The 121,896-nt window shown below is 42.3% G+C and overlaps 9 protein-coding genes and 1 long non-coding RNA gene across 20 annotated transcripts; 5 read left to right on the top strand and 5 right to left on the bottom strand.

The window, feature by feature from the left end:
* Positions 1 to 4,223: 4,223 nt before the first annotated feature.
* On the bottom strand, positions 4,224 to 6,374 carry CD14 (CD14 molecule). The gene is made up of 2 exons (XM_025923429.2): positions 6,143 to 6,374; positions 4,224 to 6,053 (listed from the first exon to the last, which is right to left on the bottom strand). Exons 1-2 carry the CDS (start codon positions 6,143 to 6,145, stop codon positions 4,932 to 4,934), a joined length of 1,125 nt encoding a protein of 374 aa, XP_025779214.2. The 5' UTR covers positions 6,146 to 6,374; the 3' UTR covers positions 4,224 to 4,931.
* On the top strand, positions 5,936 to 16,547 carry TMCO6 (transmembrane and coiled-coil domains 6). 5 transcript variants are annotated; one of them, XM_086702480.1, is made up of 13 exons: positions 5,936 to 6,070; positions 7,203 to 7,349; positions 7,736 to 7,896; positions 12,819 to 12,934; positions 13,040 to 13,223; positions 13,476 to 13,580; positions 13,783 to 13,868; positions 14,102 to 14,218; positions 14,693 to 14,804; positions 14,920 to 15,106; positions 15,252 to 15,346; positions 15,730 to 15,897; positions 16,143 to 16,547. In XM_086702480.1, exons 3-13 carry the CDS (start codon positions 7,756 to 7,758, stop codon positions 16,254 to 16,256), a joined length of 1,425 nt encoding a protein of 474 aa, XP_086558606.1. In that variant the 5' UTR covers positions 5,936 to 6,070; positions 7,203 to 7,349; positions 7,736 to 7,755; the 3' UTR covers positions 16,257 to 16,547. The 5 variants fall into 5 exon arrangements, with proteins under 5 accessions (XP_086558606.1, XP_086558601.1, XP_086558618.1 ...); XM_086702492.1 differs by lacking the exons at positions 5,936 to 6,070; positions 7,203 to 7,349 and adding an exon at positions 10,504 to 10,616 and having other exon boundaries at positions 7,388 to 7,896; XM_025924545.2 differs by lacking the exons at positions 5,936 to 6,070; positions 7,203 to 7,349; positions 7,736 to 7,896 and adding exons at positions 10,171 to 10,364; positions 10,504 to 10,616.
* Positions 16,548 to 16,610: 63 nt separating this feature from the next.
* NDUFA2 (NADH:ubiquinone oxidoreductase subunit A2) lies at positions 16,611 to 18,847 on the bottom strand. Its single transcript, XM_025924307.2, has 3 exons — positions 18,690 to 18,847; positions 18,455 to 18,561; positions 16,611 to 16,821 (listed from the first exon to the last, which is right to left on the bottom strand). The coding sequence occupies exons 1-3, from the start codon at positions 18,788 to 18,790 to the stop codon at positions 16,730 to 16,732; spliced, it is 300 nt and encodes a 99-aa protein (XP_025780092.1). The 5' UTR covers positions 18,791 to 18,847; the 3' UTR covers positions 16,611 to 16,729.
* A 118-nt stretch (positions 18,848 to 18,965) lies between these two features.
* IK (IK cytokine) lies at positions 18,966 to 30,055 on the top strand. The gene is made up of 20 exons (XM_086702387.1): positions 18,966 to 19,121; positions 19,671 to 19,737; positions 21,807 to 21,899; positions 22,248 to 22,307; positions 23,135 to 23,302; positions 23,473 to 23,587; positions 23,981 to 24,051; positions 24,250 to 24,296; positions 25,117 to 25,280; positions 25,805 to 25,913; positions 26,220 to 26,259; positions 26,419 to 26,638; positions 26,796 to 26,814; positions 27,529 to 27,607; positions 28,061 to 28,141; positions 28,396 to 28,453; positions 29,209 to 29,297; positions 29,460 to 29,568; positions 29,735 to 29,769; positions 29,857 to 30,055. The coding sequence occupies exons 1-20, from the start codon at positions 19,106 to 19,108 to the stop codon at positions 29,882 to 29,884; spliced, it is 1,668 nt and encodes a 555-aa protein (XP_086558513.1). The 5' UTR covers positions 18,966 to 19,105; the 3' UTR covers positions 29,885 to 30,055.
* Positions 20,990 to 33,494, bottom strand: LOC147584423 (uncharacterized). The gene is made up of 2 exons (XR_015249552.1): positions 32,732 to 33,494; positions 20,990 to 27,059 (listed from the first exon to the last, which is right to left on the bottom strand). It is a non-coding gene; the product is annotated as an uncharacterized LOC147584423 (long non-coding RNA).
* Positions 33,495 to 33,564: 70 nt separating this feature from the next.
* Positions 33,565 to 37,728, top strand: WDR55 (WD repeat domain 55). The gene is made up of 7 exons (XM_025924492.2): positions 33,565 to 33,755; positions 35,966 to 36,066; positions 36,149 to 36,236; positions 36,328 to 36,507; positions 36,597 to 36,696; positions 36,783 to 36,952; positions 37,036 to 37,728. The coding sequence occupies exons 1-7, from the start codon at positions 33,565 to 33,567 to the stop codon at positions 37,352 to 37,354; spliced, it is 1,149 nt and encodes a 382-aa protein (XP_025780277.1). The 3' UTR covers positions 37,355 to 37,728.
* Positions 37,583 to 40,617, bottom strand: DND1 (DND microRNA-mediated repression inhibitor 1). Its single transcript, XM_086716503.1, has 4 exons — positions 40,573 to 40,617; positions 40,037 to 40,274; positions 39,188 to 39,649; positions 37,583 to 38,518 (listed from the first exon to the last, which is right to left on the bottom strand). Exons 1-4 carry the CDS (start codon positions 40,615 to 40,617, stop codon positions 38,061 to 38,063), a joined length of 1,203 nt encoding a protein of 400 aa, XP_086572629.1. The 3' UTR covers positions 37,583 to 38,060.
* Positions 40,618 to 40,700: 83 nt separating this feature from the next.
* Positions 40,701 to 55,340, bottom strand: HARS1 (histidyl-tRNA synthetase 1). 6 transcript variants are annotated; one of them, XM_086702455.1, is made up of 13 exons: positions 55,179 to 55,340; positions 54,823 to 54,912; positions 49,632 to 49,751; positions 46,437 to 46,532; positions 45,656 to 45,781; positions 44,648 to 44,755; positions 44,393 to 44,491; positions 44,067 to 44,160; positions 43,729 to 43,856; positions 43,393 to 43,635; positions 41,760 to 41,876; positions 41,440 to 41,586; positions 40,701 to 41,242 (listed from the first exon to the last, which is right to left on the bottom strand). In XM_086702455.1, the coding sequence occupies exons 1-13, from the start codon at positions 55,266 to 55,268 to the stop codon at positions 40,994 to 40,996; spliced, it is 1,707 nt and encodes a 568-aa protein (XP_086558581.1). In that variant the 5' UTR covers positions 55,269 to 55,340; the 3' UTR covers positions 40,701 to 40,993. The 6 variants fall into 6 exon arrangements, with proteins under 6 accessions (XP_086558581.1, XP_086558589.1, XP_086558556.1 ...); XM_086702463.1 differs by having other exon boundaries at positions 40,701 to 41,108; positions 41,436 to 41,586; positions 55,179 to 55,339; XM_086702430.1 differs by having other exon boundaries at positions 40,701 to 41,108; positions 41,499 to 41,586; positions 55,179 to 55,338.
* Positions 55,341 to 55,431: 91 nt separating this feature from the next.
* Positions 55,432 to 62,368, top strand: HARS2 (histidyl-tRNA synthetase 2, mitochondrial). Of its 2 annotated transcripts, none has more exons than XM_086702403.1 (13): positions 55,432 to 55,709; positions 57,155 to 57,229; positions 57,755 to 57,874; positions 57,993 to 58,088; positions 58,818 to 58,943; positions 59,051 to 59,158; positions 59,340 to 59,513; positions 59,701 to 59,794; positions 60,427 to 60,554; positions 60,648 to 60,887; positions 61,069 to 61,185; positions 61,401 to 61,547; positions 62,108 to 62,368. In XM_086702403.1, exons 1-13 carry the CDS (start codon positions 55,602 to 55,604, stop codon positions 62,165 to 62,167), a joined length of 1,593 nt encoding a protein of 530 aa, XP_086558529.1. In that variant the 5' UTR covers positions 55,432 to 55,601; the 3' UTR covers positions 62,168 to 62,368. The 2 variants fall into 2 exon arrangements, with proteins under 2 accessions (XP_086558529.1, XP_025780893.2); XM_025925108.2 differs by having other exon boundaries at positions 55,433 to 55,709; positions 59,415 to 59,513.
* Positions 62,369 to 63,623: 1,255 nt separating this feature from the next.
* On the top strand, positions 63,624 to 69,235 carry ZMAT2 (zinc finger matrin-type 2). Its single transcript, XM_025923590.2, has 6 exons — positions 63,624 to 63,778; positions 64,115 to 64,208; positions 65,289 to 65,412; positions 66,851 to 66,924; positions 67,360 to 67,505; positions 68,223 to 69,235. The coding sequence occupies exons 1-6, from the start codon at positions 63,761 to 63,763 to the stop codon at positions 68,364 to 68,366; spliced, it is 600 nt and encodes a 199-aa protein (XP_025779375.1). The 5' UTR covers positions 63,624 to 63,760; the 3' UTR covers positions 68,367 to 69,235.
* Positions 69,236 to 121,896: the final 52,661 nt, after the last annotated feature.

The raw sequence follows: 121,896 nt of genomic DNA, 5'->3' as shown, positions 1-121,896 counted from the left end.
CTCTCTCTCTTTCCCTAAATAAACAAATAAACTTAAAAAAAAAACAAAGGAGAACAAAGTTGGAGATCTCACATTGATTTCAAAACTTACTACAAACGTACAGTAATCACAACAGTGTAGTATTGACATAAACACGGATATATCGACCAATAGAATAGAGAGCCCAGAAATAAAAATCTCACGTTTATGGTCAAAGGATTTGGATGAGAGAGCCTAGACCATTCGATGGGGAAAGGACAGACTTTTAAATAATGCTACTGAGAAAACCGTATACCCACATGCAAAAGAATGAAGTTGAACCCTTACCTTAAACATATATACCTCTACTGCTACCACCCTGATCCAGCCACCATCTGGTTTTTCTTAAACAACTTTATATTAAGATATAATTCAGAACACATAAAATTCACCCTTTTAAAGTCTCCATGTCATTGGTCTTTAGCATATTCCTACAGTTGTGCAGCCATCATCACTAATTTTAGATTTTCATCACCCACAAAAGAAATCCGGTACCCCATTCAAGTTCACTACCCATTTCCCATCCCAGCCACCACCCTAGTCCTAAGCAACAACATAACTGTTTCTATCTACCAACATTTCTTGACCGGGTTATTAATATAGCTTCCTAACTGGTTTTCTAATTTGCCCCCTACAGATATTCTCCATGTAGCACCCAGAATGACCCTTTTAAAATGTAAACCACATTATGTCACCCTCTGCTCAAAATCCTCCCGTGGGTCTCTATTTCACCGAAAATAAAAGCCAAAGCTTTCCAGTGGCCTATAAACCTTAAAAAATTGTGGACCCTCATCTCACTGAGGTCATCTCCTATATCTTCCAGAGCCTGTGTAGTGGATGATTCCTCTTTCCGGAATGTGTTTCCACCAGGTAACTGCAAGGCTCACTCTGTCACCTGTCTCACATCTTTGCTCAGAAGCCACATTCTCAGTTATGTCTTGCAATGTTTAGTAGTCACCCCCAATACTCTCCTCTTTTTGTCCCTGCTCTATTTTTTTCAACAGCATTTATCTTCTAATACACTATAGACCTTACTCTCCCTGCTGCAATGTAAGCACTTTATGAACAGGGGCCTCTGCTGCTCTGTTCACTGATGTATCCTCAGCACTTGCAAGTGTTTGCCATGTGGTGGAAACTCACTAAACGAGTCTTGTTGAACAACGGAATAAACAAATGACCAGAGCATTCCGGACAGAGGGAAGAGCCAGTGTGAAAGGAAAGAATGCCAGAGTGGAGTGGCTACAATATGTTGAGGGGAGGGGACAGAGACAAAGATAGGGAAGGAAGCTAGGAGACTGCTGACCACTTTGTCCCTGTGCCCCCACCTGAAAAGTTCAGAATTCTCCTCTTATATCTCTGTCTCCTTTAAGCCGCCCCCCCCCCCCCCCCCCCCGCGCTTCCTGCTTCCTAAAATGTTGACTGATGTTTTCCGAGTTTCCCTTCCCAGCAGCAGTCTCCCTTCTTGCTCTATCCCCTCCAGGGCTCAGGGAGCTTTTCCATGGCTATCACTTCACAGTGATAGCACATGGCTAGCACTTCTGCAGTGCATTGCTCCTCAATTCTTGCATCCAGTCCAAACTCATCTAATCAGAACTAAACCCCAAAAACCTACTAGCTACTGGATTTCTCCACAGGGAGTTCCCTAAAGCACTTCAAGCTCTGAAGTGCCCTTCCCCCAATCTTCTTTTTCTTTTAAATTTCCATCCCCTTGAGAAATCCTGCATCACCTAAACCGGAAATCTGAGTCATCCCATCTTCACTCACATTCAGGCATCCTGGGACCCATCAGTTCTGTTTCTTTCAGAGCTCCTGGAGCCATCCTTCCCCCACATCCCCATGTCTACTGCTGTCCCGGTCAGGTCCTCACTCTTTCTCACCTGGACTCATTCAATAACCTCCTCAGTGCTCCCTTAGAATCTGCTAATCCATCCTCCACGTGGTCACCTGTGGGCTTTTTCAAACACATGCCTGCTTCCATTAACTGTCCACTAAAAACCCATTAATAACTCCTCACACCCTGCAGGATTACCTCTATGTCCCTTCCTGACATGCTTTTAGTTATATTATCTCTCTTCTGCCCAGAGGAGAGAGATGGCTCCTAAGCTTAATTAGAGCAAAACCTAAAGTTCTTACTATGTTCTATATTTACGGTGCTTCTCCAACTCCCTTTGGCAAGGGACCAAGTTTCTTTTTTAAAGTTGCAATCCATTGTGGAGGGGCGCCTGGGTGGCGCAGTCGGTTAAGCGTCCGACTTCAGCCAGGTCACGATCTCACGGTCCGTGGGTTCGAGCCCCGCGTCGGGCTCTGGGCTGATGGCTCAGAGCCTGGAGCCTGTTTCCGATTCTGTGTCTCCCTCTCTCTCTGCCCCTCCCCCGTTCATGCTCTGTCTCTGTCCCAAAAATAAATAAACGTTGAAAAAAAAAAATTTAAAGTTGCAATCCATTGTGGATGACACTTTTATAAAATACAATTGAAACATTGCTGCAATGTGAAATTTTATTAAAGTTTCTAAACATTCATTCTGGACTTTCTTAAAATTTATCTTGCCTCAGATGATATTTTGAGTAACATCGCTTTACAAGGCCCTACATAATCTGGCCCTGCTATTCTGTAATGTTTTCTCTTACTGTTCTTCCCTTCCACCCCTGCTCACCCTGCTTCCCCCACATTGGCCTCCTTGCTGTTTCCCATAACATTCCAAAGCCCTCAGGATCTTTGTGCTTGCCATTGTCTCTACCTGAAATGCCATTCCGGAAGCTATCCTTAAGCTCACTTTCCCAATTCACTCATGAGTTTGTTCAACTATCCCTTACCAGAGAGGCCTTCCTAACAATCCCATATAACATATCAATCCTCAATGCTCTCTCCTCTTTCTCTTCACAGCACTTATCTTACTTTGATATGTTATATGTTTATTGTCTTCCCCTCACCCCCACCATCCAACTAGAATCTGGACTCCGTATGAACCAGAACTTCTTTATGATTTCTGCTGTATCCACAGGGTTTAGCATCGTGCCTGGCACATAATTAGCACTTGAACGGATGAATGTCTCCAGCTTCCATCATCATGATCTCCAGCCCTACCTAATCAGTTATAATTCCCAGATCTGGCCATTATACTTTCAGGTTTCTGAGCCTTTTGAAGTGCCCATTTTTGCCTGGGAATGTCCCTCCTGAGGAAACACCTCTCAAGAGCTGGGTTAAATGTCTCCTTTTCTGTACAGCCTTCCACAGAACCACCCTTCCCTCATATAGTTGATCCCTCCCACTCACTGAATCATAACTATCTTTTCTGTGTACATCTCCCTTATGGGATTGAGAACTCCCTGAGGACATGGATGTTTTGGATTCATCTTTGTATACCAGGATCCTAATGGGGCCTGAGGTTGAGCAGGGGCTCCATAATTTTTTTTTTTTAATTTTTTTTTTAACGTTTATTTATTTTTGAGACAGAGACAGAGCATGAAAGGAGGAGGGTCAGAGAGAGAGGGAGACACAGAATCGGAAACAGGCTCCAGGCTCTGAGCAGTCAGCACAGAGCCCGACACGGGGCTCGAACTCACGGACTGTGAGATCGTGACCTGAGCCGAAGTCGGCCGCTTAACCGACTGAGCCACCCAGGCGCCCCTGGGGCTCCATAATTTTGATGAAGAGTTCTCAAAGCTATTCAAATGAAAGGAGTTGCTTCAAGTGGTTAGTTCTCTGAGACAAGAAATGTTCCAAGAGGCTGGATGAAGTCCCTTGGGGACACTCCAGGGGGCCTCCTGACTGGGGGTGGGGGTGGGGGGAGGTTTATTTATCTGTCCCCATGATTCTCTGCATCTGTGGTCTGGTAACCTGTGTAACTCTCCCACCAATGTTACTTTGCATCCTTCATCCCTACCTGTGTGGCTCTAGATACTAGAGGGAAGCAGATCAGTGGGTTGTGGTTACTTATATCCCCCTCCCTTCCTTCTCCCAGCTCCTCTGTGAGGCAAGTGCATAGCTCTCTGATGGATGTGGCTGCCTCCTCGATGTACAGAAGAGACTCCTAGAAGGAACAATACCTCTTGGTCGATGCCCTGGGTCTCTGAAATAATGTGGTTTGGAGGGCACATGTGGTTAATTGCCCTGTGAAAGGTCTAAGAGGCTGTGAAGGGTCTAAGCTGTTATCCTATTTGCAATTCAAAGATCCAGCCAGAAAAAAAAAAAAAAATCTAGCCAGAAACAATTATACACACATTTACTAACATAATGATCAGATCTCTGGTTCAGACACAGAATGTTTAATGACAGCATCTTGCAACAGTCCTCTGTGCCCAAATTCCCCGATGACACAGTGAAAGCCAAAATACCTGTGTGTGCCAAGGGGCTTTACACAGCAGAAGAGAAACCCTGGAATTATGAAACCCAGAGCTTATGTAGGACAGGTGGCATAGCTGTCCCTTCTCCCGGGAGGGTGGAAGAGATAAAGAGAGAGAGAATAAGTAAGTGGCTCCGGGTTTTATTGCCATTGACAGGGGGAGAAGCTGGCTCTTGGAAAGTGCACCACAGAGGAAACATGCTGTAACTTGCTAGGCACGTTTATCACTCAGATATCCTTTAACTCAGGTGCCAGTAATCTCCTCAGAAAGCTGGATTGCACGGAAACCTCTGTTTCTCACACACAGCCTAGACAGGCAATATTCCCTGCCCCTTGCACCCTTGAAGTTCTATTCTTAGGATGAAGAAAGTCTAAATATAATGGATTCCACATTCAGCTCTGTGCCTAGCACATCACAACACCCAGTACACACATCTGTTGAGTAAATGACATGAATCGTTGTTTCAGGTTTTAATGAACATGGGGCAGAGGGTTGGTTGATTAAGACGTTCTGACGAGGCTTCCCAGCAGCCAGGGCAATCTGAGCCAATTCATTAGTCTCTCCTGGGCTTTAGGCGAAGCCCCCCGCCCTTTGAAGCACCGCGAGGGTTCCGGACATCCCCACAGCCAAGGCCGAACGCGCACAGGCTTGGACCACGCCAGAGTTCATCGGGTCTTCTTGGGATTTGGGGGCTTCAGGGTCCATAAAGGGATTCCCGTCCAGTGTCAGGTTACTCACCTTGGGCAGCTCTTCTAGCCCCGGCACTCTGTTCAGCCTGTTGCACCTAAGATCTAGCACGCTGAGCTTGGCCGGCAGTCCCTTAGGCACCTGCTCCAGCCCAGCGAACGACAAGTTGAGAGAGTTCAGTGTGCTGGGCCAGACACATCCAGGAGCGCCTGGGGCGGTGGCGCGCAGCGAGTTGTGGCTGAGGTCTAGGCTGTGGGGTTGCACACCCGCCGCCGCCATGGCCACGCACACGCCGTTGGGCGTCTCCATCCCCGCGTTGCGTAAAGCCAGAGTCCGAAGGGCCGGGAATTTGTGCGGACAAAGAGCTGCAGTCAGTCCGTCCTCGCCAAGTCCGGGATTGTCGGATAAGTCTAAGGTGGTGAGGGCCGGAAAGGTGCGGAGTTGGGAGCAGGGAAAAGCAAGCGAGTGTGCTTGCGCAATATTCAGTACTTTGAGGCCCGGCTTTAGCCGCTGCTGCAGGTCCGCGAGCCAGGCACCTCCGGTTGCCCACGACACGTTCCGGAGACTGAGGGTGGAGAGCGCAGGCCCAGTGGCTTCCAGAAGAAGCGGCGGCATCGCGCCGGTTACCTCCAGGTTCTGGAGCGTCAGTTCCTTGAGGCGGGAATATGAGAGCGCACGCAGGAAGGCGACCAGCAGCACAGCAGGAACCTGTGCAGAGCCCACTGTGAGCCGCCGCAAGCGCAGAGCCTTGACCATGTCAGCATACTGCTTCGGGTCGGCGTCTGCGCCCTTTAGAAATTGTTCCAGGCTGCGGCCGCCGCCGTGGATCTCCACCTCGACGGCAGCCATACACTGGAAGGCGCTGGACCAGTCGGGCTGAGGATCCGTGAAGTTGCAGAAGCAGCGGACATCGTCGTCGTCCACTTCGCAGGGTTCTGGTGTGGTCTCAGAGACGCACAGCATTGGCAGCAGCAGCAGCAGCAGCAGCAAGCAGGGCGCGCGCACCTGGGAAGAGAGCGGAGGTCAGGGCGGCCCCAGCTAGTCCCTGGGGTTCTTCGAGTAGTTCCCTTTCGTCCCCAAGACCGTACACTCACCATGGTCGATTGGTGCTCGGAGACTCTGTCCTGGCAAGCTCAGGGAAGGGCTCTGGCTTCTTTCCCTGTGCAGCGGCACTCCCTGGTTTCTAGGCTCCCCACACGTTAATCTGTCCTCTTTGGCGGCCTCTGAGAGTTTATGTAACCCTGGGGTGTCACTCTGTTACTTCCTTTGTGAACCCTGGCCACTCCCCACCTCTCTGCCACCCAACCGCTCTATGCACTACGGTTCTGGGAAATTTTGCAATGAGGGATTTTGCCAGGAGAGGGACTTTTGCGGGAAGGATATTGTAGGGCATCTGGAGTGCAGTGCTCCAGGCAGTGCCCTGATGAGTCAGACACCCCAGGCTGGTTTGATAGTTATTGAGAAAGAAGGATCCCCAGTGCCGCAGGCTAGGACTCTTACCTCCCTCTGCCTCTATCCCAATGACTCAACTGGGGTACTTTGCTTAACTTTTCTCTAGTTTTGGTGGCTACTATGAACTTACCAACACACCCAAATCCAATCACCTGAATATCCTCGGATATATAATTGGATATTTTGTGGAAGGCATTGCAAATTTCATCTGTTGACTCCAAGGGATAGGATGAGGTTCGAGAGAAGGAAGTAGGTCTGAAGAACAACTCTCTTCCTTTTTTTTTTTTCTGCTGACTTGTTCTTTTTAAAACTTTATTAAGAAAGTAATAGCTTTCTTAAAAGTAGAAAGAAGTGTTTAACAGAGACACATTGGCCAAGTAGCTCCACCTCTTACAGTTTCCATGTTCTTATCCTGAAATTGAGAAACAAGGCATTTCTAACCCAGTTTGCCCCTTTGCACCTAGCTCTCCCTTCCCTTCCCCCCAACACAATTCCTGTGTCCTAGAAAGGAAAGGCTGGACCAATGTTGAATGAGGATTAATTAGTAACCTACCTGTTTTGCCAAGAAAAAAAAGCAAGTGTCCCAGAGGGTGGTGTAGGGGCTATGCCTCTATAACTGCCCTCGCAGTTCTGCACCTGTGGATTCTGGGGAAAGAGCTATACAAAAAAAATGTTTGAATTCTCACTTCTCCTATTTTTCAGGAATGGCTTCACATCTGTCCTCATTCCAAACAGGGAGGCTTCATCAAGCCAGACTGCTCTCTGTGTGCCTTGTTGGTCATGCCCTTATACCCTGAGCCATGCCCCAAAGCCAGGCCAGGTCACTGGTGCATCCTTGAGGACCAAGATGTGAGTATAGCTCAGTGTTGAATACACTGACTCTGCAGTCAGACAGCCAGGCTTGGAATCCCAGCTCTACCACTGAGGTTGTAAGATTTGGGCAAGTTTCTGGGCCTCAGATTTCTGCGCTCCTGCTTTGTAAAATGGACCTAATGGTAGTACCTGTCTATGACTACAGAGCCACATCTATTAGAGTACTCCTGATTGTTATGTTCTTCATCAAAGCCTCTGTATTCAGAAGACTCAGGCCACTGAAGCCTGGCTCCTTAGCAAACCCCATCATTTTGGGGAAAGCACTTTGTGGTGCAAATGAAGAGGGGCAATGATGGTTTGCAAAGATCCCCAACTCACACCTTGATTCAACAAATATCTATCATTTGTCTACCAAATGTCAGGACTGGTACAAAACCCGGGGATGCAGACATGGTCATCACACAGTCCCTCAAGTACTCCAGGAACTGGAAGAGGCAAACACAGACCCAGAGCTACAGTCCATAGAGAAGAGGACTCAGAGGGGAGAAACCAAGGACTTGTGGGAGCTGTGGAGAAAGGAACAGTGAGCTCTGTATTAGAGAGGACATGGGACTGTTGTTTACAGGATTGACAGTCTTGTTGGGCAGATAAGTGCAAAAAAAATCAGGGTGGGCAGCTGTAACTCTCTGAGCAGACATTTTGCCTGGTGACTTGTCTTACCTTCGCCACCAGGAGAAATATGTAGGTGTTAAAAGCACCCTGTCCCATGACAAAGGAGATAAGACCCAGACCCTACCTCCAGCCAGAGCATGGTGCATAGCAGGTGCTCAGTAAATGCTTATCCCAGAGCTGGATGGATGTTGAACCTGGAGAGATGTGGGGGCAGGATGATGGTCTGCAGATATTTAACTAGGTGATTTGTGGAAGAGATTGAAGGCAACTGACTCCAAGAGATGAAATTAAATTCTGGGGAAGGAAGTTGGGGTTTGAAAGTGCCAAATCTTAACCACTAGACTACCAAAGGAAGTTGGTTTGAAGCACTGTTCCCTTTCCTGGATTTGCTCTTTTATTTGCCTAAGTAATAGCTTTCTAAAAATTAGAGGCCTCCAGGGAAAGCTATTAGGTAAATGTTTTATAAATTACTGTTTCTCATTTTCAGTCATACCTAATGATTTCAGTAGGCTAATGTCCTGTCTTCTTAGGTACACATCAAACCTGGCACACATTAGAAATCATACAAAGTCCTGGATAGTTTTCATTTAACTAATCGATAGAAAAACACTTATTTTCCTATTGTAAGTGTGAAGCTTTTTGATTATTAATAAAAGAATCTACCAACCATCAACAAAATAAAATAAAATAAAAATAAAAATTGGAGGCCTCCAATAGAAATTTTTAAGTGCTACCAACACTCTACTTTCTTGGAATTTTGAAGGAGAGGAGACAACATCAAACGATTACACTGTAACTTAATGACAGCTGTGAAAAGGGTTATGAAGTATACATTGTTATAGGCTCTCATGACAGGGACGCAGGTACAGTAGTTCTGAGTAGGGGACACTGTAATTGAGATCCTGAGGGTGGTGTTAATTAAGGGAAGGGTGCTTATTGGGGGTGGTGGAGCAGAGACAGGGCTCTAGGGAGGGTAACAGCCTGTACAAAAGCCTGGAGAATGAAGAAAGCAAGGGCTTGGAACAAAGAGAAGATCCCAGGAGAGATGAATTAGTTGAGGCTCCCTTCCATTGAAAACTGGAGAGGTATGCAGGGATTAGACCATGCAAGGCTTACTTGGCCACAATTCAGATTTCAGAGGTAAGGAACACAGTTTTTAAATTCACCAGTGTTTCCCCAGTGCCTGGTAGTTAATGGCACTCAAAATTTGGTTTAAGAATTACTTAACCCCCCCCCCCCAGGCGCCTGGCTGGCTCAGTTGCATTCTACTCTTGATTTCGGCTCAGGTCTTGATCTCATGGTTCCTGGGATCTAGCCCTGAGTGGGTGGGGCTCTGCTGATAGCGCAGAGCCTGCTTGGGATTCTCTCTCTCCCTCTTTCTCTGCCTTTCCTTCGCTCTTTCTGTCTCTTTCAAAAATAAATAAACATTAAAAAAACAATTAAATATTTAAAAAAAAGAATTACTAGAGGCGCCTCGGTGGGTCAGTCGGTTAAGCGTGGGTCTTGGGCTCACGTCATGATCTCACAGTCCATGGGCTCCAGCCCCACCTCCAGCTCTGTGCTGACAGCTCAGAGCCTGGAGCCTCCTTCAGATTCTGTGTCTCCTTTTCTCTCTTTCTCTGCCCCTCTCCGTAACACGCTCTCTCTCTCTCAAAAGTAAATATACATTAAAAAAAGAATTACTTTTATTTAGAACAGGGAAATAATTATATTTGTCTCATTTTCTTTATACGTGTGTACTGGGGATAACTCATGATGGAGAACAATTCAATAAAGTAATGCGAATCCAGCGTTCATCAGTGAGAGCCGAGTTATTGGTGAAATCTTCCTAGAGGTCGGGGTAGTTTTGAATGTTCTTCTAGGATGTGTTAGGTATGGGGAGGTTGTATTTGCCGAGCGGAAGGTGAGGCACTGTCAGTCCAAGTCGAGGCTGAGTTTCTTTCCTAGAACTGGGAAGGAGAAAAACCGTGCTGTTCGGCTGTGCTTAGGCTCCTGGCTGCAGAGGTCCTACTCCGCCTCTAGCTTTCGCTCCGCCCCTCCCTGCCCTTGTCCCACCCCATTCTACTCTCCCTTCGCCCCGCCCCTCCATCGGTCCTTACCCCCCTCTGTCCCCGCCCTGCTCTACAGCCTGGTTGCGCCTTCTAGCTCCTCCCCGCCTTTTCTTTGCGCCGTGCTCCGCCCACTCGCACCTCCTTTTCCGGCAAGCGCTGCGGTTGCGCGGTGCGTGCCATCTTTTAGGCTCGTGGAGCGCTTCGCTGGCTTTCTGCTTTGGGCGAATTTTATCCAGGCCCACCATGTGGAGCGGAAGGCAGGGTCGCCTCAGACCGGTGGGCTGCGTGGTAGAGGAGCTACGGTGCCGCCGACGGGAGCGGGAGGCAGGTGCTGGCGAGCAAGGGAGACGGCAGGATGCGCGGGGTGGCTATGGCGGTCGGAGATAGGATAAGGAGGCTCCCGGGTTGGAGACGGGGTTCAGAGTCCTAGATGCAGCCCCTACGTTCAGCCGCTTCTTTGCCCCCAGCACTGCGGAAGGCGCGGAGGGAACAGCAGCTGATCAGTAAGAGACTGCTGAGAGACGACGCGTCGGAGGAAGCCGAAGGGGGATGTGTGGCCATGATCCTTGGGGAAACTGAGGTGAGGCGACAGGGTGCACGGTGAGGTCGACACCGGCTGGCGCCAAATTCCTTTTGAGGTCCGCCCCACATCTGGACGCGGTCCCTTCACTACCTCCATCCATCCAGTGGGCCAAGCCAGAAACCGGTGAATCATCCTCGACAACTCGGTCTCTCATCCCCACACCGATACATCAAGTCTTAGTCGTTTTAAACGTCTTAAGGAGCTTTGGCGTCCTTACGTGCTTCACCATCGTGGCTAAGCCATCCTCTTCTCCGTGTACTCAAAACAGCCTTCTAACAGGTCATCTGTATCTGTGCTTGCCGCCTTCAAATTCATTCTCCATACATCAGACAGATGTGCCTTTTAAGAACACATAGAGGGGCGCCTGGGTGGCGCAGTCGGTTAAGCGTCCGACTTCAGCCAGGTCACGATCTCACGGTCCGTGAGTTCGAGCCCCGCGTCAGGCTCTGGGCTGATGGCTCAGAGCCTGGAGCCTGTTTCCGATTCTGTGTCTCCCTCTCTCTCTGCCCCTCCCCCATTCATGCTCTGTCTCTCTCTGTCCCAAAAAATAAATAAACGTTGAAAAAAAAAAATTAAAAAAAAAAAAAAAAAAAAAAGAACACATAGAGACCGAAATCCTTCCTGTGACCTATAATGTCCAGCATTGTCTAACCTTTGCCTTCCTCCAACCTTACCAGTTTATTCATCTTAGCCCAAATTACCCGTTTTTAGGTTTTTTTGTTTTTGTTTTTTTGTTTTTTACTTATTTTTGGGAGAACGCAAGCCAGGGAGGGGCAGAGACAGGACAGAGGCTCTGAAGTGGGGTCTGGGCTGAAGCCTTACAGAAGCGATCCTGATGTGGGGCTCGAACTCACCGGGAGATCGTGACCTGAACATAATTCGATCCTTCAACTGACTGAGCCACCCAGGTGCCACACCCCTTTTTAGTTCTTGAAAGACTGTATTAGGCTCTTTCCTGTCTCAAGTCATTTGCATTTGCAGCATCTAAAAGTGAGTCTCTTTTAGTATTGGCTTGACAGCCTGTTTGCAGAATATCGATCCTACTAATTGCTTGTTTATCGTTTTTCCAACGAGACTTATTTATTTGTTTTTTAATGTTTATTTATTTTTGAGAGAGAGACAGAGTGCGAGCAGGGGAGGGGCAGAGAGAGAGGGAAGGAGACAGAATCTAAAGCAGGCTCCAGGCCCAGAGCTGTTGGCACAGAGCCTCATATGGGGCTTGAACCCTCAAACCGCAAGATCATGACCTGAGCCAAAGTTGGACACTTAGTTGACTGAGCCACCCAGGTGCCTCAGAACCTACACCCTATCTTAGTTGTTGTCATTGAAAACTCAGATGCCTGTAGACTATCAGGCATAGAGTAGATGGTCAGTATTTAGTGAATAAGTGAATGAAATGATTAGTTTTACCTGATTTATTCATTCAGCAAGCATCGGGCATCCCCTTTGTTTATATTGTCTGTGTTTACATATGTTGTTCACAAAGCACTCGTGCCTAGGTTCATTGGTTCATTGTGTGCTTACTTTATGCCAAGATACTGTGCTGGGTACTGAGGTACACAAAGATGAAGAGAATCCCTTTCTTTGAAGTGCTTGCAATAACCCAGTGAAGGAGACAGGTGTGCTAACCACCTGTCATGAAGGAAACATGAGGCACAATAGAAACCCCTAAATGTGCAACAGGAAGCCAGGAAGACCTTACTTCTCAGAGGCAGTAACCGGAATAGAAATCTGAAGGGATTGGAGGACCTGGGGGGACTATCCCAGGCAGAAAAATAGATTGTGCAAAAGCTTGGAAGCATTAGAAACAAGTCATGTTATGCTAGGTGTTGGAGTATAGGTTGCACGGGGAGAATGGCTAGAGGGATAGGCTGTGCCAGACTGAAAGGTTTAAATGTTATCCTTGAAATAACCCCTTAAGAAGGCAGGAGAGATGTTATTCCCATTTTTCAGGTGAAAAACTGAGGTTTAGGTTTCTTGTAGAGAAGTGGCAGGGCTGGTATTAAACCCAGTTCTGATTCCCTCTTCTGTCTACCCTACTGCAAGATTGAAACTTACTAGCCATATTAATGTGAATGACAAGTTCAAGGGATGGTGCAACATTGGAGTGCTCACAGGTGAAGTGGGCAGAGTAGGACTCATGTTTGCTTTCTGGCAACTTTATGTTGCCATCTCTTCTCTCCATGCCCTGTGCTCCAGATCCAGCATTTCCTACGATTAGCACAGCAGGGGACAGAAGAAAAGGAGAGAGAGAGGGCTCTGGTCAGCCTTCGTCGAGGCTTGCAGCACCCTGAGACGCAGCAGACCTTCATCTGGTCAGTGTGGGTGGTGTGAGTGGGGGCTGGGTCTCTAAGAGATGGACAGGAGTGTGGAGGGGACGGGCCACAGGCTGAGCAGGGCTCTGGTGCTCACTCATGTAGGCTGGAGGGCAGCATGCGGACCTTGGTCGGGCTTCTGACCAGCAACCAAGCCCTGTTGCAGCTTGAGGCCGCTCGGTGCCTTCATGAGCTCTCTCATTCTGAACAGTCTGCGGTGGCTGAGGCCTGCCTGCCAGCCACTTCCTACCTTCTCACCTACCTCTCCGGTCACAGCTCAGACTTTATAGTAAGCCTTGTCCCTTCCTACCTTGTTCTTGGCTTGAATTTAAAAATTATGCTTTTGGGTGTAGTTTGACCTGGCACATAGGGGAAGAAGAAAACTTGTTTCCCCTGATGTCCATAGCCATACATATGCCCATCATCTTCCACTCCCTTTTGCCCAGAGCCTCGAAGACAACACTGTTCCATCCTCCGCACTCCCACCCCCACCCTAGCCTGAGATAGGCTATGCCCAGTGCTTTTGTTGTCCCACTCTCAGGAGCTCTGTCTGTATACACTGGGTAACCTGATTGTGGAGAGTGAGGCTGTGAGAAGGCAGCTCCTGCCACAGGGCATTGTTCCAGCCTTGGCTGCCTGCATCCAGGTGAGCGTCCATCTACTGTCTCCCTCGTTGGGCAGCACTCCCCTCACTTGTCTCTACATGGTCCCCCTGCTTTGTTTAGGCAGCTTCAGCCTCTGCCCTATGCTAAGGGGTTGAAGGTTACAGGGAACCTTATGACGCGGTTTCCAGAGTCAGATCTGTACTCTGTCTACTTCTAGTACTTCTGTATTCTGTCTACTTCTAGTCCCCCCATCTGACTGTGCTGGAAGCCCTTGGATATGCCTTATCCCAGCTTCTGCAAGTTAAGGAAGCTCCAGAGATGATCATCCCGTAAGTAAAATTGTGTCTGCAGATGTGCAGGTAGGTGTGACCCACTTTGTATTGTAACCCCTGGAGGTGTGATTGAGTCTTGTTTCCAAAGCTATTGCACATTTTAGCTCAAGGTGTCTGGCTGGGAAGAGCTTTGGATTTGAATGCTTTCCCACCTGCTTTTAGGGTTTGGGAAGAATGACTGGCATCTTGGTTTCTGTGGTTCCCACTCACAGCTCTCCTTCTGCTGACAGCTCCGTCTTGGGCTCCACTCTCCCTGAGCACATCCTGCGACTGTTGCAACCTGGTCCAAAGCTGAACCTTGGGGTTGCTGTGGAGTTTGCCTGGTGTCTGCACTATATCATCTGCAGGTAACAAAGGCCTTTTGCAGAAGTCCCACAGACCTTCCCTAGGTCTCCCTAGGTCTCCCTTCTAGGACACTCTTGTTTTTGAACTTTGGTTTCTGGAATTTCAGAGAGTTTTCTTCCTTCTGTAGTCCTCTTTACTTGGAGCCCAGGAAGCCTACAACCTAGGCCATTTGCCATCTTTTTTTTTTATTTTTTAAAAAATTTTTTTTTTAATGTTTATTTATTTTTGAGACAGAGAGAGACAGAGCATGAACAGGGGAGGGGCAGAGAGAGGGAGACACAGAATCTGAAACAGGCTCCAGGCTCTGAGCTGTCAGCACAGAGCCCGACGCGGGGCTCGAACTCACGGACCGCGAGATCATGACCTGAGCTGAAGTCGGACGCTTCACCGACTGAGCCACCCAGGCGCCCCTAGGCCATTTGCCATCTTAAAGGTAGGATTGACTGAGTAGTGACTATTTGATTCTTATTGCCCAGCCAGGTCGACAATACCCTGCTTATCTCCCATGGGGGTCTGTCCACTCTGGGGTTGCTGCTATTGGACATGGCTGGAGCTGTCCAGAGAACAGAGGATACAGGACTGGAGCTGGTAGGTGAAGAGAACAGGTCAAGGTCTGGGCTACCTTTCTTCCTACTGTTCTTCCTTCAGTACACAGGTAGCCCCTTCCTCCTTAGACCATACTCAGACTAACTTGTCTTTGCAGCTGGCATGTCCTGTGCTTCGGTGTCTAAGCAACTTGCTAACAGAAGCAGCAATGGAGGTTGTGGGAGGGCAAAATCAGCTTGAAGACGAGCGTGTTGTGGCTGCCTTATTTATCCTTCTGCAGTTCTTCCTTCAGAAACAGCCCAGCCTACTTCCTGAGGGCCTCTGGCTCCTTAACAACCTCACTGGTATGTGTCATAATGTGCCTAGGACCTTTAGATACTGGACATACTTACTCACTGACTTGGCCAAGGTGGGTAGGATTGGGGGGGGGGGGCAGTTGCAGTTTCATTTCCCTGTTTGGGGACTCTACTGTGACATTTTCCCTTCTAGCAAACAGTCCTAGTTTCTGTACCTCCTTGCTCTCCATGGATCTGATTGAGCCCCTCTTGCAGTTGTTGCCAGTTTCTAACGTGGTGAGCATATTGGTAGGTATTGGGGTCACTTAAGTATGGGATCTGGTGCCAAAGTAAAAACAATGGGAGCAGGCCTTTGCACTCAGAAGTACCCTTACCTGAGAGCTGGCAGGTGGTGTGGTATGGATGGCTTCAGGGCCAGACCAGTCTAGATGTGAATCCTTAAACGACTAGTTACTAACCTTGGGCAAATCAGCTTATCATCTTGAACTTTAGTTTCCTCGTGTGTAAGTGGGAATAGCAGTCCTACCTGAGGGCAGCTGTAGGGATTACAAAACATGCATATAAGTGCTTGGCATGGTGCCTGGCCATGTGGTCAGCACTCCATATTTTAGCGATCTTTAGTCTTTAGTTTTCATCCTTTGTGGGGACTGTGTATACATGTCTTTCTGCAGGTCCTCACAGTTCTGTGCAACGTGGCAGAGAAGGGTCCTGCTTACTGCCAACGTCTGTGGCCAGGGCCCTTGCTCTCCTGCTTGATTGGTACACTGGCCTTCCCTGACATTGAGGTAGTAGGCCAGAGTTTAGAGCTGCTGCGATTGCTGTTCCTCTACCAGCCAGAGGTGGGTTTTGGCCCTGGTCCCCTGTTCTGAGGCCTCTAGTCTCACTATGGCCCCTTTCCTTCCAGTCCTATCTCTAGTCAATTCTCTGGGCCTGGCAAGCCTATATGGACTCCAGGTCGGAACTTCCAGCCTCTTTTTGGGAAGGCTTTCTTCCAAATAGAGGTGGATTAACCCATAAGCCTGTAGGAATCAAGTGTTAGGGCACAGGGATCCAGGTATTAAATCCTTTTCTACCCTGCCCTTAGGCTGCTAAGGATTTTCTGCAGCAATCAGGGCTGCAGGTCCTGGAAAGGCACCAGGAGGAGGCCCAGCTCCAGGATCGTGTGCATGCTCTCCAGCAGACAGCTCTTCACCAGTGACCTTTTTGATGTCATTCTACTCATCACCACCACCCTACCCTTGCCCTAACTTTCTTGCCTATGGATCCCCCTTTGAGGTTTTAGAACCATAATGGTATCTCCTGCTCTCTGCTCCTGTGTCTAAGCCAAGACTTTCAAAGCTCAGCTCTTCTTTGACCCAGAACTGTCCATATAGGACCAAAGGGGACTTGATGTGGGCCTGGAATCACCCCCCCCCCCCGCCCCCCCCCCCCGCCATTAGCAGCTCGTGGTTTTTAAAGGGACAGAATAAAGTTTTATTTTTACATTAAACTGGTTTGTCCCAGTGGTTGCACAATAAGGGGTAGAGGGGAAAATAAGGGCATCCAGAGATGGTATTTTTCAGCACAAGCTTTATAAATAACAGAAGAACACATTTTCCCCACATTTTACTCAGTCCAGCATAGTCCAAGCTTTGGGGCTGTTGCTCTTAACAATCAGTGGAGGCTTCACCTTCAGGCTTTGCCACTTAGCACATTCTCCATGGCTCTGGTTACTTGATCAGCACTGAAGTTATTCAAAGAGACATTCTTCTCTTGGCCAAATGCTGAGGAGACAGAGAAGTAATTAAATATCCAATATGCACTGAGGGGGTACTAAGATATTAATAAAAGGTCTTTGTCTTTAACTTACAGTTTTGTGAGAATAGGAAAAGTAATGAGATATCACCAAGATGTATTTGGGATGCCTAGAATTTATCCATTGGGTGTCAAACACCTCTAGGAAGCACAGGTCTGACTAGAATTTTGGCTGATTCTGGGTGGCCACAATGGGAAGGAAGGTGTTTCGGGGCAGTTTTTAGGGGCCTGGTAGGTATTTACTATTGAGCACAGTTTGCATGGGCCTAGCCTTGGCTAGGTGCCAAGTCTATGGCTCCCATAGTCCTAGTATAATACACTCATCTGTATCCATCTCCTCTAGTCTATTGACTTTTTACTCCCCATTTAAAAAAAATATTTATTTTGAGGGAGAGAGAGACATAGTGCGAGCAGCAGAGGTGCAGAGATAGAGGGAGACATAGAATCTGAAGCAGGCTCTAGGCTGTGAGCTGTCAGCACAGAGCCCAAGTGGGGCTCAAACTCACCAACTGTGAGATCATGACCTGAGCCAAAGTCAGATGCTTAACCAACTGAACCACCAAGGCGCTCCCTCCCCAGTTTTTAATACATACTGCAGTTACCCACTGTTAGAACCAGTCTACCTTAAGTGTGATTTTATTTTCTCCTGTCATTCCTAGGCAAAGGTGTAGTTAAAAACTGTGACCACAATACCATTATTCAGTAAGTCTTATAGGTACTGTGTGCCTGCTAGGTGTCAAGCAATTTAATTTTCAGATTATGGAAAACTTAAATTGGGAATATGAGCAAAAGGTGCTAAGGGCATTGTTACATAACTTGCCAGGGAATTCCTTATTGAGGAGGGGATACACATATTCAGACCTGAATAACAACAACCTGAATTGCAACTACCTAGCCATGAAAATCTGGTAGAAGTGCATCCTAAAAAGGGGGAACATGTGTAAAAGGCTCAACTCTGTTGTATCCTAGCTGCATAACCTTAGTTATGTTCCATAAAAAAATTTTTTTGGTAAGCTCCACACCCAATGTTGGGCCTGAACTCAACCCCCACATCGAGTCACATGCTCTTTTGACTGAACCAGCCAGGTGACCCTGCTGCATCAAAATTTTTATTCATCCTTCTCATCTCTACAATGAGAAAAAAACCAAACACCCCCTCACATGATTAATGAAGATTAAATGAGATTTAGGCAAGAAAGCACTCAACACACCTTAGCATTAATTACTCAACAGAATCATCTTAAGTTTTTGTTACTGAGATTCTCACACTACCAAGCGTAGCACTGCCCGCACCTAATGTGTAAGGACCCACATCGATGGTAATTGACTAGCATCTCTTCTTCCCCATCTGAACCCCGTTCTGAATTACGAAAACAGCTCTTGGAATTTACGCAGTACCGGGCCCGTCTCCACACCTATGCTACTAGAGACAGGAAACTTCCTGTAACCGTGCAAATGTGAATTTATCTGAAACAACCGCAAAAGCAAGGACGAAGTCCGAGTTCCAGTCTCCCTACAGATTTCTGCTTGACCCCTGGATGACTCTGTCTCTTCAAACCATTGCTCTACCGAGCTCCTAGACCGCCCGCTTCCCCCGCTCACCGTAACGGGCCCAGAGCTTGGGCTGCACATCGGAACACTCGCGGATTAGGATTGGCAGGTCAGGGTTCGCCTTCTTCAGCTCCACATAGTGTTTCTCGATAAATTCCCTGGGGGGGGGGGGGGCGAGAGAGAGCTGTGCGTGCTATCTACGCGCCGGCCTCCCCAGACACCCGGGAGACAGAGGTCATGACCTGGGAACCCCGAAGCTTACCGGCCCCACTACCTTGCGCCTCACCTGACGCCCTGACTGCCAGGCGAGCGCTGGCACAAGTGGACGCGAATTTCACGCAGGCCCAGTTTTGCCCGAATTCCGCGACTGGCTACAGCCGCCGCCATCTCCGCTAGCGCTTAACTCCCCGCCCCAGGACTTCCGGTCATGTTCTCTAATCCGACCAATCGCGGACCCTCCAGTTCCCGCGATATTTAGATGACGCAGGGGGGCAGGCTAAAGTTTAGCCAATGCCTTAAAAACATTGCCAAGGAAACGTTCCGGTTTTTGTCCAATTTCTGGGCTAGCTGGCGGTGGCGGAAAGGTTGCGGAGCGCAAAGCACTGTGGGCTGTTCCTGAGGTGCATTGTGGGAAAAAGCTTGTCGCTGCTGTGTTGTCGCTGGAGCTTTAGTCATTGGTGGCGTTGAAACACCGCAGTCGAAATGCCAGAGCGAGACAGTAAGGCTCGGGTCATCTGTTCTTTATTACCTTCAGGGCTTGGGACACTTGGCGTGTTGTTTTCGCCTCAGTTCTTAAGCCCTGTGTGGAATCTGGGGGGTGGAGAGAGGGCGGGGTGTGACGCTGGAATCTGGCGAAGCCGTTGGGTCCCGAGTGAAAACGGGAATCTCCGGACTGTTGTCTCTAAGCCTTGTCCTTGCCCCAAGTGACAACGGATGGTTTATCTGTGAACTATCCCCTATCCCCAGCACTTAATCTTGAATTGCGCCAATTTATCTTTCACGCAGTATCTTAGATGTCATCTTCAGGAAGTCTTTGCTGATCCTCCAGCGCTGGTTTAGGGGCCCTCTCCTCTGCACCAACAGCTCCTTGCATTTTCTCACTTCGGCACATAATTATGATCTTTTGTCACTGTCTTTGTTCTTACCGTTCTTCCTCACTATATTGTGAGCAGTTTGACGTGAAAACATCCGTATTGTTCGCTGATACATTCCAACTTTTGCACAGGGCCTGACACGAAAGAGATTTAGTGCCTATTATTTTTCTTAGGTGAGCCTTTCTCCAACCCTTTGGCTCCAGATGGCCACGATGTGGACGATCCTCACTCCTTCCACCAGTGAGTGTTTCAGTATGGGACTATGGGAATGAACTAGGGGGCAAGTAGAGTGGTGTGGTGACAGTGAAAAGAATTCTAAGTTGCAGCAAGGATGGTCCAAAAAATTGTGCCACTTGCTTCTTTATCTCTGTGAACTTTAGCTGGATCAGGTCAATTGCATCAAAGTATTAGAGAGGAAATTCTGGCCGGGAGGGTGCTAGTTTTTAAAGTTAATGTTTAATTACATATGATACAGAAGTTGATTCTTGTAGAAAATTAAAGTAGAAATAAGGGTAAATAACATCCCCAGTCCCTTTCTTAGAGGTAACCACTGTTCCTTTTTTACTTGTCTTTTTTTCCTTTTTTTTTTTACATTTATATACATACTTGCATGTCTGAGGAAAATATATTATTACTCTATAATTTGAAGTCTTAAAATTAAATGGTACGGTGTTGTTTATATATATCATTTTGCCACTTGGTTTTCCCCACTCCATATCTTGGAGATTATTATATATTTTTTTAAGTTTATTCAGAGAGAGAGAGAGAGAGAGGAAGGGAGGGAGGGAGAGAGGGAGGGAGAGGGAGAGAGAACACCAGTAGGGGAGGGGCAGAGAGAGAGGGAGAGAATCCCAAGCAGTCTCTGCACTGTCAGCACAAAGCTGATGTGGGGCTTGAACTCACGAACCATAAGATCATGACCTGAGCCAAAGTCAGAAGCTTAACCAACTGAGCCACCCAGGCACCGTTTGGAGATTATTTTCATGGCAGTAACAAGGACTCCCTTCTTGACCAGATTTTCATCAGGCTTCTCTGGGGTCTGTTTTTGACTAGGACTGTTGGGCTCCTGTTTATCAAAGAATGCTGTTAAGCCAGTTTATGGAGAATCCCCTTAAGTAATGAAGTAGGTCCAGTCAGGGTCCTTTTTCTACCCTTGATGCTTAAAAGTTCCTTTTAGTAATTTTTTTTTATGTTTATTTATTTTTGAGACAGAGAGAGACAGAGCATGAACAGGGGAGGGGCAGAGAGAGAGAGAGACACAGAATCTGAAACGGGCTCCAGGCTCTGAGCTGTCAGCACAGAGCCCGACACGAGGCTTGAACTCACAGACCGTGAGATCATGACCTGAGCCGAAGTCGGACGCTTAACCGACTGAGCCACCCAGGCACCCCAGTAATTTTTTATACGTCTCCAGTTGTCCCAGTGTATATTCAGAGTTGAGTGTCAGTTCCTCTCCCTTAATGCAGTAGTCTTTATTCCTATGACAGTAGTCTTTTTTTTTTTAAGTTTTTTAATTTATTTATCAGAGAGAGAGTGCATGCCTGAGAGCAGGCGTTGGGCAGAGAGAAGGGGAGAGAGAGGCAGGTTCCATGCTGTCAACGCAGAGCCTGATGCAGGGTTCGAACCCATGAACTGCAAGATCATGACCTGAGCTGAAGCTGGTCACTTAACCGACTGAGCCACCCAACTGCCCTTACTATGACAATAGTCTTGAACAGTGTCTTCCTTGGGAACACTTAGCAGGATTCTTTGCTAAAACTGGGCACAGCAAGCCCAGAAAGAGCCCGACTGAAGTTTGGCCAAGGAGTAAGTCTTTGTCATTGTACCAATTAAAATTATCTCTTATACCATTGTTGCTATCTACCCCACATTTGAGAAACATGATTTAATTAGTCTCTAGTTAATATACATTTAGGTTGTTTCCAAGTTTTTATTATCTTCATATCCGAAACTGAACCTTTTTTACAGGCCTTCTAATATACCTATGTCAGTAATTAGCAAAGCTAAATATAGGTAAATGGAGTTGCTAGGTCATAGGAGATACACATGTAAATTTTGATACTGCCAACTTGTCCTCATATTGGCTGTACTGACTTATATATGTTCCCTTCAGCAGAATGTTTACTTCCCACATTCTCACTCATACCTGATTTATCAGACTTTTTAATTGTTAACACTGTGATGCATTAAAAGTGGCATGTTTTTGTCTTAGTTTGTATTTTCATGGTTTCCAGTAAAATTAACCTTTTTTTACATACTCCTTTTCCAGTTTTTACTAGGTACTCATTTTTAAAATCTTTGCCTTCTAGGTCAAAACTCACCAATGAAGACTTCAGGAAACTTCTCATGACCCCGAGGGCTGCACCCACATCTGCACCACCCTCTAAATCACGTCACCATGAGTAAGTTCTGGGGTCTTCCAACCTGTCTCTTATTTCCTTCCTATGGAAAATCTACCAAATTAGATGTCTTAGGAACTGGAAGCCTAGTTATTTTTGAAGACTATGATTCTGATTGTCTCCTGCTGGAGATTGAAGCTCCAGTGGAGACTGGGGTGCTTTAGGAACTCAGAATGTTCCACATACCACTTGTACTACTAGAGTTGCTGCTGGTGCTTAAATGGACAGAGGTCCATTCCAGCCCTATGCACTCAGATACTGGGGTAGATATTGGGGAATATATGATTTTAATAGTGCTTCAGGTGGTTGTGATGTTTTCTAACGCTATCATTGAATTTCTTTGTTTTCTAGGATGCCAAGGGAGTACAATGAGGACGAAGACCCCGCTGCACGAAGGAGAAAAAAGAAAAGGTGAAGGAAGGATGGAGGAGTGTTGGGCTTTAAGTGTTGGATAGTATTTGGGGGAAAGGAGTAGGAGGTAGTAGTAGGAGCATAAAGATTAACATTTTCCTTTATTATTTTGAGGTTCTGTGCTTCACTGGAGAGGAGGGATAGGTAGAGTGGCAATTTAGGACTCTGGAGTCAGCCTGCAGTATTTTAATCTCATCTTTACCAGTTTTTAGCTGGATAGCCATGGGCATATTGCCTAACCTTTCTAATAGTATTCTCATGGGTAGAACAGAGAGTGATTTCACAACTTTTTATCAGGTTGTCATGAGGATCAGCTGCGATATAAGTGCAGCTGATATAAGTGCATATAAGCACTTAGCACTAGTGCCTGGCATATGATAACCACCCAGTAATACTTGTCTACTGTTATCACCATCATCATCATTATCATCATTATTCATTTCTATGATACTAAAATTTCTGGACCTGGTATTTTGCTGTTCCTTTCTTTCGGGGGAGGACCAGCAAGGAATGACTGACTTTCAGTTGAAATTTGGAAGGTGATAAAAATTTAGATAACTTCCTGGTTGCCCTATGGAAAAATCTCTACAGAGTAGGGTGGCATTGAAGAATTCTGAATTGACAGAATGTCCTGAGGTGGCATTGAGACACTGTGATCTGGAAGATGCTGTAGTTCTGATTTTGAGAACTATCAAGAGGTGGCCAGCAGTTCTATCAGGACATATATGAGTTTTCACCAGAGAGTTGGAGGAAACAGGCAGGAACAATTCTGCTGACCTTGGGATAACAGCTGGTGAGCTTTACGCATTGCTTTTCTCTTGTCACAGTTATTATGCCAAGCTTCGTCAACAAGAAATTGAGAGAGAGAGAGAACTAGCAGAGAAGTACCGGGACCGTGCCAAGGAACGGCGAGATGGTGTAAACAAAGATTATGAGGAAACTGAGCTAATCAGTACCACAGCTAACTACAGGGCTGTGGGCCCCACTGCTGAGGCGTGAGTACCATGGCAGCCAGGGTGTGATTCCCTAAGCATTCCAGAGTCCTGCTATCACAGTGTGAGTTCTACCTAACACTTTACCCACTTTGGAGCCTCAGCTGAGCCATTTCAAGAGGGACTTGAAGACATAAAAGACTATTCTAATGTGGTTCTCTTTCCATATATAGGGACAAATCAGCTGCAGAGAAAAGAAGACAGTTGATCCAGGAGTCCAAATTCTTGGGTGGTGACATGGAACACACCCATTTGGTGAAAGGCTTGGATTTTGCTCTGCTTCAAAAGGTGAGCCTTGGTGGGTGGGTGGAGAGTAATTGTAGAGTGCTGAATGCTCTTGTACACGCCTTTCCAGGTGAAGGAGGGAGACTTCTGTTAGTCCAGACCATGTAGAAGGGCTAATGGTGGCTCTTGTTTAGGAGTAATTACTATTCATCCTTCAAGTGATCACCTAGGTATGGTTAAGCCCCATTCCTCACCTCCTACTTCCTGTACCTTTGCATTGTACCTTCTATTTCACTTATCATAGTTACCACATTTTGTTGTCTCTTCTGCTGTAAGCTCCCTTAGGGCAAGCACTGTATTGACTTATTTAGTATTGAGTCCTTAGTTCCTGGTACAGCAAGGTGTATAGTGGTGTTAGGTAAATGTATGTAATACGAATAAATGTCTAAACTCTAGGTACGAGCTGAGATTGCGAGCAAAGAGAAAGAAGAGGAAGAACTTATGGAAAAGCCCCAGAAGGAAACCAAGTAAGTAAACATTGTGGAGAGCTTGAGAGTTTAGAAAAGTGGGACTTAAAGTAGGAACACTTTGGATTCTGTGTCTCCCTCTTTCTCTGCCCCTCCCCTGCTTTCACTCTGTCTCTCTCTCAAAAATAAATATTAAAAAAAAAAAAGATAAAAAAGTAGGAACACATTTAGCAAAAAAACTTATTTTTATCTTTCTAGGAAAGATGAGGATCCTGAGAACAAAATTGAATTTAAGACACGTTTGGGTGAGTACAGAATTTCTACGCTAAAGGTTGTACATTTTAGGTGAATTGTAGGGACTTAATGCTCTGAGCAGGATATGCTTCTCCTTTCCCTCAACCTGCTTTCCTCTATCTTGCCCCCAGAGTAGCTAGTTCTTATAAAATGCTCTACTAGAAATTGGATGTGGACTTAGTCATTTCATGTGTATAAGTTATTAATGTCTCCTCAGTTACGTTGGAAGCTGTTTCAGATTGTGGTTTATGCATTAAGGGAAGTAGCTCGTAGCTTATGTGTTAAAGGAGGTAGCATGTTTGGTGATTAAAAGCTCAGAATTTGCAGTCTGAGACCTGGGTTTGAATCCTGGTAATGAAACTGCACTAGGCATGTGATATTAGGCACCTGACTTCACTTCACATTACCTGTTTGTCTGCAAAAATGGGGCTAATTCACCTCATGGGATTATTGGGGCAAAGAAAAGTAGTTTATGCACCATACCTATCATGTTAAGCATCTTTCTTCCTCACAGGGCCTAATACAATGTGAGGCACATAGTGCTCTTGAGAAGACTTTGTAAAAGACTGGATAGGAGCTCAGGCTTTGGAGATAGACTGCCTGGGTCCCCTTCTTTATTCTGTTGCTTGGTAGCTGTATGATTCTAGGTAAATCATTTCACTCTCAACTTTTGTATCTTTATCAGTTAAAAGGAGATAGTAAGGCACATCTTATAGGGCTATTGTGAAGTTTGAGTGGGGGCTGGCACAGAGTTAAGCACTTGATAAATGGCAGCTGTTAATTGTAGAAGGTTCTCAATGGCTATGCTTGCTGCTCGTCCTGTTTTTGTAGGCCGCAATGTTTACCGCACACTGTTTAGGAGCAAGGCATATGAACGCAATGAGCTGTTCCTGCCAGGCCGCATGGCCTATGTGGTAGACCTGGATGACGAGTATGCAGACACAGATATCCCTACCACGCTTATCCGCAGCAAAGCAGATTGCCCCACTATGGAGGTAAGTGACTTGAGAGCCTCTTACTTGAGCCTTAAACCTGGGAACCAGCCTTGATTCTGCCCTGGGTCTCATCCACCACATTTAACCCATCACTGAGTCCTGTCCACTTTTCACTTTCCACAGATTCACTTGAATCTAAATTTCAATTTAGATTCACTGGAGTGATTTTTACAAATGGCTGGTGTGATCTTTTTCGACATGTACATTTTTGCCTCACCACTATTGAGAAGCTTTCAGTGATTTCTCATCGAGAAATTGCCCTTGCACCTTTTGGCCTTCTGAGCCACTTTTCACCATGATTCCCTGTTGTTGTTCTCCAGGGAATCCCAGCTCTCTTGAACGTGCTAGATTCACTTTTGACACAGATCTCTTTGTATATGCTATTCTGTTTGCCTGGAATCTCCTGTAACACCTTTCTCTGTTTTCACCTAGTTGGTTATAATTTGTCCTTTAGTTTGTTAAGTGAATGAAGTGAAGAGATTCTTGCTCTGTGGGATAATATCCTTGCTACTTGGGGTTTTCAGGCCCAGACAACACTGACTACAAATGACATCGTAATCAGCAAGCTCACCCAGATCCTTTCCTACCTGCGGCAGGGTACCCGCAATAAGAAGCTCAAGAAGAAGGATAAAGGTAACCTGGAGAGTTAGGGAGAGAAACCTTAACTCTGGAGGGGCATTTGAGGGTGGAACCATGGTCTGCTGGAGCCTTCTGTGTCTAGAACATTGGGGGGCTCCTGGAGAGCAGCAAAAAATGAGAGCAATTAGAGCATTAACTTGGCTCACCCAGAAAGCAGTGGTCAGCTTTGAGACTTGATGGGGGAGAGTATTGGGAGATTTTATTATCCCACCTTCTAAACAGATGGGCATTCAGAGCTGTTTAGGCTAAGTGGGAATCAACTCAGGAATATTTTGTTCACTACTCTGTTTATATCTTTAGGGAAGATGGAAGAGAAGAAGCCCCCTGAAGCTGACATGAAGTATGTATTGTAGCACTGTCACCTGATGTGAGGGAGGAAGGAGCTCTTTGTTTCTTGTTTTTGGCATTTTGGGGAGGCCTTGGTGTGAGAATCTGGAGAAATGGCCAGGGAGAGTGGAAGTGGTGTGACTTTGGCAGCTAGGGATCTCTGTTTTTCTAGTATATTTGAAGACATTGGGGATTATGTGCCATCCACAACCAAGACTCCTCGGGACAAGGAGCGGGAGAGATACCGGGAACGAGAGCGTGATCGGGAGAGAGACAGAGACCGTGACAGAGAACGGGAGCGAGAACGAGATCGGGAGCGGGAGCGGGACAGAGAGAGAGAGGAAGAGAAGAAGAGGCACAGCTACTTTGAGAAGCCGAAAGTGGATGATGAGGTGAGATAGGACCCTGGTACCGAGTGGTAGAACTGCCCATCTCTGTGCCTGCCCAGCCAGGTAGGGTAGGGAGTTGATTCAGGGATTAGTCAAGTGGGGAGGAATGAGTGTAAATCCCTCATGGTGATACTCACTTCAGTTTCTCTTTTCTTTCCAGCCCATGGACGTTGACAAAGGTGGGTTGTATCTGAGACATCTTGAATTAGCTCTGGTGGTCTTGTTTTGCCCTGGGCTGAGAGTCTATCCTAGAGTTCAGAGCTGGCAACGGTTGGGATTGTGGGACTTCTGGTCTGGGTTCTCATTAAGATCCACATCTTGCTTCATGGAAAAGAAAGAAGAGGAGTCTGGAGTTGCCTCCCTCTTCCTGGGCAATGGCAGGCATATTTGCTCTGTTAGATACAATTCCTCCAGCTTTGCGGTTCTGAAAGACGTGAGGCAGGTCTCACCGGCTGTATTCTTTGTACACAACCCCATTTCACCCAGAGTAGCTCATTATTAGTTGAAATTTGATTAAAATTATGTTAACTAGGGGCGCCTGGGTGGCGCAGTCGGTTAAGCGTCCGACTTCAGCCAGGTCACGATCTCGCGGTCGTGAGTTCGAGCCCCGCGTCGGGCTCTGGGCTGATGGCTCAGAGCCTGGACCCTGTTTCCAATTCTGTGTCTCCCTCTCTCTCTGCCCCTCCCCCGTTCATGCTCTGTCTCTCTCTGTCCCAAAAATAAATAAACGTTGAAAAAAAAAAATTTAAAAAAAAAATAAAATTATGTTAACTAAAAGAGTTTTTTCTGTTACTTAAAAAATGGTTTTTTGAAAACAGGTTAGAAGTGTGTGTGGAAAAGAGGTTGAAAGTTCCTTGTTTGACATTCTGAATAGAGTTCCCTTTCCCCCCCAGGACCTGGATCTGCTAAGGAGTTGATCAAATCGATCAATGAAAAGTTTGCTGGATCTGCTGGCTGGGAAGGCACTGAATCATATCCTTTATTTCACTATGTTGTTGGATTCTAGAAAACTGTTGTCCTGTTTCTTTCCAATTCCACCTACCTCCCTGTTTCCCCACAACCCCTGGCTCCCATCCTGCCTCTTACCTCTTATGGTGAATTTTGATAGAATTTTGCAGTCGTTGTGACTTCCCCTTTTTTCCCCACATTTGTTCTTTTTTTTTAAGGTATTATTTTTTTTTTTAAGTTTATTTCAGTAATCTACACCCAGTGTGGGGCTTGAGCTTAACGACCCTGAGATCAAGAGTCACATTCTCTTCTGACTGAGCCAGCCAGGTGCCCCATGCCTTTCCCATTTCTCAGAGGATTCACGCAAGCTCACAGCCTTCTCCTCACAAGTTTTCATGTTGGGGCTTCTAGGCCTTGGCCCTTCCTTCTTGAAGCTTTTCTGCTATAGGTAGAATTATTTTCTTTGACATGGCGTATGCTGAAGAAGCCAGAGGACAAGAAGCAGCTGGGAGACTTCTTTGGCATGTCCAACAGTTATGCTGAGTGTTATCCAGCCACGTATGTGAGACTGTTAAAGAAGGGAGGCTGGGATAATTGGACAATAAGTTGTGGGGAGGGGGATGAGGTGGAAATTTCATTAACTTGGACCCACGGGTACTTATTTGGATGAACTGTTCTTTGAGGCTCTGGGTGGGAGGTCTGGGGGTGGTGGTTGTCATTTCTAGGCATATGGCATCTTAGTTGGGTGGGTTTCTGGATAAAGCATAGGAGTATGGGTCTGCACCATCTCTTTAACTGTTGCTTCTCTCCAGAATGGACGACATGGCCGTGGATAGTGATGAGGAGGTGGATTACAGCAAAATGGACCAGGTGTGGAGTTGGAAGGATGGGTGGGGATTTGGGGGTAGTTACTCTTAAGCAGTATCCCCCCTCCCCCCTCCCAAAAGATCTGTCTCGTTTTCTGGGCCTTAACTTTTCCTCCACTGCAGCACTAAGAACAGCAGCATTGTGAGGTCATGAGAAGCTTAACCTTTAACGTATCTGTCCAGAAGCAAATGAGATATGCCCAAAATAGATTTATTTCCTACAAAATGCCAGGCTTTGATTTCTGTACTAGGCAGTAAGCAAGCCTTTAGTGCATAAAGAGAAAGGGTAGGAAGGAACTTCAGTCTTGAGAAAAATAACTGAATTTTATTCTAGCAGGATTGAAATGTTCTTCTCTGTCTTAAAAACAAAAATACCTTAACAAATAATACCATTAATGGTGGCGAAATTTCAACTAGTTTTTCCTTGTTTTTACTGCAGTGGTTGAGCATGGTGTAATTCCATCTTGGAGACTTGCTGAACCCTGGCTCTGCCAAGTTTTGTGACCTTGACAACTTATTTTACTGCTTATGCTTCAGTTTCCTCATCGAGAGAATTCGGAGGAATATGGTTGTTTTTTAATAGAGTTTGAGGAAATTAAATAAGTGTTCAGAATAATGCCTGGTACATAGTAAGCATTTATTAGGGTGGGATTTATGAATGATGAAACAAGATTGTGGGAGAACCTGGCTTTATTAAGGGCTAAAATTCTGTTTCCACTAACATTTCTAACTTCCCTGTTCTCACTGTGTCTCTAACAGGGTAATAAGAAAGGCCCCTTAGGCCGCTGGGACTTTGATACCCAGGAGGAATACAGCGAGTATATGAACAACAAGGAGGCTTTGCCCAAGTGAGTTGTACTAAATATGGCCAAAGATTGAGGAGAGGGATGATGATGGGCCAGCCTTCACCAGAACAGGTTCTCTAGTCACAGGGCCATCTGGGAACACCTTGCTACTGCTATGCAACCTCTGATGCCTTCTTTCTCCCAAATGTCCTTTATTGTTCTCAGAGCTGCATTCCAGTATGGTATCAAGATGTCTGAAGGGCGGAAGACCAGGCGCTTCAAGGAAACCAATGATAAGGCAGAACTAGATCGCCAGTGGAAGAAGATTAGTGCAGTAAGTGAGACTGCCTCTTAGGTGGACTTCATCTGAGGGAGACAATGGCCCACAGATGCAGGAATAGGCAGGGGGTTGGAGAGCAAAGGAGAGCGGTCAGACTTGTGTCTTAGGTGAGCTTAGACTCACAGCCTAACTGTTGTGTGTTAACTGTTCTTTTTTGTAGATCATTGAGAAGAGGAAGAAGATGGAGGCTGATGGGTGAGCAGTAGCATTTTTCCTCTGGGGCACTGTAATAATTGGTTAGAGTACTGATCTTATGCCAACTCCTTTTTCCTTCCATTGCAGAGTTGAAGTGAAAAGACCAAAATACTAATCTCTGGTTCCAACTGCAAAAAGATTCACAAGGATGTGCTTGCCACTGTTTGCTTTCTATAATTCCCCAAAGAGTTGCAAGGTGTCTTTCTGTGAATGTATATAAAATGTTGTATAATCATTTAGTTCCATTAAAACTGGTCAACCTGGGGGCACCCTGGGTGGCGCAGTCTGTTAAGTGTCTGACTCTTGATTTCAGCTCAGGTCATGATCTCATGGTTTGTGGGATCAAGCCCTGTGTCTGGGCTCCGCTCTGACAGTGTGGAGGCTGCTTGGAATTCTCTCTCTCCCTCACTCTTCTGCAAACCCTTCCCCCCTGCTCTCCCTCTCTCTCTTAAAATAAATAAACTTAAAAAAAAAAACCAAAACCTTGTTAACCTGCTATGCTGTCTTCTCTGGGTTCAGCATCCTCCTTTCAGGACCCCTGAATCACCAAGAGGAATTCCACTGATTGTGTAAAATGTACATGTGGAAAGTTAGCTCAGACCTTTAAGCCGTGGTTCTAGATTGCTGGATAAGGATCCTAGCCGGGATGCCTAGTGGAGAAGGATGTAATGACCTCACTGATGGGCAAGAGGTAAACAGGAACATAAGGATGATTGGTCTTAAATAACAGAGGCATTCAGGCCCATATGTGGCCTATTCTTAGGACAGAGATTCCCTGGGAATTAGGGTCCACCCAATGGGCTACCAGTCTGATTTCAAGGTTGTGCAGGACTAAGCTCTAGGTGAAGGTACCTGAGGACAATCATGGGAATAAAAATGAATTTAACCCCCCCCCCCGTGCTTTTAGTAATTCTAAACACAAATTGCTGATTCTCTGGCTGAAGGGATAATCCTAGTAAGTGCCTTGGGGGGGGGGGTCCCTATGCTAGGCCAGCAGGGTTTGGTGCCCTTCAACACCCTGAAATGTTTGTCAATGCCCCAAGTGGGTCCCTGGCCTCTGAATCATTCCATCCCCAACCTTTTCCCCCTCTCTGCTCATTGCTAGCACTTTGGTCTGGTGCTCATAGGGTCATCATTTATTTTCTGACTGGATGCCTAGCTGCCACTTCTTACCCTGAGCCCAAGACCTGTCCAAGAAAGCTAGAAGGCCACCTTAACCTTTTTGCCTTGCTTTTGGTCACTTTTAGCTTGATAGGGCAAGATCATTTGAGGAAGCCAGCTTTGTGCATGGCACCTAGAAGGATGAAATTGGGCCTTGTCTGCAACAGCACCTAGAATGCCTAATATCAGACAGTAAAGGACATCCTGGTCTCATGGTTGAAGCAGTGGTCTCAGTTAAGGGTCACAGAAACCTGGCTCAGATAAAGGTATCTAGAGGGTCATTAAATTTAACACCTGGCGTTTGGGGGTGTGTAGCTGGCTCAGTCCATAGAGCATGCGACTCTTGATGTCAGGGTCATGAGTTCAAGTGCCATGTTGGGCATAGAGCTTAATTTAAAAAAAAAGACCTGGGAGTTGACTCAGTTTAAAATTCATTTCTGGGGGTGCCTGGGTGGCTCAGTCGGTCGAGCATCTGACTTCAGCTCAGGTCATGATCTCACAGTTCGTGAGTTTGAGCACCACGACAGGATCATTGCTGTCACCATGGAGCCTGCGCGTCCCTCATTTGCATTCTCTCAAAAATAAAAAACGTTAAAAAGAAAATAGTTTCTGGCTCTTTCCATGGCAGCAGAGCTCTTGCAATCAGAGTCAATGTTCCTAAAACCCGCCAGACTTTCTGCAAGAAGTATGGCAAGCACCAACCCCACAGAGTGTACACAGTACAAGAAAGGCAGATTCTCTGTTAAGCCCAGGGAAAGCAGCGTTGTAACAGGAAGCAGAGTGGTTATGGTGGGCACACTAAACTGATTTTCTAGCAAAAGCATAAGATTACAAAGACGATTGTGCCGAGGGTTGAATGTATTGAGCCCAATAGCAGATCTAAGAAAATGCTGGCTATTGGGGCGCCTGGGTGGCTCGGTCGGTTGGGGTTCGACTTCGGCTCAGGTCATGATCTCATGGACCGTGAGTTCGAGCCCTGCGTCGGGCTCTGTGCTGACAGCTCGGAGCCTGGAGCCTGTTTCAGATTCTCTGTCTCCCTCTCTCTCTGCCCCTCCCCTGTTCATGCTCTGCCTCTCTCTGTCTCAAAAATAAATAAATGTTAAAAAAGAAAAAATTAAAAAAAAAAATCAAAGTGATCTTTAAAAAAAAAAAAAAAGAAAGAAAATGCTGGCTATTAAGAAATGCAAGCATTTTGAACTGGGAGGAAATAAGAGAAAGGGCCAAATGATCCAGTTCTAAGGTTTATATTTGGTTATATTATGAAGACCATAACATCTTGAGGTTATGTTAAATAATAAAAATCAGTTTCTGCAGAGGAGCCTGGCTGGCTGACTTGGTCAGTAGAACATGTGACTCTTGAACTAAAGGTGTGAGTTCAAGCCCCATGCTGGCTGTAGAGCTTACTTTAGAAAAATTTTTTGGGGGTGCCTGGGTGGCTCAGTCGGTTAAGGGTGGGTCTTTGGCTCAGGTCATGATCTCCTGATCTGTGGGTCATGATCTCACGGGGTTTGTGCCCCCCATCGGGCTCTGTGCTGACAGCTGGGAGCCTGGAGCCTGCTTTGAGTTCTGTGTTGCTCTCTCTCTGCCCTTCCCCCCTGCTCACACTCTTTCTCGAAATAAACATTTTAAAAAATATAAAAAAAATTAAAATCAGTTTCTGCAAATATCACCAAGACTTGTGGACATGACCGAGGTCCTCTGGTTGTCCACATGGTGAGTGACAAGGACCCCCAACACCACATGGCAACTTTTCCATTCACACAGGACATAGAGCTTCTCTGAGGTCCCTCACCTCACTCACCTCTTATTAAGGGCTTTGGGCATCAGCATATGTCTTAGAAGGCTTAGCATTACAGTTATGTGAGAAACTTCTCTTCAACCACAGAAGCTGTGCTCTTTATGTTCCCCACCAGAGAGTGCTCCCATCTTTATGGAGCCTTTGGTAACCAGAATGTTCAGAACGTCAACTGTTGTGCCCATTTTCCTCTTCAGCAACTCCTTGGCAGCTCTGAGCACTGTTGGTCTGGCCCACTGAGAGTATGCAGCCAAACTGTAGGAACCGGCAGGACGCTGTTCCTTTGGCCCGGAAGATGTGGAGCACGGAACACAGCAGCTTAAGCGTGCGCTTGAGGTGCTTGCTGTCCAAGACCCCGCGTATCAAATTCTGGCGGTGTGGGGCTTTCGCTGCTGCCGGACTAACCTGGAGGCCGTCCATGGGCTTCACGAAGCCACGAACTGCTGGCGTCCCCTTCTGCTATCTCGAGGGCGGCAAATCATCCTTTATAGTTGCGGGAGGGAGTACCCTACCTGTCAGCATCGATCAGGATGAGGGGGAAAGGACTTAAAGGCAGTTCCCAACTTTAGGTGATTTGACCAAGGAGAGCAATGACGGTTGTGCCGTCTACCTGACCAAAAAAAAGGGCCACGGCAACACGGAGAACTACAACTTGAGGACCAGGTCCCTGGGATGCACTACACCCACGATACCTGCAGCCTGCCGGGACTTTACGCGTCTTAGCGCCACTTCCGGCCCCGCCCCAAAGGCGGAAGCGGAATCTGGGCCACTCCTCCAGGCGTGTGAAAGGGTTTTGGGATTACCGGTGCACTCTTGAGCGGTCTCGATTCCTCTGGTGCATGGACCGCACGTGTGAGGAGAGGCCTGTGGAGGATGAGAACGACGAGGAAGACCCCAACTCCACGGAAGCCCCAATCCGCATCCGGGACACTCCGGAAGACATCGTGCTGGAAGCTCCAGCCAGTGGGCTGGCCTTCCATCCGACCCGCAACTTTCTGGCGGCGGGGGACGTGGACGGGGACGTGTACGTGTAAGTGCTGGGCAGGGCTGGGGGCTGCCGCATCTGGAAGCTTCCCAGGGATAGAGGTAGGACGAGGAGAGAAAAGTTGCAGGGAAACAAGTTTTAGAAGACTGAAGTGGTCTTATTCGTTCAACAGCATTTGGTTTTAAACCAGTTAGTTACCTGACCCTGAAACAGGCTCAATGCGGTCCCCCCACTTTGCTTCTTGCCTGTTTTAATCTTTCAAAAACACAAAACCCACCACCTCTCTTTCTTGATTAAAACCCTTCAATAGTTTACCTTGTTTTTAGGATTAGGTCCAAACTCCTTAATCTGGCTTTTAAAGTCGTGACCACCTGGCTCTCGCTTACTTCCCCCTTTACTGTTTTATTCATCCTCTTATCTTTTAAATGTATCTGTTTATTAATCGTTATTGCAGGCACACATAAAATGCTGGTTGCAGCTCATTAATGGGTCATGAGTGGAGTTTAAGGAACACTTTTCTGTATTCTGTAGTCCGTTTTGTTCTCCGTTATATCTCCTGCTTCTAGACAAGGGTAGGTGCTCAATACGTGTTTGATTTTGAAGAAGTAGGGTGGAAGCAGTGAAAAGCCACTGAAGATTTTAGCCAGAAGAGTTGTGCTGTCAGATTTACTTAATGAATTTAAACCTCAGCCTCCTCATTAGCTTCAGTCACCTTGGGCAAGTTAATTTCCATATTTTCGTGTTCAAAAATAGGAATAATAATAGAGGCTTACCTCTGAGATATTGCATGTTTGGCTCCAGACCATTGCAATAAAGTGAGTCATAGGAATTTTTGGGTTTCCCAGTGCGTGTAAGTTAAGTTTACACGATAGTGTAGTCTATTAAATGTGCATTAGCATTATGTCTAAAAAACAATATACATACCTTAATTAAAAAATATTTGATTGCTAAAAAATACTAACTATAATCTGAGTCATAATCACGATCACAGATGATTATAACAAATATCATGAAAAACTTGGAATTTTGCAAGAATTACCAAAATGTGACACAGAGACACACAGTAAGCAAATGCTATTGAAAAATGGCATGGATAGACATACATACCAGAGAGTCGCTGCAGACCTTCAGTTTGTAAAAAATGCAGTATCTGTGAGGCACAATGAAAGGAGGTATGTCTGTACCTATGTTGCAGAGTGTCAGGTGTATATACTACAGCACCAAAGTTCAACAAATGTGGGTTCTGTTCTACTGCCTTTCATACTTCATGCCATACGCTTGGGAGTACCTCTGGACTTCCACCTTTACTCACACCCTCATTGCGTCAGGTTTTTCTCCTCTTCTCTGCTCCCAGCCACTGCCTTTTGGCAGGTTTCTGACTTCTCCCATGACCATTCCAAAGAGGTTCCTTTTCCCATAGGACTAAATTAATAATCCTGCTTGGCCTATGGTCTCAAGTCTAGTCTAACTCATTTTTCCGGATTCAGCCATTCCACTCCTGCCAGTGGAACCCACCTCATTCCTTGTCTCTACCCTAGAAGAGACCTTGATATGTGCCTCCAGTATCTGCAAGGTGAATTGCTTTACATGACCCAACTCATTTCGTAACCTTAGCTTTCCAGGGCTCTCATCCTTAAGGCACTGGGACAGAGCAAACAATAAGCAGATGCAGTTCTGCTCATCTGAAACTCACTGGCAAGCACTTAGTCGTTGGTCCTTTTTGAAGATCTGCTCTGAGGTAGGCACTGGTAATACACTGTGGACAAGTATTTGCCTCAAAGCTGAGCTTTCAGTCTTGTGTTTCTCTGCTCCACCTCCATTTTGATCCTACCTCCTTTTCATCATGTGGACATGTGGCCACAGTGTCCTGTAATCAGTTGTTACCTGGGGTACAAGACCCCTGTCTTGTTGATTTTTACATTTCCAGCTCCTGGGGCTCTTCTGACTTCAGTAAATATCTCATGCTCTCCATAGTGGTCCAGATCTAGTATTTCCTGAAGCTGGGGCTTTGCTTTGTAATGATGTTGTGGGGTCAGCTTACAAAATCCTGAGCAAATACACTTTGAATTAACGTATATTGAATTAAAGACAGAACATTTGAAGCTCACTGAAAGCGGAAAAATGGGATGGTGAGCTCTTTGGGTTTGGTGGTGTGCAAGTGTGAGTTCCTAGGTACGTTGGAAGGTTGAGTAGTCTTTATGTTCCATGCTGCCAAGATCTGGGGTCATTCAATCTCCTCCCCCCTCCACCCCCAGCTTTTCCTACTCCTGCCAAGAGGGAGAAACCAAGGAGCTCTGGTCTTCAGGTCACCACCTCAAATCCTGTCGAGCCGTGGTCTTCTCTGAAGATGGGCAGAGTGAGTATTGGGGAAGGCAGCCAGGGATACGGTGGCAAGGGATCAGTGAGCAGCACCATGACCTGGGCACCTTTTCCCCCAGAACTTGTTACTGTCTCCAAGGACAAAGCCATCCACGTTCTAGATGTGGAGCAGGGACGACTGGAAAGACGCATATCCAAGGCTCATGGGTAAGGGAAGCTAATTGTGTGTTGAGGTCAAGGGTAAGGTGGTTAAGTCCCTACTGGAACAAAAATGGCTCAAGAAGCTCTGTACCTCTAGTGCCCCCATCAACAGTCTTCTGCTGGTAGATGAGCATGTCCTGGCCACTGGGGATGACACAGGTGGCATCCGGCTCTGGGACCAGCGGAAGGAGGGCCCCTTAATGGATATGCGGCAGCACGAGGAGTATATTGCCGACATGACTCTGGACCCAGCTAAGAAGCTGCTGCTGACAGCCAGGTACAGCCTCAGAGCTGCTTCCCCTTCCCTGTTAAATGTCTCCCTCGCTGGGAGCTTTGGCCAAGCCTGCTGCTCTGCTCTCTCTACAGTGGGGATGGCTGCCTTGGTGTCTTCAACATCAGGCGACGCCGGTTTGAACTGCTCTCAGAGCCTCAGTCTGGAGACCTGACCTCGGTCACCCTCATGAAAGTACAGATGGGTATGAGGGTTTGGGATTATGCTAGAATCTGGTCTGAAGGAGTGCCACAGACCTGTTTTTCTCCATTTCCCTACAGTATGGAAAGAAGGTGGCCTGTGGCTCCAGTGAAGGTACTATATATCTCTTCAACTGGAACGGCTTTGGGGCCACAAGTGATCGGTTTGCCCTAAGAGCTGAGTCTATTGACTGCATGGTTCCAGTCACGGAGAGCCTGCTGTGCACTGGCTCCACTGATGGAATCATCAGGTGAGAGAAACTGGAGAGTCTTAAGATCACATGAGGGTCAGACCCAACCAGCCAGGGCCCAACACTCTTTTCTCTCTGCCCAGGGCTGTCAATATCCTTCCAAACCGAGTGGTGGGCACTGTGGGCCAGCATGCTGGAGAGCCTGTGGAGAAGCTGGCCCTTTCTCACTGTGGCTGCTTCCTGGCCAGCAGTGGCCATGACCAGCGCCTTAAGTTTTGGAACATGGCCGAGCTGCGGACTGTGGTAGTGGATGACTACCGCCAGCGGAAGAAAAAGGGAGGGCCCCTCCGGGCCCTAAGCAGTAAGGCTTGGAGCACAGATGACTTCTTTGCAGGACTGAGGGAGGAAGAAGACTCCACAGCTCAGAAGGAAGGGGAGGAGAGTGAGGATGAAAGTGATTGAAGGGATGAGGTCAATCTCAAGATGGGTCCTCCCTGGGGAAGTCTTGCTTCCTGGGCTGGATACCAGAGAGGCTATTTATTTATAATACTCTTGTGCAGCACACAAGATGCATAGCTAGAGATGCAGGACCGAGGGCGCTCGTGACAAAGCACTTGCCCTGTAGCGGCTACTCACTCTACCAGTGTAAGAGAAGCCCGCAGCTGGGGCAAGACAGCACGGACACAGGTGTACACCAACCAGGGGTTTAATATAAATACAACCAGCATAGAAAAACCCAACATCACACACCAGAATGTAAAGTACTGGGGACATAAAGCAGATTTCTGAACCTTTGGCTCAGCCAGCCCCCAAATAAAATCAACAAAAATGACAAATCAACAAAATAAGAAGTGAGATTCATATTAAGCTGTGGGAGGAGGAGGAAGGTTTGTGTATGTATCACACAGAACGGCCAAGGAATACCAAAGGGCCAAGGTTAGTCCCTGGGCTGGGAGGGGCATGGCAAGGTCCCTCACCACAACTTAGCCAAACCAGAGCTGTCCCAGGTGTACTGGGGCCCTGCCCCAAAGGGGAGGCTGTGTCAGAGGTAGGGCAGAGCCCATCTTCCTCCCCCTTTGAAATCCGATGGTGGCTGCCCAGGCCTGCTGGGCTGGGGACTGACACAGGCTCTGTCAACTCGTTTGGGCTGCCTGTCAAGAGGACATGGTCACTGCTTAACCACGGTACCTGCCTTAGCCCCACCAGTCGGTAGAAGACTGGCTCTAGAGGCACTCAGTGCCTCTAGCAACCTTGCAGACACAGCATCCTTAGCCATCTCATGCCCATTCTGCACATCTGGGGCCAGCACAACCCAGATGAGGCCACTGAAGGGCACTGGATGCCCAGGGATCACCACCTGGTACCAGAAGCGGTGCCAGCCAGCAGGGCCCATGCCCAAACACTTGGTGAGGAACACAGGGCTGCCCAGCTTCATCCGCTGGCACAACAGCTGCAGGGCACCCCGAGCCCCTTGGGACTCTAGCTTGTCCCTGGCCAGGGCCAACCGACTGCCCTCTGGCTGTAGGCACTGCAGGGAGGGGCCCACCAGCTGCTGGCGGAGTCGCTGCTTCAGATCTGGCTTGAGCCACTCCACAGCCACCTGCTCTCCACAGAGGCGTGATTGCCCTGCAGAAAAAAGGCAGAGACAAGGGCAGGTCGAACCCCTGGATCCTGAGCCCCCAAGCCCTATCAACACAAGCCTGTTTAATTTCTAGCCTCCCCATTTCCTGGTAGTGTAACCTTGAGCAACTTCTCCAGGCTTCATTGTGTTTCTTTGTAAAGGGGGTGTAGTAACTGCTATCTCCTAAATTCCTTGTTGGAATGCTGGTTGATGCAGGCTTTGTCTACCTTATAACCATCATAATAGCTAACCTTTACTGCGAATACCTGCCAAGAATCAGGGAATGTGCTAAGTGCCACCTAATTCTCAAAACAGCCTGAGGAAGGAAGTTCTACAGTAGATAAAAGGTAGACTCGGTAGGACTACCTTGGGCGAATCAATCTCAAAACTGTCTCTTTTCATATCTAAAGAGGAAGATCAGTCTGTGTGTGTCACTGGGATGCTGATTAAGTTACAAGATAATGCCTGGAAAGCTTTAAAGTTACCATAGATGGTAGCTGGTAGGTAGCACAAACGGAAATTTAAAAATCTCAGGTTAAATAGCATGAGGTCGAAAACTCAGGGATTCTTAACGCTACTATCTTGCTCTTTACCCTATATGCTGACGTGTAAAAGTGCACGGCATAATGTGTTTGGCCCCAACCAGCGGCCCCCCCACCGCCTAGCTCCCATACCTTCCACTAGGGCTTTTTTGGCCATGGCGGCGGCGCGGTGCGAGTTGAACTTCAGCAGCGCAATTTGCGCGGGCGCGGGCCCAGGGCTGGGCATCAGCAGCGCCTCCTGCAGGCCGGGACCCAGGGGCTGTAGCGCGAGCAGCAACGCGCGGCGACTCAACCCCGGAGGCAGCCCGTCCACACTCAGCTCGCACTTCTCAGTACTGCGGCACACGAGCAGCGGGCAGGAGGGCCGCAGCGGGTGGTTGTGCAGCGTGGCGATGGCGGCCTGGGCGCCGCGCCGCGAACTGTAACGGGCGTAGGCGAAGCCACGGTTTAGGCCGCTGAAGGTCATCATCAGGCGGAACTCGTAGAGCCGGCCCACGCGCTGGAACAGTGGGATCAGCTGGTGCTCGTACACGTCTTGGGGCAGCCGCCCGATAAACACCTCTGAGCCGGCCGGCGGCGGGCTGCCCACCCAGCCTGGGGGAAGTGGGTGGGAAAGGGGCACCGTCAACCTACCGCATGGTTCCAGGTTCGAACCCAGGAACCCAGCCCGAGAGAGCCCATGTGCAAACATCTGTGAAATGGGCGCAACACTCGCACCCCGACTCGTAGGCATAACTAGGCACCCGAACTAACAACGGGGCTAGCACAGAGTAGGTGCACCTTAAGACCGGCACCCTCCCTCGAGGGGGCGGACGGGCGGGGTGGGTGGAAAGCTACGGACAAGTTTTCTCAGCTTCTTGGGTGGAAGGGGTGCAACGGGTTAGAGGTTTCTGACTGCACAGCCCCGGGATAGAACACCCCCGCCCCCAAGAGGGTGCCAGCCGGGACCGTCAAGGATTTTGTAGGGTGGGACTACCGTACCTGGGGGTGGCCCGCCATACTTCCTCTGCCCGTTCACCTGCACCAGGCGGATGCCCGTCTCCCTGACCCATGCCTCCAAAGCTGCCTTGTTTTCCGGATTCACCCTCTCACACCACAGCTGAAGGGGAAAGGGCTGGTTGGAATGGCGGATCACCGCGCCGCCGCCACCTCGCCTGTGGAGCTGCAGCCCAAGGAGTCCCCACTCCCAGCGCTGGTGGCGCTTGTCGACCCCATCTCGCTAACCACCTTACCTCACATTCCCGCTTGGACTGCATGGCTATCCCGCCAGCTACTCTGTACTCGCTTTATAACCTCCTCCCCCCGTCTGCCTCTGGAAGCTTCCCTACCCCTCCACCCCCCAAGCTCTCATTGGCTCTGAACAGGACCCCGCCTCCCAAGGGGGTGGGTGTATCCACTGCACGTGCGCTGCGGAAACCTCCTACCCGCAGGTGAAAGCTAGGAACCTTAGCGGGTGGATGTGCTCGCAGTCTCACCTCCTAGGGCATGGATGTGCGCTGGCTGGCGGCACCCTTCACCCTGGGGAAGAGCTCGTGGCGCCTAATGTAAGTTCTTCTCCCCATTTTACACCGCTTAAGTGGTTGAAATGGGAGGCCCAGGCTCCCACAGGTAAAGGCAGGGCTAAGCAATAGTGACACAGGCAGGCTCCAGTGGTTGAGTCATTTTATTGGACCTTTGACTGTTGGCTGTGGAGAGCATTCCCTCCATTTGGTTAGCATCCTGCAGGGGAGACCTTAGGATGGGTCCCTGTAGTGCAGACTGGACTAAACCCCCAGGACCTCCTATGAAAAACGGTGTAATACCTGACCATTTTGGCCTGTGATTACCAATAAAATAATGATAATAAAAAGTCTGTGTTCTGACCATTGTTCAGGTCTTCTTGCTGGAACAGAAATGTGCAAAGCTGCTGATGTACATAGGCAGAGTTCTGTCTTAGCTTCAAATAGTGCCAGTCCCACTTTCTCCTGATAGTGTGCTCAACTCAGCAGATGCAAAGGGCCGGGCTTGTTCTCCTTTTGATTTCTTCCACAAGGTCTTCTCTTCGGACATCCACCTGGCCAGGATGAGGTAAAAAGGTGGTATGAGCATCTTTGACTCCACTACTCCTGAGGGCCCACTCCTTCCTCTGGCCATCAGGCTCGGGTCAGCTGGATAAGGAAGGCAGGCAAACACCTCAGACAGACAGTGCTCCTTGGGGGGAGCCAGAGACATGGTATAGATGGAGATGGGATTCCTCCCCTACTATGACAACAGTTAACAGGTTAAGTCCATTCTGAGTAAGTACTAATGGGAATGCCAGGGTTTTGCTCAGGTCTTGAATGGGCATTGGTCTGCCAAAATGGCATACATTCCCTGTCCCTCAGCCTTCCTGCCCACCTACCTACCTCTTCCCTACTGGCCACCGAACGAAGCTTGATGACCCCATCCTTGAGCTCCTGCTCACCAATGATGGCCACCAGTGGGATGCCTGCCTCCTCACAGTACTGCAGCTGGTTCAGCAACTTTGGGTTCTTCTTGTAGAGCAGCTCTGCCTGCAGGGGACCAGGGCAGATGATGACAGCCGGCTTCTATTGTCCTCAGGGACAACCTCCTTGGGGCCCAAGTGCTTAGCTCTACTCCCAAGAAGTCACTATGGATGAGCTTTTACTTAGTCTGTGCCCAGCACTCCCAAGTTTGTTGCCTCCCTGGGGCTTGCCTCCTCTACCTTGATCCCAGCATCCCAGAGCTCCGAAACGAGTTTTAGTCTTTCCTCCAGCAGCCTCTTCTGTGCGGATGCCACAAGCACCTGTGTTTCTGTGGTCCGTACTTTTTCCTCCAAAGCCTGGGGAAGGGGCAGATAAAAGTCACAGAGCTGGGCTACCCTTTACAGTACTTTCAAGAAGCAAACAGAACAGGCTGTTTATTGTTAGGATTCTGAGAGACCAGGCCCAACTCTGGGAGCTTCATTAACACAGGGGCCCAGTCTTCTCTAGCAATTGGGCATAAGGTAGTGTTTAGATGTAGAAAGGAACTGACTGGCTTGTACATCTGACTTGCCAGAATAGATAATGTAGGGCAAGAGTAAAGGTAGTTTACATACAGTAACTTCAAACTTGTCTCCTTTTAGTACCTTAAGTGTTCACAAGAACATTCACACAGAAGTAACACTGTGAGCTCACCTAGTTCTAATTCTCACTTACTATGTGCCCAGTCAAGAGACTGTCCCTCTTGTACTTCGGCCATAGGGCCCAACCCAGGGTGTGGGTGGTTGGGGGGAAAGGGAGAATGCTGCTGCTGTGCCTTGTCTTTTTCTTTTTCTTTTTTTTTTTAATGTTTATTTTTGAGACAGAGAGACCTAGTGTGAGCAGGGGAGGGTCAGAGAGGGGAGGGGAGACACAGAATCTGAAGTAGGGTCCAGGCTCTGAGCTGTCAGCACAGAGCCCAATGTGGGGCTCGAACTCATGAACTGCAAGATCATGACCTGAGCTGAAGTTGGATACTTAACCAACCGAGCCACCCAGGCACCCTGTGCCTTGTCTTTTTCTAGAAAACTATTTTCATAGTTCTTACAACATCAGATGACTACTGGAACAGTGATCTCAACTGGGAAACATGGGTGGTTTCCATTCCAGAGAAAAGGATGGGAGCAGTGGGAAGGTTACTGCCAGAGCATTTCCCAGGGAAATGCAACCAGCCAGTTAAGAGCAGCAGCAAAGGAGTGCTTGAGGCCCTGAGGGTCTTCCCTTGATTCTAGCGGCCAGAGAGTCAAGATAGCCACCTGGGGAATCCCAAGGTCTCAGACACATGCTTACCACTTGGAGACAGTATCAGAGTGGTTAGGAGTAAGACTTTGGAGTTATACTGCCTGGATTCAAACTGTGACTCTGCTGCTTAAAAGTTTCACAACCTTGGGCAAATTATGATCTATAATGCTTTAGTTTCCTTGCCTAGAAAATGTAAATAATAAAAATAGCTACTCTCAGAGGGCTGTGTAAGAATTTTACTAGATAATGCACAAAAAGCACCAAGCACAGTACCTAGCAGAGGAGTAAAATATTAACTGTTCTGTATTCTGAAGAAGATCTGGATCTTTGGATATACCAGACATGACTCCTGACAGCCCTGAGGGAAGTAGGGACCCAGAGCAAAGAATTCTGTGAAGAAAGAATGATCAGAGATCCATAAAACTGGCCTCTAGTGGGGTGGGAATGTGTGAAGGACAGCAACCACCTTTTCTCCAGCTCTTTGCAAAGATGCTCCTTGTCCAAAACAGTACTACTTGCCCCTTTCAAGATCAAAGAAGATAGCTCATGTCCCACCAACTGCCCAGACTGCTTCTACCCTCCCCCAGGACTTACCTCTAGCCTCTGCTCCACAATGGAGAAGATCCGCTCCACCCCAATGCTGAGCCCCACACATGGCACCTTGCGTCCTTTAGGGTCAAACATGCCTACCAGCCCATCATAGCGTCCTCCAGCAGCCACACTGCCCACACCCAGGGGCTCTTCCCCTGGCCGGACTGGGGTCTGTAGCAGCACTGCCTCATAGATCACCCCAGTATAGTAGTCTAGCCCTCGAGCAAGGCTCAGGTCGAAGGAGATCTGTGGGGACAAGATCATGGTCAATACCAGATGAGAATCAACTATCTGAAACCCCAGAGCTCACCTAAGGTGTCCACCCCCAACCTGACTCACCTTGTCAGCAATGCCAAACAGGGTCAAATATTCAAACAACAGTTTTAGGTCTTCCAGGCCCTCCAAGGCCTGTTTGTTTTGGGACAGTTTAGGATCCTGGAGCAGCTGTTCCACCAGGGATACCCCACCTGGGGAGATATATTTGTAAGCCAACTGACTGACAAGAGGAAAAAGGTAGAGGATTTACCTTTTTGCCTGACCTACACACGTATGTGTGCGTATACACACAGACACACACACACACACACACACACACACACACACACACACACACACACACACACAGAAGATTTTAAGCCAGATAGATGGCTTTTGGAGAGGCAGGGTTTGTGCCTCACCATGCTGCTGGACGTAGTCCCCAATGTGGTCAGCTACCTCGGGTGTGAGGCCCTTCTCTCCCACCATCTCATTCTTTACTTCCTCCCAGGATACCTAGGCAGACAGAAACCAGTAAGGGACCCTTAAGTAGCTTATCCACTGCAGAGCAAGTGTGGGCCATTCTGAGGGGGCATTTCTGGAGCAGAAGTTGCCTTTCAACCTAGATTCTGGGGCTAATCTTCTGAGGAGCATAGAGGCAGACCCCCCTCTCTCCTGATCTTGTTTTACATTTCTCAGAGCAGGGGTGGGATCTGAGAAAAGAGGAGTGAAGTGTTTGGGTCATTACCTTGTCCAGCTTGTCCACTGAGGAGCAGATGGTACGGAACTTGCTATCAGGAACACCACAGATGGCAAACATCCCATCTAGGATGCGCCGATCATTCACCTGCAGGGACCCAAGGCATAGTGAGGAGACAATCTCTTTACGTGACATGAGCCTCAACAGTCTCGGTCACTTGGGCTACTGGTCTCTCTGCACAAGAATCTTCTCCTGTGAGAGGCTAAGCCCAATTCTGCCTTCCCAGACCCATTCAATTCTTACCTTGACCAGGAAGTCACCTATCTGAAGTGAACTCAGGATCTCACACATGATCTTCAGGCACTCTGCATCAGGGATCATGGGATCAAATTGTCCAGCAATGTCAAAGTCCTGCAGGGAGAAAGTAGCTACAGGTCCCCAGGGGTTTAACCTTCTTTTTAAAATTTTTTTTAATGTTTGTTTATTTTTGAGAGAGAGAGAGAGCATGAGCAGGGGAGGGGCTGAGAGAGAGGGAGACACAAAATCTGAAGCAGGCTCCAGGCTCTAAGCTATCAGCATAGAACCCAATGCAGCATTCAAACTCATGAACTGTGAGATCAGACCTGAGCTGAAGTCAGATGCTCAACTGACTGAGCCACTCAGGTGTCCCAGGGATTTAACCTTCTTAAGTGATGGTTTGGAGGGGGGACTCCTGGGGGCTCTGCTCTCTCTTTATGAAGGCCTGTTTGCACTCATGCACAGACCACTTTCTTCATTATCTGTGTGATCAGCAGCCCAGAGGAAACTCCCAGCATTCTTGAGTCTCTTACTGGTTTGGATTCCTTTTCGTCTACATTCTTCAATTATCTCACTCACTCACTTTGACTTATTTCCTCCTAACACTGTGGAGGCAAATATATGGCCCTAATCCTTAGTCATTTTCTCTATTTATTCTGAAGCTTTGCCACCACCCTGGATGATCTGGATGATACGTCAAATCGTTTCCTCATCCTTTGCTGTGATTTGATCACTTTGGTTTAATATAAAGAGTACTGGACCAAAAGTTCTACTCCCGACTTTGGCTTTCTTATCCCTATGATCTCTTCATCCTGCTGAGTCTCAAGTTTACTCCTATGTAGAATGGGGAGAATAATTCCTACTCTCTAAATGAAAATATTAAAGAAATCTAAAGGTTAGCATTAGCTGGAACTTCCAGTTTGTTCAGTACACCATGAGTAGTCAGTAGATTCTACTAAGTTGAGGACTTAGTAGAGGGAGGACCAAGTTACCCATCATGCCCCACATACTCACACACTGGTAGAATTCCCGGTATCGGCCACGGGTCATGGCTGGGTTATCTCGCCGATATACTTTTGCTATGTGGTAGCGTTTAATGTTGGTCAGTTTATTCATTGCTAAATATCGAGCAAAAGGAACCTGATAACAGTTAAGGAGAAAGCCCCCTCCTCTCACAGTGTGGCAGTTGATTATCACCACCAACAGAAGCGGGGGTCTAATCTCTGTGTGAGTAAAACCACCCTCTGTAAGATAAAGTGCATTTCTGAAAGTCAAAAAGAATCAACTTTGTTACTACAAGGGGCAGCAGAAGTCTCAAAAAAGATTAAGGTTCCTTTCTCTTTGGTTAGCGTCTCCCTTGGGCTATGCTGAACATGGGAAGGTGCTGGGCAGATTGGCCAGAGAGTAGAAAGTCTCTGTGTAGGATTTCTGAGCAGATGATTCTGACATAGCTTGGAGATAAAGGAAACATTCTGTTGGTCAACTGAGGAGAACTTTGTCCACTGGACATGGCAGGGGAGAGATATTCTAGAGCCAAGGAATTAATCACTGAGTTGGAACTGGTTCCTGACATAACGTGGAGGTCTCACTCAGGATTCACAAGACTTTTAAGGCTATGTTCTGTTTAGCCAAAGTCCCATTCCTGGTTTAAACAAGTAACTTCCCTGATCGCCACAAGCATCATATTTAATCCCATCTATGTCTAGCTATCCCCATACCTGAGGTTAGAAATTAGCCTCAGCCCAATGAGAACCAATTGATCCAAAGTACCAAGAGCCCAGGTTTAGAAAGATACAGTGAGGTCATAGCGAAGGGACAACAGCTCTCCACCTTGGTCCTTCAGGTCATAGATAAGCTTAGAGTCTTCTCCATACTTTCCAGTCAGTGTTTCCTGGAGAAAATATAAAGAAGTGTGGTCATGATGATAAATCTAACAAATTTATTTTTAATTTTAATTTTTTTAGACAGTGTAGCAGGGGAAAGCAGCAGAGAGAGAGAGAGAGAGAGCGCATGAGTGCAATGGGGCTAAGAGAGGGACAGAGAATTCCAAGCAGGCTCTGTGTTGTTAGTGCAGAGTCCAACAAGGGGCTTGAACTCACAAACCACAAAATCATGACCTGAGCTGAGATAAAGAATTGGATGCTCGGGGCGCCTGGGTGGCGCAGTCGGTTAAGCGTCCAACTTCAGCCAGGTCACGATCTCGCGGTCCGTGAGTTCGAGCCCCGCGTCGGGCTCTGGGCTGATGGCTCAGAGCCTGGAGCCTGTTTCTGATTCTGTGTCTCCCTCTCTCTCTGCCCCTCCCCCGTTCATGCTCTGTCTCTCTCTGTCCCAAAAATAAATAAACGTTGAAAAAAAAAATTAAAAAAAAAAAAGAATTGGATGCTCAACCAGCTGAGCCACCCAGGTGCCAAGATAGAGAAAGGGAGAGAGAGAGAATCTTTAGCAGGCTCCATGCTCAGCACAGAGCCTGACGTGGGGCTTGAACTCATGAATCTCAAGATCATGAAATGAACCGAAATCAAGAGTTGGATGCTCAACCTACTGAGCCACCCAGGTGCCACAAATATAATAATTTAAAAAGAAATATTAAAACAAAAACCCACCATCCTAACATGACCAATTTCAACTTGTCTGTGCTTCTGCTCTCTATCCCAATGCCTATGTATTTGATGTTAATTATAATCAAAAGGAAATATCAATTTCGTTTTCTGCTTATCACATTTCCATTTTGTGACAGAGCTGAAGGTTTTTTTTTTTAATGTTAATTTATTTTTGAGAGAGAGAGAGAGAGGGAAAGAGAAAGAGCATGAATGGCGGAGGGGCAGAGAGAGTGAGGGACAGAGGATCCCAAGCATGCTCAGCAATGACAGCAGTGATCCCGATGTGGGGCTCAAACCCATGAACTGTGAAATCACGACCTGAGCCAAAGACAGACACTCAACCGACTGAGCCACACAGGCACCCCTGAAGTATTATTTTTAAAAGCTGCATAATACTTCAGTGAGAAGCAGCTCTGTATTTCCTTCCTTTCTAGTGTTCTACTGTTAATTGTTTAGGTCATTCCAATTAAAAAAAAGTTCCCTAACATTTCAATAAATATAGTTCAGTATATAGTGTTTTCTTTTGAATATATAGTTTTTTGAGGCTTAACTTCTAAGAGCGGGTTATTAGATCAACACACTTAAATGTTTCTATGATGCCTGAGGTTTGAGCAATGTCAAAAGACAAAACTGAAGTAGTTCTTGCCATGTGATGCTTTCAGTAAGGTGTTAACATATTTCACCTACCAGAATGGCAAAGTTTTAAAAGCCTGAAAATTCCCAGTGTATAGAAACAGAAACACTCATATAGTGATTGGTGTTATGGGCTGAATTGTGTCCTCTTCAAAGTTCATATATTGAAATCCTATCCCCCAGTAACCTCAGAATGTGTCTCTACTTGGAGATAGGGTCTTTGAAGAGGTAGTTAAGCTAAAATGATGTCATTAGGGTAGGCCCTAATCCAATATAACTAATGTCTTTATAAAAAATAGGAAAATTGGACACAGAAGATGATGTGATGACATGGGACAAAGACACCATCTACAAGTCAAGGAGGGAGGTCTAAAACAGGCCCTTCCCTCCTCACCCTGAGAAAGAACCAACCCTGCTGATATCTTATCTTGGACTTCTAGACTCCTGACATTAAATTTGTTAAGTAACCCAGTCTATGGCACTTTATTGTGGGAGCCCTAGGAAATGAATACAATTGGTAAACATAAATGAGTACAACTTTTTGACACGGTAATTCCATTTCTACGAATTTGCCCTGCAGATGAATGCCCACCAGTACCAGATATTGTTCTAAGCACTGAATACACATCAGTGAACTAGTCAAAGGTAATCTGTGCCCTCATGGATCTTCCACACTAATGAGAAGAGATGGACAGTACACTAATGCAAAGTAACCAACGAACAGATACTTTCAGTTAGTGATAGCTGTTCTAATGGAAATAAAACAGGTCCTGTGATAGACAAGGGCTACTTTAGACAAGATAGTTGGAGAGGACCATTTGAAAAATGGCATTTGAGTTTATATCTGAAATTAAAATCTTTCATCTCTAATCTGAAATTAAAATCCAAGAGTTAGGGGAAAGGGAGTTCAGGAAGAGAGAAGAAAAAGTACAAGGGCCCTGAGATAGAAACATATTTAGAATGTTGCAGGAATAGAATGAAGACCAGAGTAGCATAGTAGCCAAGGGGAAGAACAGCAAGGGAAGAGATGGAAAAGGTAGGCAAATGGCCAGATCATGTAGGGCCTCGTAAGCAGGAACAGACTTTGGATTTTGTGATAAATATAATGGGAGTCACTGGGTTTTAACCAGCAAGCAATCTGTTTTTTGTTTTTTTTTTTAAGTTTATTTTTGAGAGAGAGAGAAAGAGAAAGAGAGAGAATGCACGTGAGGAGGAGGGGCAGAGAGAGAGGGAAAGAATCCCAAATAGGCTCCGCACTGCCAGCATGGAGTCTGACTCAGGGCTCGAACTCACAAACCACAAGATCATGACCTGAGCCAAAACCACGTGTCAGTTGCTTAACCGACAAAGCCACCCAGGCACCCTGCAATGTTTTTTTTTTTAATAGTAAAGAACTAGAAACATTCTCAGGGTACGTTAACAGGAAACTAGTTGCATATTTATACTTTATATGTATGGTCTGTGTGTATTTCAAAACACCCCAAGTAGACGTACCAGGGAATTCACTGTAAATAGGATCATAACAAATTCCACTAAAGAGAAGGGCTCTCTTTTGTAAGCCACCAGCCATTTACCAAGGTAAATAAAAGCAGGGCCTCTCCTTCAAGACCAAGCCTGTCTTCTTTCTCGCTGGAGAAAATATTGGTCTTTGTCCACAACAGTAGAGACACCCTTTGGGCCCTCACTGTCTCTTTATCTTCTTAGCTGTTTGTATATCCACTCTTCCACCACACAATTTCTCCTCACCCATCCCTCACCTTCAGTTCAAACACAGGTGTATCAATTACTTCTGCACCATGACGCTTGAAGCAGCTGATGATTACATCGAACACCTTCTCCCGAATGGCCATCTGCCGGGGACTGTAGTCTCTTGTACCCTTGGGAATTGAAATCAGCCACAGAATCAGGGATGGGATTTAAAAACAGAGAACATTAAGGCTTAGAAATATAAAAGCATGACCTCAATGATAACGAAGGCAAACAATGTCCCAAACTTAGATTTTCCTACAGGCTACTGAGTTCTAAAGCAAGCACAAACAATTCCCTATTAATTATCCCCATTTGTTATCACCCCTCTAAATTCCATCCCCTTTTTAGCTTGGTTCTACTTTCTAGAACGCTATTTTCTGAGAAGTTTTCCTAAAACCTTTTTATGTGACACCAGAACATTTCCCTAATAGAAAATACCTACCTGATGACATGTATATAACCAAATGAAACTGACTTAGCTAGTTAAATTCCAAATTTTATAAGTAATGTTTTTCCCCAACATAACTTAAAAAAAAAATCTAATAAGTATTATTTCTTCTCTCATTTGTTTCTAATAGCCCTTGATATAGGTGGGGCAAAATTATGGTTGAATTACAGGATATTGAGAAGTTAAATCATTACAGCAGTTCTGTGGTGGTCAGGACTAGAATGCCATTCTTTCAGGTCAGAGCTTCTATTCTGGGCATCTATACTCTATTCTCAAGTCTTTGGTCTTAGGACCTCTTTAAACTCTTACCATTTCTTAAGGACCCCAAAGTGAATTATACCTATCAACATTTATTATATTAGAAATTAAAACTATGAGGGGCGCCTGGGGGGTTCAGTCGGTTAAGCGTCTGATTTCGGCTCAGGTCATGATCTCACAGTTCATGAGTTTGAGCCCCGCGTCCAGCTCTGTGCTGACAGCTTGAAGCTGGAGACTACTTCATATTGTCTGTCTTCTTTCTCTCTGCCCCTCTGCTGCTCACGCTCCGTCTCTCGCAAAAAATAAATAAACGTTAACAAAAAATTGAAAAAAAAAAAAGAAATTTTAGGAAAATGTAACTACTTTCCAAAACAAAACAAAACAAAAATTGGTGAAAAGTGTGATGCTGATTCACATTTTTGCAAGTCTTTAATGTCTGGCTTAACAGAAGACAGCTGTATTCTCATACATACTTTATGCATTTAATTTTGTTGTGATATGTTGTTCTGGTTGCATAAAGAAAACCTAGCCTTACAAAGATGTGTGACTGTAAAAGAAAGAATATTTTAATTTTTTTTTTTTCAACGTTTATTTATTTTTGGGACAGAGAGAGACAGAGCATGAACGGGGGAGGGGCAGAGAGAGAGGGAGACACAGAATCGGAAACAGGCTCCAGGCTCTGAGCCATCAGCCCAGAGCCCGACGCGGGGCTCGAACTCACGGACCGTGAGATCGTGACCTGGCTGAAGTCGGACGCCAACCGACTGCGCCACCCAGGCGCCCCAAGAAAGAATATTTTAATAAACTTTTCAGCTAACTGTAGATATTTTTCTTAAACTATACCAAAATCCAACAAATGGTGGTTTCTTAAAGACTGGTTGCAATGTGGATTCTGAAACTTCATTGATTACTTTTCATACTATTACATTAAAATCCATTATTTATATATAGTACCCAGAATTTATAGTGACAGAAAGTAGAACAGTGGTTACCTGGGGCTAGAGGAATGGTAGAGTGGAGAGTTACTGCTTACTGGGTACAGAATGTCAGTATGGGATGATGAAAAGATTCTGGGGAAGAATGGTGGTGATAGTTGCACAACAATGTGAACCTACCTAATGCCACTGAACTGTACACTTAAAAATGGTTAGGGGCGCCTGGGTGGCTCAGTCGGTTAAGCCTCCGACTTCAGCTCAGGTCACGATCTCACGGTCTGTGAGTTCGAGCCCCGCATCGGGCTCTGGGCTGATGGCTCAGAGCCTGGAGCCTGCTTCCGATTCTGTGTCTCCCTCTCTCTCTGCCCCTCCCCCGTTCATGCTCTGTGTCTTTCTGTCTCAAAAATAAATAAACATTAAAAAAAAAATTAAAAAAAAATGGTTAAAATGGCAAATTTTGTGTTACATATATTTTACCATAATTTAAAAAATACTTATTGCTCCATGTTGTACTTAAAAAAAATTTTTTTAACATTTATTAATTTTTGAGAGACACAGAGACAAAGCATGAGTGGGGGAGGGGCAGTGAGAGGGAGAAACAAAATCCAAAAGAGGCTCCAGGCTCTGAGCTGTCAGCACAGAGCCCGATGCGGGGCTTAAATTCACGAACCGCGAGATCTTGACCTGAGCCGAAGTTGGATGCTTAACCGACTAAGCCACCCAGGTGCCCCAGCTCCATGTTGTACTTTAAATGGAGCTTTTACCCATGCATGATTTTATAACATCATACATTGGTCATGAGGAAAATACTGGTTCATTGATAAATTATACAGATCTTCCAAATATTTACACACTGCGTTATACAATATCAGAAAACACATTTGTTAATAGCAACACAGATCTCGAGAGGAAAGTCTTTACTGTATTGGGAAGCTGTCTAGTTCATGGTGGAAGATACAAGTTTCCTAAAACCCTTTCACTTGAGTGCTTGAATTTTATCACCAGCAGAAATATGGTCAGATAACTTCCTTGAGGTGACAAAGCTCACTTCATTCATTTTCATGAAAATGTCTGCCAAATACCCAAATCTTAAAAACAAAAGTTTGTGTTTCGGTTTTTCTCTCAAATAAAAAAGGTGTTATGTGAAAAAAGTACCTAGTCCAGCTTAAAACTCATACAAGGGTGTGTTTTTCCTACCTTAGAATGCAGAAGTGCTCTATGTATACTTCCCATTTCATGATGCAGAATACAAAAAAAGAGTGTACTCAAGGGTTGATATTCAATAAAATGAGTAATTTCTCAGTTAAGTTCAGCTCAGGTCATGATCTTGTGGTTCGTGAGTTCAAACCCCACGATGGGCTCCATGCTGACAGCTCAGAGCCGGGAGCCTGCTTCAGATTCTGTGTCTCCCTCTCTCTCTGCACCTCCCCTGCCCGTGTTCTGTCTCTCTCTGTCTCAAAAATAAACATTAAAAAAAATTTTTTTAAATAATTTTGAGGGGCGCCTGGGTGGCGCAGTCGGTTAAGCGTCCAACTTCAGCCAGGTCACGATCTCGCGGTCCGTGAGTTCGAGCCCCGCGTCGGGCTCTGGGCTGATGGCTCAGAGCCTGGAGCCTGTTTCCGATTCTGTGTCTCCCTCTCTCTCTGCCCCTCCCCCGTTCATGCTCTGTCTCTCTCTGTCCCAAAAATAAATAAAAATGTTGAAAAAAAAATTTAAATAATTTTGACCACAAAAACCTCTTGAAAGAGTCCTGTCCCCATAATACTGAATTTTCTATTAATATAAATCACACTTCAGTGTTTCAACAAAGTGGATATTAACTCTCCAATATAGTCTCACTTTCTTTTAAAAGAGTATAGACATTTTCAAACACATATTATAGTGAATAGTATAATAGACCACCATGTATCTATTACCCAGCTTCAATAACCATCAGCATCTGTTAATATTATCTAAGCCCCAACATTTTTTTTTTTTTCTGGAGTATTTTAAAGTAAATCCAGACATCATACCAGTTGGTCCATAAATATTTCAGTATGATTCTGTAATGTACACGGTTTAAAAAAAAAAAAAAAGCCAAAACACTACGTTTATTAAACCAAGGAAACAAACTGCAACCCTTTAATATTATCTAATACTCCAGCTATGTTTAATTTTCTCCAATTGCCTCAAGAATATTTTTTTATGATTGGCTTGTTCTAATGAGATTCTAAATGAAGCCCATGCATTGTGTTTGTTGTCTCTTGTCTGCTTAATCTACAAAAGTTTCCTTTCCTTTTTTAAAGAAGTGTCATTTCTTTGTTGAGGAAATTGAATCACTTGTCCTAAAGAACTTTTCATATTCTAGATTTTATTAACAATATATTCAACGTGTCACTTAACATATTCCTCCATCTCCCTTATTTCTGGTAAACTGGTAGTTAGGTCAGAAGACCTGATTAGATTCAGGTTCAATTTTTCTTGGCAAGAATACTTTATAGGTGGTGCTGTGTACTTCTTATTGCATCACATCAGGAGCAACATAATATCTGGCTGTCCTACTTTTAGCGATGTTAAGACTGATGGTTAGATTTAAGTGAGGCCAGCCTGAATTATCACAAATTCCCCATTAATCGTCACCAAATAGTTTGAATAACTATTGATTATCACTGCTCTGTGATTTTACATTGTCTCTTTAACCGCTGAAATGAGTTGTGTGTGGAAAGGAATAGCTCAGTGAAATTAGGAGCCTAAAGAATTAACCTTAAAAGGTGACATCTCAACACAAGGAAGACCCCTCTCCTTTGGAATCCAATTTCACATATGTTTATTAAATATCTATTCAGTTCCAGACACCTAGTCTCAGCCTCTCAGAGTAAATAAACCATGGTAAATAGTTGTGCTTTCAGAACTTACAAAGAGTGTGGCCTCTGAACTGAAATCCTTGAGGCTGGGCTAGTAATCCGCAACCTCATTCCATTCCACTGTACTTTCCCGCTGTATTTGGTTCTACTCATACGGGTCTTTTTCTAGTTCCTGGAAACTACTAGGGTTCTTTTCTCCTTCAGGATTTCCATACTCCTCTAGCTACCTCCCATTTATGTGTTATGTCAGTTAGTATATCACTTCTTCAGGGATGCTTTTTCAGACTCTAGTTCTCTCTTATTTTTCTCAGAGAATTCTTGTTATTTCTTTATGTCATATGTCATTTATCACAATTTAAAATTACATATTCAAGAGTGGGATTATTTGTCCTAAGTCTGTTTCCTTCAGTAGAATGTAAGCTCCATGAGGACAGGCTGTATTGTTCACCATGGTATACTCTCACTACTTCCTACAATGCTTGGCACATAGTAGGCACTCAACAAATATTTGCTGAATGAAAGGAGTAGCAGTAGCTGGCATACTCCCCTAGGCAACCAGCTGGCCTAGTTTCTGCCATCCCTTTGCTATCCCAGAATGACTCAGGCTCCAATTCAGCCCACCACCCAGAGCAACTGTTCAGGGAAACAAGCACATCCACCATTGGGAGGGGAATTAAGGGCCCTCCCAGAGACTCTGAAAAGAAATTATATTTACCTTGGGGGTCTTGAGCACAAACTTCTGTTTCCCTTCATCAGGGCCCAGCTGTGCCTTCAGTTTTAGTAGTTTTGCCACTTCCTCCTCAATCTGTGGGGGTAAAGCAGGGGCTGGTCTATCACTCTGACACTCCCTTCCCTCTTCAGCCATTCATTCAGTATCCCTCCCTCATCAGAATCTAGCTCTCCAGGCCCAGCTTTCCTTCCCTCTTCCTACCCCGGCCACCTCCCCAACCAGGCCCTGCTCCTCTCCACCAGTCGGGTCTCTTTTCCCACATCTTTTTCCTCTATGCAGACCACCCAGCTCTATGTCCTCCCTGGCCCTAATTTGGCTTCTCCCCGCCAACTGGGTCGCACCTGCTCAGCGCTGGCCTTCTGCTGCTTGAGGCCCCGCACACGCTCTCCCTGAAGTCGCACTAGCTCTTCCAGTGCTGCACGTTCTGCCATACTTAACGCCAACTAGCGCTGACTGCTGTCTAGATCGTCTGGGCTTTCCGCAGCCTCAACTCGGATAACTTCCGGCTATCGAGTCACTGGCCCACACGCCTAGAGAGCCTCCGCCGAGCACAAAATCACTTCCGGCTACTACCGGAAGTACGGAAACTGGGCGTGCGCCTGGGAGGTCCGGGGCCAGCCAGTAGGGTTTGGAAGGTGCGGAAGTATTCTCTTTTCCAGGGTGCTAGGGCTATCTTCTGCAGCGCTCTGCACCCTTACTGGGTCCGACCTGCTTCGTTCCCAGGTTTTGGCGCCTGTCTCGGAAAAGGGCTTTCTTGCTACACGATGCCCCCGTTCGGATTCCTGCACATGAGGGCTTGGGCTTCACTGTTTGGCCAGCTTCTGCGGTCGCCCCGTGCTGTGTGCATCAGGGAGGTCCATTTTCATAGCCAGGTGAGCCAGGCTGAGTGGTCTGTCGGGGCAGGATCTCCAGATCTGGAGCAGGGATTCGCGGCCTGCACTCCATTAGTATTGTCAGGGTTTTTTGAGTAGTTTAGGGGTACTAAGCTAAGCGTTTTAGATGCTTTGTCATTTAATCCTCATAGCAGTCTTGAGAGGTTGTGATTATTTCCATTTTATTGTTGAGGAAACAGTAAGCTAGGTTAAATGATTTATCTACGGATACATTTATAATATAGGTCCACAATCCCTTATGTGAACCTCTTGGGGTCAAACACATTATTTTTTTAATTTATTTATTAACGTTTATTCATTTTCTGGGAGACAGAGAGAGACAGAGCATGAGCGGGAAAGGGGCAGAGAGAGGGAGACACAGAATCTGAAGCAGACTCCAGGCTCTGAGCTGTCCGCACAGAGGCCGATGCGGCGCTCAAACTCACGAACTGAGAGATCATGACCTGAGCCGAAGCCGTTCAACCGACTGAGCCACCCAAGCGCCCCAGAGTCAAACACATTCTTAAGCAAAGTATATGAATATTCCCATTAAATGAGATGACTGAAGCCCATAAGTGGGCTGAGTTCACATTAGAATTTACCTCAAAATGAGCAATGCCCATCCCTCCAAAAACAAACAAAACAAAACAAAAAAACATTTTCGGTTTTTAGAGGTTTTAGGATTTTGGAATTGCAGAGGAAGGATTGTGAACTGTCATCCTTTGGAGGAGAGAATCCGCCAAAATATGGAACTCTCACACCCTCTATATTTCAGAAAGGAGCATACAGCCTTCTGCTAATAAAGAAACTACCGAATCTGTTTTACTCTGTCAAACACCCTAGCAGAGGCTTTCCTATCATAAATAACAGGGTTCAGATCTTATTATTAATTTTCAGTCACAGCATCCTACCAATCTGGCTTTTTTTAGTTCAATTTGGATATCCATTCCTGTTCATTCCATGGGCATGCTCTGTGTTTTGGGCTGGTTCTTTTCTGTCTTCAGGTTGCTTTTTCCATGTCTCTAAGCCTAATGACTACTGCTATCTTATTAAAAATTTATGGTTTTGCTCTTTGAGTAGGAATTGACAATTGTAGATCATACTAATCCCTACTCCTGGATGGTTGGCGGTGGCAGTGGTGGGTTGTTTTGTGCCTTCATTGTTCTCAGGTGCTTAAGCTTTTTCAGATGTTTAATATCTCCAAATGTAGTGAATACATTTAAAAACAACAACTATGATAAAGACCTGATCTCATATGTATTACATATATAATGCACATACAACATATGTTTTAGAGTGACGCTGAGATTGGAGTAGATAAAACATTGTTCAGTCTGCCTGTTGCTCAGGGCCAAATGTCTTTGTAGGTCTGGACATAGGGCCAGAAGTGTCACAGGTCTGGACAGTCTTGAAAGGAGCACACCTCACATTCCTTTTTCTGACAGTTTGCAGAGGCAGTGTTAACATCCCAACTGAAACCACAACAAGAGAAATCAAATTTTATCATCAAGACCCCAAAGGTAATGCCCTTTTCCCTACCCTGTCCTATTAGGGTTCCTTGGAGCACTGCCCTCAGTTCTTCCCTCTGCTCTGCTTGTCTCTTCCCTAATCCCTTTTAATGTCTTTTTAGACGAATCAAAAAAAAAAAAAATTCCCTATTCTTTTCTTTTTTTTTTTTTTTTTTTAACGTTTATTTATTTTTGAGACAGAGAGAGACAGAGCATGAACGGGGGAGGGGCAGAGAGAGAGGGAGACACAGAATCTGAAACAGGCTCCAGGCTCTGCACTGTCAGCACAGAGCCCGACGTGGGGCTCGAACTCACGGACCGTGAGATCATGACCTGAGCCGAAGTTGGACGCTTAACCGACTGAGCCACCCAGGCGCCCCAAAAATTCCCTATTCTTGAGATATTTATGAGGATCATTCATCTGAATTCAAAGAGATTTCAACTTCAGACCTTCGATTATAGATGTTGTTTAACTCTTTGTCTTAAATGGACTTGTTTTTTGTCTTTGTTTTGGCCATGGCTCCTATTGGTTTCTAGGGCACCAGAGATCTTAGTCCCCAGCAGATGGTTGTGAGGGAGAAAATTCTTGATATGGTTGTTGGCTGCTTTAAACGTCATGGAGCAAAGAGGTTAGATACTCCCGCATTTGAGCTAAAGGTAAGAAGGAAAAACTTTTGGGACTCCATTTTTTCACCTGTCTTCAGTTTTTGAAAGAACTTTTAGCCTGTGTTTTGGAGTCCTTTGAACTGTGGCATTTTTTGTTTGATCCCTGCAGGAAATGCTCACTGAGAAGTATGGAGAGGACTCTGGGCTCATCTATGATCTGAAGGATCAGGGTGGAGAGCTGTTGTCCCTGCGCTATGACCTTACTGTATCTTTCTAAGTGTTGGAGACTGACATCTCTTTCCAAACCCAGACGACTTTCTTTGACAAAAGGGACAAAAGTGCCTCTGGGCCCCCTATGTCTATTTGCAGCAGCCTTTACTTCTAGTTCCTCCCAGAAAGCAATTCTGCCAGCAGAGCCTGGCCTGGAGTGTTGTCATTTAACTTCATTATGTATCAGAAACTCTTGTGGAAGCCTGGAGAAATACAGATTTCTGGCCCTTACCCCCAGATATTCTTAATTCTATAGCTGGAGTGGGGCTCAGCAATGTACATTGCAAACAGGCGTCTGGGGTCATGAAGGGGCAGGTGGTTCTTGACCTCTATTTTAAAAAACATCGACATAGTTGCAAGGAAATCCAGGTTCTGAAAACTTGACTATTTTGAAATGGTTGAGAATTGATCTGAATAGGAAGTAATAGCCCATACTTGGAAGTTCTTGGAGCATTTCTGTTTCATTCAGTGGCCAGTAGGCCAGCTTCCCCTGCTTTTTACTGAACTTGCACTTTTGCTTGGAGAGATTCCTTCATTCCTTTATATATATTGAATGTCAAGCACTGTTAGGCATTGGGAATAGTGGGAAACAAGACAGAGAAGGTCCTTGTTTTCATCCTAGTGGATGAGATCCAGTTGATAATGGCCCATTCCTCTCAAATGTCTACACACTGGGCCTAAGCTTTGGATGTAGTATCCTTTCTCCTTAACTTATTTATGTGAGGTCCCTTTTGCTCGTTATCTGGCCATGAATAAGGTGAAGAAGATGAAACGTTACCATGTTGGAAAAGTGTGGCGGCGGGAGAGCCCAACCATAGTCCAAGGCCGCTACAGGGAGTTCTGCCAGTGTGTAAGTGACCTGATGGGGGCAGCATGGTTTGATAGTTTGGGAGGCTACAACCTGAGAACTGGCTACTCAGTGAAGATTTTTTTCCCCCATCTTTTTTGTTGTTGTAGGATTTTGACATTGCTGGTCAGTTTGATCCTATGATCCCTGATGCAGAGTGTTTGAAGATCATGTGTGAAATTCTTAGTGGATTGCAGCTGGGGGACTTCATCATTAAGGTGAGACCAGGGCTAAGGACTGAGGGGAAAAATCTGGATTTGGCCTGATTATGTCCTAAAACATAGGTGACCCCAGCCTTTAATCCTATAGATCTGGCATTTTCTCAGAACAGTTATTTAATTTTATCTATATCTATATAGTCATCCTATGAAATTTTTTTCTGTCATTTTTATGAGACAGGCTAGTAGGGACTGCCATTGTTTTGAGGGAAAGGGCATTGACGAGGCACTTGTGTTACTTCCACTGAGTTCCCAGGTCAATGATCGGCGGATTTTGGATGGGATGTTTGCTGTCTGCGGTGTTCCTGAAAGCAAGTTCCATGCCATCTGCTCCTCGATAGACAAACTAGACAAGGTAACAAAAAAGACATGTTTTAGTAGACCATATCCGAGTCTCTGCCCTGCCCTCAAATCTATACCCCTGTCGCTGGATTTCCTGAGCTGCCTCTGACTTTGCTGAGTATAATGTTAGGTACTCATGACATTTCCAGTTAGATAAAGAAGGATTTTGGAACTGGGCTAATATTTGGGTGTTTGCACAGATATCTTGGAAAGATGTGAGACATGAGATGGTGGCAAAGAAAGGCCTGGCTCCTGAAGTGGCTGATAGAATTGGGGACTATGTTCAATGTCATGGTAAGAACCAGGGTTTTGTGGGGTATGTGATAGAAGTGGAGTGAGGGTGATGGGTGTACAAACTTCTGCCTCTGAAACAGCTCCTTTCTGAAGATGTGTGACATCAGAACCTGGCCTGAATTTAATTTCACTTTTACTTAGTGTAACCACTTTGTGTCCTCAGATGGCAAAAGCAGAGGTGAGTCTGGTCATAAGACATCAGGATTTTTTTTTTTTTTAATTTTTTTTTAATGTTTATTTATTTTTGAGGTTTTTTTTTTGTTTTTTTTTTTTTTAATAAGAAAATGAAGAGGAGTAGGAGCACCTGGGTTGCTCATTCGGTTAAGTGTCTGACTCCTGATTTTGGTTCAGGTCATGATCTCATGAGTCATGGGATCGAGCCCCGAGTTGGGCTGTGCACTGACTCAGCAGAGCTTACTTGGGATTCTCTCTCTCCCTCTCTATCTGCCCCTCCCCCACTGGCCCACTTCTGCATGCATTTGTGAGAGCTTACTCTCTCTTTCTCAAAACAAGTAAATAAACATTAAAAAATAAAGTAAGGAGGACTGGCTGGAACAAATTAGGAATAAATTTGGATAAAACAAATCTGGGTGAATAGCACAGACCTTATTTCTCCCCATATGTCTCCCTAGGTGGGGTTTCCTTGATAGAGCAAATGTTCCAGGATCCTAGACTATCACAGAACAAGCAGGCTCTAGATGGCCTGGGGGACTTGAAGCTGCTATTTGAATACCTGACTTTATTTGGAATTGCTGAGAAGGTAAGCTGAGTTGGCAGTGGACCTTTTGCTGAGCTTTGGGGCTCTCAGGGTCCTGAGTGTTTTCTGGGACTTACTATAGCCTTGTTCCCACAGATCTCTTTTGACCTAAGCCTAGCTCGGGGCCTGGACTACTATACTGGAGTAATTTATGAAGCAGTGCTACTACAGACCCCGGCTCAGGCTCAGGAGTCCTTCAATGTGGGCAGTGTGGCTGCTGGTGGACGCTATGATAAGCTGGTGGGCATGTTTGACCCCAAGGGCCACAAGGTGCCGTGTGTGGGACTCAGTATTGGGGTAGAGCGAATCTTCTCTATTGTGGAGCAGAGGATGAAGGTAGGTCTTAGGTTGGGGTGGAGTGGGGCTAGAGACTTAAACTCATGTTTTTGGATATACAGTGGGACTGTTTTTCTGATGATTCTTTTTGTCCTTTTTTTTTTAAGTTTCTGATGCACAGGAAGTTTTGGCTTTTTTTTTTTTTTTATTAGTTTTATGTTTTTCCTTTCTCTTTAATCAGACTTTTGGTCAGAAGATACGGACTACAGAGACCCAAGTGTTTGTGGCCACACCACAGAAGAACTTTCTTCATGAACGGTTGAAGCTAATTGCAGAACTTTGGGATGCTGGGATCAAGGTATGATAAATCTGATATCCAGGTCATCTAGGTATATGTGGACATTCAGGTGGCCATTTCTACCTTATGCAAGGTGGAACTTAAGAAATTTCTGGTCTTCACTAAAGTGTCTTCTAGTAGAAGGGTTAGGTACTTATTTCTTTGGCAATGCTTGTTCCTGGGGTTGAGTAGTGTGGTTATTCCTCAGCCCCTTACTCTGTCTTCACTGTTTTCAGGCAGAGCTGCTGTATAAAAACAACCCTAAACTACTAACGCAACTGCACTACTGTGAGGACATGGGCATTCCACTGGTGGTCATTATTGGTGAGCAAGAAATGAAAGAAGGGATAATCAAGCTTCGTTTAGTGGCCAGCAGGGAGGAGGTGAGTGGGGGAAATGGAAGGCACCAAGGGTTTCTATCTTTCTTAGATTCTTTTTTGTTTTTGTTTTTAATGTTTAATTATTTTGAGAGAGAGAGAGAGAGAGAGCATACTTTGCAAGTGGGTGAGCAAGGGAGGGGTAGAGAGAGAATCCCAAGGAGGCTTCACACTGTCAACATAGAGCCCAGTGCAGAGCTCAACCTCACAGACTGTGAGATCATGACCTGAGCCTAAATCAAGAGTCAGATGCTTAAATGACTGAGCTACTCAAGGTCCCCTAAAGATTTTATTTCTTCAGTAATCTCAGCACCCATCATGGGGCTCAAACTCAGAACTCCAAGATTAAGAGTCACATGCTCTATTCACTGAACGAGACAGGTGCCCCAGGTGTTAGAATCTCTTGAGGGCATACATTGCCCATTCCAGCTTGAAGCCCATACTTCTCCCTGTTGGTTGCATAAGTAGTGGGAGCAGATGCAGAGTAAAACGCATGTGGAAAAGCAGTGACTAAGAATCTAGTATCACTCTATAGTTTGTCACATGAAGGTTCTTTTATGTTACAGGTGGCTATTAAACGGGAAAATCTTGTGGCTGAAATTCAGAAGCGACTATCTGAGTCTTGACTCTTGCCTGATTGCCATCTGCTGCTCTTTCTAGAAAATGTTTCTTCTAGAACTGAGTTGCTGATGGACTTCACAACTGCTGGCCAGGATGGGTGACAAGTTCCTCTGACTTCTCCATCCTTTCTGGGTACAGAACTGTGGAAGGCCCTCAGGACTCCTGGGCTAGTGCAAGCAGCTATTCTGCATGGGTGCAGATGGCTGGTATGTGAAAGAGACATGCTCTAACTGCAGAGGCAGAATTGAAGTGCCATTGAATGCTACCAATAGGTACTGAGATGGTTGCTTTTAGCAAAGCTCTAGGAAAGTTGCCTAAGGCTGAGACCATTGAGACCAAAAGTCAGAATCTTAGCCTTCTACTGTGGCTTCTGAACCAGATTCTGGGGAATTTGTCCACAATCTGCCCTTGGCCTGTCCAGGGAGTTTTGGAAGACAGCAAAGAAGGGGGAACAGCTACTTTCTCTTTTGTTTGAGGACAGAGATGCTATCCTGAGGGCAAAGTAGTGCTCATATTGATATGGCATGTCTCTAGCCCATCCACATAGAGTGAGGCTGTCTGTTTAGTAATTTTGAATGTTGAATTTAATAGGTGACTTGATGCAATGGTCTAATCTTTTGAGATTTTGGAGACCATTTCCTGTGCCAGAATTACTACTCTGACTTTATTCCATTATTCTCCTATGGAGGTGACCTTTCTAGAAGTGATTGGATAATGTATTAAATAAAATATTAAATGAAGTAGCTTGGGTGATTTGTCATCAAGAGATTGGTTTGCATAGACCATAGAAAATGCTTGAGTGTACACTAGAGAATTCTGAGAGCTGGGAGCAACCTCCCTGGAGTGATGCTTCTGTATTCAGTGAATGGAGCAGTCACAGTTCCCGACTGCTGCCCATTAACCCCTCAACCCCCAACTCAACACATAGTGAGTCATCTGTCAGAGTTCTTCACCCTACAGAGTTGCTGATGACTGGCCTTTCCAAGTCCAATCATGTTAATTAAATTGTGCCCTATAGATTGAAAGACTGTAAGATTCCTCAGTTTAAGGAAAAATGAGTTAACCAAAGGGTGTTAGCGTTGCTTCAAAACAAGGAGAGAGTGTGCAAAAAGAATTTTGTATTTGTGCGTTGGGAAGGCTGCAATCTTTAAAAACACTTGTCAGGACCGTATCTTTCGTGCATACAGGTAAATGGGACACCTAGAACTCCTGATAACCGATTCAGCCTTAACGAAAACTGAGAAACTCTTGGCAAACGCACGCAAAATTGCTTAGATCAGAGGGCGCTGATCTGGACCGTTGCCTCGTTTGTAAAATAGACGAGTCGAACTAAATCAGCCCTTCAACGCACGTTTTGAAAGCCTGGGAAAAGAAACGTTTGTACGCACCCTTACTTCCGTGTTGCTTCAACCCCCCCCCTTGCGCATGCGTCATTTTCTTGGGTCAGAGGAGGGGCCAACAAGCTTGTTTAAGAAGCCCTCCAGTCCTTAGCTCGTTCAGAACACGAGACTCTAAGCTTATTGGAGGGCAAGCCTGCTTTACGGCTCAAGGCCGCTTTTTACGTCATTTTCCGGCTTCCCATTCACTTCGCAGTGAAGATGGCGTCCGGCAGCGGGGTAGGTGTTGTGTGTGTGTGGAGGCTTTGGTCGGGCGGGGGGCAGAGGGTGGCTTCTCAGTGCGGAATATCCTGCAGCCGGCTGGCTTCTCGACACCTCCTTGTGGTGTAATGGCCCGGATTCAAGAGCTTCCCCGTGGGGCTCTGGTTCAGGGTTTGTGGAATCGCGGAGGTCTCTTGGGTTTGGGTTCTGAGGCTACCTTAGTCTGGTGTGGTCCGGAGAGTCTTCGCTCTCCACAGGTCCGCGGGACGCCGTGCCGCGTAGACGCGGGTCTTTCCATTTCTCTAGGGGTCGGACGTGATTAGCGACGAATCTTGAGCGCTTTTTTCTCTACAGACGAAAAACTTGGACTTTCGCCGAAAGTGGGACAAAGATGAATATGAGAAGCTTGCCGAGAAGAGGCTCACGGAAGAGAGAGAAAAGAAGGATGGTGCGTGCCTGCTCCGTCAAGGGCTGTGGGTATAGTAGAGGCGAAGCCATAGCTGGGAGCCGGTGGGGAGTTGAAATGCATTGACCTTTTACGCCGTGTAACCTCTGGCAGAGCGTTGCCTCCCTGCCCCTTGAGTTCTTAATGTATAAAATGAGAGCAAGAAGAAGGACTGAAGCGGTTTTGAGGTGTTTTCCCTTCTGTTTCTTCTACTTCCTTGCTCTCCTTTTGCTTGGCTCATTTCGTACTTTCCTGAAGTACAGATAAGAGAGTGGAATCCTTAGCAGTGACAGAAAAGAAGTGGAGTATTTTGTTGCTGTGCATTCTGCTATTGAGGCTGGCTTCTTTCCCTTGAAGTCACTTAAGGGGAAGAAGAACTGGCTCAGTTAAGACCTTTCCCTGTAGTCTGAGAAGAGCAAGGGTACTACTAAGGAGTGTGTGATTTTTATTTTTATTTTTTTTAAGCTGATGCTCAGTAGTACTGCTCCCTATGTACAGTGTTGGGAGTTGGTGCTCCTCTCCTAGATAGAGATTCCACTGTACAAAAATAAATGTCTTATTTTCTGTTTTCAAACGTATACATTCTTCTTTCAGTTTAGTTTCACACCATCTTGTACACACTAACCCTTTTAGTTTTTATGTAATTTGTACAGTAGTGCCAGCCACATAACAGGTATTTCCTGAATATTGATCTTTAAAAATTTTCCCCAGCCCTGTGAAGATTCTTTTCTGTGTTAATGCTTGGGGTATCTGTCTGAAAGTGTCTTTGCTCTTTTAAAAGTTCGCTTTTTGTGAAAATTCAGAACTCCTCCTTTCAATTCAGTTAATCAATAAAAAAACTTTGCTTTTAGACTTGTTGGCTTTAAAGTGGGTAAAAGCTGTACATAGTTTAGGGACTGCTTATCATTTTTCCTGTGTCGAGATTCTGTCTTGGTGCTGCTAGAAGTGCTCCTTGTGTCCCTGGCTTTGGGTTCAAGAAAGAAATGAGAGTAGACACCTGTATTTTGGTTATCATGCATTTCTTTTCCTTTCTGGTTCAAGAACTGAAGTATTGAAGAAACTTTCTCCTCTATTATACTTTAGGAAAACCAGTGCAGCCAGTCAAAAGGGAGCTCCTCCGGCATAGAGACTACAAGGTGGACCTGGAATCCAAGCTTGGGAAGACAATTGTCATTACTAAGACCACACCACAATCAGAGATGGGAGGGTGAGTGACTTTTCATCTTTCTCAGGAGCCAGGAATAGGTGTAATAAACTCTGTGTTGCTTTTAGCAGGTGTTGAGGAGGTTCCCTGGCCCCAGGATAACAACCTTGTTGCCTACAATTCTACCTTTAAGTTTGTTTTTCTTTGTTCCCCCAAGGTCTCAACTAAACATAATAGTGTCTCTAGGAGGAGTCACTCGGTAGGCTTATTCATACTAGTACTGTAAGTGCTACTTAATATTTTAAAGAAGAAATGAGGAAAAGAACTACTGAAGAGATATTTAGGGGAGAGATTAGGTGGAGATAGAATGGAGCCTAGGAGCTGTTGAATAAAGGGAGTTGAGGTTCCAGACTGGCTGCAGAGGCTGTAGTTGTTATGGATTGCTTGGTTATACACCTTCTTCCTGACTACCTGCCTCCCATGGTAAGAAGTGTCCTACAACAACTCTTTATTCTTTTGCCCACCACTACTACTTCCATGTTCACTTAGTCTTTCTAGCAGGAGGGCAAAACAGATAGCAATGAATGACATGTCTGAGTTGCTTAGAAAATCCACTAACGTCATTCCTCTTTGTATTCGTTCTCTCTTGCTTTGTAAGTTAACAAATCCAAAATTTAGCATCATGAAATAACAAATAGCTCACAATTTCTGTGTCTCAATAATCTGGGAAAGGCTTAGTGAGGTGGTTCTGGCTCAGGGTTTCACAAAGCTACAGTATAGGTGTCTGGTGGGTCTGCCTTCATCTGAGGTGTAAGTGGAGCTGAATCATTTGATTGAAGGCTTTTTCACGTGGCAGTGCTTTAGAGACCTCAGTTCTTTGCCCCATGGGCTTCTCCATAGTGCTGCTCCATAGTGGCTTCCCCAGAGTAAGACACGGACAGACAAAGACAGAAGCCACTTTTTTTTTAATAACCTTATTTTGTAAGTGACATAGCATCACTTTTGACATATTCTTTTAGTCACAGACTAACCCTAGTACAAATTGGGAGGGGACTACACAAGGTAGGAATACCAGGAATTTTGGCGTCATGGAGGTTGGCTACCATATTCTTCCAAGAGATAAAGCTTTATGAAAGTCAGACGTGCCTTCTTGTAAAAAGAAAATTTACCTAAAAAATAGGAGTTTCTTGGCTGAAAACATTAAGATCCTTATAGCTAGTGGGGCGCCTGGGTGGCTCAGTCGGTTGAGCATCCGACTTCGGCTCAGGTCACGATCTCGCAGTCTGTGAGTTCGAGCCCCGCGTTGGGCTCTGGGCTGATGGCTCAGAGCCTGGAGCCTGCTTCCAATTCTGTGTCTCCCTCTCTCTCTCTGCCCCTCCCCTGTTCGTGCTCTGTCTCTCTCTGTCCCAAAAATAAATAAACATAAAAAAAAAAAAAATTAAAAAAAAAAAGATCCTTATAGCTAGATTTGACCACAAGTGCTATTTATTCTGTTTGCTAGGTATTACTGCAATGTCTGTGACTGTGTTGTGAAGGACTCCATCAACTTCCTGGATCACATTAATGGAAAGAAACGTAAGGCTTGGAGGTAGTTTATGCTTAGGGCTGGGTTTGGGGAAAGGGTAGTTTCTGTTGGATCTTTTTTTAATGCCTGAGAAATACTCTAATTGCTTCAGTACAGGGCATCCTTTACTTCATTATCTAATGTTTCTGGAGGCCCTGGATGAGACACTGTTTCAAGCTTTCAACAAGAAGACCATGGTCTTTTCCATGGCCTAGCTGTCCCCACTGGTATGCATTTGCTCAGTAAAGGCAGTTGAACACCACTTGCATCTTGGCTATCTGTAGCTGCTGCTTCTGGGAACAAGTAAAGCCAATGGAGTTTTTTCCAGCCATAATTATTTTTGCTTTGTATTTTATGAGAAGTTTTTTTTTTTTTAATGTCAAGAAAAGACTTTGAGGGACTGGGGATGTACTGACATTACCTTTTTCACTCTTGATCCCACCCAGATCAGCGAAATCTGGGCATGTCTATGCGTGTGGAACGTTCCACCTTGGATCAGGTGAAGAAACGTTTTGAAGTCAACAAGAAGAAGATGGAAGAGAAACAGAAGGATTATGATTTTGAGGAAAGGATGAAGGAGCTCAGAGAAGAAGTAAGGCTCTGCTGTTCTTTCATCTTTTATCCCCTAGCTTTGAGTTTTATGTTCTGAATCATGGGGAAGCATTCTTCCTCATTCCACTCCCACCCCCAGAGGATAATTGAATCCTGAATTTCTCTATATTGGGGGAAACCTTTACTGCCTTTGTTTGGGACTCTCATGATCTTAAGAATATGGCTGTAAACCTATTCTTTTTTCGTGGACTCTCTGGGCCTACTTACTTTTTTTCTTACTGCAGGAGGGATTAAATACACCTAGTCCCCAAGAGGCATGTGGAACCAGCCTGACTGGGTCAGAATTCTGTTTCCTTCACTTACTGGCTATGACTCTTGGGCAAGTTATAGAACTTCTCCATGTCTCGGTTTCCCCATATTAGAGATCTTAATATATAATCTACACAAAGCACATAGACCAATTCCTGGCATGTGCTGTGTGCCCCAGGATGATAGGTACTATTATGTGGTTTTGCTTCCATAACCTTTTTTAAGAACCAGAGATAACCTAGAACGTAGGACTGAGAAGTGCTCTTCACAGGCTAAAATTTGTCTTTGTTGTTTCTTATAATCTTTAGTGTGGCTTTTCTTCTGTTCTTAAAATTTTATTTGTCTTTAACTGCTTTCTCCTAAAGATAGAAAGGAATCTTGACCTCACTTGTCTCTTTCAATCTTTGGCTCAGGAGTCTGAACTGATTCTGAGTGATTTCCCCCCTAGGAGGAAAAGGCCAAAGCCTACAAGAAAGAGAAACAGAAGGAGAAGAAAAGGAGGGCTGAGGAGGACTTGACATTTGAGGAGGATGATGAGATGGCAGCTGTGATGGGCTTCTCTGGCTTTGGTTCCACCAAGAAGAGTTACTGAGGCTTTCTATGCTTGGCCCTTTGCTAACTTTGTGTGTGAGGGGGGTCATTTTTTTCCGGGGTACTTGGGAAAGTCCTTAAGAGTGGCAATGGGGAGGGCTCGAGGGTGGGTGTTTGTGGTTTCCCTCTACTTTGGGAAAGAGCACAGGATGCAGAGGAAATGCTGTGGCATGTTCCTTCAGCCTCAGTATGTCACTGGAGTCACAGGACCTTTGCCTGAGTTCCCAATAAAAACCTCTTCTGAGGCTGCTTTCCCTAAACTCCCCCTGCATCTTTCCCTCTTCATCTGTCCAACCTCTTACCTGAGCATACTACATTGATCCTGTGTTCTCCCTTTGTTTTAATTTTGACTCTTGGCTTAGCCTGCAGCAGAAGGGTTCTCTGGGTCCCCAGTTTCCAGTTGCTAGCATATTTTTGACCAGCCTTCTATCCCCCTCAACCTCCTCTGGTTTTCTGCCACCTGTGCATGCATGTGTATTTCTGCCTGGGTCTGGTATGTGCGGGCGTGTGTGCATGAATTTGTCACATAGGGGGAGCCTGAGCTAGAACCTCAGAGCATTGCTGCCTTGGGGCCTGATGTTCTTGGCTCCTTCAGTGCATGTAACAGGAAATTAAATGGGACGAGTGTTTGGTGTGGTTTTTGTCTGGTGAGTTTTTTAACCTTTGTTCTTCATATGTAGACTGTTGAGCGTTTCCTGTTTGTTTCATTTTATTGAGGATTACTCTTTTTTTTCTTCCTTGTGAGCAGGCTCTTGGAAGAACCTGTTTGATGCAAAAAAGAAAAAGGAAAAAAAACTTCATATGGGAGCCCTTGGGTCTCAGAGACTGTTCAACATGTATAATAAATGGCATTGACTGGGCCTATTCACATTTGGTGGGAACATTCCATATTCTTCCCTGTGTATTGTTTTTTTCTTCATACACTGAGTATTTACATATAGAGCTTATTCTTTCTTCTCCCTTCATTTGAGTCCTGTCACTTTTTTTTCCCTAGGTTCCTTCAGCACGAGTTGTATTTTCCTCTGATGGGATGTGTATCCGGAGGAGACTGAACAAAACTTTTTCTCTAATTTTAGCCTCCTTTGGTCTCTTTTTTGGAACAGCAGAGTTGAGGGTTGAACTTAGTGTGTTCCTTATTTGCAGTTAGACTAAGCACAGGGTTACTGGATTTTGGCACTGTTGACATTTTCGGTTGGCTAATTCTTTGTTCTGGAGGCTGTCTTGTGCATTTTAGGATGTTTAGCAATATCCCTAGCCTCTGCTTGTAGTGCACCTCCTCCCCAAGTATGACAGCTAAGATTGTGTCCCCAGGATATGGTGAAATCCCTACTCCCAGCCCCATTCAGAACCACTGAGAAACTGCCTTCCCTACTTTGGTGTAACTTGAGCATTAGATCACACAGATTGCTGAACTAAAAAAAAAAAAAAAAAAGCTTTGAAAATCCCTGGATTGGGTACTGTGTGTCCCAGGGATACAGAAGAAAAAAAAATCAGTCCCTTAAATAAACCAACAATAGTTACACAAACTTCTGTATCTGAAAAGAGGACTCTATGTGGATTAACAAGGCTGCCACCATATATGCCTTGTTTACGTTCTCTGCCTCATGTAGCCCCCTTGAAACATCTGAGTCACCTTTGGATCCCTTAAAGTACTATACTCTTTCCTTTGGACTTTTGCACGTAATTCCCTTGCTGTCAGGCATAACTTGACTAATTTGTTTCTGACGCTGAATCTTGCCACTGGGAGCGTTATGAATGTTATCTACTGGCTCAAGGCCTGGTTCAAAGTATCTTATACAATATTTGTTGGCCAATTGCAGGCAGATTAGTGAGTTCTTTGCTAACAGTATTGTGTGCTCTACAGGTCCTTCAAGTCAGACTCTAGTAGTTAGGGCTGTTTTGCTCACCCTTTTAAGGCAGGCTGGAGAAAATATCAGTGAGCTGAATTCCTTCCATGATTCAGTACTGTTTAGGAAATCATCTAATTCACCTTGTCTTCACAGGATTTCCCCCCCTCTTTGGTACAGTGGAATCTTAACTCGAGTCACCCCTACTAAAAAAGCAATTCTGAATTCCAGGTTCTCTAAATTCTCTTGGGACTAACAAGTGGTTTGAGTCTCTAAGGGGTATGTCTAGGTAATGAGTGTATGAAGGGATTCAAGGCGGTGACTTGAAAAGATGGAGGGTGGGGTTGGGGAAAGGAGGTGGGGTGGGTTGAGGAGGTGGGATGGAAATTTAGGAGCCCAGAGCAATCCCAGATAACTCAGAAATCTCTGAAAGAGAAACTTATTTGATGTTTGTGGTCTTTCTAAAATCCATGGAAATTTTGCATTTTGGTTGAGGAATATGCCTGTGACTTGCCTACATGTTCATTTATTCAGCGATTACTGAGTTGCTGACCGTGTTCTAGGCCCTGGTATTGTTTTCTGGAGCAAGGCATCAAGGCTCAGCTGTCATGGAATTTACATTCTGGTGGAATTGCCTTTTAAAGTACCTAGGGGACAAAAGATTGGATGGTTTCAGATCATTCTGTGGCTTCAGGCACCCCCTGGGACTCTTGAGCCTCTCCCATAGTCCCCCCTCCGAAGTCTTAAATGTGGAGACTTTAGCATTTCTACTCATGTCTATCCTAAAAACATACCTGTGTATGTGTACATATACTTCTAAGGTGTTTACTGCAGGTTTATTTAACAGTGAAACATTTAGAATAAAACATACATTTATTCTTGAATATAGTGCAGCCATTACTATGTATATGAATTAGATCTGTGTACTAACAAGAAAGATCAAGACCTACTGTTAAGTAAAAGCACAAAAACAATACCAGACAAACTGATTTCCACAAACTTCCAACCCCCTTCATAAAACTATATTGTGTGTCCAGTGAAATACATAGATTGAGAAAAAGGTCTGGAGGATGCATAATGAAATTATAACTGGTTAACTGGAGAAAGTAGGAATTATGGGAAGAGAAAGGTTAGCTGTTTAACAGTACACATGAAAGGAATAGAATATTCATGTGGGTTTAAAATAATTTTTAAAAATAGTAACAAAAAGTAATACTATATAATACCTATTATGACACTTGGGAGGGGAACTCTGTGGTTTTTCTTTGGTTTAGCTCTAGAGTTCCTAGTAAGGTCTGAAAGAGAACTTGGAGCTTGCAAAGATTTCACTCTTCTGACTCGGGCATTCCCTGTGGTTTGTCCTGGGAGCAGAGGGGCTGGAGGGCCTGTCCAGAGACTTGGGGACCAGGTGACTGTTGCCTGTAATAGAGAATAAGCTTGGAAGGCAACTTCTTGGTAGAGCTTACTAGCAGGTAAAGGGGACATGAGTCCTCATTGCTGTGTGTCCTCAGATGGGCACTTTGAGTGGCTGAGTAAGAGCAATTTTTGGACACTAGAGCATACTAGATCACTCCTGTTCTGGTTGACTTATAGAGTCTTTCTTGCCAGTCAAGATAGTATAATCTAGAGGATGTGCCCAGGTTGGCCGTAGCTGAGTGGTTTCTTCAAGTAAAGCATCTCCTAGCTACTCAAGTGGTTCAGGACCTGCTGGTACTTTCTAGCCCTTTTGCCACTGCCCCAGCTCTTTTCATTTTCCCAGTAATCAGCTTTGGGGAGAGTATTTTAAGACTAATGCCCTATCCAAAGCACCAGAGCAACTGGTTCTCCAGTGAATGTTCAGCTCCCTTTACACCAGGAACCAGGCTCCTTGGAGAATTGGCTGATGCTAGGACTGGGGAAGGAAATAAAGAGATGAACCTGGAGCGTCTTGTAGTGCCAGAAACAAAATACAACCCTAAACAAAAGACTCACTTTTAAAATTATGTTTGGTGTGTGGTAATGTTTGTGTTTTTATTCCAGTAGTTATAGTCAGGCTTGTATCTTTTCTCATGTCCTCAAATTTCCTTATTTGGGATGTCCTTTTTTTGTCAGCTATAGCTTGACTCCCTCTTATTATATAACCGAATTATTTTACTCTGTTTTTCCTTTTCTCTCCCATTTTCTTAGTCATGTTGTTTTTAGGAAACAATTTGCATACAGTTTTTCCACACTTGTTACCACCTTTACTTTAGAGATCTACAACAATATATTTAATGCTCACCATTGTAAGGTTTTCTGAATTTCCCCCTAGTTAGTCCTTATTGGGATGAAACTCATTCCTTAGTACTAAATTCCTCAAGAGAGGTTCCTGAATACTGTATTCTTGAGTTTTTGCATGTTTAATACTGATTTTTGTAGCTTTGGTATTTGAAGGACAGGTGGATATAAAATCTTCAAATTTCTTTCCTTGAGTGTTTTAAGTTTATTTTGAGAGTCCTTGGTTTTTTTAAAACTTCTTTGCTGCCTTTCTTTGTACATTGTATGAATATGTTGTATATTGTGAAAATACCAATCTGATTCTTTCCTTTCTAAATGATTTTGTCTTTTTGCTTGAGGCATGGGGGATTTTTTCTTTCAAATCTAATTGATTTTCAAAGATAGATCTCAGAGTTGACCATTCCATATCAATTTTCCTAGGTTCATGGAAGACCCTTTTGATGTGTAGATTCAAGTTTTATTTCCAGAAACTTTTCTTGTATTATAATTTTGAATATTACATTTGTTCCATTATTTTGCTTTTTTTCTTCAGAGACTACATATAATACATGTTGGGTTCTTTGCTTCTGTATCTATAACTTTCTATGTGATCCATGTTGCTTTCTTGATTTTATTTGACTGTTTTTTTCCTTAATGTCGGTTATTATATTTTAAGTAAAATCGGTTTCCTGGGACATCTTATAACTTAGTCTTTTTTCCCCCCCGAGATGATTTGTCTTTTTCTTCAGTTTTTCCTGGTTTTGACTAACTCTTGTTTTGTATCTTTTCTTCTTCTGTCCACTTTTGTTCTGACTTCTCTTTTGTTCCCCGTCCCTATTTATTTATTTATTTATTTATTTGTTTGTTTATTTATTTATTTTTATTTATTTATTTTTAAATTTACATCCAAGTTAGTATATAGTGCAACAGTGATGTCAGGAGTAGATTCCTTAACGCCCCTTACCTGTTTAGCCCATTACCCCTCCCACAACCCCTCTAGCAACCCTCTGTTCTCTATATTTAAGAGTCTCTTATGTTTTGTCCCCCTACCTGTTTTTATATTATTCTTGCTTCCCTCCCTATGTTCATCTGTGTTGTATCTTAAAGTCCTCATATGAGTGAAGTCATAGGATATTTGTCTTTCTCTGACTAATTTAATTTCGCTTAGCATAATACCCTTTAGTTCCATCCACGTAGTTGCAAATGGCAAGATTTCATACTTTTTGATTGCTGAGTAATACGCCAGTGTGTGTGTGTGTGTGTGTGTGTGTGTGTGTGTGTGTGTGTGTGACATCATCTTTGACCATTCATCCATTGATGGACATTTGGGCTCTTTACATACTTTGGCTATTGTCGATAGCACTGCTATAGACCTTGAAGTGCATGTGCCACTGAAACAGCACACCTGTATCCCTTGGATAAATAGCTAGTCGTGCAATTGCTGGGTCATAGTGTAGTACTACTTTTAATTTTTTGAGGAGTCTCCATACTGTTTTCCAGAGTGGCTGCACCACTTTGCATTCCCACCAGCAGTGCAAAAGGGTTCCTCTTTCTCTGAATCCTCGCCAACATCTGTTGTTGCCTGAGTTGTTAATGTTAGCCATTCTGACAGGTGTGAGGTGATATCAATGTGGTTTTGATTTGTATTTCTCTGATGATGAGCATTTTTTCATGTGTCAGTTGGCCATCTGGATGTCTTCTTTGGAGAAGTGTCTATTCATTTCTTCACCCATTTCTTCACTGCATTGTTTCTGTTTGGTGTTGAGTTTGATAAGTTCTTTCTAGATTGTGGATACTAACCCTTTATCTGATACGTCATGGAGAGGTGTTGGGTGAGAAGTTGATGTGGCCGAGGTCAAAGAGGTTTTTGCCTGCTTTCTCTTCTAGGATTTTGATGGTTCCTGTCTTATGTTTAGGTCCTTCATCCATTTTGAGTTTATTTTTGTGTATGGTGTAAGAAAGTGGTCCAGGTTCATTTTTCTGCTTGTCGCTGTCCAGTTTTCCCAGCACCATTTGCTGAAGAGACTGTATTTATTCCATTGGATATTCTTTCCTGCTTTGTCAAAGATTAGTTGGCCATATGTTTGTGGGTCCATTTCTGTGTTCTGTATTCTGTTCCATTGATCTGAGTGTTTGTTTCTGTGCCAGTACCATACTGTCTTGATGATTACAGCTTTGTAATTCCTTGAAGTCTGGGATTGTGATGCCTCCAGCTTTGATTTTCTTTTTCAAGATTGCTTTGGCTATTTGGAGTCTTTTTTTGGTTCCATACAGTGACTTCTTTTTTTGATTCACAGTATTTTTTCATAACATCAAATGACTGTTTAAGGTTATTTAATTTGGGTTGGAGTGTTATGTTTGTTTTCCTTTTTCATAGTTAGGTTTTAAACAATATATATTCTCATTTTTTGTTGTCTTTATATAATACAATGCCTGCCATTTTCTGTTCATTTCGAAATGCCTTTATTTTCCAGTTTCAGCAATTGCAGATGAGGCAGAGTTTCTTATATAAAGAATGTGCTCTTCTGTTGGTAGTACGAAGTGCATTTTTTCCAAATAGAAGGCATTTTTGGGGTGTGGAGCCCAGCCTGGCATTATTCAGTGGGAAACTGAAGGCTACTTCAATTTTTTCCTGGACATTTTTTAATTGTAATGAAATACACAGATCATTTACCATTTTAGCCATTTTTAAAAAAATTTTTTTTTATCATTTATTTATTTTTGAGACAGAGAGAGACAGAGCATGAACGGGGGAGGGGCAGAGAGAGAGGGAGACACAGAATCGGAAGCAGGCTCCAGGCTCTGAGCCATCAGCCCAGAGCCCGACGCGGGGCTCGAACTCACAGACCGCGAGATCGTGACCTGAGCCGAAGTCGGATGCTCAACCGACTGAGCCACCCAGGCGCCCCCATTTTAGCCATTTTTAAGAGTACAGTTAGTTAATGATATTAAGTACATTAACATTGTTATGCAATCATCACAACCACCCATCTCCAGAACTTCTTTTATCTTGTAAAACTGAAACTCTTTGTCCATTAAACACTCCAATGCCCAGCTCCCAGCCTCTGGCAACCACCATTTTACTTTCTGTCCCAATGAATTTGACTACTCTGGGTACCTGATATAAGTGGAATCATACAGTATTTGTCTTTTTATGACTGGCTTTGTGCGTGTGTGTGTGTGTGAGTGACTAGCTTATTTCACTTTGCATAGTGTGTTCAAGGTTCATCTATGTTGTAGCATGTGACAGGATTTCCTGCCTTTTTAAAGGCTGAATAATATTCTGTGTGTGTGTGTGTACGTGTGTGTGTGTGTGTGTGTGTGTGTGTGTGTGTGTACGTGTGTACGTATATGTATATTTACACCAGAGTTTGTCTATTCATTTATTCATCGATGGACACATGAGTTGCTTCCACCCCTTGGCTCTGTTGAATTAGAGCTGCTATGAAGATGGGTGCACAAGTATCTTGTCAAGATCCTGCTTTCACCCCACTGCCCTTTAGAGGTTAAGGACCTGTGGTTTAGAGGCATAGTACAGCAGTTCAAATCCTTATTCTTGAACCTCCAGCCTCTGTAACCTTAGCTAAATAACCCAACTTCTCTGTTACACTGCTTTCTGATCTGTAAGACATTGACCTTTATAACACCTATTTTGTGTTGTTGTATAGTTCTTGTGAAAATCCAGTGGATTGGGGTGTCTGACTGGCTTAGTTGGTAGAGCATACAGCTCTTGATCTTGAGGTCAAGAGTTTCAGCCCCTCTTTGGGGGTAGAGTTTACCTTAAAAAAATTCAATGGAGAGGTGTCTTGCTGGCTCAGTCCATGGAGTGTGCAATTCTTGATCTTGGGGTTGTGATTCTGAGCCCCATGTTGGGTGTATAGAGTACTTAAAAATAAAATCTTTAGAAAAATTTTTTTTATGATTATTTATTTTTGACAGAGAGACAGAGCACGAGTGGGGGAGGGGCAGAGAGAGAGGGATACCCAGAATTCAAAGCAGGCTCCAGGCTCTGAGCTGTCAGCACAGAACCCGACGCGGGCCCGAACTCACGGACTGCGAGATCATGACCTGAGCCAAATTTGGACGCTCAACTGACTGAGCCACCCAGGTGCCCCAAAAATAAAATCTTAAAAAATAATACGATTAGTACAAATAATATGCTTGGAACAGTAACTGGCTCATAATTAGTGAATTGTCATTACTGGTACATCACATAACTTAGGCAAGAGAGTTTTTTTACCATGAGCACATCACTAAGCCACTAAAAATTACTGACATCAAGCCAGAATCAAGTGTAACTACTAAGTAATAAACAGGGCAAGATCCTGCTTTCAATTCTTTTGGATATATAACCAGAAGTGGGATTGATGGATCATATAGTAATTTCATTTTTAGTTTTTTTGTCTGTTTGTTTGTTTGTTTACTTTTTAATGTTTATTCATTATTCAGAGACAAAGCATGAGCATGAGAGGGGCAGAGAGAGGGGGAGACACAGAATCTGAAGCAGGCTCCAGGCTCTGAGCTGTCACCACAGAGCCTGACGCAGGGCTTGAACCCACAAACTGTGAGACCATGACTTGAACTGAAGTCGGATGCCCAACCGAGTGAGCCACCCAGGCGTCCCTCATTTTTAGTTTTTTGAGGCAACTTCATGGAGTTATCCATAGAAGCAGCACTATTTTACTTCCCTAACAACAGTGCAGAATTCCAATTTCTCCATATCCTTGACAGTACTTGTTATTTTTTTAATTTAATTCCAAATTAGTTAATATATAGTATAATAATGATTTCAGGGGTAGAATTTAGTGATTCATCACTTACCTATACGACCCAGTGCTCCCTCCAACCAGTACACTTCTTAATGTCCATTGCCCATTTAGCCCATCCCCCACCCAACACCCTACCAGCAACCCTCAGTTTGTTCTCTGTATTTAAGAGTCCCTTATGGTTTGTCTGCCTCTGTTTTTATCTCATTTTTGTTTCCCTTCCTCTATGTTCATCTGTTTTGTTCCTTAAATTCCACATATGAGTGAAATCATAGGATATTTGTCTTTCTTTGACTTTGTTTTTTTAATGTAGTAGTCATTTTAATGGGTATGAGGTGATTCCTCTTTATTCTTACATGTTTATTTTTCTGTTATTGTCTGCATCCATAAAATGTTGATATTTTATTGGGATCATACTAGCTCATTTATTGATTTGGAGACAACTGACATCTTTATGATATTAAGTCAAAGAGACTTAACCCTAAGAACAGGGAATGTTTTCCATTTGCTCAAGTACACTTATGGGCTTTTTAGAAGTGCATTTAATTTTTCCACACATGAGATTTTGTACATTTCTTAACAAGTTTAGTTTTAAGAATTTATCTTGTTCTGTTTATAAATAGGATCTTCTATCCCTTAATACTTTCTAACTTGTTATTATTCATATGTATATGAATATTGTTGATTTTTGTAAGTAGTTTTTATGTCCTGACACCTTACTGATTTGTTTTAGTCTTCTTTTCCACTTTATATACCTTTATTTGTTTTCCTTTCTCTGATTGCATTGGATAATTTATCCAATGTAATGTTACAAAGTAGTAAAAATAGAAAGCATCCTTTCCTGGTTCCTGACCTTTATTGGGATTCTTCCATTGTTTACCCATTAAGTAAGGTATGTCGCTAACATGATTATGTATAATATGTATATGATCTATGATGTGATATAATATAATGTACATATACATGGTCAAGTTAGAGATATAGTCATCAATTCCTACTTTAATTATTTAAAAAATCTGGAATGTGTGTTGAATGTTATTGAAGAGCCTTTTAGCACACAGAAATAATTATGACTTTTCTTAGATCTACTGATTTGGTAAATTATACTAATGCACTTCCTAATATTTCATTCTTGTATATCTGGGATAAATTCCACTTGGTCATGATGCCTTTTTTATATAAAGTGTTAGATTTTTATGTTGTATTTTGTTTGCTAATATTTTTAATAGACTTTATTTTTTTTTAATCCCCCCCTTTTTTTTAAAGTTTATTTATTTCTGAGAGGGAGAGAGAAAACCAGTGAGGGAGGGGCAGACAGAGATGGGGACAGAGGATCTGAAGGAGGCTCTTTGCTGACAGCAAAGAGCCCAGTGTGGGGCTTGAACTCACGAACTCTGAGATCATGACTGAACTGAAGTTGGACGCTTAACCCACTGAGCCATCCAGGTGCCCCTTGTTAGATTTTTTAGAAAACAGTTTTAGGCTGGGGTGCCTGGGTAGCTCAGTCAGTTAAGCGTCCAGCTTCAGCTCAGGTCATGATCTCATGGTTCTTGAATTTGAGCCCCACGTTTGGCTCTGTGCTGACAGCTCAGAGCCTGGAGCCTGCTTCAGAGTCTGTGTCTCTCTCTTTCTCTGCCCCTCCCCAGCTTGCACTCTGTTTGTCTCTCTCTCAAAAATAAATGAACATTAAAAAAATAAATAGAAGTTTTAGGTTTACAGAAAAATTATGCAGAAAATATACAGAAAACATACCCTTTCTCTTTGCACCTTTCTGTTTTCAACATCTTGTATTAGTGTGGTACATCTGTTGTAATTGATGAACTAAAATTGATACAGTAATATTAACTAAAGACCATAGTTTATTTTAGTGTTTAGTCTTTGTGTTTTATAGTTCTCTGGGTTTTGACAAATGCGTACTGTCATGTTTCCAACTTTAGAGTGTCATGCAGAAAAGTTTCACTCTACCTCCCCCACCCCTAAATCAAACATCTGGTAACCACTGATCTTTTCCTTTTCCAGAATGACATATACTTGGAATCTTATAATATATAGCCTATTCAACTGGCTTCTTTGACATAGCAATATGCATTTAAGATTCCTCCATATTTTTTTGTGGCTTGATAGTTCATTTCTTTATCACTCAAGAATGCAGACATACCTTGTTTTATTGCCCTTAGCCTTGTTGCACTTCACAGATAATGCCTTTTTTTTTTTTTTTTTTTTTTAATAACAAATTGAAGATTTGTGGCAACCCTGTTTTGGGCAAGTCTATTGGCACCATTTGCCCAACAGCATTTGCTCACATTTGTTTCTGTGTCACATTTTGGTAACTCTCACAATATTTCAAATTTTCATTATTATATTCATGGTGGTATGATCCGCGATCTTTGATGTTACTATTATAATTGTTTTGGGCCACCATGAATTGTGCCAATATAAGACAGTGAACTTAATCAGTAAATGTTGTATGTATTCTGACTACACCAACTGGCTGTTGCCCCATCTCTCTCCCTCTCCTTGGGTCTTCCTATTACCTGAGACACAACAATATTGAAATTAGTAATTAATAACCCTACAGCGACCTCTAAGTGTTCAAGTAATAAAAAAAAAAAGTAAAACTAGAAATGATTAAGCTCAGTGACTAAGGCATGTAGATAATCAAGATAGGTTGGAAGCTAAGGCTCTTGAACTAAACAGCCACGTTGTGAATGCAAGGTAAGAATTCTTGAAGGAAATTAAAAGTTCTACACTAGTGAACACATGAGTGATAAGAAAGTGAAACAGCCTTGGGGTGCCTGAATGGCTCAGTTGATTAAGTGTCTGACTTGGGCTCAGGTCATGGTCTCATAGTTCGTGAGTTTGAACCCCATATTGGGCTCTGCACTGACAGCACAGAGCCTGCTTTGGATCCTCTTATCTGTCTCTCAAAAGTAAATGAACATTAAAAAAAGTGAAACAGCCTTGTTGTTGATATGAATAAAGTTTTAGTGGTCTGGATAGAAGATCAAACCAGTCACAACATTCTCTTAAGCCAAAACCTAACCCAGAGCAAGGCCCTCACTTTCATCAGTTCTGTGAAGGCTGAGATGGGAAGCTGCACAAGAAAAGTTTGAAGCTAGCAGGTGTTGGTTCATGAGGTTTAAGGAAAGAAGCCATCTCCATAACATAAAAGTGCAAGTAGACATCAATAGATATTTTCCCAAAGAAGACATACCGATGACCAACAGACACATGAAAAGATCCTCAACATCACTCATCATCAGGGAAATACAAATCAAAACTGCAATGAGATATCACCTTGTGCCTGTCAGAATGGTTAAAATAAACACAAGAAACAACAGGTGTTGGCAAGGATGTGGAGAAAAGGGAATGCTCTTGTACTGTTGGGAATACAAACTGGTGCAGCTATTCTGGAAAACAGTATGTTGATTCCTCAAAAAAGTTAAAAATAGAACTACCCTACATTCCAGCAATTGCACTATTAGGTATTTGCCCCCAAAATACAAAAATACTGCTTCAAAGTGATATGTGCAACCCTTTGTTTATAGCAGGATTATCTACAGTAGCCAAACTATGGAAACAGCCCAAGTGTCCATTGACAAATGGATTAAGAAAATGGGATATATATACACAATGGAATATTAGCCATAAAAATGAATGAAACCTTGCCATTTGCAATGACATAAAGAACTAGAGAGTATTATGGTAAGTGAAATAAGTCTGAGAAAGACAAACACTATATGATTTCACTCATGTGGAATTTAAGAAACAAAACAAATGAGCAAAGGGGGAAAAAATAAGCAAATCAAAAAACAGACCCCCTAACTATACAGAAAAGAGTGATAGTTATCAAAGTGGAGGTGGATGAGGAGGTGGGTTGAATGGGTGATGGGGATTGAAGAGTCCACTTGTGGGCACCAGGTGTTGCATGGAAGTGTTGGATCACTATGTTGTATGTCTTAAACTTACACTGTATGTTAACTAACTGGAATTTAAATTAAAAAGTGCAAGTTGAAGCAGTAAGTGCTAATGGAGAAGCTGCAGCAAGTTATCCAGAGGATCGTGCTAAGGTAAGTCATGAAGATGATATACCAAACAACAGATGTGCACTGTAGATAAAGTAGCCTTCTGTTGGAAAAAGATACCATCTATGACTTTCATAGCTAAAGAGAAGTTGATGCCTGGCTTCAAAGCTTCAAATGACAGTCTGACTCTCTTGATAGGGGCTAATGCAGCTGGTGAATTTAAATTAAACCAGTGCTCGTTTGCCATTCCAAAAATACTAGGGCCCTTAAGAATGATTTTGGGGCGCCTGGGTGGCTCAGTCGGTTAAACATCCTACTTCAGCTTAAGTCATGATCTTGCTGTTTTTGAGTTTGAGCCCTGCATCAGGGTTGGAGCCTGGAGCCTGCTTCAGATTCTGTGTCTCCCTCTCTCCCCTCCCCTCACCTGCTCACGCTCTGTCTCTCAAAAATAAATAAACATTAAAAAAAATTTTTTTTTTTAAAAGAATGATTCTAACAGTCTGTGCTCTGTAAATAGAACAACAAAGCCTGGAAGACAGTGCATCTGGTTACAACATGGTTTACTGAATATTTTAAGTCTAGTGTTGAGACGTACTCCTCTGAACAAAAGATTTCTTTCAAAGTATTACTGCTCATTGAGAATGCACCGGTCACCCAAGAACTGTGATGGAGACGTACAATAAAATTAATTGTGTTTTCATGCCTGCTAACACAATATCCATTCTGCAACTCATGGATCAAAGAATCACTTTGACTTTCAAGTATTAACAATAACAATTGAAGAAATACATTTGTAAGTTTACGGCTGCTACAGATAATGATTCCTTGGATGAATCTGGGCAAAGGAAATCGAAAACTTTCTGGAAAGGATTTACCATTCTAGATGTCATTAAGAACATTCAGATTCACGGGAAGAGATCAAACTATCAACTTGAATAAAGGTTTTGCAAAAGTTGGTTACTGCCCTCAGGGATGACTTTGAGGGGCTCCAGATTTCAGTGGAAGAAATAATTGCAGATGTGATTGCAATAGCAAGAGAGCTAGAATTAGAAGTGGAGCCTGAGGGTGCCTGGGTGGCTCAGTTGGTTAAGCATTCGACTTTGGCTCAGGCCATGATCTTGTAGTTCATGAGTTTGAGCCCCACGTTGGTCTCTGTACTGACAGTGTGGAGCCTGCTTGGGACTCTGGCTCTCTGCCCCTTTTCTGCTCATGCTTTCTTTCTCAAAAATAAATAAAAAAAAGAAGTGGAGCCTGAAGATGTGTCTGAATTGCCACAATCTTATTGTAAAATTTTAATGATTGAGGACTTGGTTCTTATGGATGAGCAAAGAAAATGGAGTGAAAATTCTGTGAAAATTGTTGAAAGGACAACAAAGGATTTAAAGTGTTGCATAAACTTAGATGATAAAACAGTGGCAGGGTTTGAGAGGATTGATTACAATTTTGAAAGAAGATCTCTGGGTAAAATGCTATCAAACATCACCACGTGCTACAGGGAAATTGTTTGTGAAAGGAAGAGCCCATTGATGGGACAAATTTCACTGTTGTCTTATTTTAAGTAATTGCCACAGCTACCCCAATCCTCGGCAACCACCATCCTAATCAGCAGCCAGTCATTGAGGGAAGGCGTTCCACCAATAAAAAGATTACAATTCTCTGAAAGTTCAGATGATGATTAGCATTTTTTTTCGTAATAAAGTAGTTATTGAACACCCAAGAAATCAATCAGAGGTCTAAGAGAACAAAAACTGCAAGTCTACAAGTAGAAAAGTGATCACCTTGTATAAAATTCTTTAACAGGCAGACCAAAACACACCAGGATCTAGTTTTATTGTTTTAGGTTTTTTTCTTCTTCTCTTTTCTGGACAAAATGATGAGATGGAGAAATTGACCCCAAAAGAAAGAACAGGAAGTAAAACTCATGGCCAGGGATTTAATCAATAAAGATATAAGTAAGATGTCTGAAGTAGAATTTAAAACAATGATTTCAGGGATAGTAGCTGGACTTGAAAAAAGCATAGAAGATACCAGGGAATCCCTTTCTGCAGAGGTAAAAGAACTAAAATCTATCCAGGCCAGAATTAATGTTGTAACCAAGTTACAAACCCAAATGGAGACCATCAAAACAAGGATAGACAAGGCAGAGGAGCAAATTAGTGATATAATAAAATTATGAATAGATAAAATAATGAAGCTGAAAAGAAGAGGGAAAGTAAGGTCATGGATCATGAGGGCAGACTTAGGCAACTCAGCGACTTATTAAAATGTAATAACATTTGTATCATAAGAGTCCCAAAGATGAAGAGAGAGAAAAAAGGGGCAGAAGGTTTATTTGAACAAATCATAGCTGATTTAGGAAAGGACACAGACATCAAAATCTAAGAAGCACAGAGAACTCCCATTAAATTCAACAAAAGCCAGCCATTGCCAAGGCATATCATAGTCAAATACACAAAATACTTAGACATGGAAAGAATCCTGAAAGCAGTAAGGGGAAAAAAGTACTTAACCTACAAGAGAAGACAGATCAGGTTTGCAGCAGATCTATTCACAGAAACATGGCAAGCCAGGAAGGAGTGGCAGGAAATATTTAACATGTTGACTGGGAAAAATGTGCATCCAAGCATTCTTTATCCAGCAAGACTGTCATTCAGAATAGGAGAAATAAAGAGTTCCTCAGAAAAAACACACACACAAGCACATGTGCGCACACACACATGCACACACACACACACGATAAAGGAGTTCATTACCACTACACTAGCCCTGCAAGAAATTTTAAGGGGGACTCTTTGAAGAAAAAAAAAAAAAAAAGCAACAAACACTAGAAAGGACCAGAGAGCATCACCAAAAACACCAACTGCACAGGTAACACAATGGCACTAAATGTCTTTCAATAATCTGAATGTAAATGGACTAAATGCTTCAATCAAAAGACATAGGGTATCAGAATGGAAAAAAATACAAGATCAACCTAGTGCTGCCTACAAGAGAATCATTTTACACCTAAAGACACCTGCAGATTGAAAATGAGGACATGGAGAACCATCTATCATACTAATGGTCGTCAAAAGAAAGCTGGAGTAGCCATATCAAACTAGATTTTAAAACAAAGATTGTAATGACAGATGAAGGGTATTATATCATAATTAAGGGGTCTATCCATCAAGAAGATCAAGCAATTGTAAATATTTATGTCCCCAACATGGAAACACCCAAATATATAAATGAATTAATCACAAACATAAAGAAATTCATTGGTAATACAATAATAGCAGGGGATGTTAACACCCCACTTACAACAATGAACAAATCATCTAAGCAGAAAATCACAGAAACAATGGCTTTGAAGGACACATTGGACCAGATGGATTTAACAGATAAATTCAGATTTCATTTTATGTATGTATGTATGTGTGTATGTATGTATGTATTTAGAGGGCTCAAGTGAGCGAGGAGCAGAGAGGAAGACAGGGAGAATCCAACGAGGAGCAGTGGGGGGGAGGGAGTAGGGGAGAGGGAGAAGCTTGGCTCACCCATGGCTCATGTTTTACCAGAAGCAGGGATCGTGTTCACCCGATGTGGGGCTTGTGTTCACTGAAGTGGGGCATGAGCTCCTCCGAAGTGGGGTCATGCTCACCCCCTGTGGGACTCAAACTCACCAACTGTGAGATCATGACTTGAGCTGAAGTCAGATGCTTAATGACTGAGCCACCCAGGCACTCCCAGAACATTTAATTTTATTTTTTTTTTTTTAATTTTTTTTTCAACATTTATTTATTTTTGGGACAGAGAGAGACAGAGCATGAACAGGGGAGGGGCAGAGAGAGAGGGAGACACAGAATCGGAAACAGGCTCCAGGCTCTGAGCCATCAGCCCAGAGCCTGACGCGGGGCTCGAACTCCCGGACCGCGAGATCGTGACCTGGCTGAAGTCGGACGCTTAACCGACTGCGCCACCCAGGCGCCCCCCAGAACATTTAATTTTAAAGCAGCATAATACACCTTTTCAAAAGCATATGGAACATTGTCCAGAATAGATCACATACTGGATCACAAATCAGTCCTCAATAAGTACAAAAAATATCGATATCATACCATGCATATTTTCATATCACAACTCTTATGAAACTTGAAGTCAACCACAAGAAGAAATTTGGAAAGCCCCGAAATACATGGAGGTTAAAGAACATCCTACTAAAAAATGAATGGGTTAACCAGGAAATTAAAGAAATTAAAAAAAAATACATGGAAGCAAATGAAAATGAAAGCATGACAGTCCAAAACCTTTGTGCTGCAGCAAAGGCAGTCCTAAGAGGAAAATATATTGCAATACAGACCTATCTCAGGAAGCCAGAAAGGTCCCAAATACACAACCTAACCGTACACCTAAAGGATCTAGAAAAGGAAGAGCAAATAAAGCCTAAAGCCAGCAGAAGAGGGAAATAACAAAGATTAGAACAAAAATAAATGATACAGAAACAAATAAACAAAAACCCAATAGAATAGATCAACAAAACTAAGAGCTGGTTCTTTGAAAAAATTAACAAAATTGATAGCCCCCTAGCCAGACTTATCAAAAAGAAAAGACAAAGGACCCAAATAGATAAAATCGTGGATGAAAGAGGAGAGATCACAACACCACAGAAATACAAACAATTATAAGAGAATACTATGAAAAATTATATCCCAACAAACTGGGCAATCTGGAAGAAATGGACAAATTCCTAGAAATTCACAAACTACTAACATTCAAATAGTAAGAAATAGAAAAATTGAACAGATGCATAACCAGCAAAGAAATGGAATCAGTTATCAAAATCTCCCAAGTCCTGGGCCAGATGGTTTCCCAATGGAATTCTACCAGACATGTAAAGAAGAGTTAATATCCATTCTTCTCAAACTGTTCCAAAAAATAGAAACAGAAGGAAAACTTCTAAACTCATTCTACAAAGCCAGCATTAACTTGATTCCAAAATCAGACAAAGACCTCCCTAAAAAGAATTACAAGTCAATATTCCTGATGAACATAAATACAAAAATTCTCAATAAAATACTAGCAAATCGAATTCAACAGTACATTAAAAGAATTATTCACCATGGTCAAGTGGGGTTTATTGCTGGGCTTCAGGACTGGTTAATATTTGCAAAACAATTAACATGATACACCACATTAATGAAAGAAAGGATAAGAATCATATGGTTCTCTGTCAATAGATGTGGAAAAAGCCTTTGCAAAATACAGCATGATAAAAACCCTCAACAAAGTGGAGATGGAACATACCTAAAGTTCAATAAGGCCATCTACAAAAGACCCACAGCTAATATCATCCTCAAAGGGGAAAAACTGAGAGCCTTTCCTCTATGGTCATGAACAAGACAAGGATGCCCACTCACACCATTACTATTTGGCAGAGTACTGGAAGTCTTAGCCTCGGCAATCAGACAACAAAAAGAATAAAAGTCATCCAAATCAGCAAGGAGGAAGTCAAACTTTCACTACTTGCAGATGACATAATACTCTAGAAAACCTGAGAGACACCGCCAAAATATTGCTAGAAGAAATACATGAATTTACCAAAGTCACAGGATATAAAATCAATTACAGAAATCTGTTGTATTGGTGTTGTACACACCAATAACAAAGCAGGATAAAAAGAGATCAAGGAATTGATCCTATTTACAATTGCACCAAAAACAACAAAATACCTAGAAATAAACCTAACTAAAGAGGTAAAGGATCTGGGCTCTGAAAATTATAGAACCTTTATTAAGGAAATTGAAGAGGACACAAAGAAATGGAAAAGCATTCCATGCTCATGGATTGGAAGAATAAACATTGTTAAAATGTCTATACTAGCCAAAGCAATCTATACATTTATGCAATCCGTATCAAAATACCAACAGTATTTTTCATAGAGCTAGAACAAACAACCCTAAAATTTGTATGGAAACACAAAAGACCCCAAATTGCCAAAGCATTCCTGAAATAAAAAACAACAACAACAAACAACTTGAGGCATCATGGTTCAGGACTCCAAGCTATATTCCAAAGCTGTAGTCATCAAGACAGAATGGTCCTGGCAGAAAAGCAGACACATGGATCAATGGACCATAATAGAAAACTCAGAAATGGACCCACGAAAGAGTCTCTTCAAAAAACACTGTTGGGAAAACTGGATGGTGACATGTAGAAAAATGAAACTGGGTCACTTTATTACGCCATAAACAAAAATAAATTAAAAATGAATGGGAGATGTAAATGTGAGACAGGAAACTTTCAAAATTCCAGAGGAGAACACAGGCAACAACCTCTTTGACCTCAGCTGGAGCAACTTCTTACTAGACATGTCACCAAAGGCAAGGAAATCAAAAGCAAACACGAACTATTGGTGCTTAATCAAGCTAAAAAGCCCTGCACAGCAAAGATACAATCAACAAAACTACAAGGCAGCCTATGGAATGGGAGAAGATATTTGTAAATGACATATCAGATAAAGGGTTAGTATCCAAAATCTGTAAATAACTTATCAAACTCAACAGCCCCCCCACCCACCCAAATAAACAATGGCCAGAAGACATGAATAGACACTTTTCTAAAGAAGACATCCAGACGGCTAACAGACACATGAAAAGATGCTCAGCATCACTCATCATTAGGAAACTACAAATCAAAACCACAATTAGATACCACCTTACACCTGTCAGAATGGCTGAGATTAACAACACAAGAAACAACAGGTGTTATTGAGGATGCAAAGAAAGGGGAACCCTCTTGTGCTATTGGTGTCAAAGCAAACTAGTGCAGCCCCTGGATAACAGTATGGAGGTTCCTCAAAAAACTAAAAATAGAACTGCCCTATGATCCAGTTGCACTGTTAGGTATTTACCTAAAGAATATAAAAATACAGATTTGAAGGGGCACCTGCACCCCAATGTTTACAGCAGCTTTATCAACAATAGCCAAACTATAGAGAGACTCCAAATGTCCATCAACTGATGAATGGATGAAGAAGATGTGGCATACACGCGCGCGCACACACGTGCGCACGCACACACACACACACACTTGAATATTACTCAGCCATCAAAAAGAATAAAATTTTGCCATTTGCAACTACATGGATGGAGCTAGAGTGTATTAGGCTGAGCGAAATAAGTTGGAGAAAGTCATACCATAGGATTTCACTGATATGCGGAATAAAAAACAAGAACAAAAACAAAAAACAAAACAGATAAACATGGAGATGGGGGAAAAAGAGGAGAGAGGGAAGCAAACCACAAGAGACTCAACAATAGGTAACAAACTGAGGTTTGATGGAGGGAGGTGGGTGGGGAATGGGCTACACGGGTGATGGGTATTAAGGAGGGTATTTCTTATATAATATAAATATAACTTTTATATGCACTGGGAAATGAGAAAATTCATTTCACTCACTTTATTGTGGTGGGCTGGAACCAAACCCACATTTTCAAGGTATTCTACCAATGTACCATGTTTTGTTTATCCATTCATTTATTGAAGGACATTTGGATTGCTTTCAATTTTTGGTAATTATGAATAAAGCCACCATAAATATTTGTATACAGTTATTTTTGTGGACAATTTTTCCAACTCATTGAGGTAAGTACCTAGAAGCACAACTGCTGGATCATACAGTAAGCCTATGTTTAGTTTTCTAAATAACTGCCAAAGTGTTTTATGAAGTGGTCTTGTTCCTACCAACAATGAATGAGAATTCCTGTTGCTTCACATCCTTGACAGCATTGGGTGTTGACAGTATTTTGGATTTTGGTCATCCTGATGGTTGTATAGTGGTATCTCATTGTTTGTTTGTTTAATATAAAATTTATTGTCAAATTAGTTTCTTTTTTTAATATCATCATTGCTTTTATCAATGATTAATTTTCTTTCTTTTAAATGTGAGGTGAATTGTCAAATTGGTTTGCATACAACACTCAGTGCTCCACCCAACTTTCCTCTCCCTCCCATCCCCCATCAACCCTCAGTTTATTCTCAGTTTTTAAGAGTCTCTTATGGTTTGCCTCCTTCCTTCTCTTTAACTCCCCCCTTCGGTGTCTCATTGTTTTTTTGTTTTTTTGTTTTTTTTAATTTTTTTTTTCAACATTTATTTATTTTTGGGACAGAGAGAGACAGAGCATGAATGGGGGAGGGGCAGAGAGAGAGGGAGACACAGAATCGGAAACAGGCTCCAGGCTCTGAGCCATCAGCCCAGAGCCCGACGCGGGGCTCGAACTCACGGACCGCAAGATCGTGACCTGGCTGAAGTCGGACGCTTAACCGACTGTGCCACCCAGGCGCCCCGGTGTCTCATTGTTTTAATTTTCAATTCCTGAATATTATGTGATGTTGAAAATCTTTTCATATGCTCTTTTTTGTTGTTGGCTGTTTGTATATCTTTTTTGGTGAGACAGACGTGTGTTCGGATCTTTAGTCAATTGAATTTGTTTTATTGTTAATGTTTTTTAAAAATTTAAATCCAAGTTAGTTAACATATAGTGTAATAATGATTTCAAGAATAGAATTTAATGGGGCGACTGGGTGGCTCAGTCGGTTAAGCAGCCGACTTTGGCTCAGGTCATGATCTCGCGTGTCGCGACCAGCGCGACAAACACCGAGGTCAGGGTCCTGAGGGTAGGGGAATGCAAGAAAAAAAGAGAGAAGACAGAAAGTTTGGGAACAGGAGGGTCCCCTGGGCTGATGGCCCAAGTGACGGCTTTATTGTTGCTGTACACAATCTTTTATAAGACTCTTATGGATCAGGTCATTCTAAGAATAAACAGGTTTCACGTGATCACTGCCAGCCAAAACATTTAGTTCTGTATACCTTGTGAACTTTCTGAACGGGTCACAAGATCTTGTTGATAGATTGCTAGCAAAACACAGTTCCCATGTTTGTTTCTATCTGACTCGGGGTAGAAAAAGGGAGGTAGCATTACTGCCAACACCTGCAGACCACAGGCTTCAGGAATTAACTTTCTCAGCCTTGACAAGGCTTTTGTATGCCCTTGAAAGTGGGGGAATGGGGGGGGGGAACCACCGGGTTGGCTTGAGTCAACAGGGAACATTGCTCGACCCGGTCTCAGCCTGGCACCGGGGCCGGCCCCCCACACTCGCGGTCAGTGAGTTCAAGCCCCGCGTCAGGCTCTGTGCTGACAGCTCAGAGCCTGGAACCTGTTTCAGATTCTGTGTCTCCCTCTCTCTGAGCCTCCCCCATTCATGCTCTGTCTCTCTCTGTCTCAAAAATAAATAAATGTTAAAAAAAAAGAATAGAATTTAGTGATTCATCATTTACATATAATACCCAGTCCTCATCCCAACAAGGGTCCTCCTTAATGCCCATAGTCCATTTAGTCCATCTCTCTACCCAACACTCCACCAGCAACCCTCAGTTTATTTTCTGTATTTAAGAGTCTCTAATGATTTGTCTTCCTCTCTGTTTTTATCTTAATTTTTCTTACTTTCCTCTATGTTCATTTGTTTCTTAAATTCCACATATGAGTGAAATCATATGATATTTGTCTTTCTCTGATTTATTTCGCTTAGCATAATACACTCCATTTCCATCCACGTTGTTACAGATGACAAGATTTCATTCTTTTTGATCTTTCATTCATCATTTGATGGACATTTGGGTTCTTTCCATACTTTGGCTATTGTTGAAAGTGCTGCTATAAACACTGGGTGCATATGCCCCTTTGAATCAGCATTTTTGTGTTCTTTGGATAAATACATAGTAGTGCAATTGCTGGGTCATAGAGTAGTTCTATTAAAAAAATTTTAAATATAATATTGTCAAGTTGGCTAACATACAGTGTATACAGTGTGCTCTTGGTTTTGGGAGTTGATTCCCGTGATTCATCGCTTACCTACGACAGCCAGTGCTCATCCCAACAAGTGCCCACCTCAATGCCCATCACCCATTTCCCCCTCTCCCCCGTCCCACCATCAACCCTTGGATTGTTCTCTATTTTTAAGAGTCTCTTATGGTTTGCCTCCCTCCCTCTCTGTTTTTAACTATTTTTACCCCTTCCCTTCCCCCATGGTCTTCTATTAACTTTCTCAAGTTCCACATATGAGTGAAAACATATGATATCTTTCTTTGACTGACTTATTTTGCTTAGCATGATACACTTTAGTTCCATCCATGTTGTTTCAAATGGCATAATTTCATTCTTTTTGATCACAGAGTAATATTCCATTGTATATATCTACCACATCTTTATTCATTCATCGGTCAATGCATATTTGGGCTCTTTCCATACTTTGGCTATTGTCAGTAGTGCTGCTATAAACATTGGGGTGCATGTGCCCCTTCAAAATAGCAACCTGTATCCCTTGGATAAATACCTAGTAGTGCAATTGCTGGGTCATAGGGTAGTTCTATTTTTAATTTTTTGAGGAACCTCCGTATTGTTTTCCAGAGGGCTGCACCACTTTGCATACCCACCAGCAATGCAAAAGTGTTCCTCTTTGTCTGCATCCTCACCAACATCTGTTGTTGCTTGAGTTGTGAATTTTAGCCATTTGGACAGGTGTGAGGTGATACCTCATTGTGGTTTTGATTTGTATTTCCCTGATGATGAGTGATGGTGAACATTTTTTCATGTGTCTGTTAGCCATCTGGATGTCTTCTTTGGAGAAGTGTCTATTGATGTCTTTTGCCCATTTCTCCACTGGATTATTTGGCTTTTGGGTGTTGATTTTGATAATTTTTTTTAAATAGATTTTGGATACTAACTTTTTTTCTGATATGTCATTTGCAAATATCTTCTCCCATTCTGACGGTTGCCTTTTAGTTTTTCTGAGTATTTCCTTTGCCATGCAGAAGTTTTTCTTTTTTTTTTTTATGTTTTTTTCTTTCTATAATTTATTTATTTTTTAATAATTTACATCCAAGTTAGTTAGCACATGGTGCAATAATGATTTCAGGAGTAGATTCCTTAAGCCCCTTACCCATTTAGCCCATCCCCCCTCCCAAAACTCCTCCAGCAACCCTCTGTTTGTTCTCCATATTTAAGAGTTTTATATGTTTTGTCCCCCTCCCTGTTTTTATTTTTGCTTCCCTTCCCTTATGTTCATCTGTTTTGTATCTTAAAGTCCTGATATGAGTGAAGACATATGATACTTGTCTTTCTCTGACTGACTAATTTCATTTAGCATAATACCCTCCAGTTCCATCCATGTAGTTGCAAATGGCAAGATTTCATTCTTTTTGGTTGCTGAGTAATACTCCATTGTACTTGTGTGTGTGTGTGGGGGGAGTATATACACCACATCTTCTTTGTCCATTCATCCATCTATGGACATTTGGACTCTTTCCATATTTTGGCTATTGTCAGTAGTGCTGGTATAAACATTGGGGTGCATGTGTCCCATTAAAACAGCATCCCTGTAGCCCTTGGATAAATACCTAGTAGTGCAGTTGCTGGGTCATAGTGTAGTTCTATTTTTAATTTTTTGAGGGGCCTCCATACTGTTTTCCAGTGTGGCTGCACCACTTTGCATTCCCACTAGCAGTGCAAAAGTGTTCCTCTTTCTCCGCATCCTCGCCAACATCTGTTGTTGCCTGAGTTGTTAATGTTAGCCATTCTGACAGGTGTGAGGTGATCAATGTGGTTTTGATTTGTATTTCTCTGATGATGAGTGATGTTGAGCATTTTTTCATGTGTCAGTTGGCCATCTGGATGTCTTCTTTGGAGAAGTGTCTATTCATGTCTTTTGCCCATTTCTTCACTGGATTATTTGTGTTTTTTGGGTGTGGGGTTTGATAAGTTCTTTCTAGATTGTGGATACTAACCCTTTATCTGATATGTCATTTGCAAATATCTTCTTCCATTTTGTTGGTTGCTTTTTAGTTTTGCTGATTGTTTCCTTCACTGTGTAGAAGATTTTTATTTTCATGAGGTCCCAGTAGTTCATTTTTTCTTTGGTTTCCCTTGCCTCCAGAGGGGTGTTGAGCAAGAAGTTGCTGCGGCTGAGATCAAAGGGGTTTTTGCTTGCTTTCTCTTCTAGGATTTTGATGGCTTCCTGTCTTGTGTATAGGTCTTTCATCCATTTTGAGTTTATTTTTATGTAAGAGAATTATTTATGAAAGAGAATTATTTTATGTAAGAGAATGGTCCAGGTTCATTCTTCTGCTTGTCCCTGTCCAGTTTTCCCAGCACCGTTTGCTGAAGAGACTGTCTTTATTCCATTGGATATTCTTTCCTGCTTTGTCAAAGATTAGTTGGCCATGTTTGTGGGTCCGTTTATGTGTTCTGTATTCTGTTCCATTGATCTGAGTGTTTGTTTCTGTGCCAGTAACATACTGTCTTGATGATTACAGCTTTGTAATACATCTTGAAGTGCAGTATTGTGATGCCTTCAGCTTTGGTTTTCTTTTTCAAGATTTCTTTGGCTATTTGGGGTCTTTTCTGATTCCATACAAATTTTCAGATTGTTTGTTCTAGCTCTGTGAAGAATGCTGGTGTTATTTTGATAGGTATTTCATTGAATATGTAGATTGCTTGGTAGTATTCACATTTTAACAATATTTGTTCTTCCTATCCAGGAGCATGGAATATTTTCCATTTTGTGTGTGTGTGTGTCTTCTTCAATTTCTTTCATAAGATTTTTATAGTTTTCAGTGTATAGATTTTTCACCTCTTTGGTTAGATTTATTCCTAGGTATTTTATGGTTTTTGGTGCAATTGTAAATGGGATCAATTCCTTGATTTATTCCTCTGTTGCTTCATTATTGGTGTATAGGAATGCAACCGATTTCTGTGCATTGATTTTATGTCCTGCGACTTTGCTGAATTCATGAGTCAGTTCTAGCAGTTATTTGGTGGAATCTTTTGGGTTTTCCCAAAATAGTATCCTGTGATCTGCGAAGAGTGAAAGTTTGATCTCCTCCTGGCCAATTTGGATGCCTTTTATTTCTTTGTGTAATCTGATTGCTGAGGCTAGGACTTCCAATACTATGTTGAATAACAGTGGCAAGAGTGGACATCCCTGTTGTATTCCTGACCTTAGGGGGAAAGCTCTCAGTTTTTCCCCATTGAGGATGATATTAGCAGTGGGTCTTTCATATATGGCTTTTATGATCTTGAGGTATGATCCTTCTATCCCTACTTTCATGAGGGTTTTCATCAAGAAAAGATGCTGTGTTTTGTCAAATGGTTTCTTTACATCTCTTGGTTCATGTGGTTCTTGTCTTTTCTTTTTGTGGATATTGAACCAGCCATGCATCCCAGGTATAAATCCCACTTGGTCGTGGTAAATAATTTTTTTTAATGTGTCATTGAGTCCTGTTGGCTAGTATCTTCTGAGGCTCTTTGCGTCGATGTTCATCAGGGAAATTGGTCTATAGTTCTCCTTTTTAGTGGAGTCTTTGTCTGGTTTTGGAATCAAGGTAATGCTGGTTTCATAGAGTTTGGAAGTTTTCCTTCCATTTCTATTTTTTTGGAACGCTTCAAGAGAATAGGTGTTAACTCTTCTTTAAATGTTTGCTACAATTCCCCTGGAAAGCCATCTGGCCCTGGACTCTTGTTTTTTGGAAGATTTTTGATTACTAATTCGATTTCTTTACTGGTTATTGGTCTGTTAGAATTTTCTATTTATTCCTGTTTCTAGTATTGGTAGTTTATATGTTTCTAGGAATTTGTCCATTTCTTCCAGATTGCTCATTTTATTGGTGTATAGTTGCTCGTAATATTCTCTTATTATCGTTTGTATTTCTGCTGTGTTGGTTGTGATCTCTCCTCTTTCATTCTTGATTTTATTTATTTGGGTACTTTCATTTTTTCTTTTTGATTGAACTGGCTAGGGGTTTATCAATTTTGTTAATCCTTTCAAAGAACCAACTTCTGGTTTCATTGATCTGTTATTTTATTTTATTTTATTGGTTCTGATAGCATTGATTTCTGATAGCATTCTAATCTTTATTATTTCCTGTCTTCTGCTGTTTTGGGGTTTTATTTGCTGTTCTTTTACAACACTTTAAGGTGTAAGGTTTGGTTGTGTATCTGTGACCTTTCTTCCTTCTTTAGGAAGGCCTGGATTGCTATATTCTGCCCTCTTATGACTGCCTTTGCTGTGTCCCAGAGGTTTTGGGCTGTGGTATTATTATTTTCATTGGCTTCTATGTACTTTTTAATTTCCTATTTAACTTCTTGGTTAGCCCATTAATTATTTAGTAGGATGGTCTTTAGTTTCCAAGTATTTGTTGTCTTTCCACATTTTTTCTTGTGATTTCGAGTTTCATAGCATGTGGTCTGAAAAGATGCATGGTATGATCTTGATCTTTTTGTACTTGTTGAGGGCTGATTTGTGTCCCAGTGTGTGATCTATTCTGAAGAACGTTCCATGTGCACTGGAGAAGAATGTATATTCTGCTGCTTTAGGATGAAATGTTCTGAATATATCTGTTAAGTCCATCGGGTCCAGCGTGTCATTGAAAGCCATCATTTCCTTGTTGATTTTCTGTTTAGATGATCTGTCCATTGCTGTAAGTTGGGTGTTGAAGTCCCTTACTATTATGGTATTATTATCCATCGGTTTCTTTAAGGTTGTGATTAATTGATTTATATTTGGATGCTGTCATATTTTGAGCATAAATGTTAACAATTGTTAGATCTTCTTGGTGGATAAGCCCCTTAACTATGATATAATGCTCTTCTTCATCTCTTGTTACAGTCTTTATTTTAAAGTCTATATTGTCTAATATAAGTATGGCTACTCCAGCTTTCTTTTGGTGACCATTAGCATGATAGATAATTCTCCATCCCCTTACTTTCAATCTGAAAATGTCTTTGGATCTAAAGTGGGTCCCTTATAAACAGCATATAGATGGATATTGTTTACTTATCCATTCTGTTACTCTATATCTTTTGACTAGAGCATTTAGTCCATTGACATTTAGAGTGAGTACTGAAAGATATGAATTTATTGCCATTATGTTGCCTGTAGAGTTGGAGTTTCTGGTTGTGTTCTCTGGTTTTTTCTAGTCTTTGTTGCTTTTGGTCTTTTTTTTTTTTCCCCGTCTTTCCTCCCTTCAGAGTCCCCTTTAAAACTTCTTGCAGGTCTGGTTTAGTGGTCACCAACTTCTTTAATTTTTGTTTGTCTGGGAAACTTTTTATCTCTCCTATTTTGAATGACAACCTTGCTGGATAAAGAATCCTTGGCTGCATATTTTTCCTCTTCAGCACGTTGAATATATCCTGCCACTCCTTTCTGGCCTGCCATGTTTCTGTGGGTAGGTCTGCTGCAACCTGATCTGTCTTCCCTTGTAGGTTAAGGATTTTTTTTCCCTTGCTGCTTTCACGATTCTTTCCTTACCTGAGTATTTTGTGAATTTGACTATGATATGCCTTGTTGATGGTTGATTTTTGTTGAATCTAATGGGAGTCATCTGTGCTTCCTGGATTTTGATTTTCCCGGGTAGGAAAGTTTTCTGCTATGGTTTGCTCACATAACCCTCCAACCCCTTTTTCTCCCTCTTCATCTTCTGGGACCCCTATGATTCTGATGTTCCTTTTTAATGAGGCACTTATTTCTGTAATTCTTAAATCATGCTCTTTTGCCTTAGTGTCCCTCTTTTTGTCTGCTTTATTGTTCTCCATAAGTTTGTACTCTATATCACAGATTTGCTGCTCTGCCTCATCCATACTTGCTTCTGTAGCATCTATTAAAGATTGCATCTCATTTATAGCATGTTTTATTTCATCCTGACTAGCTTTTATCTCCGCAGATAGGGATTCTAATCTGTTTTCAACCCCAGCTAGTATTGTTATTATCAAGATTCTAAATTCTGGTTCAGACATCTTGCTCGTATTTGTGTTGATTAAGTCCCTGTCTGTCATTTCTTCCTGTTCTTTCTTTTGGGATGAATTCCTTCATTTCATCATTTTGAAGGAAGAAAATGAATTAATAAGGTAAAAAAGTTAAAAATAAAAAATTAAAAACAACACAAAAAAATCAAGTAAAGGATGCTAGATCCTAGGTGTGTTCTGGTCTGGTTGTTGAAAGGAGCTTGGTAGATTACAGAAAAAAGGGAAAGATAAGAAAAGGAAAAGAAAAGGAAAATGTTTGAAAATTTGAAAAAATGATACAATGAAATAGAATGAAATGATGGAAGTAAAAAAAATAGAATTTGAAAAATTTCCAAAAAAAATATAGTAGAAAAAATTTAAAAAATATTTGTAATAGAAATGGGATATAAAATAAATTTTTTTTTCTTTCTGTATTCAAGAATAAGAAAAGAAAAAAAATTGAATAGATGTACCAGCAAACAGACTGAAGTATGATTGAAATTACATTGGTTTCCCCTAGAAGTCAAACTATGAAGCACTTTATAGTCTGTATACTAAGCAGGCAGAGAGACTTGTGTTGTTCCTAAAGAGCAATGTTGGCCCAGTTGGGTGGGGCTTAGTGTAATGGCTCTGTTCTCCACTAGATGGCTCTGCTTAGCTTACTGGGGTGGATTGTTGTGGCGCCTGTTCATGTGCATGTGCATGTGCGAAAGGGTTGAAAATGGCCTCACCCCACTACCCAGTCTCTACTATCACAACTCTTTGCTCTCCCCGACCAGCAGTCACACACCCCTCTTTGTCTCCAGCTTCCATCCACTCTCTGCTTTTACACTGTGTGTGACCAAGCTGTCAGGTTGCCAGGCAGTACCTTTCTCCTGAATTTTATCTCACATGTGGCTGTGTTTCCCAACCCTTCATTTCTGAGGAACTGTGGCTTTGACCTGCTCAGACCTTCTGGGGGAGGGTGTCACTGAGCAATGACCAGGTATTGGCCTGTCCCCAGGAACATTTGGGAGACCATGCTGCTGCTGATGCCCAGAGACTGCAGCTGGTTCCCAGCCTGCCCCAGAAAAAGTTAACGCGATCATGTAGCAGCAGTGTTTCAGGGATTATGGAAAATCACAACACACATCTGGCACCAGGCTTCCCCCTTAATGTCCTTGTTCCAGCACCAGCGAATGTGGTTGTTCTCTGGGGTCCACTGGGACCTTTGCCTGTGGGGAGGCCTCACAGCCTCTACCAAATGTCCTCCCAGCAGGGGAACTGCCTCTCTTCCTGTTGCCTGAGGACTCCAAGGACCTTGCTCTCTGCTCCTGGGGATTCACACTTCCCACCGGAGCACCCCCAGGTATTGAGCTGCAGAGTTTCAGACTCTGCACTCCCCTTGTTTATAGAGTCTTAATGGAATTTAAACCCTCTCCTTTCTCCTTTCTTCCTTTTTTGTTCAGTCCCTTGTGTACTCTTTCTTTTGTCTCCAGCTGCTTTCAGGTGTGTGTGTGGGGGGATGTTTTCTGTACTCTCCTCCCATCTCTGTCCAATCTCCACAAGCGAAAACAGCTCCCTGCCCTCCACAGCTTTCTCCCCCAGTTCACCTCTCTGTGCCATGTGCCTGCTAAGTTCTCTGGTTCAGGTTGTGCAGATTATTATATTAATCCTCAAATCAGTTTTCTAGGTGTGCAGGATGGTTTAGTGTTGATCTGGCTGTATTTCAGGGAAGAGAGATGCAAAAAAAAAAAAAAACCAAAAAACAAACAAACAAAAAAAAACCACCAAAAACAGAAAAACCTTCCATGCTGTCTTGCCATCTTGGTCACTCAGAATTTTTTTTATCTTTATGAGGTCCCAATTGTTCATTTTTTATTTTGTTTCCCTTACCTCTGGAGACAAGTCAAGTAAGAAGTTGCTGCAGCCTAGGTCAAATAGGTTGCTGCCTGTTTTCTCATGTAGGTTTTTGATGGGTTCCTATCTCACATTTAGGTCTTTCATCCATTTTTAATTTATTTTTGTGTATGGTGTAAGAAAGTGGTCCAGTTTCATTCTTCTGCATATCGTTGTCCAGTTCTCCCAGTACCATTTGCTAGAGACTGTGTTTTTTCCATTGGATATTCTTTCCTGCTTTGTCAAAGATCAGTTGGCCATATGTTTATGGCTCTATTTCTGGGTTCTCTATTCTGTTCCACTGATCTGAGTATCTGTTTTTGTGCCAGTACCATACTGTCTTGATGATTACTGCTTTGTAATACCATTTGAAGTCTAGAATTGTGATGTCTCCAGCTTTGGTTTCCTTTCTTTTTTTTAAAGTATTTATTTATTTTTTTAATTTACATCCAAGTTAGTTAGCATATCGTGAAACAATGATTTCAGGAGTAGATTCCTTAATGCCCGTTACCCATTTAGCCCATCACCCCTCCCACAACCCCTCCAGCAACCCTCTGTTTGTTCTCCATATTTAAGAGTCTCTTATGTTTTGTTCTCCTGTGTTTTTATATTATTTTTGCTTCCCTTCCCTTATGTTCATCTGTTTTGTATCTTAAGTTCTCATGTGAGTGAAGTTATATGATATATGTCTTTCTCTGACTAATTTTGCTTAGCATAATACCCTCTAGTTCCATCCAAGTAGTTGCAAATGGCAAGGTTTCATTCTGTTTGATTGCTGAGTAATACTCCATTGTGTGTGTATATATGTGTGTGTGTGTGTGTGTGTGTATATATATGTGTGTATATATGTATATATATTTATATATGTATATGTATTTATATATGTATATATATATATATATGCCACATCTTTATCCATTCATCCATTGATGGAAATTTGGGCTCTTTCCATACTTTGGCTATTGTCAATAGTGCTTCTATAAACATTGGGGTGCATGTATCCCTTCAAACCAGCATCCCTTTATCCCTTGGATAAATACCTAGTAGTGCAATTGCTGGGTCGTAGGGTAGTTCTATTTTTAATTTTTTGAGTAACCTCCATACTGTTTTTCAAAGAGGCTGCACCAGTTTGCATTCCCTTGCGTTCTCTTGCAAAAGAGATCCTCTTTCTCCGCATCCTCACCAACATCTGTTGTTGCCAGAGTTGTTAATGTTAGCCGTTCTGACAGGTGCAAGGTGGTATCTCATTGTAGTTTTGATTTGTATTTCTCTGATGATGAGTGATGTTGAGTATTTTTTCATGTGTCGGTTGGCCATCCGGATGTCTTATTTGGAGAAGTGTCTATTCATGTATTTTGCACATTTCTTCACTGGATTATTATTATTATTATTATTATTATTATTGTTATTTTTGGTTGTTGAGTTTGATAAGTTATTTATAGATTTTGGATACTAACCCTTTATCTGGTATGTTGTTTGCATATATCTTCTCCCATTCCGTCAGTTGCCTTTTACTTTGCTGATTGTTTCCTTTGCTGTGCAGAAGGTTTTTATTTTGATGAGGTCTCAATAGTTCATTTTTACTTTGGTTTCCCTTGCCGCTGGAGAGGTGTTGAGTAAGAAGTTGCTGCGGCCGAGGTCACAGAGGTTTTTGCCTGCTTTCTCCTCTAGGATTTTGATGGCTTCCTGTCTTACATTTAGGTCTTTCATCCATTTTGAGTTTATTTTTGTGTATGGTGTAAGAAAGTGGTCCAGGTTCATTTTTCTGCATGTTTTCCAGCTTTGGTTTTCTTTTTCAATATTGCTTTGGCTATTCGGGGTCCTTTGTGGTTCCATACAAATTTTAGAATTGTTAGTTCTAGCTCTGTGAGGAATGTTGGTGTTATTTTGACAGGGATTGTATTGAATGTGTAGATCGCTTTGGGTAGTATTGACATTTTAACAATATTTGTTCTTCCAATTCATGAGCATGGAATGTTTTCCATTTCTTTGTGTCTTCTGTAATTTTCTTTTAATATTATTGTGTGATTTTAGTATTAGAGTAATAAGTGTCTCATAAAATGCCTTAGGAAGTGTTCCTTCTGTTTCTTTTTTTTTTTTTTTTGGAAGAAATTGTACAAAATTTGTATCATTTCTTCTTTATATTTTTGGTAAAATTTGAAACAATTTGGGCCTGGTGATTTCTGTTTTCGAAGTTTATTAATTGTTCATTCAATTTCCTTAAAAGATATACACTTATTCAGATTATCTGTTTCTCCTTGGATGAGTTTTGTCAGATTGTGCATTCCAAGAAATTGGGCTATTTCATTTAAGTTATCAAGTTAGTGGGTATAGAATTGTTTATATTTATTATCATTTCAATGTCCATGGGATCACTGCTAATGGTGACTTTTTCATTTCCAATATTAGTAATTTGTGCCTTCTTTCTTTTTTGCTTGCTTAGATTGGTTAGAGGTTTATCACTTTATATTTTTGAAGAATCAGGTTTTGGTTTCATTGATTTTATCTGTGGTTTACCTGGTTTATACTTTCATTGGCTTTTACTGTAATTTTAGTTTTATCTTTTCTTTTGCTTACTCTAGATTTAATTTGCTCTTATTTTTCTAGTTTTTAAAGTGGAAGCTTAGATTATTGATTTGAGATTTTTTTTCTTTTCTAATATATGTTTTCAATGCTATAAGTTTTTGTCTAAGCACTGTTTTTGCTGCAACCCACAAATTTTGCTATGTAATATTTTCATTCCCATTTAGTTTAAAGTATTTTAAAATTTATTTTGTGACTCCTTATTTGACTCATATTATTTAGTTGTCTTTTGTTTAATCTCCACATACTTTGGGAATTTGCAGCTTTCTGTTAGTAATTTTTATTTCAATTCCACTGTGGTTTGAGAGCTTACTTTGTCTGATTTCTATCCTCTTAAGTTTGGTGAGGTGTGTTTTATGGCTCAGGGTGTGGTCTGTCTTGGTGAATGTTCTATTTGATATTGAGAATTGTGTATTCTATGGTTGTTTAATAACATATTCTATAATTCTATAAATGTCAGTTAGATTCAGTTGATTGATGGTGCTTTTAGTTCAACTGTGTTCTTACTATTTTTTTCTGGATCTGTCCATTACTTGTTGAGGGGTTTTGAAGTCTCCAAATATAATAGTAGAATTGTATATTTCCTCTTTCATTTCTATCAGTCTTTTGCTTCATGTGTTTTAATGCTGTGTTGTTGGGTGCATTCAGGATTACACATTTAGGATTGTTTAGTCTTCTTACAGAACTGACCACTTTTTCATTGTTTAATTCCCATATTTACCCCTCATCATTTTCCTTGCTCTGAAATTTGCTTTGTCTTAAATTGAAATGGCTATTCTAGCTTTACTTAGATTACTGGTAGTGTGGAATATATATATATATATCTCCATATATCTGCTTTTAACCTATCTGTGTGTTTCTGCTAAGTGGGTTTCTTGTAGACAAAATATAGTTTGGTCTTGTTTTTTATCCACTCTGATAGCCTGTATTTTTTTTTAAGTTTATTCAGTTATTGAGAGAGAGAAAGAGAGAGAGAAAGAACACACAAGTGGGAGAGGGGCAGAGAGAAAGGGAGAGAGAAAGACAGAATCCCAAGTAGGCCCCACACTGTCAGTGCAGAGCCTGATGCAGGATTCGAACTCCCAAACCATGAGATTGTGACCTGAGCAAAAACCAAAAGTGGGACACTCAACTGACTGAGCCACCCAGGTTCCCCTAATAGTCTCTATCTTTTAATTGGCATGTTTAGACCATTAACTTTCTTTTTGGATTTCTTTTTCCAAATGTTTATTAAATTCTAGTTGGTTAACATATAGAGTATTAGTTTCAGGAGTAGAATTTAGTGATTCATCACTTACATACAACAGCCAGTGCTTAATATAACAAGTGCCCTCCTTAATACCCATTACCCATTTATCCTCCCCACCTCCCCCCAACCTTCCATCCAGCAACCCTCAGTTTGTTTTCTGCAGTTAAGAGTTCTTAGGGCTTGCTTCCCACTCTTTTTTTCCCCTCTTCCTTTATGTTTGGTTTTTTGTTTCTTAAATTCCACATATGTGTGAAATCATATGGTATTTGTGTTTCTCTACTTGACTTATTTCACTTAGTATAATACACTCTAGCTCCATCCACATTGCTGCAAATGGCAAGATTTCAGTATTTTTGGTGGCTGAATAATATTCCATTATATATGTATAATATATATACATGTATAATGTATATTCCATTTTATATGTATAATGTATGTGTGTGTGTGTGTGTGTGTGTGTGTGTGTGTGTGTGTGTGTATACACATACCACATCTTCTTTATCTGTTCATCAATCAGTGGATATTTGGGTTCTTTCCATAATTGGGCTTTTGTTGATAATGCTGCTATGAACATCAGGGTACTTGTATCCCTTGGATCAGTATTTTTTTTTAATTAGAGAGAGAGATATAGAGCACAAGTGAAGAAGAGGGGCGCAGAGAGAGAGAGAGAGAGAGAGAGAGAGAGAGAATCTTAAGCAGCCTCCACACCCAGCACATAGCCTGACATAGGGGTTGATTCCATATATCTCCATATATCTGATTTTAACCTATCTGTTTCTGTTAATTGGGTTTCTGCTAAATGGGTTTCTTTCTGTTAAGTAGGAATCATGACCTGGACCAAAATAAAAAATTAGGTACTCTACTGACTGAGACACCCAGGGGCCCCTCAAGTAAGTATTTTTGTGTCCTTTGGGTAAATACCTAGTAGTGCAATTCCTGGCTTGTAGAGTAGCTATATTTTTAACTTTTTTTTTTAATTTTTAGAGAGAGGGTGCATGCAAGTGGTGGAGAGGGGCCAAGGGGGAGAGAGAGAAAGAGAATCTCAAGCAGGCTCCATAATCGGCATGGAGCCTGATGTGGGGCTTGATCCCATGAACCTGGGATCACTACCTGAACCAAAATCAAGAGTTGGATGCTCCACTAACTGAGCCACCAAGGCACTCTTATTTTAATTTTTTGGGGAACTCCATACTGTTCCAGATTGGCTGTGCCCGTTTACATTCCCACTAACAGTGTAAGAGGCTTCCCCTTTCTCTGCATCCTTGTCAACATCTGTTGTTTTCTGTGTTGTTAATTTTAACCAGTCTCACAGTTGTGAGGTGCTATCTCATCATGGTTTTCTTTTGTATTTCCCCAATGATGAGTGATATTGAGCATCTTTTCATGTGTCTGTTGGCCATCTGGATGTCTTCTTTGGAAAAAAAATGTCTATTAATGTCTTCTGCCCATTTCTTAACTTTTTGTTGGGGGGGGTGTTGAGTTTGGTAAATTATTTTTATTTTATTTTATTTTATTTTATTTTATTTTATTTTATTTTATTTTATTTTATTTTATTTTATTTTAGAGAAGGTGCAAGTGAGCAAATGGCAGAGAGAGAGAGAGAGAGAGAAAGAGAGAGAATCTCAGGAGGAACAGAGGCGGAGAGGGAGAGAGAGAGAGAAGCAGAGCTCACCCGATGTGGGGCCCATGTTTATCCCATGTGGAACTCGTGCTCTCTCAATGCAGGGCAGGAGCTCACCCAAAGTGGGACATGAGCTCACCTGATGTGGGATTTCAGCTCACGAACCGTGAGACCACGACCAGAACCGAAGTGAGATGCTTAACAACTGAGCCACCCAGGTGCCTGCTATGTTCTTTATAGATTTTGGATACTAACCCTTTATGTCATTTGCAAATATCTTCTCCCATTTTGTAGGCTGCCTTTTAGATTTGTTGATTGTTTCCTTTACTGTGCTAGAACTGATACATGAATTCAGCAAAGTACCAGGACAAAAAAATCCATGTGGAGAAATCTGTTGCATTTCTATACTACAATAATGAAGCAGTAGAAAGAGAAATCAAGGAATCAACCTCATTTACAATTGCACCAAAAGACATAAGATACCTAGGAATAAACCTAACCAAGAGATGAAAGAGCTGTACTCCTAAAAGTATAAAACACCGATGAAAGAAAGTAAAGATGACACAAACAAATGGAAAGAAATTCCCTGCTCATGGGTTGGAAGAACAAATATTGTTAAAATGTCTTTGTTACCCAAAGCAATCTACACATTTAATGTAATCCCTATCAAAAATACCAACAGCATTTTTCACAGAGCTAGAACAAACAATCCTAAATTTTTATAGAACCACAAAAAACTCCAAATAGCCACAGCAACGTTGAAAAAGAAAAGCAAACCTGGAGGAATCACAATTTCAGACTTCAAGTCGTATTCCAAAGCTATAGTGATCAAGACAGCATGGTACTGGCACAAAAATAGACACAGATTAATAGAACAGACTAGAAAACCCAGATATGGACCCACACCTATATGGTCAACTATTCTTCAACAAAATAAGAAAGAATATCCAATGGGAAAAAGACAAATGGTGCTGGGAAAACTGGACAGCAACATGCAAAAGAATGAAACTAACACTTTCTTACACCATACACTAAAACAAATTCAAAATGGATTAAAGACCTAAATGTGAGACCTGAAACCATCAAAATCTTAGAGGAGAACACAGGCAGTATCCTCTTCGACATGGGCCATAGCAACTTCTTTCTAGATTTGTCTCCTGAGGCAAGGGAAGTAAAAGCAAAAATAAACTATTGGGACTTCATCATAACTATTGGGACTTCATCATAAACATCATAAACTTCATCATAAACTATTGGGACTTCATCATAAACAGCTTCTTCTGCACAGCAAAGGAAACAATCAACAAAACTAAAAGGCAGCTGATGGAATGGGAGAATATACTTGCAAATGACATATGTATAAAGGGTTAGTATCCAAAATATATAAAGAATTTATCAAACTCAGCACCCCAAAAATGAACAAACTGATTTAAAAATGGGCAGAAGACATGAACAGGCATTTCTCTGAAGAATACATACAGATTGACAACAGACACAACAAAAGATGCTCTACTTTAACTTTCAAATAAAAATATACTGCTTCATGGGAACTACAGGTATAATATATAAGAGTGTTTCCCATTCCTCCTGTCCCTAATAACATTGTTATCATTAATTTCACTTATCTATAAGCTGTAACCAATATATTCATGATGTTATGGTTTTAAACAGAGCAATCAATTAAGAATAAGAAAATTTAGGGGCACCTGGATGATTCAGTTGGTTAGACAACCCACTCTTGATTTCAGCTCAGGTCATGATCTCGTGGTTCATGGATCCAAGCCCTACCTCAGGCTCGCTGCTCACAGCGTGGAGCCTTCTTCAGATCCTCTGTCTTCCTCTCTCTGCTCCCCCCACCAACTTGTGCTACCTCTCTCTCTCTCTTAAAAATAAATAAACATTAAAAAATAAAGAATGAGAAAATATACAAATTATTTTACCTTAATATATTCCTTATCAAATGCCTCTATTTCTTTATATAGACCTGAGTTTCTGACATTATTTTTTCTCTTTGAAGAGCTTTTTAACATTTCTTTAAAGGTAGATCTAGGGTGACAAATTCACTCAGTGTTTAGTTTGTCTGAGAAAGTCTATTTCTCCTTCACTTGTGAAGGATAATTTTGCTGAATACATAATTCTAGGTTGATGGGATGATTTTCTTTCAAAACTTTAAATATTTTACTCTATTCTTGTTCACATGATGTGATGGTTAATTTTATATGTCAACTCGACTGGGTCACAATGCCTAGATATGTGGTCAAACACTGTTTTAGATATTTCTGAGAGGGTGTTTTTGGATGAGATTGACATTTAACTCAGTGGACTTTGAAGAAAGTATATTGTCTTCCATTATATGGCTGGGCCTCATCCAATCATTTGGAGGCCTAGATAGAGCAGAAGGCTGATTTCCCCTTAGTAAGAGTGAATTCTGCAAGCACATGGCCTTCAGACTTTAACTGTAGTGTCATCCCTTCCCTGGTTTTCAGCCTGCTGGTTCATCCTGAAGATTTGGGGCTTGCCAGCCTCAGTAATACTGTAAGACAATTCCTTACACACACACACACACACACACACACACACACACACACACACACCATTGGTTATGTTTTTCTAGAGAACTCTAACTAGTACACATAATTTCTGAAGATAAGTGTGATGTAATTCTTACCCTTGTTCCTCTGTAGATAAGGTTGATTCATTCCTCTGGCTTCGTTCAAGGTTTTCTTTTTCTTGTTAATTTTCTGGAGTCTGAATATGATATGTGTGGGTGTAGATTTGTTTTTGCTATTTATTCTGCTTGGTTTTATTTGAGCTTCCTGGGTCTGCGGTTTGGTGTCTGTCATTAATTTTGGCAAATTCACAGCAATTATTTTAACTATTTCTTCTGTTCCTTTCTCTCTTTCTTCTCCTGTTTTGCCCATTATGTATATGTTACATTTTTTTTGGTAATTGTCCCACAATTCTTGGATATTCTATTCATTTCTTTTTTTTTTCCTCTTTGCTTTTCAGTTTGTGAAGTTTCTATTGACATATCTTCAAGCTCACTGATTCTTTCCTCAGCTGTGTCCAGCTTATTGATGATCATTTATCATTTCTGTTACAGTGTTATTGATTTCTAAAATTTCCTTTTTTTGAATGCTTATTTTTGAGAGAAAGAGAAAGAGAGGGCACGAGTGAGTGAGGGGCAGAGAGAGGGGGAGACTATCCAAAGCAGGTTCTGTGCTGACAGGAATGAGCCTGATCTGGCGCCTGAACTCATGAACCATGAAATCATGACCTTAGCCAAAGTTGGACGCTCAACCCATTGAGCCACCCAGGCACTCTGCATTTCCTTGTTTGTAAATTAGAATATTTATATACCTTTCAACCTTCATATTTTCAAAATAGACACTTCCAATAGTTTTCTTACCTCCAAACACAATGTCACGGTTGTTTGCATTCCAAATCTAAACAAGAGATAAAACACAATCCTAGCATAAAATGTACATAGTGATTACATGGATTCTACTGAGCTTTGGAAGTGCCAAGCCTGATAACAGACTGCTGTCATTCTGGCTCATATCCTTAAGTACCCGATTTTTCTTCAAATGTCAGGGTGAATTGTCATAATTGACTTCATGAAATCGAGGGTTACATCTATCATTGGAAATAATTAGCAGGGGCGCCTGGGTGGCTCAGTCAGTTAAGTGGCCGACTTTGGCTCAGGTCATGATCTCATGGTCCATGAGTTTGAGCCCCGTGTTGGGCTCTGTGCTGACAGCTCAGAGCCTGGAGACTGTTTCAGATTCTGTGTCTCCCTCTCTCTGATCCTCCCCCGTTCATGCTCTCTCTCTGTCTCAAAAATAAATAAACGTTAAAAAAAAAGGAAATAATTAGCAGAAGATAAAGTACTGAGTCATGTTATATACTTACAAAAGTCATTATAGATCTAAATGCCGTTTACAAAGATGGCTTAAAAAAAAACTTGTCTATCAGGAGAAGAGGAATGAAAGAGGTTTTTGCATCTCGAGTTCTTGTTTTTTGGTTTCTGTTAAAGATAGGCTTTGCCTGTGCTGCTTTTATCCCCCATCACATCTTCAAATTCATGGAAGATTCTAATTCCAGTTGATCGTGTTACAGCATTTGAAATAGCTACTCTGTGGGAAGCAAGTTTTCCTGGGAGAATTGGAGAAAATTTTGCTTTGTTGCTTGAGTTTTTACTTTAAGGAAAAAAAAAACATATACAATTGACTTGGGTTTCATCTCTAGCGTTTCAATTAGATTCTTTATTAGATTTTCTTTCTTTAAAAATTTTTTAATGTTTATTTATTTTTGAGACAATGAGAGAGACAGAGTGCAAGCAGCAGAGGGGCAGACAGAGGGAGACACAGAATCTGAAGTGGGCTCCAGATTCTGAGCTGTCAGCCCAGAGCAGGACACGGGGCTCGAATTCACGAACCGTGAGATCATGACCTGAGCCGAAGTTGGACGCTTAACCAGCTGAGCCATTCAGGCGCCCCTCTTTCTTAGATTTTCTGTCTCTGCTTATATTACCATCTCTTCTTGTCAGTCTTCCAATTTTTTCATTAGAGTCCTTAATAATTTGAAGTACTGTAATTCCAGTATCTCTGTCATGTTTGAATTTGATTCTGATGCTTGCTCTAGGTCTTCAGTCTGTGTCTTTATTTCTTTTAATGTACCTTGTAAATTTATTTTTGGAAGCTGGACATGTTGTACTAGGTAAAAGAAAATGAATTAGGGGCGCCTGGGTGGCGCAGTCGGTTAAGCGTCCGACTTCAGCCAGGTCACGATCTCGCGGTCCGTGAGTTCGAGCCCCGCGTTGGGCTCTGGGCTGATGGCTCGGAGCCTGGAGCCTGTTTCCGATTCTGTGTCTCCCTCTCTCTCTGCCCCTCCCCCGTTCATGCTCTGTCTCTCTCTGTCCCAAAAATAAATAAAAAACGTTGAAAAAAAGAAAATGAATTAAATAGGCCTTTTGTGTGAAAATTTAAGATTCTGGATAGTGGTTATGTTGTTTTTACTGTTTGATTTACATAGAAGCTATTTTTATACCTAGCTGTAGGTGTCAGAGGTTAAAATTTCCTCTAATGTGCTTGTTTTTGTCTCTTATGTTGTCTTTTGGTTTCCCTTGATATTCCTCCTTAAATAAGGTCTGAGTCATGCAGTTCTTTCAGTTGTGATCTTCTGTTCTAGAGAAGCCTACTGATGTGGTAGTATGTTGTGGGGAGAAAGAAAGTATTCTATAATCCTATGATTGCATCTCAGTCTTTAGTGATCTTGTGCTCCTGGACTGTGACATACACCTGTGTTTCTCTGCTTTTTCCTGACTTTTTTTTCCTAGCCTTATTGAGATATAGTTGATAGACAACACTGTGTAAGTTTAAGGTGCATAATGTGATGAGTTGATATATGTATATATTGCAAAATATTTACTATAATAAGGTTAGTGAACACATCCTTCATCTTACATAATTACCATTTTATAGTTGTTGTTATTGTTATGGTGAGAACGTTAAAGCTGTACTCTGATGGTAACTTTCAAATATATAATATAGTATTCTTGACTATAGCCATCATGCTATACTTTAGATTCCTGGAACTTACCTCGTAACTGAGTTTATGTCCTTTGACCAATATTTCCCCTTTCCCTCACCCCTCAGCCCTGGCAACCACTCTTCTACTCTGTTTCTATTAGTTTGATGTCTTTATATTCTATATATAAGAGAGATTCTTCAGTATTTGTCTTTCCCTGTCTGAACTTATTTCTCTTATTATAATGCCCTCAAGTTTTGTCCATGTTTTTGCATGTAGTGGAATTTCCTGTTTTTGTGATACACACACACACACACAGATGGACACTTAGGTTGTTTCCATGTCTTGGCTATTGTGACTAATACTGAAGTGAACATGGGAGTGAAGATATCTTTTTTTTTTAATTTTTTAAAAAAGATGTTTATTTATTTTTGAGAGGCAGAGGGACAGAGAATGAGCAGGGGAGAGAGGGAGACACAGAATCCAAAGCAGGCTCCAGGCTCTGACCTGTCAGCACAGAGCCTGATATAGGGACTATAAGCTGTGAGATCATGACCTAAGCCAAAGTCAGACATTTAACCAACTGAGCCACCCAGATGCCCCAAGATATCTTTTTAAATGTTTATTCATTTGTGTGTGTGAGAGAGAGAGACAGAGCATGGACAGGGAGAGGCAGAGAGAGGAAGAGACAGAGAAACAGAAGCAGGCTCCAGGCTCCAAGCTGTCAGCACAGAACCTGACGTGGGGCTTGAACTCAAGCACTACAAGATCGTGACCTGTGCTGAAATTGGACGCTTAATTGACTGAGCCATGCAGGCATCCCAAAGATATCTTTGTTAAATACTGATGTAATCTCCTTCAGAAATATACCCAGGAATGCTTGCTGGATTATATTGTAGTTTCTTTTTAATTTTTTTTGAGCCAACTCCATACTGTTTAAATATTGGCTGAATTAATTTACATTCTTACCCTGAGTTCCCATTTCTTCACATCTGTGCTGGCATTTGTTGTTTCTTGTGTTTATGTGTTGTCTTTGTTTGTTTTTTGGATACTAGCTATTCTAACAGGTATAAAATGATACCTCGTTGTGGATTTGATTTGCATTTCCCTGATTATTAGCAATGTCAAGCACGTTTTCATGTATGTATTCACTATTTGCATGTCTTCTTTGGGAAAATACCTGTTCAAATCATCTTCCCATTTTAAACTGTTTTTTTAATTATTATTGTTATTTTTTTATTTCACGTTTTTATTCAAATTCTAGTTAGTTACTGTATATGGTAAAATTGGTTTCAGGGGTAGAATTTAGTGATTTATCACTTACATCTAACACCCAGTGCTCATCATAAGTGCCTTTCTTAATACCCATCATCCATTTAGCCCATTGCCTGCCCACCTTTCTCCATCAACCTTCAGTTTGTTCTCTATAGTTAAGAGTCTCTGGGGTACCTGGTTGGCTCCGTTGATTAGGCATCCAATTCTTGATTTTGACTCAGGTCATGATCTCATGGTTTGTGGAATTGAGCCCGCATCAGGCTCCATGCTTCAGTACGGAGCCTGCTTGATATTCTCTCCCTCTCTCTTTCTGCCCCTCCCCTGCTCTCTTGCTCTATCTCTCATAACAAATAAACAAACTTTAAAAAAGAGTCTCTTATGGTTTGTTAGTTTTGGAATTATTGAGTTGTATGAGTTACTTATATATTTTGGATATTAACTCCTTATAAGATATGAGGTTTATCGGGCACCTGGATGACACAGTTGGTTGAGCGTCTGACTTCGACTCAGGTCATGATCTCCTGGTTAGGTTTGTAAGCTCGAGTGCTGCATTGGGCTCTGTACTGACAGCTCAGAGCCTGGAGCCCACTTCAGATTCTGTGTCTCCCTCTCTCTCTGCCCCTCCCCCATTCATGCTCTGTCTCTCCAAAATGAATAAATGTTAAAAAAAATTTTTTTAATAAAAAAGATAAGGTTTACAAATATTTTCTCCCATTCTGTAGATTGCCTTTCTGTTTTTCTTTTTGATTGTTTCTTTTGTTGTGTAGAAAGATTTTCTTTTGTCATAACTCCTCTTATTGATTTTTGCTCTTGTTGCTTGTGATTTTGTTCTCATATCCAAAAAATCATTACCAAAACCAATGTCAGGGAGGTTTCCTCCATGTTTTCCTGTAGGAGTTTTATGATTTCATATCTGACATTTCAATCCTTAATCAACTTTGAGTTAATATTTTGTGAGTAGTATAAGATAGGCGTCATATTTTACTTTTTTACATTTTGATGTCCACTTTTTCCAGTACTATTTATTGAATAGACTATCCTTTCCCCATTGGTCATTCTTTTAAAAAACTTAAATCCAGAATAGTTGACATACATTGTTTTATTAGTTTCTGGTATACAATTTAATTATTTGACATTTCTGTATATTACTCACTGCTCATTGTGATAAGTGTACTTTTAATCCCCTTCACCTATTTCACCAGTCCCCCACCTCCCCTCTGGTAAACATCAGTTTACTCTATAGTTAAGAGTATTTTTTTTTTTTTTTGGTCTCTTTTTTCCCTTGTTCATTTATTTTGTTTCTTAAATTCCAATATGAGTGAAATTATATGGTATTTGTTTTTCTCTGACTGACTTATTTCACTTATTGTTATGCTCTCTAGATTCATCCATGTTGTTGCTAATAACATTTGTTTTTTTTTCTCATTTAATTCTTTTTATGGCTGAGTAATATTCCATTGTATATACATACTACATCTCCTTTATCCATTTTTTTTTATCAGTGGACATTTGGGCTGCTTCCATACTTTGGCTATTGTATATAATGCTGCTATAAACATAGGGATACACATATATTTTTGAATTAGTGTTTTTATTTTCTTTAGGTAAATTTGCAGTAGTGTAATTACTGGATCATAGGGTAGTTCTAGTTTTAATTTTTTTGAGGAACCTCCATACTGTTTTCCCTAATAGCTTCACCAGTTTGCATTCCCACCAACAGTGCATGAGGGTTCCTTTTTCTCCATATCCTTGCCAATACTTGCTGTTTTTTGTGTTTTTGATTTTAGCCATTCCAACAGGCATGAGGTGATATCTCATTGTGGTTTTGATCTCCATGTCTCTAACAATGTGTGATGTTGACTATCTTTTCATGTGTCTGTTAGCCATCTGGATGTCTTCTTTGGAGAAATGTCTGTCCATATCTTCTGCCCGTTTTTAAATTGGATTTTTCACTTTTGGGTATGGGTGTTGAGTTTGATAAGTTCTTTATGTATTTTGCACGCTAACCCTTTATCAGATATGTCATTTGCAAGTATCTTCTCCCACTCCATAGGTTGTTTTCTAGTTTTGTTGATTGTTTCTTTCGCTATGCAGATACTTTTTATTTATTTATTTTTAATTAAAACAATGTTTTAATGTTTATTTGGGGGGGGGGGGTCAGAGAGAGAGAGAGAGAGGGAAGCAGGTTCCAGGCTCCAAGCTGTCAGCCCAGAGCCTGACATGGGGCTTGAACTCATGGACTGCAGGATCATGACCTGAACTGAAGTTAGACGTCCAACCAACTAAGTCACCCAGGTGCCTGCAGAAGCTTTGTATTTTGATGCAGTCCCAAGAGTTTAGTTTTGCTTTTATTTCCCTTGTCTCAGGAGACATATCTAGAAAGAAGTTGCTATGGCCCATGTCAAAGAAGATAACTGCTGGTGGTTTCCTCTAAGATTTTGATGGTTCCAAGTCTCACATTTAGGTCTCTAATCCATTTTGAAATAATTTTGTGTTTGGTGTAAGAAAGCGATATGGTTTCATCCTTTTGCATGTTGCTGTCCAGTTTTCCCAACACCATTTGTTGAAGAGACTGTCTTTTTTCCATTGGATATTCTTTCCTGCTTTGTGGAAGAATAGTTGTCTGTATAGGTGTGGGTCCATATCTGGGTTTTCTAGTCTGCTCTAATTTTCTATGTGTCTATTATTGTGCCAGTACCATGCTGTTGTGATCACTATAGCCTTGTATATAGCTTGAAGTCCAGAGTTGTGATGCCTCCAGCTTTGCTTTTCTTTTCATGGTTGCTTTGGCTATTTGGAGTCTTTTATGGTTCCATATAAATTTTAGGATCGTTTGTTCTAGCTCTGTGAAAAATGCTGTTGGTATTTTGATAGGGATTGCATTAAATGTGTAGATTTCTTTGGGTAACACAGACATTTTAGCAGTATTTTTCTTCCAACTCATGAGCAAGGAATGTCTTTCCTTTTTTTGGTGTCATCTTCAATTTCTTTCATCAGTGTTTTATAGTTTTCAGAGTACAGGTCTTTCACCTCTTCCGTTCAACAACACAAACAACAGGTGTTGGTGAGGATATGGAGAAAGGGGAACCCTCTTGCACTGTTGGTGGGAATGCAAACTGGTGCAGCCTCTCTGGAAAGCAGTACAGAGGTTCCTCAAAAAGTTAAAAATAGGACTATCCTGTTATCCACCAATTGCACTACTAAGTATTTACCCAAAGAATACAAAAATAATTCAAAGGGATACATGCACACTTAGCTTTATAGCAGCATGATCTACAATAGCCAAAGTGTGGAAACAGCCAAGTGCCCACTGATTGATGAATGGATAAAGAAGATGTGGCATATATACACAATTGGAATATTACTCAGCCATAAAAAAGAATGAAATCTTGACATTTGCAATGATATGGATAGAGCTAGATAATATTATAGTAAGTGGGGCGCCTGGGTGGCGCAGTCGGTTAAGCGTCCGACTTCAGCCAGGTCACGATCTTGTGGTCCGTGAGTTCGAGCCCCGCGTCGGGCTCTGGGCTGATGGCTCAGAGCCTGGAGCCTGTTTCCGATTCTGTGTCTCCCTCTCTCTCTGCCCCTCGCCCGTTCATGCTCTGTCTCTCTCTGTCCCAAAAATAAATAAACGTTGAAAAAAAAAATATTATAGTAAGTGAAATAATCAAGTTAGAGAAAGACAAATGCCATGTGATTTCACTCATGTGGAATTTAAGAATCAAAACAAATGAGTAAAGGGGGATAAAATAGAGAGTGGCAAACTAAGAAATAGATTCTTTTTTTATTAAAAATTTTTTAAAATGTTTTATTTATTTTTGAGGCAGAAAGAGACAGAGCATGAGCAGGGGAGGGGCAGAGAGAGAGGGAGACATAGAATCTGAAGCAGGCTCCAGGCTCTGAGCTTGAGCTCAGAGCCTGACGCAGGGCTCGAACTCACAAACTGCAAGATCATGACCTGAGGCGAAGTCGGACACTTAACCGATTGAGCCACCCAGGCGCCCCAGAAATAGATTCTTAACTATAGAGAACAGACTGATGGTTATTGAGGAGAGGTGGGTGGGGGAATTTGTTAAATGCGTGATGGAGATTAAGGAGTGTACTTGTGGTGAGCAGAGAGTGTTATATGGAAATGTTGAATTACTACATTGTACACCTGAAACTAATATTACACTGTATGTTAACTAAATAAAACTTAAATAAAAACTTAAAAATACAGTGATACCTTAAGGATAAGAAAAAAAGTTAAAAAAAGTTCTTCAATGTACTATATGACATACTTTACTATTTATACTTAGGAATTAGACAAGACTGACTAAACTGATTTTCTCTGTGACTTCTACTGTGGACTCAAAACAATTTAATCCATTTTAAAGTTATTTAGTCAATTTTTAAGTCATTTGAAAACAGTGTAATCATCTGTGGGGCTTAGGCCTGGAATCAACCATGGCCTTTCCTGGCTGATAGACAACAAAAAGAAAAAAAGTATCTCATTCTCTTGAAACAGAAAGGAAAAAAATATGTGTGTGTGTGTGTGTGTGTATACACATATATGTGTGTGTATATAAATGTATACAATATATATATACATGTGTATACATATATATACATATATATGTATGTGTGTGTGTGTGTATACACTATTCTAAGACAAAATTATTTTGTTTTTAGACAATCCCATATCATGTAATTGAATAAAACTCTTGAAATACCCTTTGGGTAAGACTATTGCAATGAGTTACTTTAAAATACATATGGCAACAAAAGTCTAAAGATTAAAGTAGAGATATTTGACTATGTCTAGTCAACAGATAAACAACATTATGTTATGGAATAGTGCTTCTTTTTTTACCTGGCATTATAATTGTCAAAATTAACTGAAATTTTCAAGCATCAATATTTTAAAATAAATTTTCCTGTCACCCTTAATTTGTGACCAGAAAATCACCTTGCATCATTATCAAAATATGAATATTTAAATAGAGGATATTCACATATTAGCCCACTACATTTTTATCCCTGTAAAACACATGAACTGGGATAGGCAGAGTAATGCCTCTTCCCAAACATGTTCACATTCTACACCTGGAACTATCACTATGTTTTCTTACATGGCAAAAAGTTTTTGCAGATGTGATGTTAAGATGAGGACATTGTTCTGGATTATCTGAGTGTGTCCAGTGTAATCACAGGGTTCGTAAGGAAACAGGAGGGTCAGAGATAGAGTCAGGGATTCTATTATGGAAGCAGATCAGAGCTATGCAGGACCAGAGGCCAAGATCTGGGTGGCCTGTAGAAGCTGGAAAAGGCAAGGGAATTGATTTTTCCCTGAGAGCCTCCAGAATAAAAACAACCCTGCTAACATCTTGACTTTACTCTAGTGAAACCTATTTCAGACTTATTATCTCTACAACTGTAAGATAATAAATTTGTGTTGTGTTGCTAAGGCCTGTGTGATCACTGTTCCACCCTGTGATCAGTATTGGACCTGGATAGTGGTCTACTATATAGTTCAGGTTTTAAACCCTGTGGTTTGCTGTTTAAAGCAACATCTAAACAGCTTTGAGGTGAGCCCATGAGTTTATACACAAATTTATGGAGTCACTCTTCTGATCTCCCTTGTTCTCCATGACTCTCTGGGGCCTCTATTTCTGGTCCTTCCTTCTGAAAGCTGAGGTTTCAGTTTCTCTTTCCATGATGTTGTCTGTCTTTAGGACCAAGAAAACAGTTGACAGGTTTTTAGAAAGTAACAGAGATTTATTTCCAGTTTCAAGATATACTATAAAGCTGTAATAATCAAAGCAATATGATACTTGTGCAAAAATTTGACACAGATCAGTGGGACAGAATAGACAGCACAGAAATAAACCTGCATTTATATAGTTAATCTGCAGCAAAGGAGGAAAGAATATACAATGGACAAAAGACAGTCTCTTCAATAAACAGTCTGGGCAGTAACATGCAAAAGAATAAAATTAGGCTGCTTTCTTATACCATATACAAAAATAAACTTAAAATTGATTAGAGTATGGGATGCCTGGGTGGCTCAGTTGGTTAACCATCTGACTTTGGCTCAGGTCATGATCTCATGGCTTGTGAGTTTGAGCCCCACCTCAGGCTCTGCACTGATAGATAGACAACAGCCAATTTTCTGACAGTTTGACTGTCTGACAGTGCAGAGTCTGCTTGGGATTCTCTCTTTCTCTCTCTTTGCCCCTCCCCCCTCAAAATAAATAAATAAACTTTAAAAAATGGATTGAACACCTAAATGTGGGACTTGAAATCATAAAACTCCTAGAAGAAAACATAGGCAGTAATTACATATTTTCTTTTGATTTTCCATTTTAGTCAGTTGTATCACTACTGTCAATCCTGTCTTTTTGTTGTTGCTTTCCTTTGTTTTCCAGATAATGGTTGCTTTTTTTTAGACATTGCAACTATAATCTCCTTAACTGTTGTCTGCTAGCTTTGCCATAGTTTCTTCATTGAATAATATCTTTCATTATTATGTGTTGTAGGACTCATTCCTTAGGTCCTATATTCTACTTTTTCTGAACTAATCCCTTTGTCAATATCATTTAGTCTCATAATTTTAAATGTTGTTTACATGGAAACAATTTTCAAGTTTATAACTCCACTCTACATATTTCAAAGTACAGACTCCTACATCCAACTATATAGTAAACATTTCCACTGGAAGTGACAGATATACATCTATAACTTCATATATCTTGATTACACAGTTGATTTTTCTCTCACAAGTCTGCTCTTCTCACAGTCTTCCATATTTGAACTGGAGGCAACTCTGTTACCTTCGTTGCTGAGGCAATAAACTGTTGAGTCATTCCTGGCAAACTTTCTTTCAAATCTCAGGCCAAAAAGAATATATACATTTCATGATAATAATATTTTATCTATCTTTTATCTATCTATCTATCTATCTATCTATCTATCTATCTATCTATCTATATTGAGAGAGAGAGAGAGAACATCTTTTATATGCTAGTCATCTCTCTAGGCAATAGGTATACATCACTGAACAAAACAGACAAAAAAGCCAAACTCTTGAGGGACAAGAAGGAGAGGCAAACAATAAATAAGAAAATGGTGAGTTATGTTTAATAAAGTGATAATAATTTATGTTTTGGCATAACAAAGTAGAACAGATTAAGATGATCAAGAATGTATGGGGCATAGAAGTACATGTCACAATACTAAATAGCTAAATAGGATAAATAATTGCAGATCTTATTACAAAGTTAATTTTAAGCAAAAATTTGAAGTAGCTGAAAGAGTTGGCCAAGTGTTTTTTTTTTTTTTTTTTTTTTTGCGGGGGCGGGGGGGATTGGTGGGAAACATTACAGGCAGAGGGGAAAAGGGGGAAATCTAGAGGGAAAGCCATAAGGAAGATATGTTCTTGGTGTGTTCAAGGAACAGCAAGAAGACTGGTGTCATTAGAGCAGAAAAATAATGGTCATTAGTGCAGTAGTAAATGAGAACAGGATGTTAATGGGAGAACCAGACAATTTGAGCTTGGTTATAGTAAGGCTTTGCTTTGTACTCTGAGTGAAATGGGATCTAGGACTTTTCTTTTCAGGACGGGAGTGATATAGCTAATGTCAGTCTGGCTGCCATGTTAAAAATATAATGCTGAGAAGAAAGAGTAAAAGCAGAAAGATATGATAAGAGACTATATCAGTAACTCCAATGAGAAATTATGATGACTTTGACCATGTTGGTAGCACTTGGGAAAATAAAATAGTGAGATTCTTAGTATTTTTTTCAAATCTATGGAACTTGCAAGAATCAGACAATGAACATTCATTTATCCTTCATTTAAGTTTGTTAATTGTTAACACTTGCCACATTCTCTCTCTTGCTTGCTCTCTCTTGATTAAATATATATGTATTTATTATTTAAATATATAATAACTAAATATCTATTTATTCTTTAATATATTTAATATAAATAATTAAATATATCTTTATTATTTAAATATATAGTATTTATAAATATATAAATATATGTAAATATATTCAAATGTTAATCTCATTCAGAAACCCCCTCACAGATATACCTAGAATAATGTTTAACCAAATATGTGAGCACTCCATGGCCCAGTCAAATTGACACACAATGAAATTGTTAATTTTATAACAGAATTCATAATAGAAACTCTGTATAAGTAATGTCATAAATCTAACCTTTTCAAAATTGAGAAAATTTTCTCCAAAATGGTATAATCATAAAGAATGTGGAATGACCTTCAGTAATGAATATCAATTTACTCAACATAAGAAAACTCATACTGGTGGAAAATACATTGAAAGTAAGGAATATGAGAAGATGTTTAAATTTAATTCAGTCCTTACCAATATAGATAATAAAGATAGTAGAAAATTTATAAACGTAAAGAATGTGAGAATGTCGTTATTTCTGTGGATAATTTAGTCATTACCAGAAAGTTCATACTGGTGAGAAATCCTGTGAGTATAAAGAATGTAGGAAGGTCGTTAGAGCTGAGTTCTTTTTGCAAACCAGCAAATTCAAACTGCTGATAAGTGTTATGAATAATAGCCATGTGGGAAAGCCTTTACTGTGTGTGGACAAGTTACTTAACATCCAGAATTTACACTAATGTGAAACCTGATGTATGTAAAATATGTGGAATGATGTTTCTACTTAATTCAGTCCTTACTAAATATTAGAGAATTCATACTGGTGAGATTTTTTTTTTTTTTATGAATAGGAGAAACAAAATAAAGCTATCACTGTATATGGACAATTAATTCAATTAAAGAATTCTTACAGGTGATAAATCATAGGAATATAAAGAATGTGGGAAGGTCTTTAGACCTGACTGAGTTCTTTTTTCAACCAGAGAACTCATACTGGTGATACATTTTATGAATGTAAGGACTGAGGAAAGACTTTACTGTGTGTGGATAAGTTACTCAACATCAGATAATGTAAACAGATGAGAAATCACAGGAATATGAAGAATGTGGGAAGGTCTTTAGACCTAATTCAGTTTTTTCTTCCTGTCAGAGAATTCATACTGATTATAATCTTTATGAATGTAAGAAATGTGGGACAGCTTTTATTGTGTATGGAGAAGTTACTCAATTCAGAGAATTCATACTGGTGAGATAACTGGTTAGTGTAAGAAATGTGGAAAGATATTTAGACCTTATTTACTTTTTATTATAATATAGAGGATTCATACTGCTGAAAACCTTTATGAATGTAAGAAATTTAATAAAGTTTTTACTGTGTAGACAACTAACTCAACATCAGATTATTAATATTGGTGAAAAAAAACAACAACCCTATGAATGTAATAAAAGTGGGAAAACCAGGGGCGCCTGGGTGGCTCAGTCGGTTGAGCGTCCAACTTCAGCTCAGGTCACTATCTTGCAGTCCATGAGTTCGAGCCCCGCGTCGGGCTCTGGGCTGACGGCTCAGAGCCTGGAGCCTGCTTCTGATTCTGTGTTTCCCTCTCTCTCTGCCCCTCCCCCGTTCATGCTTTGTCTCTGTCTGTCTCAAAAATAAATAAATGTTAAAAAAAAAAGTGGGAAAACCATTATTATGCAAAAACGGGTTACTTAAGAATAGAGTATTAATATTGGTAAAAGGTTCTTTGAATTAAAGGGATGTGGGAAAGCTTTTAGCTATAATCCAAAACTTAATGTGTTGGTTAATTTATACTGGAATGAATTATGAATGTAGGGAATGTAAGAAAGCCTATGGTCAAGGAAGGCACCCTAACCTGCAAAGGAGAATTCATACTGTGAAAACCACATAAATATAAAATATTGTGGAGAGGCCTTAAGTCATGGCTATAAAATTACTCAACTTCAGAGGATTCATATTGAGAAAATTTCTGAATGCCAGATACGTGATAAGAGCTATCCAATGCCATGCTTTCTTTAATTGGTATGAGGAGTCTTCCACCTTGAAATTGAACTTTAAAATTGCCTCACTAAATAATTCCTTAGCTAAAACAAATTAAAAGTATGAGAAACTTAAAACTGCCTCATTTGTAGATCCACAAAAACCTGTTCTACTCCTTTACTGATCTCCTCCTCTTCCCCTACCCCTCTCCACCTCCAGGACCATGTTTAACTTTCATCGATCTTTTTAAATGTTTTTATTTATTTTTAAGAGAGAGAGACAGAGCAAGTGGGGGAGAGGCAGAGAGAGAGAGAGAGAGAGAGAGAGAGAGAGAGAGAGAGAGAGAGAAAAGGAGACACAGAATCCAAAGGAAGCTCCAGGCAAGCAGGGCTTGAACTCACGAGCTGTGAGATCATGACCTGAGCAAAAGCTGGACACTTACCCGACTGAGCCACCCAGGTGCCCCTAGCTTTCATTGATTTCTTAAATTTACTACTCCTCCTCCTTTTTCTTCAAAAACCACCTTAATGCATCTTAAATTGATACTTCCTTTTGGGGAATACCTCAACATATAGTTATGTTTATATCTCTGTGCTATTATTTGGACCTTCCATATCCCAAAATGAAAAGAGAAAAGTGTCTTTCAAGATGATAATTAAAAAAAATATTATAAAGTGTTTTTTTCCTTTTAAAAGAGAGAGAGTGAGCATGAGCAGGGGAATGAGGCAGATGGAGAGGGAGAATCCCAAGCAGGTTCCATACTCAGTGTGGAGTCTGAGGTGGGCCTCCATCTCATGACTTCAGCTGAAA

Source organism: Puma concolor, chromosome A1 (genome assembly GCF_028749965.1).
Source record: "Puma concolor isolate L17-30 chromosome A1, mPumCon1.1.hap2, whole genome shotgun sequence".
NCBI lineage: Eukaryota > Metazoa > Chordata > Mammalia > Carnivora > Felidae > Puma > Puma concolor.
The sequence above is the reverse complement of the archived record's forward strand: the minus strand, read 5'-3'. Positions and strand labels throughout refer to the sequence as shown.

Bases quoted from the DNA above. Each gene is read 5' to 3' on its own strand.
- TMCO6 (XM_025924545.2), top strand. From the start codon at position 10,280: ATGTGGAGCGGAAGGCAGGGTCGCCTCAGACCGGTGGGCTGCGTGGTA. The intron at 10,617-12,818 runs GTGAGGCGACAG...CCTGTGCTCCAG, and splicing joins TGATCCTTGGGGAAACTGAG to ATCCAGCATTTCCTACGATT. The intron at 13,581-13,782 runs GTGAGCGTCCAT...GTCTACTTCTAG, and splicing joins CCTTGGCTGCCTGCATCCAG to TCCCCCCATCTGACTGTGCT.
- NDUFA2 (XM_025924307.2), bottom strand. From the start codon at position 18,790: ATGGCGGCGGCTGTAGCCAGTCGCGGAATTCGGGCAAAACTGGGCCTG. The intron at 18,562-18,689 runs GTGAGGCGCAAG...CCCCCCCCCCAG, and splicing joins CCTGGCAGTCAGGGCGTCAG to GGAATTTATCGAGAAACACT. The intron at 16,822-18,454 runs GTGAGCGGGGGA...CTGTCTCCTCAG, and splicing joins CAAGCTCTGGGCCCGTTACG to CATTTGGCCAAGAGAAGAAT.
- IK (XM_086702387.1), top strand. The intron at 24,297-25,116 runs GTGAGTACAGAA...CTGTTTTTGTAG, and splicing joins TGAATTTAAGACACGTTTGG to GCCGCAATGTTTACCGCACA. The intron at 26,260-26,418 runs GTATGTATTGTA...CTGTTTTTCTAG, and splicing joins CCCCCTGAAGCTGACATGAA to TATATTTGAAGACATTGGGG.
- WDR55 (XM_025924492.2), top strand. From the start codon at position 33,565: ATGGACCGCACGTGTGAGGAGAGGCCTGTGGAGGATGAGAACGACGAG. The intron at 33,756-35,965 runs GTAAGTGCTGGG...CTCCACCCCCAG, and splicing joins GTGGACGGGGACGTGTACGT to CTTTTCCTACTCCTGCCAAG. The intron at 36,508-36,596 runs GTACAGCCTCAG...CTCTCTCTACAG, and splicing joins AAGCTGCTGCTGACAGCCAG to TGGGGATGGCTGCCTTGGTG.
- DND1 (XM_086716503.1), bottom strand. From the start codon at position 40,617: ATGGGGAGAAGAACTTACATTAGGCGCCACGAGCTCTTCCCCAGG. The intron at 39,650-40,036 runs GTACGGTAGTCC...CACTTCCCCCAG, and splicing joins GTATGGCGGGCCACCCCCAG to GCTGGGTGGGCAGCCCGCCG. The intron at 38,519-39,187 runs GTATGGGAGCTA...TTTTTTCTGCAG, and splicing joins CAAAAAAGCCCTAGTGGAAG to GGCAATCACGCCTCTGTGGA.
- HARS1 (XM_086702455.1), bottom strand. From the start codon at position 55,268: ATGGCAGAACGTGCAGCACTGGAAGAGCTAGTGCGACTTCAGGGAGAG. The intron at 43,636-43,728 runs GTGAGTCAGGTT...TTGTCCCCACAG, and splicing joins TGTTTGGCATTGCTGACAAG to ATCTCCTTCGACCTGAGCCT. The intron at 41,877-43,392 runs GTAAGTCCTGGG...CCCCTTCCCCAG, and splicing joins TTGTGGAGCAGAGGCTAGAG to GCTTTGGAGGAAAAAGTACG.
- HARS2 (XM_086702403.1), top strand. From the start codon at position 55,602: ATGCCCCCGTTCGGATTCCTGCACATGAGGGCTTGGGCTTCACTGTTT. The intron at 57,875-57,992 runs GTAAGAAGGAAA...TGATCCCTGCAG, and splicing joins CTCCCGCATTTGAGCTAAAG to GAAATGCTCACTGAGAAGTA. The intron at 61,548-62,107 runs GTGAGTGGGGGA...TTTATGTTACAG, and splicing joins TAGTGGCCAGCAGGGAGGAG to GTGGCTATTAAACGGGAAAA.
- ZMAT2 (XM_025923590.2), top strand. The intron at 65,413-66,850 runs GTGAGTGACTTT...TCTGTTTGCTAG, and splicing joins CCACAATCAGAGATGGGAGG to GTATTACTGCAATGTCTGTG. The intron at 66,925-67,359 runs GTAAGGCTTGGA...GATCCCACCCAG, and splicing joins TCACATTAATGGAAAGAAAC to ATCAGCGAAATCTGGGCATG.